Source organism: Lingula anatina, chromosome 7, assembly GCF_051362555.1.
Source record: "Lingula anatina isolate TDL-2025a chromosome 7, LinAna3.0, whole genome shotgun sequence".
Classification (NCBI taxonomy): domain Eukaryota; kingdom Metazoa; phylum Brachiopoda; class Lingulata; order Lingulida; family Lingulidae; genus Lingula; species Lingula anatina.
In genome coordinates this window covers 20,699,751-20,806,031 of record NC_141773.1, presented here as the reverse complement: position 1 = coordinate 20,806,031, position 106,281 = coordinate 20,699,751, and the positions used below count along the sequence as shown (strand labels likewise).

Sequence of the window (106,281 nt, the reverse complement as noted above, 5' to 3'; positions counted from 1 at the left end):
TAACCCCCAGTTCACCGCAGTGTGTTCAGTTTCATCAGTCATGCACCGTTCAGTTCAGCCACTTTAATTAAATTTAATTAAAAGATAAAGTTTACTTCTTATTTATTGCACTTCACATATGCGTCTCAGCGCGTTATTACATCGCACGCATCCTGGTCGTTTTTGGCCCAGGATACAGACTCTCGCCTCCATGAGGGATCCAGCCGAGCTGGATGAGGCCGTATGAGGCGCTGAAAGCTAGCGAAGGAACAGCATCTTTCTCTGAGAGGACAATAACTTAACCCCTGGTTTAACCCCTAAGTGCTGAGGGCCAAGCAGGGAGACACCAGGTACCGTTTATTAAGGACTGGTATGTCCCTGGGCGGGCGTCTTCCCGCTCTGGATGCGGAAACTCAGACCACAAGGCGATCCGGTCGGTACACTTACATGAAAAATATTGCTCTGGTTTCTTTGTTTTCCTTATTTGATCGACAAATTTGATTTACAAAGTATGTTTGCAGGCATCAGGACAAGTTAAAATGGTCATTCACATCAGATTTTTTTTTTTTGTAAAATGAGATGCGACATAACTTCTTGTATCAAGAGATTATCTAGGCTGTGCTTGAGGAGAGATATACTCATCCATTACTTTGATTACATAAAAAATCACCGTGGTGTAAAAGGGTGTGCTTCAGTTTGATTTTAATAATACATGTATAATCCGTTTGGCAGAAAAAATGTTAACATAGGAAAGCTAAAATATCAGCATAGTTTTGATGGGGCTTACATAACATAAAACATAAAAAGGAACATATGTATATGGGAAATTACTGCAGCGAAAAAAGAAAAAAAAAAACGTGACCGCGCATCTTTGCCTCTCTGTGGTGTAGTTTTAAGACAAAAGCGATACGATCTACAACTACAGTGTACATTCTCTCGACTTTAAAACCACAAGATTTTGATAAACAGAGCGACTTATAGCCATGCTACTTTTGTCTATTACATGGTTGGTTGAACTTTGACCTCTAGGGCGGACTGATTTCAATCTTCTTTTTTAGTTCTTAAAAGGGCCTCGGACCTCGTTAGCCTGGTTAAACTTGATATATTGGACTTAATATCATGGTGAATTTTGAATAATTATTTATGAAACATCTACAAATATTTATGAGCGGAATTCTGTATATTTTGTTTACGATAAAATTAATAGAATATTAAAGACAATTTCCCTTGGTTTGATTGATACGACCATTAAACTATTGTTACGGTATTTTTTCTATTTTTTTAAGTAACAATCTGCCATTTTCACCGAATAGACACGGACACTGTGGGTGTACTATTATGCCACAATTGTGCCACAAAAACAAAGTTATAAAAATGTGCACAGGAATTGTAGGACCTGTTCTTGAACGCCTGCCTTATGATACAATATTTTCCCCTCACCTTTTCATTATTGCTTCTCACCAGTTATGTCAAACAGGCCCGTAGCCAGCAATTTGAAAGGAGGAGGATATTTTTTAGAAATAATGTACCTTAGACCACGAAACCTACGTGTACGTACAGTGTAGTTCAAATTTTACGGGGAGCGGACCTTTTCATTCGAACCCCCTCCCCGTTTCCCACGGCTACGGACCTGTCACAGTAGATAAAATAAACCACTTGGTGGTCATACTGTTAAATTTTATTCATCTAATTGAATTTAATATATTGTTATTGAAATTATATATGTGGACATATCAGGTGATGTTTGATGCCCCTTTTATGTATTTAAATGTGTTTATGTATCGTAATAGGTAGATTAGATGGCTTGTAATTGCTATCGCAATATATACATTTAATTCTTAATAAAATTATCATAGATACAGAATTACATTGTAATATTATTTCTTTTCACCAAATAAATCTGTCAGGTAGAGCAGTAATAAATGAGTCCCTTTCCATTCCACCATACGAGTAACATACTGTCCTCTTCCTTACGTGGTATTTAAAGATTGAAGTCACAGCCACATTAAAATGTAAAGGACATTGTCAGCGATTAATGTTTTACAACCTCCCCGTTTTAACGGCGACCTGGCCGGCAGAGGGCACCCTCTTCTCATACTCATACGGGGATTAGGTCGCCCAAAAGGTAAAGAGAGTAGAAGGTCTGGGGATCGAACGGATTTACTGTGATATATGGGGCCCTCGGGAATAACAGTGTCCTCCAAAGGTCACGCTGGAGTGCTACAGGGAGAACTATACCCCGGTAGCTGACGCTTGACGCTGGTGGAACTGAAAGAAAAAAAAAAAAAGATTAATAAATTGAAAAAGTTAGTTATGTTGTAGATTCATACATTATCAATTAATAACAATTTTACAACAACAAACAAATAATTTAGCATCCAAAAACCAATATAAAATAATATACTTTTCTCAGTCGCAAGTTATTTTGCCAATTTATTTATCTTTGTGTGGTTATAGATCCTGAAGCATAATTATTTCACAGCACAAATTATTCAGACACAATCTAGAACAATGCCCGCCCACCCTTCATGATATTTATCCTGCTTTCGAAAGTATTTCTGAATTTAACTTCAGTCTGCAGTCCAGTTCCAAACGCCAGATAACACATTGTCTATCTACGGACAGGAACAAGGGCGCACCGATGCACTTATAAAGGGCGCATACGAGTGTGTAAAACTAAACCGATGACCATTCATGTAAAAAGGGGACAACAACTGTTTTGAGCACGAAAACTGCACTGCATAAAGTCCTGCTGTTAGACTCCCAAAACAGTCTCCTCTCTAACTTTTTATGACGGACTATTCCTGTTACCCATTTTAATTAAGTTAACCCGACACCAATAAACATGAGAGTGGTCTCACTTAATCTTTTCTCCGAATCTGAACTCGACATTTGCACCATTTACGCCACAATACCAGATGTCGAACATGAAGCAATTATTAAACAGAGACAATTATTTCGGTCAGAATGGGAGGTGAAGTATGATGTAGGAAAACTTATAAAGACACTTACTGCCAACAACTTCTTCACACCTGCCTATACTAGTAGCGCTTCCCCCGTTACACCTGTAAACTGATGGCTTGTCCACTATCAGCCTGTCGTTGAAGCTACACAAAAATGATACAAACGGCTGGAAACAAAACAGCAAAGATAATGTACTACTCTTCGTAGATTAGTAAGCCAGCAAATGGCACGCCATGTGCACATTAAGTGTTCCATAAACATTATTATTATACCCATAGTATTTAACTCAAAAGATTAATGGATAGTTTTTTTTTCAGTTCGAGATAATTTCTAATATTTAAGGATGCATTATCTTATTGTTTCATACCAAAGTCTCGAATCCCCTTTAAAAAAAATACTTTTCCATTAAAAAAAATTCGACATGCCACGAATTTAGTTCTTTTCCAGCTGAAGGCATTGTCTGCTTATGTCATGAAGATCCTAAATTTTTCAATATTTTTTCTTTTTTACAACTTAGTTAAGATGAAACATCGAATTTATAATTCCAATTGTTAATTATGAAACTTTTGCATCTGGACACGCTGATATAAATTAAATAATCATACGATCTTAATATAGAGATTACTGGGTACCAGTGCCTTCAAAATAAATTGGAAACCCCGTACTGCTGCCCAGACAATCCGTTACTCTGAAGTTGCAGTCGTAATCAGTGCTACACTGTGTTCCTGAAACTGACATGCATAAAATATAATATTAATGAGCGTTAAAAAAAAAAAAACTACACAGCGTTTGGAAAGCAAAGAACACCGTTGAGAAATGTAAGCATTAGAATTGAAAAAAAAAAAAAATTGAAATAACACATATAGAAGTACAATTAGACCGCAATTAAGTTAAAATTGTCATCATTTCAAATTCGACCACCCCTTTGAGCTCAATTTTCAAACTGATTTTAGGATTTATTACGGTTTTAAGACTTTGTCAAGATCGTTGACGCGCGGTGAGATTTGTCAGGAGAGAGCTATATTTCAATATTTTTCTCAACAATGATTTACAGGACAAAAACATGACTTGGGACATTTTCAAATATTTTATTAATTCCTTTTATTTGTCTATGCTCTTGCTTATTCTATTTAACTTGACCCTACAGACAAGATAATGCAATGTTATAACTGACTTAAACCTATTTATTCACATATTTGAATGGCAAAGCAATTAAACTGAATAAATTCTAAAAGCCACGCTTCTAGTGTCAGATCGTTAATATATATATGACAAACGAACCATCCCTGTATTAAAAAAACAAACTCCTATTATCTCAAATAGCAACAGATCGCATCGCCTGGGGAAGGTGATTAGCATAAATATATAAATTAAGGTAAACTACACGAGACTTTCCAGTCTAAATTAATTTTCTTTGGAAAAAAGCAAATTTCTCCTTCACACGAATTATGAATAATTACTTTGCCCTCACTTTAGATTCGATGATTAATTCCGTTTTTAATTTAATAATTTAGTTCTGATTGGTTGGCCTATCATTTAAAAACAACATCTGCCTTCTTGACATTGACAATGCACATTCTGAGCGAGGCCTCGTTTTCTTACTATAACTTAAGGAAATGGCTTGGTGTTCGTATCGTGGCCTTGTGCCGTGTATAAGACAGATTTTTGTATTTCTCGCGTGAAGTAGCGAGATGTCACATCTACCACATTGCGCCCTTAAATGAGGTGCTTGTACATGCACGCCTGTCATAAATTTTTATTTAAGAAATTCTTTCGTCTCCAAGGTCTGAATTGTGAAATATGAAGAGGTTCGCAGGATATAAATATGCCTGTGGGTATTTTTAAGATACTTTTAAAGAAGCATGCACTTTGCCACACTGTACACATGTACTAGTGCATGCACATGTATATAAAACCTATATAAAACATATACAAATCATGTAATACATGCGCTGTATACAGTGTACGTATATAGCGAGATTTCACAGCTACCACGGTACACCTAGAAATTACATTAAGATGCACGCACATGTGCGCTTCTGAACTTAAATACAAAGGGGGCTTTAGACTTTAAGGTTTGAATTATGGAATAAAAGGATGTTTGCAGGATTAAAATATGAATATAAAATCATGTTCAGGATACTTTTATTGAAGCACGAACATTGAGTAATATTGGCTAATTGTACATTTACGCCTACATATATAAAACATGTAACATACCCTCCAAGATATTCTAGACAAGACAGTAGAAGCAAGCGAAAGAAGGAATTTGTTTTACAACTGTACGAAAGGAAGAGTACACGGGATTAAAAAGGCAGAGTACCGTTATTAAAAATGCAGACACACCACATTGCTATGTGACTAGTGGAGAGAGAAAATTTAATGAATTAAATGCCAACTAAAGTGTCCCTTTTTCAGATAAAAAAGGATTTTCTAAACTTCCAAATGGCAAGAACGACTTAAATTAATTTTATTTTACGTCGTTCTGCAAATGAAATGCATTTGGCCCATAGACTCGTAAGTGTGCACATCTAGCCATACACCTGAGACTCGCTTCTCCCCGCCCATACCTCTCCGCCCCTCCCACCCCTCAAAGCCCCGCCCCTCCTCGCCCACCCCCTCCCCTCTCCGCCTGCTCGTACATCATCCTACCCATTATAGATCGTACAGATCGTGTGATTGTGCACTTGTTTAGTGTCAGTCGAGACCCTGCACTCAATCAGGAAAACGAACATTTGTGGTAGGCCTGTCAGATCAATAGCGTGACAGGGCACAGTTCTGTTCTGCTACGCGACATTACAACATTATCAGTCATCATAATGGGAAACAATTTTTTTTCAAAACAAGAAAAGCTAGAGGCAAAAAACAAAAGAGCTGCTCATATATTCATGTTCTAATACAATAGCCATACCTGTATTTTTGATTTGGATAAAATATTCAATATATCACTTTTCTCTATCCCCGGAGCAAATATATAAATTCAAAAGAGCGACAAAAGCAGCAGATCGCCGAGGTCGCAAAGAGCAAGAAGAATGGGTTGTAGTTGCAACGTCCTGGCCCGCACGTTTGGCTTCCATCGAAAAGCGTATAAGGTTGGACGTTCCCTGGTAGGCTACACTCGCCAAATATTGTAGGAGTAGCTGAAATCATAGGTAATATAGTTAACTTCAGCAATGCCCTAAGCATCATCACTGCTCATTGCTAAATACGTTTATTTGAGGTCATAAGCATGTACCCACCAGTCAGCTCCGACTAGTTACCATTTTCATTATTACAATTACCAGTATTTTATCATAAAATTAATTAACCCTTTAAATAAAGAACGTCTTGTTAAACTTGTAGTGAGAGCAAAGTCATTCATATCAACTAGTCGTAAATTTCTAAAATGGTCACTGCCCCTGTTATCAAACAATGGCTTCATGTGATGGGTATCTGGCTGATAAGAGCAACTGTTTATACGACTACCTGCAGGGCCGGGTAGACATGGTCTATCCAACAAATATGATAAACGGAAATCCCTTTTCTCAAGCTAGCTGAAAGGACCTCTACCTGAAAAGTTCATATTGTTTGCTTCTGTTCTGGTTTTTTAGGCGGCGACAGATGAGATGCAAAAAAATGTCAAAAGAATACTTTTACATATTTAGTTCAATAATTTAGTTATAATAAGTTCAATAATGAGACTGTTAATTAACATGCCTAAAAACTGAATCTGAGAAAAAAAACACTTATATACAAAAAAAGGCATAACTTCATCAAAACTAACCCCAATCAAGATAATTTTGTACATGTATCATTTTAGTCCTATGAATCTGTACTGCAAGTAATAAAGTAAAATATGACAGGGTTTTTATGATTTTTTTTTTTTTAAACAGATTTATTTCTACAATCAAGATATACAAAAAAAAAAAAAATACATTCAGAGCAGGCGGCACGTCGCCACAGCATTATGGGCTCGCTTGCGTTAATGTAATTCTAGTAACAAAATGACTTAAATATGATTATATATAGGTAATGATTATAGTTATGATAACACTAAATAGTTCTTATTGTTGTAAAGGAGAGCAACAGGGAAGGGCACTACAGGGAAAGGCACGGGCGATATATGCGGGAAGTGATATATTAGTTGATCAAGAGAAGGAGGGTCGGGAGGGTGAACTTATAAAAGCAATTAAGCATTATCAATTAAAAACGTCGAGACAATATCGAATATTTTATCATTCTGTCCAGTTGTTAAAGTTTTGTGGCCGTGTAGAAACAAAGAAATCTTATCAAGCTGCGTTCTAAAATTTGTATTGTTAGCGCCCAGGAAATTCTGAATAGACAAATGAAAATCACGATACTTCAACTGCCTCCGTGGGCACTGGAAGAAAAAATGGCGTATAGTCTCAGGTTTCCCACAAGAGCAGTTCGGAGAATTTACCGAGTCCCAGTTGTGGTTATATAATTGGGATTTGAACAATAGATCTACACGCGCACGGTTTAGATATTTTTCATTCTTTCTTTCTAACTTTAGGGTGGTAGTAGATAACGAACCAGAAAATAGTTCGGATTTCAGAGAATGCTTGAATAACGCGATATTTGGGGTATACTTTCGTTCGAGACTGAGACTATTCCATGAAGACACGAGTAAGTATTCAGGACCCTGAAATGTAAACTTGGCTGGGATGATGTAATCTCTATACGAGGACTCTCTTGTTTGCGGGGTTATTAGATTTTTAAAAGACCGGAAATCTTTAATAATATATGTAGGAGCCATATTGTGATGGATAGTGAACATAACCTTTTTTGCATGCATTATTCTACGGTTTTCCAAAGTAGCCCAGTTCAGCTCTCTAAGCACTTTGATTGTGTTCGAACCGGGCAGAGCACGTAAAACAAGCAGACCAGCTTGATAGTGAATAGAAGAAAGTTTGGAAAGATTCCTTTTAGTTGCTGAGTGATATAGGATGTCGCAGTAATCAAGCAGAGACAGAACGTAAGCGTTATATAGTATATTCAAGTGCCTAGATCTGAGCCTGTGGGACAGGGACTTAAGAGGATTCAGGGCCTTTTGGGCCTTAGTAGCTAGATAACTTATATGCTCGGCACAAGACAGTTTTGAATCTAGTACGAATCCGAGATGTTTGTGGAATGATTTCCGGGGTATCGTTAAATCACATAATATTAGATTTCTGTATTTATTCGCTGTAACCTTAGTAGAGAATATAACCTCACAACTCTTATCAGGTTTGAACTCCAGTTTCCATCTGTTAGACCATTCCTCGAGCTTTGAGAGGTCGGATTGAAGTGCATCGTGCGACTGGCTGTCAGAAGGAATAGAAGATTGAAAAATAGACGTGTCGTCAGCATATAGAAAACAATCTGAAGAAAGGTTGTCTGCTAAATCATTTATATATAGAAGAAAAAGAAGAGGACCGAGAATGCTGCCTTGTGGAACACTAGTGTTGATGTAAGATTCGTTGGAAGATTCAGATAACTTGCCGTTGATACGGACTTTAACTTTTCTATCGCTCAAATAAGAGGATAATAGTGACAGTAGGTTACCTTTAATACCATAGGCTGACAGCTTGATTAGTAATAAACTATGCGGAACTTTATCAAAAGCGGCTGAAATATCAAGAAATATTCCTCTTACATCTCGGCCCTTTCTAAAGTTAGATCTAATCAAATTTTGAATTGCCAGTAATTGGTGTTCGGTGCTATGACCCTTAAGAAACCCGGATTGTTTTTCAAACAATAAATTATTGTTAACGACATGATTAATCATCCTTTTATAAATAATTTTTTCCAAAAGTTTGGATAAGACGCTCAAAAGTGACACTGGTCTATAGTTATCTATGCAACTTCTGTCACCTTTCTTATAAATCGGGCAAATAAACGCCATTTTCCACAGGTCAGGGTAGGTGTTAGATTGAATAATATAATTAAATAAAATACATAATGGTTTCACAACAACATCTTTGCTTAGTTTTAACATTTTTATCGTCACCGAGTCCGGACCACTTGCCTTAGATGCATCCATATCATCGATTATTACTTTGATCTCAGTGTCATTAAAATCAATTTCTGACAAAATTGCATTTGTTTTATCAGGGAGGTTTTAAAAATCTAATAACCCCGCAAACAAGAGAGTCCTCGTATAGAGATTACATCATCCCAGCCAAGTTTACATTTCAGGGTCCTGAATACTTACTCGTGTCTTCATGGAATAGTCTCAGTCTCGAACGAAAGTATACCCCAAATATCGCGTTATTCAAGCATTCTCTGAAATCCGAACTATTTTCTGGTTCGTTATCTACTACCACCCTAAAGTTAGAAAGAAAGAATGAAAAATATCTAAACCGTGCGCGTGTAGATCTATTGTTCAAATCCCAATTATATAACCACAACTGGGACTCGGTAAATTCTCCGAACTGCTCTTGTGGGAAACCTGAGACTATACGCCATTTTTTCTTCCAGTGCCCACGGAGGCAGTTGAAGTATCGTGATTTTCATTTGTCTATTCAGAATTTCCTGGGCGCTAACAATACAAATTTTAGAACGCAGCTTGATAAGATTTCTTTGTTTCTACACGGCCACAAAACTTTAACAACTGGACAGAATGATAAAATATTCGATATTGTCTCGACGTTTTTAATTGATAATGCTTAATTGCTTTTATAAGTTCACCCTCCCGACCCTCCTTCTCTTGATCAACTAATATATCACTTCCCGCATATATCGCCCGTGCCTTTCCCTGTAGTGCCCTTCCCTGTTGCTCTCCTTTACAACAATAAGAACTATTTAGTGTTATCATAACTATAATCATTACCTATATATAATCATATTTAAGTCATTTTGTTACTAGAATTACATTAACGCAAGCGAGCCCATAATGCTGTGGCGACGTGCCGCCTGCTCTGAATGTATTTTTTTTTTGTATATCTTGATTGTAGAAATAAATCTGTTAAAAAAAAAAAAAAATCATAAAAACCCTGTCATATTTTACTTTATTACTTGCAGTACAGATTCATAGGACTAAAATGATACATGTACAAAATTATCTTGATTGGGGTTAGTTTTGATGAAGTTATGCCTTTTTTTGTATATAAGTGTTTTTTTTTCTCAGATTCAGTTTTTAGGCATGTTTTGACTCGGATCCCATTGGATCGACCGATCATAGCACTCTCGTGTCCTCATTTGATGTTTTTCTGCTTAAATATAAGCCATATAAGAAAATAATCTGGAAATATGATCAAGCTAATATTCATGGTCTAAACAATGATATTATAAGCTTTGATTGGGATACCTTTTTTCAATCTCAAAATAATATACACGAAATGACTAGAAATTTTACTGAAAGATTACTCCTTATCTTTAAAAAGCATATTCCGCAAAAAGTAAGAATTATTAAAAGGAATGATAAACCTTGGTTTTCTGATAGACTAAAACATAAAATAAATAAAAAAAAGAAACTTTATGCTAAAATGAAAACCAATCCTACTCCGGGCAATATACTCTGTTATGATACTCAGTCTGTGCTTGTTAAGGAACTTATAAGGGATACGAAGGAATCCTACTTTAACAGTTTAATTGAAAGCCTTGATGAAAAACCTGGCAATGGTCGTAAATTATTTTGGCCGACTATTAAAAACCTTATCGGTTCAAAATACACTACGTCAATTCCAACCCTTTTAAACCATTCGACTGGCCAAATTGCGATTACAGATTCAGAGAAGGCCAAAGTTTTCCTAGATTATTTTTCAGAAAGGTACCATTCCGATGTAGTGACTTCCACAGCATTATCCATATTATGGATAATTTAGCTCTATAGAGACAATCAGATAATTGACTTATAAATTGGTTTCTTTCATTTGCAGTTTGGCTTGGAGATCTGTAAAAAATACCATACAGAAGCTTTTTATATTTAAGCTGTAATTCAATCCAAAGGCAATCCAACTCCGTGTTACACAAGTCCTCTCTTATTTTATATATCATGTCATTTCCCACATAAATTATAAAGCCACGTCCCTTTTCCGAGTATAAAGGATTATGATAGCCATCGATGTAATATTTACTAGTCAGATAATGCTCAGGAATTTTCCCCGCTTCACACAGACCGATTATATTAATTTCCAATTGTTTAGCGCGAATGGATAGAGCGTCAAACCTTAGCCCGTTTTCGGCCCCAAGGCTACGTATATTCGAAAAGAGTATTTTTAAGTCATTTTCAGGTTTAAGCCTAGGCCCTGGGTTGGGATGTACGTCACCGGCGAGAAGAAGTTTGAATCCTGACAGACTTATATATTGAAATGTCGACGTCGTTTGGAAGAGAGTTAAATAAAATGCAAGTAGTTCAGCCGCAATAAGTATATAGGTTTTCACATAATATGATTTAGCGAATAATTGCGATATGCAACAAAGTAACAGTGGTGAGGACAGATTGCCGCCAGCGACACACGCAAAGGAGAATGGAATAACCGGCCGATCTTTATGATCTTGGGTTACACTTATAGGATATACCAAGTAAAGGCACAAAGTTACAATGATAAAGAGGTTTTTATGATATCTGTATAAGGTGGATAAAATGTGCTGAAAGAAGAGAAAAAACGGCATGGTTTTTGGAAAAATGGTCCGATCAAGCTGAATTTTGAAATTACATATTAATACATCACCTAAAAAGAAACAATTACATATTAAAGCAGCACCTAAAAGAAACGTAAATAATAATGCGAATAAAGAATGTCTTTACCTGACTTCTGATAACCTGTGATTGCATCCTAAAAGAGGTTTTATTTTATAAAAATAATGTAATGTAACCTAGCTCCAAACTAGTTTTTTTCACCCGAGTGAAAATGCAAATTGTAAATTATCTTTTAATGTGATCTCTTGTCTTTTGTAGGTTAGAATACGAGTTTGGTTGTCATTTGCAACAACTAATTCGAGAGATTTGTCGCTTTTTAAATAATCATAGAGATGCTGATGCTTAAACTGCCCATGCGTGGACTTGACAAGTACTCAGTATCTGTTTGTAATTTACCTGCTGTGGTAGCCTTCGCATGATGTTGTGGTAGTCGTAGATATTTCTGTGGTGCTGGTCGACAAGAAGTATCTTGGCGCCGTAGATATCAGGCCACCCAACTACCAGACTCGGCACCTAAGGATCCTGAATTAACCGGTATATCGGACCACACTACCCGTTTTCAAGGTGTGTGTCAGATCGCATTTCCGAGTATCAGCCAGAACACCGACAGGATGAGCCCTGACATGCTCGGCTGTCACCTTGATTGGATAGTAAATGATTGTCGTAAAATCGCTATATGATTTTAAAACCGGGTGCATAATTTTGAAAGCCACCTAGATGAACCTTAGACTGCCACATTAATCTAATACAGTGCAAAAAAGCCCTATCAAAAGTGGTCAAAATATTCAAACCGAATATCGTTAAGTCCCCATATATATCCCCATATAGACAATAAAATAGAGTACTCTAAAGTAAGAGTACAGTTTAAGGTTGTTCAGCCGAGCGTGGATGAGTCCGCAGTCGTGCTACAAAATTTGTTCTGGGGTATGATACTCCGAAATGCGATCTGACACACACCTTGAAAACGGGTAGCGTGGTCCGATATACCGGTTAATTCAGGATCCTTAGGTGCCGAGTCTGGTAGTTGGGTAGGCTCGGATATGTTCGCAGCTGTGGACGTTGGTCCTTTGTTCGTTTAGTACTGGAGCGAGGTTGGGGTGGGCCATTTAGAATTTGGTACAGCCAGAGAGAATTACACGCACAGGCCACCTGAGGGGAACTCAGATTAAACACGATCTCGTCAATTCGAATAAGGATCGTTCTACAAAGTGTGCTTGCCTACAACTAAGTTATATTTTTTGATTGCTTGCTTTCCGTTGATTTATGGAGAGTAAAAACATATTTTAAAGTATTTTTTAGATATTTTCTACCGCATGGACTGCATAGAAAATGTAAATACGTATAAGGCCATCATGCCGTAGGAGTCAAATTATTGGCGTGGAAAATAACGTTTACGTTTCAGGTCATTACATGTTATATTGAATGCTATCGTGTCCTCAAAATTTATTCCTACCCTTCTTTGCGTACATGTACAATCATTCAAATGTTTTTTTCATAATTAATGAAAGTTAATGCTCGTTATACATTTGCTTATCAGTAAAAAATGAATTGGATGCAAGTTACATATGCATTGAAGTTTTACATGCCTCTGAAAATGCACACTATTGCTTTGGCGCAATCGTTGTATCTACTTCCTTTCTTTCTCGTTACATATTCACTTTTACGGTGCGAAATATACAAGAAACAGACTTGTACACATATCTACATTGATCATTTATGCAGTTTAAACAATTCAAACACACAGCCAAGCTAGTTTAATTTTTATTTTATTTAAACATAATTTTTTTCCAAAATGAAATCCCTTGAATGAAAAATAACTTCTTAAATAACACGTAGGTTTAAATGCCTTTGAAACAAGAATGGGAAGATTAACAGAATGCCGCTCAGCACTTCCGAGTTAAGCATACTCAAATTGTGTATATTTGTACCAAAACAGATTTATAAAGTAGGTACTAACTAAAGACATATTCAACCTTATGCTTGTATTCAAGACAATTTTACCATTCTGTGAAACTTGTGTATATTCTTGTTTATATCAGAGAGATAGAGTCCTTCAGCTTTATAAAATCTCCATCAAATCAACCATACAAGTGCTGTTAATGCTACCCGGCATATAATTTTGTAAAGTAATGAATAAGTGAGCTTCCGGACAACAATATTTATAGTGCCATGATAGTTATTTACATTAATTTTATCCGTTATAGCATAAAGTACCCTCTTCGTAAAATTCATCCACTGCACTTTAGATTAATGTGACAAAGGTGATGTTAAATTTCAGAGATTATATACCTTTCTTTAATAAGGAAAGACTTATTATAGAAATAACATTCATATGAAGATGAACCAATTCGTAGAGGCTAAAACACTTTGCGAAACGGGTAAATTGGCTACAGCAATTTAAACATTGTAATTGACAATTTTCCCTAATAATCGTTATTTCAGATAATTGTTAATACTTAAATTCATATCTCTAAATATATATTATGGTATCCAAAACAATTGAAGGTTATGCTTATTTAAAGAAAGGTAGTATAAAATATTATATGAGAACCATCAATCTGCAAGCAATAAATATAAAAGATAGGTTATGAATACTATGACACAGGTGAAATTTAATTATATAATTATTACCTTACGGTACTCCTACTAAAACAATTTAATGGAAAAACTGTGCACCTACCTATTATTATAACCTTACTACTAAGCATATTGTGCATTTCCCTTAAATGTGCGTAGTGTTTGTGAAATTTTATTCATCGCACTTGATTATAATGAAGCAGTTGTTCCTTATTTAATAAAGTAATAAATGATAAAATACTTTCTCAAGCCTAGGTGAAAAACTAATTTATATGTTTAAGTGAACATTTGATCAATTATTTCCCTGTCGTTTGGCGCCAAATGCTCTCTCAAATATAACGATGTGTCGTGGTTTGGGTAAATATTGATTATACAGGGTTACTACTTAACATGGAATATTATTTTTTGCGAGTAAATTTTCAACGAAATATTTATTTTCTCTCTTACTATTTTAAATCCAAAACTGAGGTGTCATCCATGTGTATCCTGGTGTGTTATCTAATTACCACACGACTCTCGAAGCAATTGATGCATGCAGTTGCATGTTCTGTGGTCAGAAATGTGAGGGGTGGTCTTTTCGTCAATTTCTGCCCTTGCATAAAAACGCATGGGTTTGGTCAATCTTTGGAGTGTATTTAGAGAAGCAACAAAGGAATTGATCTGAAACTTGACAGGTACCTTAGAGAAGATATGGTTCGACAGCTAAGCAACGCCGCTTAATATGGGATTCTTGCTCTCAGAGAAAATGACCAGAAACGGAGAACCATTGCCAGGCAATTCAACAGTTATCAGGAACCGTTAGTAAAGTCTTCCAAAGAAATGCTACAACAGGGGCACCTACTCCAATAAAACTTTAATCAGCACTCAAAAATAACAATGATAAAAAATATTCCATATTAAGTAGTAACCGTAAAGTTGGATGATTACATCTGCCTATATTACACTTGGCAATGTTGCTTGTCTTATGAATGTAATACATGTATTTAATATATCTCACTATTCCCATCTTTCCCGTTATTAAATAATTAAATAACTAAATTAATTAATGAAAAATTAATAGATACAAAAACTCATAAATGAAAAATAACTTAAAAATTCATTTTCCTATCATATAATTCATTTAAGTACTGATGGTTCTAGACCATGGCTGTTCCTACACCCCCTACTATAATATTACTTAACTCATACATTTTGTTCAATATTGTAATGAACCTTTAAACCTGCAGTCCTGTCATCAGTTGTAATAAACACATTTTGGTGCTGTTGGCAGCATTTAGATAATTTCCCTATACAATTCAAATCAAAACTCGGTTTATATAAGATCCAACCAAGATTTATTAAGAACTATGGTATTTGAAGGCCCATCATTTACAATAAGCTTCTAATTATTACAAATTAAGGACCAACCAACGCAAACTAAGTTCCTCTTATTCAAATCGTGGTCCACCCAATTTACTACAGAACCGGTTATTACTCACTGCATGTAGCTAATATCAGGCTATTAAATATTAATGACCAACCGCCATGTAAGGTCCAGCAGGCACTGAGAGAAAAAAAAGCTTCAACCGATTCTCGCAGAGGCCTCCAGGGTGCTGTATTCCCTTAGAGACTCAATGTTAACCAAAACAGACTCACTCAAGTCCGTTTAAGGAATCAAACCTAAAGATTTCATTGTTTCAAGCTAGACTCAAGTTTTGAGTCCATTCAAAGACTCACTTTGCAAGCTTTGAGTCCTTTTAAAGACTCCTTTTTTAGTTTTTAGTTTTTTTAGTCACGTGATTGGTGATGACAGATCCGTCCGGTACCTCGAGGAAGCCTTCACACACGTTTCTTATTTTGGTAAGTAAAACTTTTAAGTATTTAACGGTTTTAGACTTAGTTTTTTTTAATTTCCTGAAGTTTTATATCATTGAGTGCTTTAGACCATATTGAGACGATCAGATATAGACCCATAGCCCTTTTTGGGCCTGTTGCTGTGAGTATTGAATACTGTGACTTTTTCCGTGGCAGTCATCATAATCTTGGCCAGGGAATATTATTCTCACACATAGGATTTGTTCTGATTAGCTTTAATTTAAAAAATCACCAAACCCTGTAAGCTTTTAAAAAATCAGTCATGTAGTATTAAGCATTTTTGAATCCACTGCTGTGCGTATATGGCAGTAGAAAATCAGGTCATTGCGTTTCTGAAATTGGACCACAGAGGTCAGGCTAAACTTCCGCTTTTGCTGTCGTGTTTATATCTTATTATGTTACAGTCTTGTTTTAAAAGGTCAGTTCATGTAAAAAAGGCTTTTGGTGTTTGATCTGGCTAGCAAGTTTGATATTAAATAACAAACTAGTTAGGAAAAATTACCTTTAATCTTAAAATATTATACCATATCAATTTTTAGAATAAATTCATATTTTTATCAGTTGAAGTTATCTGTAAGTAAAATGTTTACTTATTTTCAGTTATTCAATGAATTCACAAGGCTATGGGAGAAGGATATTAAATCAGCAATGGCCAAAAACTTGGATTTTTATTGACAAGCTCAATTTGCCACAGCCCAAAGGAAAAGGAGCTTCCATGAGGGGACTTTCTAGTGAACTGCAAGAGGATAAAGAAGCTATATGGCGTCTGCACGTTCTGATTTTGACAGAAAGTGTATGTACCATTTAATTTTCAATATTTTTATAGTTCCTTTTGAAATGCTTCCCACTAAAAAAAAACATTGAATACAATTTCATGGTTTGCATCATTCTGTATTGTCTCAAAATAAAGGCAAAATAACCTTATAAAAATGTCAGAAGTTTCTGCAAACCAGGCTTAGGCTGCTTTCTTCTTCAGTGTGATATGGCTGCGCTGATTGTGGGTCTAATGATGACGTCAAAAACTTTTGGCAACTTATGCCCGTCCTCATCTGGGTTCACAAAACCAGGGGTTTTTTTAATCCATATAGATTCCTTTTGGGATAATTGAAATGAAAACCTTGAAATTGAACGCTTTAGTATCCCAATAAAGTTATCCTCAGTTGCATTGAACACAATCCTCTACTCATAAAATAATGTAACTGCTATGAGTTATTTTCACTTGCACATTACCTATGCAATGACATATTTATTTTTAGATCCTGCACTTAATCATGAAACAATTCTTTCTTGCAACAGTGTAAATCTATTCAATAAAAGTGAGATTTACAAGAGGTTGATGTTACTCGTTACTTGGCACTTTTTTTAATTAAGCTCATTTTTGTGACCCTACATGTATGCACAATTTCATCTTGTTAATTCTTTTGGATTTGATGTTTATTACATCCTTTGACAACAGAAAATTTGGTAGAACACATCCAAAGCTAGTGTTAGACATTGAAGGCTACAGTTAATACATATTTCACTGCAAATGTAAAGTGTATTCATCATTTGCTACATCTCATTAGTAGATGGTAATGAGTTTATATTTTTTCTCTACATGTAGATGCTACCTGGTGTGCTGGCATTTTGTGTTTGCCGCTTCATTTGAAGGAAGAATGTGGATGCCTGCTTCGAAAATTCAGTTGTATGGGAGATTCAGTTCAGCCTATAATTACTTACTCAGGAGACTTTATGTCAAGTGACACAAAGTTTTACATCTATACAGGAAATGTGAAAACCGCCACAGTTGATTCATTTGCTGATGCTCTTAGTGGCCACTTACTTTGCCTTTAACGTGGCATATTCGACCAACCTTCTTGGCACCTGACTTTCATTAAGAAAGTCCTGATTGGGCATACAGATACGGTTAAGGTTTTGCCCAAGCTGACTACCTTATTGACAAGAATACGTTCATAAACACTATGGAACCTTTATTCATTGACAAGTATTCAAACTATTACAGGTTAGCCAATTTACCGGTTCTTTTAAATTCCCTACACTTAATTTTAGCCAATTTACCGGCTCTTTTAAATTCCTTACACTTAATTTATTGAGGACCAAAATGGTGTCTCCATTTTTTACTGGCACATCTGCTTATAAGCCTGTAATTTTAAGGAAAAGTTTCTTGAAAAAAAAAAAGATATGCCACTGAAGTTCTGAGACACCACTTTGTTCTTCAAAGAGTTTTCAAAAAAATGAGGAATTTAGTTCATGTGACCATGACAAAGACATTGAGTTGTACGTGGATGGAAAAGTTTGTCTTGACTTCTAGTTTTATAAAGTATAAACTTTAATATGTTAAAACGATATTTTCAAGTAGACTGGTTATAATCAGCCATTCACATTAACTTAAGATGAATACCAGGGTCAGAGTCTACAAAAACTTTGTTTCCTTTTTTTGTGAATAATGTTTGTATTGTAAGCTGCATGATGCTGTATCTATGAATAATCATTTCTTTCATATTATATTTTATATTATCTTTTGGAAGCTGTAAAAAATTACTTCACATTATTTTGATTTGAACATGTTTTTGGGTTGTGTGTTATGTGTTACGGGTCAGAGTACCCAATACCAGCAAAAATCAATGACAAAAGATTTAAAGAAGTTTTAATATTTTATTAAAACTAAATAAACTAATGACAATAACAATAAGCTATTCTTAATACACAAATAAACCTATCTGAAAGCATGAAGTGTCCTGTGTGAAAGTCCAATGTGAATCCGTCGACTGGAGAGTGAATGGAGATAAATCGGCTCAAAGTTCAGTGAAAGTGTCCGATGAAATCCCACAGTAATTACGATGCAAGTTCCAGTATAAAATATGAGTGTCGGTTCAGTGGTAAATAGGTTCCAAAAAAAATATTCTCCTTCAAAAGTCCCAAAACAAAAAACAGTCTCCTATCCGTTCATACTCCAGCGTCTGTCTCAACTAACGGTCTCGAGATACATATGCTCTCGCGATATGGTGACGTCATAAGCTGACCTTCTTATACACAACATATTATGGAATCCCAGGAGGGCCAAACGAAAAAAAAAAAAAAAACATTAAAAAAAATAATTTGAAAAAAAAATAATAAAAAGAAATTTGCTAGATCGCGCGTAATCCCGCGAGATCGCGCGTAATCCCGCATGGTCACGCGAAATCCCGAGAGATCAATCGTGTTTCATTTTCAAGATGAAATTAAAAAAACACGAAATCTTGCGAGAAAGTGCGAGAAAGAAAAAAGCATGGCGAATGAGGCAGGGAGGGGCTGTTCAGAATGCCGACATTGCACCGAACATGAAGAGGAGGATGTCATTTGTAAAGGGAAAACAGCCCAACAGCCTGGGATATTGGCTCCATGCTAGGCCAATGCTACAATGAGAAGGAATTTTTTGGAGCTAGAATATTTTAAAAAAACACTCTTTAGTACCACCAGCATTCTAGAAGTCGGATACTGGCTGCGGAGCACTTGTTCCTGTTTGGGGGATTCGCCAGGTTACGCGTCGATGTAGCCGATCGCATTTTAAGTTCAAAATATATAAAATTAGGCACATTTGATTGATGTGACAACTTGCTACTTACATTTTTGTGGCTTTTCACTACACAGATGAATGACTGTCATAAACGAGTGTAGAATTTTTATTGTGAAAATCGGGGACACATGTGGTAACTAAGGCAAAGGGTAGTACATAGTAATGAAAATGGTTTTCTGTAGTCGATCTTGGCTTTAACGAAGTAGAGCACATGGTGTATATTTGCTATTCGAACAATCGAGGACTATGTTTTTTGGCCAAATCATTGCTAGAGACCTTGTTTTTTTTTCATTTTGTAGAGCTTTGCATGCGCTACACTGCAGGTTTTTTTTTTTGTATTTTTTATTTTTTTCGTTAGGGCTCGCGCATTGTTCTGTATCAAATAGTTCAACATCCAATATGCAGATGTGAAAATAAAATGTAAAATACACCAAAATTAGCAGAGATACACCCATAGTTACTACTGAACTTGAATAGGAAGGAGTAAACTGGCAATCAAAAATGATTGGACAATTTTATTTAAGTTGTGCTGTTTTTATTATTTACTTAATTGTTGAAAATGGAAGTAAACTCATTAGTTATAGTTCTCACTTGTGTACATAGTGAAATTTTCAAATATCATGGGCCCGAATACCTTTGCTAATTAATTTTTTTATAAATACCATTTTAACTGCATTGCATAATAAAGAATTGGTGGTGATTATGCTCTTAAGCATTATGTAATATAGCATCAAAAGTGAGGGAAAATAAATTTTGGTCACTCTCACCTTAATGGCCATTAAAGTCATGCTACTCGTGGCTCTCAAACCTACTGAAAGGGTTCTTGGTCTGAATTGTACCTAGACTTGCACCAGTTTGACTGCCTTCTATGTGCGTTCTATACTTTTTAAATATTGGCATTTATTGAGGGATTTAACCCCCAAAGGCATGAAGTCAAATGGCAGTGACCTTTTATACATTATACTATTATGATAGACAGTTCAAGGTTGTATCATTACGTAAAATTGTATCAGATTTGGCAAAAAAAAAAAAAAAAAAAAAAAAAAAAAAAAAAAAAAAAAAAATGTGCACTGCCAATAGTAACATTATAAAGAAAAAACAGTGACATATGAGTTTGAAAATCCAATAATAATCCTTAAGCACAGATCAAATTGGGAACCCAGCTTGATTGTTTTTTTTTTCCTGAAATTTATGCATTTTTATTTGAATGTTCATATTTCTCTTGCTGGCATATTTTAACTGTGAATTTAAACTGACATGGGTCTGCTAGTAACATATTCCTAACGGACATATACCTGCAATGCTATCGACTTTCTGTTAAGCATACTGTATTTTGCATCAGTATTGACAGTTACCTACTTTGTGCATTTTTATTCTTTTTTTTTTTTGTAGTTTTGATAGCTATGCTGGGATAGAGACTTTGAATTATATGTATAGTCAAGTTTATTGAGCATCACCATGCACATAAAGAGATAACACCATCAAGGGAAAACCAATTTACCTTTTAGTCTTACAGAACTTGTGGTTTCATAAAAATGGGTTGTGTAGCCTGTTGCGCATTGTATTAATGTATCAAAAAGAGGAAAATAACCTCTTTTGTGATTCTTTATTTTCTTTTTTCCTGTACAGCAATTTAGAATTTGCAGGTTGGTGCAGAAACATTAATATTACATTTTACACATATATAGATGACTGTAGTGCAGATCTTTCTAGCATGAAGTGTCTCCTTAGTTGAATATAACACTCCTCTGCAGTGGATATTTCTAATGTCAAGTGGTTAGTGGCAGTGAAGTTAGTTGCTTCATTATAGAAGTCCTGTGGAACACGAGCAGATTGTTCATAGTTCAGTGTTTTTTCTCGTGCAACTTCTGCCAAATCTCTATCACTGACAGTGAATCCACACTGGTGACCGCCTGCAAATATATATTGCATAAAATATGTAGGTTGATATACCTTAAGCCAGTTGTTCCATTTAGTCACATAGCCAATGCCACAAGAACATGGTGATGTGTTAAATTGACTACATGTTCATATTTAAAGTAAAAGATTGATTATTACAAAAATGTTTTAAGTTTTAAATATTTCAATCTTTTATATGCTAAACATGTAACTGAAATTGCCAAATTTACCATATAAATGTGGAAATGCATAAATGTCATTTGGAGCAGCACCAATGGGTAACCACACCTGCCTTTGGTGTCTTATTTTGTGGTTGTTCCACCACAGTTGAAATGCACCTATATCATGTTGTATCAGAGGCAAGTAAACAAATACCATGCACCACTTGTCAATGCAACTGTGTCTGTCATACCAACCATCTCTGTGCAAACCCTGAAAAGTATAATACTTGTGAATTTATCAGTTATTCTATGATATTACATAACTAGAAACTAATTTGACAAATAAACCATGATATTTACTATTATTATTTATTTATTTATTTATTTATTTTGTAAATCACTGTTAAGGTACTATTATCATCATATAAGGAAACATTTCTTAATCATAATAAGTATGCCCTACCTATTTTTTTAATTTGTGCACATTTTGGAAGAAATACTGTTTGGGAGTTTCTGAACTAAATAGTCTTTAAATAGTCTTTAATAATATAAACCATTTTATCCATGAGTAATGGAAATGCCTTTTCTTACTTATAATAACCAGTTTATCATCAAAAATATATTTTGTCGTAAACATGTTGTTAGTGGGATGTTTAAGAAACTCTCCATTATCCTAATGAATCCTAGAATATATGGGAGTTAAATGACTGGGAAAAGCAGAAACTACCAAAAAGAAATCAACTTACCATTAATTCTTCCTGCCAACGGATTAAAACTCTCTTTAGGAAAGTTGACCAGGAACACTCTATTTTCTGAAATAAATGCATGACATCAGAATAGTGCGTGATCGAACTACAGGCTTTAATAGACATCCTTGTGACAAATGGGTAAATATAATAAGAAATTTACATACCTGGTTCAGTGGTGAAGGCCCCATGATGTCACTATTGGAGAAAGCATGCTGATCACTGCTATTTCTTCTTAGGAACATTTGGCATTCAATTAAGTCTACATTCTCTGTCCCTGGGTCACTTCTAGTTCTATTAGGGTAGACTATTAAAAAACGGTAACTATTAGCACAGATGTTTAAGAAGACCACAGTGTTGAAATATACCCCAAACTAGTATGTTACAATGGCAAAATCAGAAATGGATAATACTAGTAAACTCTTTTAAACCCGGTAGTGTGTTGTTGGATAAGGGATAGAGTTTTTCAAATTGGCTTTTACTTAAAACAGTACATTATATACATGTATCTGCACAGTGTCTGCAGTCATTCAATTTTGGTGGATCAACGTAGAAGCAATGCCGTTTGCCTGCTGGGTTGGTTTTGTGGTGCCATGTGTGAGTATGTGGACAGTTCTCAGTAGGGTAAAATCAATTATATAAACTCAGGATTTTGGAATTAATAATATCAGAAATATGGAAAAGCATTGAAAATGTTGAAAGCAAGATTATTCTGTAGTGGTTACCACTTTAACTAAGGATTAAATGATTCTTACCTTTTAAAGTCTTCACAGTGTCAAAGAAATATTTAGCCACTACTTTAGAATCCTTATTTGTAGTGTTGGCATGTAACCACAAAATCTTGCGTGAAAAGGTATCAATGCATCCATGTATGTAAATATGGAAGAACTGCAACTTGTCATTACCATCCAAAGACCAAATCCAATTTGGTCCCTGAAAAGAAATAGTTGATATTATCACATGAAAACAAAATTAAATGTCATTTTGAAGGAATATACATGTGAACAATCTGACTGATACATTCCTCAAATGAACAAATCAAACAACTTTTACTGATAAGTGGCTCCATCATACTGTAGCACACTGAATATTTTGGTATTTTTACAAACTAATAATATCTGCTGAAGTCTACCTGGACACCTGAAGTAAGTAACTCTAACACAAGTGAACAATAACTAACTACTGCACTACCTGTGCAGCTCTTTATTATAGTACCAGTTATGCAAATGACCCAATGCTACAAGTCCAATAAATATGATTGGCTAGTTTACCACTGCATAACCACTGCAATGCAACACTCTACCATAATTGTTTGAGATGTTATCACATAGCCATTATGTAAGTTCTACAATACAATTATCTTTCTATAATCTTAAGTTAGTTGAAACTGACAGTATGATGACTTGGCAAATTTTTGTGACCAGAAAAGGGTTTAAGACTAAATAGTTTTCCACATATTGTGTTATCGCTGAAAGTGCATAGCTTAAATGATCAAGACAGATAGGTCTCTGTGTCTATACATAAAAATAATATTTACCTGTGATTTAAAAACTCTTCAATTTAAAGCACTTCGTATCCTTAGTTTCTGACCTTCAGCATCAATTTCACGCAATATCTCTTGCACATCAATTCTTAGGATAGAGTAACAGAATAATATAATTTAATAGAAGTGCAACAAATATAGATTATTACTTTCATTTTTTAATTAACTGCTTAATTGCAAAAATTAATCCTTTACTTTACTAACCTTTTTACTTTCTTGTGATATTTCTGGCGACACTGATCATATATTCGCCTTACACCTGCCAGTCCCCCACAAACAACGACTTCTTGTTGAATAATATCCTACATAAAAAGTTATGATTCACACATTAAAATGACCATTTATTATGTATATAACCTTACTAAATTATGATTGGAAATATAAATCACTGTAAGATGTCAATATTTTTATTTTATTTGTACAAGGGGGATAATTAAGTTTTGGATTGTAACAGACTTTCTATCAGACATATCTATATACTAGTACTGTACTGGTTGGTTAGTGTATTTATGCCATCTCCTCTATTCTAAGACTTGAGTGATCAAAATACTACAGATATTATTTCAACATACAGATTGATTCAAAGTTCAGGTAGGCAGCATCAAAATTATCGCTTACCCTTAGTTCTTGGACAGGGACATGTTCATGTCGCTTGATTTCAAGAACATTTAACCTTCTCTTGAGGGTTCTTTCACTGAAAGTGAAAAACAAAATAATTAATAATAATTAGATTCTTTCTGAACTTATTACCCCCTTTAAGATATTCAGTGAGCTGACAACTTTAAAGTTCACCCTTCATGCAATAGGATTTTGCAGATTTTTATGGAAATCTATATGAAAATGATAACACGGGCCAAGACTTTTCTGGGGATTCATGCCATTTAAAATCACCACTTGTAATTTTCAACAAAAATGCCAGGAGTCCAAGCCATCATTAAAAAAAAAACCTATCCAGTGATGTCAGCAGCTGTCCAATTAATAGTTAAGTTTGTCACCAAGAAAAAGACTTGACGTGGGCGATAAGCAATGAGCTTCACTAACAATAAGAATTAAACATGACATTGATTGACACAAAGATTTCTCTACAAAAAAGCAATTATAAATAAGCATTTGTTGCCACAAAGAATTATACACAAAAATATTTACCTTCAGGTAATACCAAAGTCCTTTAAGTATTCTAATATCAAAGCATTGCTTTTATTACGTTCCACTAGATTGTTGAGGAAAACCTTTAAATCTGAAATTCAAAAATAAAATGAATTTTTTACATGAAGCAATGAGAGACTATAGACTTATAAGAGATACAATTAAACACACAAACACACATTATAAGGCAATTTCATTTAGTATGCTCTTTTGTTTATTACAAAATGGATGTTAATTTTTTCCTGAGATTTCTCCTCGAGTGCCAATTACATATAAATAACAGTCTTTTACAGTGATATTTCATAATTTGTAGCCCAAAGAAAAGCTTTGATAATAACACTGGAGATGTGTGCCTCAACATAAAAGGTGAATTATACAGGCTAAATCCACCTAATTCAATTTTATGATTTATATTTTATATTTTCTTAAATCAACTTCTGTTTCATGCTCTCACAAAATAACTATTATTTGAATTGACAAATTGAAGACCAAGAATTAAAAATATTTCAATTAATATCATATATGAAACTATTTCAATTCTTATTGTATTTTAACACAAATAACTTGGTAGATCCATGTTGAAAAAAGTCAAACACTGAATTTGCTCACCAAATTTGAAGTTGTGATCCATGGGCAAGTGCCCACAGTTGACACAATGTCTGATGGTACTAATTTTTCGGTATCCTGGACATTGACATTGCCTTTTGTTACAAGCACCGACGACACTCTACAAACGTAAATTACAAATGAAAAGCATTACTTTCAACCTTCCTATCCTTAACGGGAACTGTACACGTGTGGTTTAATAATTGTCTCGAGGAAGTCTAATAAAAATACTGTAAATTTATGAACATGTATGTAAAATAAGTTAAATGCCTAATGAAGACGTTTGCATAACCAGTCAGTGTCACTGTGTCAGGAAAGCGACATATTTATTTAACCGGTGTCGCTATCTTCTTATATTGCCCCTAGTACATTCTAATACTAGTAATAGTAAAGAAATAAGACTCAAGAGGACACTGATCGCCCTTGATACACTAATAAATACTATACGTCACACTATCATCTGCATAAAGAATAAAGAGAAAACAACTTACGTGCAATATATTATCACATCCGCATGATTTACAAATGGGAATGTGAGCCTGTTGTTCATAGTCCGTGCAATGTTGGCATTTTAAACACATCGTGGCTTCTTCCGCCATGTTTCTATTCTCGCAATTTCTCGTGAGATATCGTGATTTTTTTTCTCTTTTTCTTGATTTTCTCTTGAAATAAAATTTGCTCGGTATCGCGGGATTTCACGTGGCCAAGCAGGATTACGCGCGATCTCGCAAGATTTCGCGCGATCTTGCAATTTTCTTTTTTCATTTAAAGTTTAAAAAATTTTTTTTTTCAATTTTATTTTTTATTTTTTAATTTCACTTGGCCCTCCTGGGATTCCATAACATATGGAAATATTTTAAGAAAGCAGTTATTTTGTTAACATGTTTCGGTGGCTTAGTGGCTAGATTAGTTAAGAAATTCAACTAAAGGTCGTCCCAGATTTTGGGACAACTGGTCCAGTTAAGTTTTCCAAGAAGAGTTCTGTGTTCATGACCATTTGTTAATGCAATACATTCATGTTTATCATTTAGGATTTGTCTGTATCTTGATCGAGGTATTGGATTCCATGGCTATTGCATGCTTTTTATAAAAGAGGATTTGTTAACTTGCTGTTTTTACTGCAAATAGAAATATTAATCAAAAACGATTTAGTTTATTTTTTGCAACAACTCATTTCAAACTGTCACTGTTTTGCTTAAAGTGTTGTATCATTTTACAAAAGGCTGAAAACACAATTTCAATGAAAAATTCCCCTTTAAAATAGGACCAGATGAGTCTTTAAATGTCTTCACTAGACTAAAACGATTCTCCCAGAAGCCTCATCTGGAGGCTCTGAAAGGACTAAAATTCATAGCTAGAGCCCCTTTAAAGAATCTTTTGAGTCCTTTAAAAGACTCAATCGTCTTGAGTCCCTTGATTCCAGTTGAGTCTCCAAGGGACTCTAGCTAGCTGGAGTCTCTTTAACATTAAAGGACTCGGAGAAATCCTCAAAGGGACTTGATTTAGGACCCGCTGCTGGAGTCGCTAAAAGACTCAGTATGAGTCCTTTTTTGCTGTCAGTGGGTTTCATATAGGATCCAGGCATAAGTTAAACATGGAAGGATGGATTAAGCCTAAGTTTTAAACACCCTACATGTTGTAGACCAGTGTATAATTCGACAACCCCAACATAAAAAATAAGATAAAATTAGTTATACATCTTCATCTTTCTCTCCACCCTCCCTTCCGCCTTAACCATTAAAAGGCAAGTGAACGGTCAGGCTCTACAGAGCTTTACAAGAACTCAAATATGTACATACCTGTAAGTACATTGTTTCATTTTTCATTTTTCATCTCGGTCTGGATTAGTTTTTACTTATTTTGATTGTAAGTTATACCAACACTAAGATATATATCTTACTTTCCTCATTTCCATATTAAAACCATCTTGTAAACTATGCACACATTTGAACAGTCGGACAAATCAGCCTGTGCTACATTTTACAATGATTAATGTACAACACAAGCATCATGATATCTTTACTGTCACTGTGCTGTTGTACAGATATGTACACATGCACATGTATATATAGTGTATTCTGGCAAATGTATTTACCTCTGAATATCTCTAAAGTAACATCTCTCTCGGCCCTCTGTAAGTCCAATTGTACACCTTGTTCTATAAAGTAAATGAAGGATGCGCATTTATGAGCCATGTTTCATATATCAAAACTTATGTACATACTTAAATAAATCTTTACAGTGTGACCTCCAAGTTTCAAACAAGTTACGAGTCGAAAAGCTCTTCGTAATTCGAGAGGCTCTCCAACAAAACTGTATTATTGCACCCATGCTGTATTTGGAAAAAAGGCAAAGACTGACAAAATACACACAACAATATTTATATGTTTGAAAGTCCGTAACCTGAATATCGTGCAACTTCCGGCCAGTTAAATATAATGATGTAAGATCTACTATATGTACATTATGGAAAGCAGGCATTATTCACGCTTAATTTATCTGTGAACATACAAACATACATAGATATATAAATACCGTTATTGTAGTGATATTCATAGCATATCTTCACGGCAGCAATGTAAAAAAACCTTTACTGATAAATGGCATTATTAACATGATATAGCTTTGGAAGATATTTACATCAGCTTAAATGGAAAATTGTTTTACATGCAACTGATATTTACAAAGCACTGTGTCATGATAAACATTGAGATATTTTCAAAATTAGCTACTGTACAATATATAGGTAGTATATACACATGGAAAAACTACACAGCATGGGCCACGCTTATGACCGGTGAAGACAACCTATTCTAGCTATATATATCTTAATGTGCATCATCCTCATCTTTTGAAGATTGTTTACTCCCATTGTAAAAAAGGCACCCCTACCGAAATTATGTACATTGCTACAAGGGTACCCATAGTTTTAATTTTTCTATTACATAAAAACAAAGCAGTCGGTATTTGTCAGTATATATGTCAGTTGGGAATATGAGTAACAGAACATTGAGGTACCTAGCGTAACCATTGAAATACTCCAACACCAACGTTTTTAATATGCGGCTCCTATGTGAGAGGGGATATATTTTGTTTATCTAGGGGTTGCTATAGATAGGAGTTTTGACCCGTCAAATTGCCAGAAGGTTGGGTTGTCCGTTGAGAACCTATGAGAGGGTTAAAAACATCATAACCAAACAGGCACATGGGCAAGATTGCCTGGGTAAAGGAAACCAAACATAGAGAAGAGCGAATAGATAATGCTAACACGTAGAAAACGTTTCATGACATTAAGGAAGTTGACAGCACATTTTACAAGAACAGGACAAAGCGTGTTTCTGAGCTAACCATGAATAGACTTCTGCACACCAGCCGTTATTTTGGCAGGGTTTCTATTTGGAGATCAGTGATCACTGGCAGGAATCGTCTCCGTCGAGTCAGATAGTATACCGGAACTCTGGTATGGACATCAGCCAATAGCTGGACAATGGTACTGTTCTCAGGTGAAAGCGAGGGTTTTGAGAACAGCTGGTAACAAGTATCGTCCCAATTTTCTGCCTCTGGTCAACAGAAGGCACCTGCATATGCTATAGCATGGAGTGTATTGGCTACTAAGGTGTAGTCGGGCTGGCAGTGGTCAACGAAAAAATGTGCTTGGAAAAAACAGACATCTCAGGTCGGCTGTTCAAGGATGTAGTGACCATCGAATAAGATCATGATTAAGTGTCTCCTTTTTATGTTTCCTCTTGGTTCACTTGCAAATTCTTGATTTATCCAGTTTTGCTGTCTCGAATCATCTTGTTCCTAACATAAAGGAATGTTTAATGCCCTTAAAAAGGTTTTATTACAGGGGGCAATGAAAAATGAAATCACAGGTAGTGCGCTTTATACTTATTGACTAAATTAAAATAGGACACAGAACTAATGCATTCTCACCTTTATAAAATCCAAAACCCGTTTGTAGACTGCATGCGTGTGACAGAAGGAAAGCTGACGAGGAAGAATTTTTTCAGTAGTTTTGGTTGTGCTTTGGATTCGTGTAGATAACTACCTATCATTATACCGGTTGGCCAAAAGGTTGGATTATTTAGTGTCTCTGCTAAGGAAATGTTGGGTTGGAGAATCACCACGTCAGATGAAAGAAATCTGAAAATAAATCTTCGCAGACACACTCGAAAGTGGTCTGGAAGTACTACCCCGCAGAGTTCTTAGAGGTTGTCCATCGTGACATGTCTATTTGTGTTGGTGTTGGGTCATCTGAAGTAAATTATAATAATAATTATAATTATATATTTATTTCGAGTCTAAAATCCATAAAATGTTCAATAGACTGTACAACATAAAATACAAAGATAAAAATGATTAAGATATCTATACGTATATATATATATATATATATATATATATATATATATATATATATAAATATATATATATATATAATATAAATCAGAGCTAAACTAAATTGTAATAAAAAGTAATTTAAAAAAAATTAAAAAAAATTCAAGTTTTCTTTCATGTATAATTTAAAAAAAATCACAAATAAAATGTCTTAAAATGTGAGATTTCAATTCCTTTTTAAAAGATTCTTGTAATTCTATTTGTCTAATAAAATTGTTAACTTATTCCATTCTACCGGTGCAGCTACACAAGATGATATGTCACCATATGTTTTTAACTTTGACTTGGGAACTTTCAGTACAAGTTTGTCACCAGACTCCTCAGGGATCTTTGAGGACTATAAAGTTTGACCAGATCAATTATATATGGTGGAGCTAGGTTATAAAAAGCAGCACGTGTAAGAACTAAAACCTTAAATAAAATTCTGGCCCTAACTGGTAACCAGTGTAACTACTTTAAAATTGGAGTGATATGGCATTCCCTAGGGTGTAACATTTAAAACCGTGCTGATATATTCTGGATGCGTTGTAATCTTTTAATCTTATCATCTGGACATCCATATAATACAGAATTGCAATGGTCCAACCTGGAAGTTACCAATATAACAGTAGCAGCAGATGATTAATTCAGATATTTCCTTATGGTGCCAATATACCGAATGTTGAATAAACAAGACCTTGTAATGTTGGAGATCTGTTTGTCCATTGAAAGTGTAGAATCAAAGTATATTCCTAAACTTTTTACATGGGGGGGGGGGGGGGGGGGGGGGGGTTAATGCCATACTAGCTCCAATTTTAAGCTGCAGGTTGTGAGCAAGGCCCTTTTTATGGGGTTGAGTAATGACTAAAAATTCTGTTTTTCCATCATTTATCTTCAATTTATTTGAAATGAGCCAACCTCTGAGATCTGATCTGCTGTCAGCAATGGTGTTCACAGACAATGCTGGATCATGGATGTTGCATAGGATCATAAAAGATCTGTGGCCTTATCTCTAACTCCTACATTCTGCTCTAGAAATGTCAATGAAATATTATGGTCTACTGTGTCAAAGGCAGCAGAAAAAATCTAACAGTACCAATAACATAGCAGAATGTTTGTCAACGCCACCTAATAAATCATCTTTAATTCTCAAAATTGCAGATTCAGTGCTATGATTGAATTTGTAGGCTGATTGCATTTCCTCAACAATATTGTTTGCTTCTAAATGCTTAAATAGTCTAACTGATATAACCCTCTCTACTACCTTAGATAAAAATGACAAATTGGAAACAGGACGATAGTTTACCAAAAGATCTGTGTCAAGTTTGTCCTTTTTGAGTAGTGGGCGAATTATTGCAGATTTAAACCTTTTTTGGAAAAACACCCACAGTGAAACATTTGTTGATAAATCCCAGCAAAAGCGGCCCTTAGATATCAACAAGACAGTCCAGGTAAGTGTTAGCAGTATTATAATGGTAAAACACAACAATGTAATATCTGTGGTCACACCTTTGAACCTCTGAAATGGGGTTTAAGCGATGAAGTGGTCCATCTTAGGTCGACAGGCCCAAAGTGCTATTGATCAAAGATTGTTCAAAATCATAATTACTTAGGTTTTTCTGAACTTCATTTGTCTCCTTGCTCTGGGTGGTCCCTTTCTGGATGGCCTTCTTATTACCTGCCTTAATTTTTCTCGCTCCTAACAAAAAATGATATTATGTTTCATTATCAAAAATTAGTGAAGGAAAATCTATTTAGGTTTTTATCATCTCTCTGTTATTATAAATTGTAATCAAAGGCCATTCTATCACGCTAATTCAACGAATTTACTCCTGATATTTTTACACAAGCGAATGGCAATATGCAAAAAAAAAAAAAAAAAAAACAAACAAAAAAAAAAAACGATTTCAGACAGCATTCGTCTTTTAATGGAGTAGACTTATCTTCCCTCTAAAAACAAACTACTTAGATCTGCTTGTTTACCATTATAATATTCAAGACGTGTCTGTACACTGCATGCGTGTGGCAGAGGGAAAGCTGACAAGGAAGTACGTCTGTCAGAGGTTTTGGTTCCGCACTGGGACCCAGGATACGACCGCCCACCAATACACCAGCCGGCCACAGGGTTGGGTTATCTATGGACTCGACTAAGGAATCAGTGGGTTGAAGAACCATTATGTCAGACGACAGAAATCTGAAAATAAACCTTCGCAGACACACTCGAAAGTGGTCTGGAAGTACTGCCCCACTTTCCATACACTCTGTTAAAGTTCTTGTCATTTCAGCACTGAGCTTCTCCCGATAGTTGTCTGATAAGCAATCCACTGCATTGTCACACTGTAAGTCCTCAAGGAGCTCGTACAGTGGAACAATGTGACAAAGTTCCACTGATTCCCGTGGCTCAGGTAGCAGGTGTTCGGGAAACGGATTCATAGGTGTTGACAGCCACTGTGTTGCATAGTCGAGTAAAGACATGTCACTTTGACCTCCAGTGCGCTTGATGAAACACAATAACACTTCTAACTCATTTAAAAGATCACTTGTCTTATTCAAAGACTGTTTTTGGTCTCTCTTTATACTGTTGATGATGTCTGCTGGCAGAGTTTCCTCTTGAGATATCAAGGACTTAACTTCTTCTAATATGGATGAGGAGCCATGGAAAAGTTCCTTTGCAAACCGAAAGAAATGGATCCCACATTTTGCTTTAAGGTACGGCTTTCCCATCACCAACTTGTTGGCAAGCTCTTCTTCAATTTCTCTGTAATCATATTGTATGTCTCTACCCATTCCGTATGATATATTGCACTGCTGGGAATGAGTAAATATCTCATCGGACCAATCATACTCAATAACGTGCTTTTTCACGCAATCTTCCAAGTTAATGTATTTCACCATTCCGACATTGGGTCCTTGTCGCATGTAACTGAGCACCATACTGTTCCCAACAAGTGCAGCGTGTATGCAGTCATCTAGGAAGGTGTTTTGAATCGCTACCAGTGCTCTAAGAGCACCATACAAAGGTGAATTTTCAGAATCTATCACACACTCACCAAGGTTTGATGACTGTTTGTCCAAGTTTGGTAATTGCTTAAAACAGGGGTCAACAGCCCTTGCAAGTGGATCATTTCGGAGAAATGAGCAGGTCGCCTGCATCGCTTTGTATGCTTTTCTTAAATTGGATTTCTCAAGTTCTGGCATATCATTGTCTTCCACGAATGTGCTTGTTCGCCTTTGGCTGGCTTCATCTCTTGCAATTCTCTGATCTAATTTCATAGTGATCATGCGGTGCCAGTTGAGAATAACTGGTATGTGTTTGATAAGTTTCAGGCGGTCTTCAGTTCTTAGAAATACTTCAAGGAATGGGTAAAGTTTCGAAAGTTTTCTGGTTTCAAACTCTGATCGAAGATTGGCCAATGTTGGTTTTGATGTAAGTCGAAAATACCCTGCTGTATCTTCATCGCATGTGTCAGTATCGTTTATTTCAAGCAACAGCTGTTGTTCAGTCGTGCTCAATGCCTGTCCATCCTGTCTTCCGGCATTGAAGCACTGTTTCTTGAATTCTTTAACATGGTCATGTCGCCGTGCAGTTAGATCGTCAATTTCATCAACCAACTGATCAATTGGTCTACATAGGTCACTGGGGGCAAGATGATGATGTAATTGTGAGACAAAGAGATGTAAAAATTCAAACACTCCATGTGTTTTTACTGCTAGCAAATTTCCGAGATTCTCGGCATGTGTTCTCATCCTTTCAAGAATATTCCCATCTACTTCCGCCACAGCACAACTGAATTTAGTCTTTATATCATCCCTTGCACACAGTTTTGAACCGAGTCCAGCGGCAAAACATGACTGCAGTAGCAGATGGATCACATTAAAGGAAACATTGGAAATTTGGGCGTCTTTGACCGACATTTTTGTGTTTCCTGTTGGCTTTGGCACGCTAGTTCTATAGTCACTAACCATTTGATCACCAAAAGGACGTGCACAATTTGGACAAATCCGTATCTCTTCTGTCCTAGTTGCTTTGATCCACAACACCACATTTCCACACTGGCAATAATGACGGTCGAATGCTGATACATCGGATTGCTGTGATGGTGATTTACTATGGCTGAATGTAAGTGTATCCAGTGCCTGCAAGCTTTCCGGAGCTAAGAGGCTTTTCACAAAGAGGGACTCCACATTGCTAGAGTGATCTATATGAGAGACAATAACTGCTTGAATGTGTAGAGCAAGAGCTGAAAAGAGGGTGCCCTGAAACGTTTGTTGAGATGATGGAGAGAACGTATTGCAGCCCTCATCTTCTGTCAGAAAAAATTCAAAGTCCTTCTTGCCCAATAATCGAGTAACTGTTTCTCGGTACGGTGCTGACAAGGATTTGCATTTCTCTAGTATCCATGTCGCTACTTTATTTTTGTGCTCATTGAGAGGTCTGTTGAATCTGCTAAGATAGAAATTTGCAAAAACTACAGCAAGCAATGAAAATCTATATGACGATGAATGGTCGCATTGTCCCACAATTTCCAACATTTGATCTTGATTTCCACGGGTCAGTGCTGACAGGGCATCGTTGGTTTCTTGGTAATGGGTGGCATAACCAAGCGGGTTGTATCCCAGATGGCTTGAGAAAGACGCTTCCCAGGATAAACCAAAATCCTGTGCAGTTGGTGGAAGATAAGATTGATATTCTTGACAGAAGTTAATGACATGAGGTAGACCCTCTATCTGCATCATTGATTTGAGGAGGTAACAAAACAGGTGCTTCTGTCCACCATCCATTTGGTTAAGCTGAGGTCGAAACATGTAAGAGGTAAGAGCCAGTATCCTCATGCATATTTCTTCGTTGCTGTAAAACTCACGTTGACACATAGCATCTGCCAAAGTTTCAAGAAAATTCCTCATAAAAGAGATGGCGCAAACAAAGGGGAAACCACGTGTGTGTGTCTTGGCAATAACTTCAGTTGCCTGCTTTGCTTTTCTCAGCAGCAAATCGTCATTACTCACCAATGCAGCAACGTCTTCAGCACTGATATCCAACATGAAGTAATCCCGCAGAATGTCAGTTGCCAATATCCCCAATGAGTTGTCAAGGCAAGTTGATAGATATGCATGCATAGCACCAAGTGCACTATGCATGGTAACTTCAGGTTCTTCCATTAGATAATCCAATGATGGGCTCTCCCTCTGCTCCCTTTCATCAAAGAACTGTAGGAATAAAATGGGTCCAAATAACGTCAGTCTCCTGTCGGGTAGAGTTTGGTTCTTCACGGCATCCATAAAGTAAGCAAACAAGGGGTTCTCAATATTTGCTTCCATGCATCGCCAAATGTATGCACAAGTAAATTCCTGCAGGTAGGTATCATGCAAATACCTGTCTTGCTTGACATCTCTTACAAATTCAAGAATTTGAGATGCTAGATATTCAGATTCAATTGGTTCTTCACCAGCATCTTTTATGTGCATGGCAGTGTTTGCTAGGTCATACAAAACTCTTTCAAACTGGGGTTCATTTCTCACTATTATGTGGACAAAGTCTTGAAACACTCTCAAAAGATGCAAACTTGATGGACACACACTTATTTCAGTTGCAGTTGCAAGGATTACCCCAACTTTCCTTTGCCACTCCATCACTCCTCCACAACTTTTCACTACAGCAGATGAAGGTATGAATTGCCAACTCACGAGATCCAAAAATTGTTCTTCTTGCTGCAGTTGATCGTGTGTTGGAAGGTTACCATTGTTTGCTGAGTATCTGTCTGTGGAGTCATCATCACTTTGCAGTAGCCTGTCGACATTATCATCAGAAGTTTGAAATACATTACATTGTCTCTCCCACTCCATCATTCCTTCATTGCGCTTCACTTCAGCAGAAGACAGAGTGAATTGAAAACCTGTATTATCTACAAACTGACGTTTCTGTTGCAGTTGGTCAGTGGGCGCTGGAAGGTTATCTTCTATATCCCGTTCATTATAAACAGGTACAAATAGTGTGTCACTGTTTGCTGGAGGGCTATCTTCATCTGCTATATCTCGTTCATTGTAAACGGGTCCCGGCGGTATCGTCTGCGTAAACCCTGCCTCAGTGTGCACAAATGTGTTGACATCAGCAGTAACAGGTTCTTCATAAACACGTTGACTTTGTATCTTGCCTTCAATTAAATTAAATGCGTCTGTGTCTGTTACTGCTTGCTTCAGGGTCAACATAAGTCGTAACTGTGCATCCAGCAAGTCACTATTCTCCCAGACAGCCAATATCAGTGAAGTGATGAATTGTATCGGGTTGTCTTTGCTCTCTCCTTTACAATACCTGTCTGCCAAGCACCAACGCATTATGGTCAAAATTTCATCTGGCTTCAAATCAGCTGGTGCTCCCTCTGCTGCAAACAGACACACGTCATCCAAAAAGGCTCCAACGTCAGGAATGGCATTTTCAATTGATCCGGCACACATCTCTAGTTCTTTTTTAAACATGGTTTGGTATCTTGGTATTAGAACTGTTATTTCTCTATTGGCAAACACCTCTGACATGAATTGATCTCTGTGCCTCCAGAGAGCTCGAAGATAGCAAACACTGAATGGGGATTTGGTTTCCTGGGTTGGTCCGTGAAGAAAATAACATTCCAGGCTGGTTGGAGGTGAAATCTTGGTAAGAGGAGGAAGGACTTTTGAGGACATGAATGCACGTTTCCAGCATTCTTTGCCTTTAGAATCTGCTCTGAAGTACCCTCCCCAAGCACTGCAGTTTTCCAGGAGAAACACAATGATAGACAGTGGAACTTTTACTCTTCGAGTGAGATACTTTTCCATCGCATGCAGTAATGTAGAATGGTTGTAAATATCCCTCCAGCTACAAGCAACGTTGACCTGCCATGTGCGCGAATCAAATGGGTTTGGATACTCGTATGGAAAGTTGCCATGTTCATCTGTCCTCAGCCATTCTTCAGAGCAATCTTGCTTCAAATACTGCAGAATTTTCAATGCAAACATATCTAGGAGCTTATCAGATGCAACAAGGTCTTCTATCAAACTACTGATGCCTGATGCACCTCGTCGCAGTCCGGTATAATTGATACACTCAAAACAGCCTAATATTTCTTTCTTAAGGGATTCTTTCAGCGAGAAGCCATCTGAGTGAAATACACCCGAAAGAGTTTTGCCAATGACTTGCCCTACTGGCAGTTTTGTCCGTTCCACTGGATCAAGTGTAACTATTTTCCACCCTGGACCATAGCTCAAATGCCATTGGCTTTCATCTTCTGAGTGTCTCCTTTGTAAGTGATATACAATAAAAATGTGTTTGACAACACCCACTCTCCCAGAGCGCAAGAACTCACGTCTTTCATTTTCCAGTGTAGCACGGAGAACAGCAAGGTGTCTCAAGTCATCAACAGGTTTACACTGAAATACCAATAATTCTTCATCCTGGTGAGAGAAGAAACTGTGGATGGATTCAATAAGCTCTCTTTCTGATTTGAATGCCCCCAATTTTTCACAACGTGAGCTTAAAAGACCTTGCAGTTCGTCTTTGATATTAACATAGACACTGCTGTGAGTAAGAATAATGAATCTTGCTCCATGAGTTTGGTCCTCCATAAGAGGCACTGTCTGGCCTTTTCTCTCCGTTAAAACTTCTGCAAGTAAATTGGGAAGCCCTTTATGTATTGGAAGTTCGAAATATTTTCGTTGAATTTCTCTCACTGGTTCCACTTTTGCCAGGTCGGATTTACAAGATCGCAAAATGCCATCTGGTGTTGCAGCATGCAGTATTTCTTCTTTGATAATATCCTCAGTGACCGTCTTTCCTTCAAATTTCAGTTTTAGTGCAAGTGAAGCTAAGGTATCTTTGCCAAAGCCGGGAAAGACGTGATGTGCCTCAAACTTCAAGTCTTCTACAGTAGTAAGATCCCTTACCCATGTCTCAAGATGTGACAGCATCTGACCTTCGTCATTCTGTAACAGGTCAGAGAACCGAATCAACTGTTTTTCAAAACGGTTCAGGAAAGGCGGGTCTTGGTGGGGAAGGTCCTTTTGATCAATAAGGACGATGCACCGAAACTGGTCATGGACATAACACGTCGGGTTACTGAATGGTCCTAACGCCACCCTGCAATTTTTTTTTCTGTCCATAACAGTGTAGTTCTGATTCAGCATGCCATACAGCCTTCCATAGATAGACTCTAAATTCTTCAAAATAAGAGCATCACCCCTTTCCATGCAAAGAATAATACGACTCAAAATTCTGTAGTTGTAATCCTCTGATCTGTCGTCTTCAAAATTACTTCCAAGGATGATCTCATATTCCCGGTTTGTTGTGTGTAGGATGTTCTCCACAATATCAAGCACATAATCTCCAGTTGTTACCAAAAGGAGGTGTCTTGCATCAGTGTTTGTCAAGTTTTCCCGAATAAGATCTTCTATTGGAACCTGGTCCACATTTTCAGCTTCTTCTAATAGAATTTGATATTCTTCTAAATGAGCTTTGAACATGTTCATTATATTGTCCATTTCTGACGAAAGGCCCCCAAAATTCCTCTGCAATCCCTTCCATATTGATTGCAGAATGGTACTCTGTGATGCTGATTCATCTTGTGTTAGATACTTCACCAGATAATAATAGTCCCGTAGCCCATGGAAATCTCTTATCATCTGTTTGGCTTGATATTCATAATATGCTTTTGCCAGGGCAGAAAATATTAGCCTTTGGTAGACTGGTAATTGCTTTGAATCATCTTTGGCTTGGGTAATTGCAATGGCTGTTTCAAGCAGTTCTTCTTCCTCTAAATCTGGTCTGGACAAGTGGATTGCCATGTTCATCTTAGCACCATCTAGCGCCCAGTTGGAAATGCCCACAACTGCAACTTTCAAGCCGGTTTCTTCAGCAGATTCCAGCAGATGGTGAAGTACCTTCAACGGGTTGTAAATTGATACTTCAGCAAGGCCAACTTCATCAAGAAGAACCGTAGCTAAGACATTGCTTTCCTTATTCAACTCTTGGTATTTTCTAGCCTTTTCAAATATTTTCTCTATGCATTCCGAAGTTGATGATTCTGAGCCTTGGTATGAGACCACATGTATCTGTGGATACTCTCTGAAAAACGGATGTCTCGCTTCCTGCCCACGAAGGTTTGTTTTCAGGAGTTGCATGGAAAGTGACTTGCTGCAACCGGGTTTGCCAACAACAAATACTGGGATTTTGTTGAGTATGCATACCAGCATCACAAAAACGTTTTCAAGCAAAGCTGAATTTTTAGCTGTTCCTGGTGGAACATCCATCATGTCTACTATGCCTTTCTGTTCTTCTTGGATTATCCTAAGAAGGTGTTCACCAGAGGTATTTTGTTTGACTCCATGTTTAACAAATACAAAAGAAAGCTTGTTGAGGTATTGTCGCCTGTTTGATCGTTTCCCTAGCCTAACATAGTAGCAATGGGCCAATGACAGGATTATGGATCGTTGCTCTAAGGTGGAATAATCTAATCTTTTGAAATCATCCTTGTAAATAAGTTTCTGTTTTCGACTCAAGAAGTCAATATACCACGTGACAAGCTGTTTGCACCTGTTGACATCCCGCAAACTCACACACCACGAGTTGTGTTCTAATTGACGGATAAATCTCTGGGATACAGAAAGAAGCTCAGCAAAAATGTTTTTGTGTCCTTGTTGTAACGGTGAGTCAAATACCATCTGCTCTATGTAATATCTCTCATCTTCGTCACTGAGTGACCCATAATCCCAGACATAGTCTACCATGGTCTCAGGCAGTGGGTATACCTGGTACACTAATTTTGAGAGTTCATCAGTTTCCACTTTCCCTGATAGCCATGCAGATATGACATTCTTCTCACCTCGGAGTTTGTAAGGGTTACATGCTGTAATGAATGATATGATATGATACCATTATATAACCTCCTAACAAGAGAAAGGGGAAGGGAAAGATACAGAGATGTCAGATGAAATGGGTAGAATGAGTACTACAACACATTAATTAAAGGGGTCCGCGGTGGAAAAAACGATAGGTAGTTTTGCACCAAGGTGATGGCCCATAACAGGAGGGATTATACTTTAAATATAAACTCATTGCTGTATGGTTTATATTTGTGCTGACTTATATTTTACTCTTGTTCATTTCTTGGAACTATTTCCTTGAATGAAATTTTGTCTGTATACACGCCTGTTGAAAAGGAGGCTTTTCATAACTAATGCAGGTTCAAAGGTAAGTTGTTCAGAAAAACACCGTCGCCGTTCAGCGCCGCTACCTTCAAGAAAACGTATCCTCCACATGGATTACCGGCATTTTTTGTTATCTGACAAATTAGGGCAGATGTCAATTTACGTTTTAGCTATTAATTCTGAATTTACTAATATTTTGGGCTAAATTCGATGTCAGATTCATAGACGTGACGCAAAGCCACCAGAGTGACTGTTTAAATTTCAAAATATTCTATTTCGTTTTCTTAATGATGTTTTTTATTATCATTTGTTGCGCCACTTGTTGCACACACTGAAGATCTTAGGCAATTATGATACCATCCAAAGCATGATAATCTAAGCTAGCCTTCACATTAAACAGACAAAATTATTCAGACCTTTCAACACTACCAGTCTCTTCGAGAATCTCCCTATTTAGTGACATATCTCCTGATTCCCCGATTCAGCATAAACGCCCCCTGATTTATCAGACTAGACTGTGTGGCGATAAATGTGTCGCTATATCTTGTAAACACTCAGCGAAATGCACCTTGTGACTATATTCAATGTGCCGTCACTTAATCACTTAATTGCTATATCGGTTTCATGAATTGACGATAGTAATTGCAGTAAAAAAGGAGGAGGAAATGTAAAAACAAATGACAAAACAACGTTTTTGTGTGACTTTCTCCCTAAACACTTTCTATGTTGCTGTCAAAAAAAAAAAAAAAAAAAAAAAAAAAAAAAGGAACCGAGATAGCGATCATTTAAACCGCCGCTGCTGCTTTTACAGGTAGACATACTCGTTTATCATTTAGATGCTGAGGAATGTCATAGTAGCTACATTACACTGTATATCAAACCTCGGTCCAAGTTATGAAAGGTTTAAGCACAAAACGATAAGTTGAGGGTATTTTATCATTCAAGACAAAATTCAGTATCTATGATGTGTGACAATAGGGACTTTACAAAGTTTCACGTGTACTTAAATATATTCCAGTAACATATGGATTTAGGCTAGCCACGTGATCGTATCTCCACCTGAGGTATCCCCGATGAAAGCACCAGGATGAACACTGAAAAGCGGAGTACAAAAATTAACTTTTTAAAATAGCGATTACAACATGCTGTACAATGACCGAGTCGTAAAAGTGTTAATAAGCTTCTTTGTCTTAAAAACAATTAATTTCAAAATTAATAGAAGCAGTTTTTTTTTTTCGGGAGGTATGGGAGGGGAAAACATAGTTAACTTCAGGTGATGCGTTAAAGTTGAGGATTGTTTCACTAACAAATATGTAAAACATATGTCATAAAAACACTATGATAACATTTTTTGTTACAATATGCAACATTTGTGCATTTAGTTAGCAGGGCGAAGTTGACGCCAAAGGTAAATAGTAACTCATATCGCAATCGTTCTTGTCCATTTATTTAAATCGTATCAAAACGTTTGATACACAATGTTCATTAATGTCATAATTTTGGCGATTTATTGAAACTATATTTGTACAGTTGAAAATCAACTGCCTTTTTAAGTGAGGCAAGACACCCTCTTCACACTGATTATAACCTTGATAAAGACATTATGTAACAAGGCAAAGGAGTTGGGTAAGGTTCTATCAACTCGAGTGTGAAAACAACACATTCTTTGTCACTTTTACAAGACAATGGAGGCGAGCAAGTGGAGTAAATACAATACACAATCAAAAGGAAATTAGTTTAGAAAGCTTACTTCGGGTCAGCCCTTTTCTTGTTCGAAAGAGAGAGATAGATATCGCGACGCGACCTTCGTGTGTTCGTGTAAACGTGTGGAAGACAGGCAACGGTTTTGAAACCATGTTGATATTGTTTGCAATCAATATTGAAGTATACCCCCTTCGCCTACATGTAAACGTGTTATTTGGCCTCATGTTCACTTAATTACTTTCAGGTGGATCTGACAAGGCGTTGAGATCGATAAAAGTAGAGGTTAATCTAAAGAATTAGGTGCAATTTTTGTGAAATGACTGAAGTGATGTGCACAAACGTAGCATGTTTAAATTCTTGAATTTTTAATTTGTAAATTCTTTTATACACGGCCTCATATTAATATTACTCTCGGTCTATACTCTTCGATGTTATTGCCTTACACGGGACTCTGTCGTTCAGCACGCATTACAGTGAAAGTAGCCAAAGAGTGACGATGATCAATTCAAGCACAATCTAGGCAAGTGTTGTTTACAAAATAGATCATGATAAATAAACTTGCGCTTTAATAAATAATCAGCACACGGTTCGGTTATCGTCACTTAAAAAAGTTCTATCAAAGACGTTCAATGAAATCACAAATCATTTGACCATTAAAAATGGACAGATTCTGCTAAGGAGACTTCAGGTAGAGGGTTCAGTGAAGGTGTTTCCTCGGATGATAGCAACATCACGCCCCAGGTCTAAGCGAGTTAAATGGAAAACTTTTTTCCAAGCATCCTACATGTATTCCTAACTACTGAGTTAGGACAAAGGTCTGGTTACATATACTGTGCAATTACAATTAATAGATCAGTTGCATATTTGCTTGTTTGTCCTCAGGTGTCGCATGTATGCATTCTTAACAAGTGTACACTGTTTGTACCGTACTCGGATTAAGAATGTGTACATTTACCCCGTGGACCATTTGAAGATTACACTGCGATTAATGCGGTGGAAAATACAATAGAGAGAGTGTATAATGATAGGGTCGCTAAACGATTGTTGACGGCATATAGTAACTAGCCTAATCCCTTGGTCGCCTGGGTAGCCACGCCCCCTTAGAGTACTTATGTAAACAAACGGTCTCCCGTAGCGAACTATCCTTTTGTTCAACAGCTTCGTGCGTGCAGCTGATTATGTATGTAGTGACACTATAGCTAACTGCATATAAATATGTGCTAGCTGTTATTTGATTCATTCTGCTGTGTCAGATGTTGTGGATCAGCCCACTGGTTCGTTGACTTCTGTTTTTCTGAAGATTGGTGGTGCAGATTTTGAGTGCTTAATTATGTACCCTCCTTCTAACAAGAGAAAGGGGAAGGGAGATAAAAAGAGAGAGTGTCAAATGAAACGGGTAATGAGTAATACATTACATTAAATAAAGGGACTCGCGGTGGAAGAAACGATAGACTGTTTTGCATCAAGTTATGCCATTATAATCCGACATGGCCCATAACATGATCCATAACATGACTCATTGTTGTATGCCTTATATTTGTGCCGACTAATATTTTACTCTCGTTCATTTCGTGAAACTATTTCCTTAAAATAAAGTTTTGCCTGTATAAATTAACTTTGTGACATGAAGTAATTAATAAAACGCCCCTGTTGAAAAGGGGGCTTTTCGTAACTAATAAAGGTTCACTATTCAGAAAAATATCGTCGCCGTTCGTCGCCGCTACCTTCAGGAAAGCGTACCCTCCGCGTGGATCACCGGCATTTTTGATTATCTGACAAATTAGGGCAATTTACGTTTTAGCTAATAATTCTGAATTTACTAATATTTTGGACTAAATTCGATGTCAGATTCATAGCAATGACGGAGAGCCGACAGAGTAACTGTTTAATTTTCTAAACTAATCAAACTAGAACGCGTGGCGATAAAATGTGTCGCTAGATCTTGTAAACACTCAGCGAAATGCACCTAGTGACTATATTCAATGTGCCGTCACTTAATTGCTTTCTCGATTTCATTAATTGACGATAGTAATTGCAGATAACAAGGAAGAGGAAATGCTGAAGACAAAACAACGTCGGGTCTTTGTGTGACTTTCTCCCTAAACACTTTTTATGTTGCTGTCAAAGAAAAAGGAGTCTAGATAGCGATTATTTAAACCACTGCTGCTGCTTTTGCAGGTAGACTTCCTCGTTTATCATTTAAATGCTCCCCTCCCCCAGCAGACCCAACTTGATGCATGTACGTCTTGGTAGCTATAGTACAGATCTTGGTTCAAGTAATGAAAGGTTTAAGCACAAAACGATAATTTGAGGCTATTTTTTCATTCAAGACAAAATAAAGTATCTATGGTGTGTGACAATAGGGACTTTACAAAGCTTAATTTGTCCTTAAATGTATATTCCAGTAGCATAGGCGAGCGACGTACACGGTAATTGTAACCTCAACTTGAGGTATCCTCGATGAAAGCGGAGTACAAAAATTAACTTTTTTAAATATCGATTACAACATGCTGTACAATGATATTGAGACTAAAGGGTTTAATGGACTTCTTTGCCTTAAAAGCAATTCATTTCAAAATTAAAAGAAACAGTTTTTTTCGGGGAGCGCGGGTAGACAGTTTACGTCAGGTGATTCGTTAAAGTCGAGGAGTGTTTCACTATCAAATGTGTAAATCATATATGTCATAAAACACTATAAGAAAGTTTTTTGTTACGATCTGCAACATTTGTTCATTTATATAGCAGGGCGAAGTTAAAGCCAGAGGTAAATAGAACCTAATACCGTAATCCTCCTCGTCCATTTATTTAAATCGTATCAAAACGTTTGATACACAATGTTCATTAAATTAATAATTTTAGCGATTTATTAAAACCATATTGGTACATAAAAGTTTAAGATTAGCATAAGTTAAGCAACAACCAGTATGAAGAACAACACCCTTTTTAAATGAGGCAAGACACCCTCTTCACACTGATTATAACCTTGAGAAAGACATTATGCAACTTAAGGTAAAGGAGTTCTTTCATCTCGTGTGTGAATACAACACATTCTTTGTCACTTTTACAAGACAATGGAGGCGAGCAAGTAGAGTAATTACAATACACAATAAAAAGGACATTAGTATAGAAAGCTTACTTCGGGTCAGCCCTTTGCTTGTTCGAATGAAAGAGATACCTGTAGATATCGCGCCGCGACTCCCTTTATTAAACCTTCGTGTGTTTGTGTGAAAGACAGGCAACGGTCTTTAGTCGCTGTTGATATTGTTCGCGATTAATATTGAAGTATAACTCCTTCGCCTGCATGTAAACGTGTTACTTTTCCTCATGTTCTCTATATTTCTTTTAGGTGGTTGAGACAATGGGATGAGATCGATAAAAGTAAAGGTTAATCTAAACAATTAGATGCGATTTTTGTGAAATGACTTATTAAGTGATGTGCATGTACCTAGCATGTTTAAATTCTTGAATTTCTAATTTGTTAAATCTTTCATACACGGCCTCATATATGTATTACTCTCAGGCCTTCGATATTATTGTGTTACACGGGACTCCTGGAAACCTGAAGCACAGGTCTACGGAGTCTTGTTATCCTTCATGCAGTTTTATGGCTGGGATGAACACTGCGAAGTAGAAACAGGCTTTACTTAGCTTTACTTGATGCACGACAGTTTAAACAAAACCAGTCTGCAAGGCTTGCTTTCATTTGGCGTTACCCTTACACTGGTTTAAAAAGAACAAATATAAATATGTTCGATGGATTAGATGCCGGCTTTGTTATATTTTAACATTTGCATTTGCACAGTTACACAGATAATATTTTTAAGTTGTCTGTCGTTCAGCACGCATTATAGGCGAGTAGCTAAATAGTGACGGTGATCAATCCAAGCTCAATCTTGGCAAGTATCGTTTACAAAATAGATCATGTTGAATAAACTTAATTACGCTTTAATAAATAATCAACACATGGTTCGGTTATTGTCACTTGAAAGCTTTCGATCAAAGACGTTCAATGAAATCACAAATCATTTGACGATTAAAAAATGGACATGTTCAAGGGGCAGTTTTTGTTTCAGATAAAGGGACTTCAGGTTCAGGTAGAGGGTGCAGTTACGTGTTTCATCGGATGATAGCATCACGCCCTAGGTCTAAGCGAGTTGAATAGAAGCTTTTTATCCAAACATCCTATTCCTAACTACTGAGTTAGGACAAAGGTCTAGTAACATGCACTGTGCAATTACTATTAATGGATCAGACGCATACTTGATTGTTTTTCCTCTGGTGTCGCACGTATGCATCCTTTCTTGAGTGATCTAAAACAAGTCGCTAGTGTACCATGTTTCTCACTGTAGCAAAATACGTTCGACATGGTGTTTGTGAACGGCAGCCGGAGACACAGTAATTGTATAGGCATGCTTTAAGCTTGTTCGAGAGACAATAACAGTTGGGTTTAACAATAGATAGCGACCATAGTAAGACCCCCTCCTATTTAACTGATGATTTACACTTTTAATTGACCGTACTTTCGTATATTGTATGATCATACAGCCAGACTTCCCCCTGTTGCACGTTGTAGTTGGATTGTCATTGCGCCTATGTCAATGCACCTCATTTAATTTCAATATTATAATATAAGCATAATATAAGTAATATGTTATTTCCTTATTCCTCTTTCATTATCATTCATGTTTTATAAATACTTGAACGCTTGAATGCAGATATTTCAAATTAAAACGTAAGTACATAAATAAATTATACATTTATAAATTAATGCAATAGGAATTTTTTGAGACAGATTGATGCTGACGCTCATGCATTTCAACCAAACAAACAATAATTAGTTCAATTTTTGACTGCGGAAATTTCATATAGGATGAAATAACTGATAACAAATTTAACTAGCAGTTTGTTAGCAACACTAAAAACCAGCTGCGCGTGCCAAACTAGTGAACAAAAGGACAGTTCACTTCACGTGGCACGCCTTAGCATGGGTTTAGCCTCTTCAAGCTATAATCCTATCGCCGCAACAAACAATAGGGACCTTCTGGCTGATGTATCCTGCTGTTAATTACACCTAGTTACAGCGGATTGTCACGCTCGCGCTGGGCCACAGAAACCGGCGTCATGGGGTTCACACGTATTAAGTATTGTGTTATTCCACCTAAGCTATTGTGTTTGTGCGTTCGAATTTTGAAGGGATTTATACGGCCCTCCATTGTTTGTCCGCCCCCTTCTATTCACAAGATAGGGATTAAAACATTTCGAACGTGGTTACACCGGTGTACAACGGAAACAAAATTATTCCGACCACTGTAAATGTAACAAAATATGTTCGACATGGCGTTTCTGCACGGCAGCCGGAGACTCATCAATTGTATGGGCATGGTTTGAGCTTGATCGAGAAATGATAACAGTCGCATTTAACAATAGATAGCGAGCTATGTTAAGACCCCCCTCCTTTCTTAACTGATGATTTACACTGTAAATTGACCGTACTCTCATGTATTGTGTGATCACAATCTCATAGGTCCCCCTGTTGCACGTTGGAGTTGGATTGTCCTTGCGCCTCTGTCAATGCACCTCATTTAATTTAAATATTATAATTAAAGTACAGTATAAGTCATATATTTGCCATATATTATTCATTTTTTGAAAATTCTATTCACTGTTTCTTCCTTATTCCTCATTCATTATCATTCATGCTTTATAAATACTTGAATCAGTAAGCTTATAAATAAATTATACAGTTATAAATTAATGCAATAATAATTTTTGAGGTTGATGCTGACGCTCATGCAAGTTGATCAAACAAACAATGCTTAGTTCATTTTTTGACTACGGAAAATTCATATTGAATGAAATAACTGTTAACATATTTAACTAGCAGTTAGTTAGCAACACTCAAAAGATAATCAGCTGCGCGTGCCAAACTAGTAAACAAAAGGACAGTTCGCTACGGGGGACGGTTTAGTGGCACGCATCTATAATCCTATTGCCGCAATAAACAATGGGTACCTTCTGGCTGATGTATCCTGCTGTTAATTACACTTAGTTACAGCGGACCATCGCGCTCGCGCTGGATCACAAATATCGGCGTCATGGGGTTCACTCGCCTAAGGTATTGTGTCATTACGCCTAAACTATTGTGTTTTTGCGTTCGAATTTTGAAGGGATTTAGACGGCTCTCCATTGTTTATCCGCCCCCTTCTATTCACAGGATAGGGATTAAAACATTTCAAACGTTTTCAAAACGTTATACAACGGAAACATAATTATTTTTACTACTGTATTTGGAGATACTTCCCTTCCCACACACTGCCGTCTACAAAGAATTTGTGTTAAAAGACCGAGATGGCCACATGTGTTGATTTCATCTAAGAAAAGACAGAATGGCTGGTCCATTTGCCGTTTTGCTTTCTGATTGAATCTTTCTATCATGTTTTCAATTTCAGTTGCAGTAACATCTGCATGGATGCCGAAAATCTCCAGAGTTACTCCACATGTTTTGGCTAGATAAGTCACTAACCGAGTTTTTCCACATCCGGTGTCTCCCATGATGACAACAGGAACGGTTGCTTTCACGCGCAAATAGATTAGAACCATCTTCAGTAAATTGTCTGGTGTAAGAGCATACGTTCTTAATTCTCGCGTCTCTTTTGTAAAAATGAGCTGCTTCTTTTTTGTGACAATTTTTTTCAAGGAGATGCTGAAGCTGCGTGCCATCCAATGCTTGGAGATCAGATAGCTTTTGACCCATCGTACTGCCGAACAGATCTTTAATTTGACCAGGGACCTTAGTCAAGTCTCTACATAAAAGTAAGACTGTGTGGGAGTTTTGTCCATGAAAAAACAAGAATAAATGGTATTCACTGGACCACTGCACAGATTGCTGAAATCTACCGGTAGCAATTGCAACACTTGAACTTCCACTTGTTATGTCTAGCTTGGTTAAAGCCTCAGTCACAACCGGATACACCAATCTCAGGATCGTACGTCCCCTGCGATTTTTGGGTGTTGCAGAGGTCGTGGAGGTCCTAGAGGTAGAGGAAAGTCTGCCTTGCGAGTGGCAATGGACATCGTGAGATGTCCTTTCAAGCAGGGCCGCTAATTGCAAGGAGCGATGGCCGTGGAAATTGTACTCATTTCTTGAGTTTGTCTTGCTTCTTGTGTACGTCGCTCCCACTCACCACTTACGAAGGGAATGCAACGCACGACGAACGTAGTGCCTGTTGCGTCAGTTTTGCTTCACACTTGCCTCATACGTTTGTGTTGACGTACTAACGGCGTACGTCAGTTTTGCTTCTTGTTCACCTCTTCTTTCTTCTTCCTCCTCCCTTTTTTCCACTATTTAAGCGTCCTTCTCTTGCCCTTTTGAGGCATATTATAAACTAAATCGGGCAGAAGTTTGAAAATTTGGAAAATTGTTGTACACGTTACACACTCGACGTTCATTGTAAAGACACGAGCCTTTTATACACCAGGAGTGGGGGTGACGCAAGTGCGACACATTCCCGGTGTGCTCTCGACTTTGTTCGTTAGATGTGAGAGCGTGCGCTGTACTCAACACGCAAAGGGCACTTGCCCCTTCATTGCTTGCGACGCGCGTCTTGCACAACGCGCGTCTCTCTTGCTAACTCCGTGCGAGGGGAGCAAGTTACCCTTGCGGCCTCGCTGTTCGCAGGCTTTTCGTAGAATCTTTTGGACATTTTCAACATCTTCCGCACGTGCTTATTTTGCTATTTTCATTTCACTTGATACGTCAAACTTTTGCAAAATCGCATAAATGACGGAAAGAGGAATATGTTTATCCTCTTTGAAAGAATGAAAGAGACGTTCATATTCTGGGACACACCTCTCTTGAACAATTTTCAACAACTTGTTCATGGTAATGCATTGGTCTTCTGCTGTAAAAATATCACTGCAAGCAACTTTATATGCAAACAATGCACTGAGTGTCAGCTGATCATCTGTTACCTCCCAATTAGCGATATTTCTCCTGCAAATCTGCAAAAATATCTGAGATGCTGATAAAGCGGTAAGGTGTTCAACTTTGCTTAACAACAGGACAAGGTTAGGAAAGTCGATGTCTTCTTTGGTGATATTAAAAAAGGCATTTGTATTTTTGCCTATCCTTGAGGTAATCTTGATGGAATTGGAGATCCTTTACCGGAACCTCCTTGGACATTTCTAAGACAAACAGTTGAAAAAATTGTCCAAATTTTCAAATTGTGTACGCGCTAGTTTGAGTAAACCTACAGTTCATAACTTTCTTCCAGAGAGATGTGATTTAGAGCAATAAGTTCATGTTAGGGCCTGTCACACAACATAAACGACTGGATATCATCAACGGCAAATGTCCAAAGGCACACCTGAGCGGAGAATTCAAGTCAAAGTCAAAACTGACCACACATGATAAATACTTTGTTCGTTGGTTCAGTGAACGCCTGCTGGGGTACACTGGGTCCCAATTTGCTTTCCCCTGAAAACATACGTCAACATGCTACTTTGTAAAGAACCACTGAAAGGTACATGTACATTGGAATTAAAACATCGTTATAAAACTTCATTAACAGCCCCACAGCAATGAATCAGAGGAGCGTGAGGTGCATTGGACAACAGAAAACCGAGATATTATTATGGTCCCTGTGAATATATCAGTCTAGTTTCAGCAGGCCACTATTTCATTTCACCTTTGAGGTTTTACAGTGGTAGTAACAATTATATTTCCGTTGTACACCGGTTTAACAACGTTTGAAATGTTTTAATATCTGTCCTGTGAATAGAAGGGGGCGGGCAAACAATGGAGAGCCGTATTAATCCCTTCAAAATTCAAACGCACAAACTCAGTAGCTTAGGTGGAATAACACAATAGTTAAGACGAGTGAATCCCATGACGCCGGTTTCTGTGGTCCAGCGCGAACGCGACAATCAACTGTACCTAGGTGTAATTAACAGCAGGATACATCAGCCAGAAAGTCCCTTTTGTTTGTTGCGGCGGTATAGGATTATAGCTTTAAGGGGCTAGAACCCATGCTACCGCGTGCCACTACGGTCCTTTTGTTCACTAGCTTGGCACGCGCAGCTGATCATGTTTTAAGTGTTGCTAGCAAACTGCTAGTTTAATTTGGTATCAGTTATTCAATTCAATGTGAAGTGTTCCGTAGTCAAAAATTGAATTTGATTAACATGCATCTGCATTGTGCATCAGCATGATCAACAATTCACCCTGTCTCAAAATTCTTATTGCGATTATGAATGATAATGGCCAAAATTTTTGAAGATTAAAGATGCTCCGTATATAAATTTATATCCTCGCGACCGGTGTAAAAAATAAAGATTAAAAGCAGCAAAGAAAGCAACATTATCAAAAAAATATTTACAGAACAAGCTGAAGTGTAGCCTCAATTACTAAAAAGATTTATTTGATATGGAATATTGGCTTGAACCAGTCTTATTTTATTAACAATGCGAATGACACATTCTCCATCGTCACCGTTGAATTAACATTATTATTTCACGGCAATAATCTTATTTAACAATCTTATTGTTTAGGCCTGGTCTATGTTTGTTTAAGAAATGATAGCCATCGTGTTTAACAATAGATTGCCAGCTCCCCCCTCCTCTTTTAACTGCTGTCATTCATCGCTAATTGCCCGTACTTTATATAGTGTGATCACACTGTCAGTCTTCCCCCTTTTGCACGCTGGAGTTAAATTGTCCTTGTGCCACTGCTCGGTATTTTTTTCCTATTCTGTTTTTTATATAAACGTTTTCACTTATTTTTTAATATTTTCATCTCATTTTCCATAGTGCCCTCTGCGAAACGGATGATTATTTCCCACAACAGAATAAGTTTTAAAGCAATTTGTCAGCTCATAAATATGACATGGCGCCCTTTTTTCTGGTTGTTGTTTAAAAATGGAAATAAGTTTGTCGAGGTTTAATGTTTAGCTCTTATAACATTTACCGACCTTGTGGTTAGAATGTCCGCCTCCGGAGCGGGAGGACGTGGGTTCAAAACCCGTCCGTGGACATACCAGTCCTTTATAAACGGTACCTGCTGTCTCCCCGCTTGGCACTCAGCACTAAAGGATTGAAGCAGGGGCCTGGTCAGGCAGTGCAGAAATGATATATTAGCTGTGAGCGCATAATATGGCAGCCGAGCTGTATCCTCCCCAAGGAGGTGAGACCGTCTACAGAGTGCACCAGTGCAAAAATGACCAGGCTTCTGTGACTTGAATAAAAAAATCATTTAAATAAATAAATTACATAATTGTATAACTTCAACCTTCGGGTTGCGATTTTCCAATAAAGATTGTTTATTTATCTAAACAATAAGATGTCAATTTTATATTTGACTGTTATTGCCCCGTGTCGCACGTATGCTTTCTTACTACAGTGATCTAAAACAGGTCGCTAGTGTATTTTAATATAGCAAAATCTGTTCGGCAGGACCTTTCTACACGGCAGCCGGGCACACAGTAATTGTAAAGGCATGGTATCTCGTTCGAGAAATGATAGCAATCACGTTTAACAATAGATTGCGAGCTATGGTAGAACCCCACTCCACTTTAACCGATAACATACATTGTTAATTGACCGTTCTTTTTATAGAGTGATCACATTGTCAGCCTTCCCCCTGTTGCACACTGGAGTTAATATGTCCTTGCGATACTGATAGATATTTCTCCTATTCTGTAGTTTATATAAACCTTCTCATATATTGTTTAATATTATCATCTCATTACCCATTGTGCTCTCTTAGAAACGAGGGATTTAGCAATTTTTCTCATAACTATGACAGGGCGCCCTTTTTTCTCGTTGTTGTTTAAAAATGGACGTTTATTTTGTCGAGGTTTATTGCTTAGCTCTTATCGCGTTATATTTGTGTGCATCAAAACGATAAGATGTCAACTTTTTTACTTGACTGTTATTGGCCGGTGCCGCACGTATGCTTTTTTACAACAGTGATCTAAAACAGGTCGCTAGTGTATTTAAATACAGCAAAATCTGTTCGACAGGACATTTCTCCACAGCAGCCGGTGTGAACGGAATGCAGGTCCGCCCGGAAGGAATAGCAGTAGTCCTAATGGGACCTGCATTCCTGATATAATAAAGGGTAGGACTTCTATTCCTGGCGGACCTGCATTACGTTAGTCAACGGAATGGAGGTCCGCCCTATAACTATGTCCGACCATTTAAAATAGCAACTAGTGGATAATGACTATTGGCAGTAATATTTTGCTTTAGTGAGCACATATAAGTACTCCGTAAAATCGACAGTTTGCCAGTTCGTCTCCCTGGTGTAGTGGTAAGGCTGTCCAGTATAATGGATGTTATACAGAGTAATTCTGTTAGTGGATGGAGGTTCGAATTTCGTTTACAGAAATTAAACTATGCTTACTTTTCGTGTGATTTTTTTTCTTTTGTTTTATCCTGGTTGTCATTTCTGCCACGTAGCAAATTTTTGATTGGTTACAGACATAACCAGATGTCATGCGCTACCTTGCTCTACTATAAATACCGCTCATATATGAATACCACACCCTCACTAGACGTTTGATATGGAAGGGACAAGCAGCACCCAGACCAGGCCTGAAGTTGAAGTTATTTTCCAATATCTTCAGGAGGGCACGTATCCTATCGAGACAACACCAACACAGAAAAGAGTTATTCGGAGAACAAGCAAGTCTAATTATAAAGTAAACTTTCAATTTTCATGATGTTAAATATGCAATATTATTAGAGGTCACACTACGTTATACGCAGATACAAAATTCCAGGGATGTGTGTCCAATGGACCTACAAGGTATGTACCTTGAATAAATGTCCTGCAGGGGATTACTATTTCATGGGTATTTATGCCCGGGGACTACCATTTCTGGGATTTTAGGTCCGGGGGACTACCATTTCTAGGATTTTAGGTCCGGGGACTACCATTTCTGGGATTTTAGGTCCAGGGGACTACCATTTCTGGAATTTTTGGTCCGGGGACAGCTGCTTACGATTCCTTTTCTCAGTTTTAAACTTGAACAAAATAACAGTAGTATAGGTCAATAATTCCTTTAACATCATGAGTACACATATATGCATATTGTAATGCTTATTTAATATTGAACATGGAAAGCTCTATTACACAGTTAGCAAGAGGGAAGTGAGGGACGTAGCAGATGAAGGGCAGGATGATAATGATGATAATGATGTTGGTGGGGTATGGCGAAAAGTTGTAAGAAACAGGGAAGAAGTGAAAAAAATGGATACACTGCATACATCACCGCTTGGTAAGTATGTATTAAAAGAATTCCGTATTCACAATACCGCGTATACGTTGCTTTATTTAATTGTGTGACGTAATTCCAGACATTGTAAAACGTAAAATGTCTATAAAATGCGATGTATTAATTTCCTTGTTTTTAAATTTAAGTTGGTCACCTAGGACGAGATAAGACACTGGCCAGGGTTGAACAGAGATATTATTGGCCAAACATGGTAGACGACATCAGAAAATTCATTTTAAAATGTGACAAATGTGTCAACAAAAAGAGCAACAACGGCTCTCCACCGCTTAACCCTATTCCCGTGAACAAGCCTGAGGCGTGGAGGATGGTAATCAAGACAATTTTTCTCTTAATCGTGGTGTTTAATTGGAAAAATAGATATTGAAAATCGTTTTTCGTTGTTGTCGTCATATTGTTTTAACAGAAAACATTAAGACTTGTGGACATTTCTTTATTTTTCAGTTATTTATGTAGTTAAACATCTACGAATTTAATGTAAAATCAGAAATAACGTACTTTTATTAATTTTGGTAGATTGGGATCGATCTAATTGGGCCAATGCAACAAACAGAAAGGGGCAATTAGTACGTATGTACTGTTGTGTGCTACTGCACCAAGATGGCCCATGCAGTGCCTTGCCCTCCAAGGAAGCGACAGGGGTAGACAGCTTTATTTTGGACCTTTTTTTACGTAGTGTTGAATATTATAGGTGCAGTAATGAATGTGTATCGACAACGATTGCTTTCAAAGTTACATGTTAAGATAACTTAATTAATTTATTTTTAAATAGGGTGGATTATACCCCTTTGATGACAGTAAAAAGTAACATTTCCGCTGAACATCATGTCGACGAAGTTGTTAACTAAAATAACCATGGTATTACTGAATGTTTTCCAGTTTTGGATTCCCCCAAGGAAAGGCTAACTGACGAGGGAAGAGAATTCAACAACAACCTGTTGCACTGTGTTACCACGTCACTTCAAATAAAACAAAAGAACCACAGCTTACCATCCCCAGTGCAATGGTCTCACGGGTGTGTTTGATTGGAATTCTTTAAAATGTCTCTGTGATCGTACATATTGCCCTTAATTTTAGCCCACGTTTTAGTTAAAGAATATAATAGCCATTTAATGTAATACATAATATATTATTAAACTTTTGCAAGTTAATATACTTGGTGAGATAAGTACACCTTTTTATTATATTTATATTGTATATAGATTTTAAGATGAAGGCCTATATAATATTCCAGAACGCTTCAATCAGACCCTGAAGGACATGCTTTTAAAGTATCAAGACGATCATCAGTGGGATGACGTTTTGGGGGTATAGTATTTGCTTATAATACATCAGTCCAAGCATCTACTGGGTTTTCACCCTTTTATCTCATGTTTGGGAGGTATGAAGGAATATGTAAATTATTATCCTAAATGTTCAATTATTTCATGTTTTATTAAATTAATAAAATTGGGTTTTACCCACACCAGAAATGATGTAATTAATACTGAAAAATGTCGTCTTTTATTCCAATTATGCTATTTTGGATGGATACAACATACGAAATAAAAAGCATTATGAACTGTTTGTAAATTTTAATTAATATTTTCTTTAGAGAACCTGTGCTCCCTCTTGATATGTGCAACAGCGACGAAGGAGAAGACCAGTCTGAAGAGAATACAGCAGGCCCAAGTGGCCTACAACTGCCTAGTGAATCTCAGTATGAAAAGAAAGTTGAAACGAGGGTTGAAACAAAGAAAAAAGTGGGAGAGGTAGCGTTAAGAAATATAAAAAGAGCGCAGCAAGAGCAGAAAAAAGACTTGACCCTCGCCATTCAACTGATGAGGTATAAGCTTTTGGTGAATTACCCCATGAATCAAATTGATGCATATTTTACTTATAAAGCATTGGTTTCATATAGTATGACCGTAATATGTACACTGTTCGCCTGGATTATACCATTTACTGGACGTGAGCCTTGTATATTTGTATACTTCGTAGTCAATTACGATTTATATTAAAATTTAATGCAGGTGAACTGTGATTAACGATGCAAAAACACTTATGGTATCTAAATTAATTTTACAGTTACTTACCGTGGGAACAAAAGTGTTGAAAAGAAATTTACGAAGGAGTGACAGAAAGGGGGGGGGGGCAAACAAGAAAACCCCTGGCTGGGGCCCTACGTTGTGAAGGGGATATCCAAATCTGGAGCTTACATCCTCCAGATTGAAGGCGGGTGCACACTGAAAGGCGCCGTAAACAGAGCAAATTTGAAAGTTTATGTTGCAGATGAATAAATAAAAGAACTGAAATAAATATATGAAAATGTAACAAGTGTTATTCTTCATATACCTTTTTTATTCCATTGTATTTGTTTAGGTGAAATATTTTAAAAATAATGGTAATATTATATTATATATCTATCTACATGTATCTATCTACCACTCACTTTAAGTGCGAGAGAAAAATGGGAGCGGACATATATTCCTAGTGTAAATCAGGATAACAGGTCCCATCCGGACTTAGATTCCTGGCGGTGGGACATGCATTCCTTGGTAACTGTTGTCCTACGGACGTTAAATCCTAGTAACGTATGTCCTAGGACCTCCATTCTTAGCAACGCTAGACCTAGGACTTACGTTCCCAGGACTTAGTGTCCGGTCGGACTTGCGTTACTAGGACTAACATTCCGTTCACACCGGACTTAGTTATTTTAAAGTTGTGGTTTTAGCTTGCTTGAGAATGATAACAATCGTGTTTAACAATAGATTGCGAGCTATAGTAAGACCCCCCCTCCTCTTTGAGCGACGTCACATATAACAGTACTATAATATTAAGGCGACAAGTTATTAGATCGTCAGCCTTTTCCCCTGGCGCACATTGGTCTTCGATTATGATTTCCCTACTGCTACATATTAGCTTTTATTGCCATGTTTATAAAAAATCATTCATTTTCAATATTTTTACCACATTATAGTCTTAGTGTGTTATGAGAAACGGGGGGATTTTTAACACAGCAAAAGAAATGGGAGTGGGGGTACAAAATCAAAAGTATTTTTCAAAGGAATTGCCTAATAGGTTGCTGTGTTATTTAAACCAAAACGATTTCCTGAAGATCAAATTAAAAATTAATGTCTATCCCCCAAAAATTGTATATTAATACATCAATGAGTTTGCATTTAATGTAATCCCTTCTTAAGGGTTATGTACTGATTATAATGTCCCACCTTGATGCAAAACAGTCTATCGTTTCTTCCACCTTAGGTCCCTTAAATTTAAGTACCATATTGTATAACTTATATTATCCATTTCAATTGACACTCTCTCTGTTTCTGTCCCTTCCACTCTCTCTTGTAAGGAGGGAAAATAATCAAGTCAAAATTCTGCATCGATCTTCAGAAAAGATATGAATCAATGAACCAGTGGGCTGGTCCACAACGTCCGATATAGCAAAATTACATCAAATAACAGCTGGCACAATTTTAACTGCAGTTAGCTAGTGTCACTTAAGATATAATCCGCTGCGCGCTTGAAGCTGTTGAACAAAAGGATGGTTCGCTACCGGAGACAGTTTGTTTACATAAGTTCTCTAAGGGGGCGTGCCTACCCAGGCGACCAGGGATTCGGCTAGTCACTATATGCCGTCAACAATCGTTTAGCGACCCTATCATTATACACTCCCTCGATTGTATTTTCCACCGCAATAATCACAGTGTTATCTTCAAATGGTCCACGGGGTAAATATAGAGATTTAATACTAGGACGGTACGTTATTTTTTGAGTGGTGTAAGCTTTTGTTCTGAGTGCAGCCCAACAACTGAATACTTTTTTCCTCTTTTTATCTCCCTTTTGGCCAGCGCTAAAAATAAAACAAAATGTTTAAATACCAGTGAATACAACATTTAATGATATATATGATCACACATGCGTCACAATTGGCACCCTTTTTATAAGTATATGATCCGATATATCACAAATGTACACACACTGGACAAAAGAAGTGTCACCCCCTAACTCAGAGTAATAAAAGTAGGCAGATTTTGGGTACTTATAACGCCTGGTCTACTTATAATGTGATTAATGAGTATAAAACCGCTATACCATAGAATTGTATTGTTGGTTTTGTACATGTACAGCAAATGTAATTCCTGTCTTCCTCCAATATGGCAAGATACAGGCTATTATCTAACGGTTATAGGTGCAAGTTATTAACCTGAAGAGGCGAAATATAAGCAATGTCAGAATATCGATACAGTTGAATTGTTCAGTCAGAACCGTGCAGAGGGTCTGGTCTCGGCAAAGAAACACTGGATCAAGAGATAAATTGCCTCTGATGGGTCGTCCAAGAAAAAATACTGGCCGTGAAGACCGACGACTGATTTTGACGTCCAGGTTGTCAAAGTTCGACACTGCTTGTCAGTTGACAACACAGTGGAACAATTTCACACATAAGAATGTGTCTGTGAAAATTGCTAGGCGTCGGTTACATGCTCAGAGAGTGTACAGCAGGGTAGCAAGACTGAAACCTCTTATATCGTTACAAAACAGGCAAAGTAGAGTAAACTAGGGTCAACAGGATCTGGAACTGGACAGTTCATAACAATTGGTCCTATATATTTTTTCTGATGAGTGTCGCTTTGGTCTGACCTCTGATGACAGACGGATACTATGTTGGCAAACTGCTGGTAAAGCATTTGAACCACATGCACTGAATTTTCGAACCCGGAGCAGCATATTCATCATGGTGTGGGGCTGCATCAGCATCCATGGCTTGGGCGAATTGATAGTGGTAAATGGAAACATGAATGACTAGAAATATATCGATGTTTTGGAGTCAGGCTTGCTACCATCTATTACTAACATGTTTGGCGACAGGAATTATCCATTTGTTCACCAGGATGACAATGCTCTTTGTCACAGGCCCAGAGCAGTTGATGATTTGACCAACAGGACATTCGCAGTGTGATGTGGCCTGCCCAGAGTCCAGATGCAAACATAATAGAAAATGTGTGGAATGTTATGTCAAAACTTTTGACAAATGCCCGTCTAACCAGCAGAGAAACTCTGTTATATTCAGTGTTTCATGCCTGGGCCAGCATAAGCCTTGAACGCATCAGACAATTATATGAAACCTTGCTTCGTAGACTGGCACCTATTATTAGGTCACGTGGCTATGCCACTAAGTACTAATTTTTGACTTGAAACTGCATATTTTGGTAGAATGTATATTTTGTTCTCATTTTGTGATTTTTTTGTGAAATTTGATGTTAATAACATGATACCAGGAGCATATCATTCCACAGTCATTTTTCTCCCCCATAGTATTGGCTCAGTAGGGGTGACACTTCTTTTGTCCAGTGTGTGTAGTTAGTGTTACTGTTAATCCATTGACCATTCTATTCATTTTGTAAACAAAGCATTTCCAACAAACAAAACGTGTACTCTGTTATCGTCTCTTAAATTACCAATTGAAGTCCTCCACACTAAGAATTTCACTTACGCCGCATGCATGGGCTCATTGACATTCTGAAGTCAGTTTGGGTGCTTTAGTCTAATGATATGGCAATAAACATAAGGCGTAAATCCAGCGCAAAACGCCACACCCGAGAAAAGCCAGGTGCATCAAACATGTTAAAGGTTTCGCGAATGGCTTGAACGGATCATTTTCTTCAGAAAACATACCCAACCGACGATATCTTTATCCAAATACACAAATTAAAAGCTGATTTAGTAATTTTCGAGCTTTAAAAAACGCCATTTTTGCCCGGCCTTAGAGTTGATGAGTTACTGGTACGTGGTCACGTGGCCTGATGACGACATACAGACCAGCGGAGGAGAGAGCCGAGCAGCGCGTGTAGTTGTCAAACTGAGCAGCATTTGCTACCTGTAAGCTGACTTTTCAGACCCCTGATTACAGTTTATACTCATCAAATATTTTACCCGAGGGGTCTAAAGCTTCGTGAAGCCGATGACGATATACAGGCCACCGGAGGAGAGAGCCAAGCAGCGCATTTAGTTGTCAAACTGAGCTGCATAGTCTACCTGTAAGCTGACTTTTCAGACCCCTGATAACAGTTCATACTCATTCAGATCTTTTACCCGAGGAGTCTAAATCTTCGTGAAGCCGTGTGAAGCCATTTCCACGTCTATTCAATTAAATCCTTATATTTCAGTGAAATGTTTTTTTTAACAGAATTGCACTGTAACATTATCAACAAGATGTTGGTCCAATAGCCCTTTACTTCGTGTGGATATTTCCCCGGTCAATGTTTGTCTAAAATTATTTTTCAATCTTTACTAAATCAAGGACTGTATAAAATTATCTGACATATTATCGTAAAAAATAAATGACAAGTCAAGTGTCTCCAGTTCATTCCGTATTCAAATTACCCAATCAAAATTGTTGTTAAGTAGATGTTCATAGCACGCAGTTATAATACAATTTTTCGAGGAGCGGTTTTTCAATCAATATTGAAAAATCTTAGCTTTATACTTAAATGAAGTGGGTAACTCCCGATTTTATAATATACTAAGTTTTGTATTATGTAATAAGTTATTACTAGTGCTCCTTTTGACATCAAGCATTCTTTTAAATTTTCGTATGTGCCTTTCTTATATCCATATCAAAGACTGCACATTTAGTTATGATATTTAACATACATGCTACTAATAACTGTAGTTATGTGTAATTATGCACTCGTCTCGAATTGTCTTGTCTTGGTGTGACTTGCTGTGACTCTGACCCCCTCTAATTGGTGTTTTGTCTATGTTCCTTTGTCTGTATTTCTTTGTCTATGTTCCCGCGTCTATGTCATGTGACGCCTCGTTATAAAAGGCGTTGGCTCCGGATTTTCAAGCAGTGCTGGAGTCGCTGTTTGTCTGTCTTTATGTGGCAAGTTGGGGATAGTCTTGTAAATTCTAGTTCAATTTACTATCTGTTGTTCTATCTCGTCTTTGAAGTGTCCAACTTTACTACAATATCCTATACTACAGCTTTTTTTTGTACTTCGCAGTTTTTGTACAAGGCCAACTACTGATATTGCCAGCGCTCTTTATAAAACGCCCTTGAATTAAATAAGGGTAAGCCGTAATAAGCTGCATTATGTAAATTATTTTTTTTTATCAAAGAAGTATATATCAAGTAATCAAATAACTATACGTAATTAACAGTTACATGAACTATATATTTATTATTTGTTAAATGTCACTTTATCTTATTATGTGTCACTATTTGTTACAGGGTAAAAATTTTAGTCACATGAATAAATACTTTTTATGCCACAAAGAGAGTCCGTCTGTTACATAACAAAAAGTCCCTTTTTACCTTGTTCTGCTATATGTGTTTTTGGGTTTGACATACTTTCAAATTTGCAAAAAGTTTTGCCTACTGACGCGCGCAGAACGTGGGTTTCAATTTATAAACCTTTTAAATTATTCAATATTTAAATTGAAATACCCTTTAGAAACAAATTTTCGAAGCACATAACACTTTATATTGTTAAAGGAATTAGCATTACGAACCATTTTTTACAGCAGTTCCCATTCTTTTTTCTTTAATATTACCACTCTTTTTCGATCTTTTCCTCAACCACGTTCTTTTCCACGGCAGTGATGCCTGGGCATACGCATGCTTCAAGATATCCTGAGAGCGATCACTTTCATGAATGTTTGCAATCGTGTTTGAACTCACTTATTTAAATATTGATATTAAACGTAATTTAAAAATACCAATAACATAACCCCATGAAATAAAAAAGATATATTGAAAGAACATTAAAGCCCACAAAGCATCTGACAGGTCGAGTTACCTGTTATTACCTGGCTTGGGAAGTGCGGCGGTGCGTAATTAACCATTTTTATTGTTAACGAGCTCTTGGTCAACTACCATGCATTTAAAATGCATCACTAATTAGTAAGCTTGTCAACTGATGATGCTTTATTTGAAAGGATGTCAGCGTTTGATATGATGTAAACCACTTGAATATCACATCTATTGTCACCGGAGTTAGTATGAAAGTCACGGAAGACAGTCACAAACAAAGAAAAAGATTGTCAACGAATGCCAGATCCTTTGCTGCTCTTTTGACGAATCCCACGGCAACACACTAAGGCATTACGAAAATTGCCCAACCCCGTCCAACACAACTTTCCTAATCTTCCCTGTCTGTATTCAGCATGCAGCTCAGCTGAGTGTCAAAGGCCTTTATCGTCTATGTCGTCACAATACCACGTGACCCAGATATTTTGCTTCATTTTTGCATATTGAGGTGCGGTTTACTAAAAGGCTTTCTTTCTACTAACAGATCGTTTTTATACTTTTTAAATGATGGGGATCGATTAAAACAAAGCTGTAGTGTATAAATTGAGTGCTTGATCTTCAAATTTTGAGAAATGGATTTTTACATGGCCAGAATCATTTAACGTCAGTCTTAACTTAGTCGCATATCAATGGCTGCCTGGTAGTTGGTGTATGTCGGTCGTTGCTCGTTTTCCACTATGTCTAGGCTGGCACAGAGAGAGTTTGGTTCGATTCCTTTAATCGTTTTCACAATATTTGACTAACCTTAGCTAACCATATTAGTTTTTCTTCACATTTTATACTATTCATATTTAACGATATATTAGCATAGAGACAAAAGCTTAGAATATCAACATTTTAAAGTTCAAATAATATGTATTAGGGCTCTTGTATTTCTTAAACTACTATATGTAAGCTTGCTTATTTTAAATGATGTAACATGGTGAAGCTATAGATAAGTAGGTCATGAAATTGTTGACACTGTTGTAAAATTATGAAAAAAAAAACAATGTTAAAGGAACAACTTTTGCATTATTTTCAGACTCAAAAGTTTGAATAACAAATATGAAGGTGTTCAAATCCATTAACTGAAATACGCACTGACGCCAACGCGTTTTTCTCATTTTCAACAGGCATCAATCAATCAAATATTTTATTTTTTAACATATTATAATAATATTTCGATTCGGAATACATTCACGACTGTATTCCTTTATATCCAAGGCAACAGCAAAGTTGATATATTTTAAGATTTTAATTTCTAAATCAAAATGGAATAATGCAGCTGCTGAATTTCTCTATCACTGAAATGCTCATTTTGTGTTTATTTATGTCATCACCCTATTATGACTGCATTTGGAGCTCCTCATTTGCCTAATTTTACCATTCATGTATTGCTTGGCGGTGATGCAACGAGCGTAGTTAAGACGATCAGTTGTGTAAGTGATGCATTTCTCTTTAAAGACAGTCTGTGTGGGTTCAACCCTTAATATAGCAAGAAAATGAATTTTCCTGGAAATCTCACCAATTTCCCCATAATGGCCAATGTTTATCCTATCCGAAACCGTTCAGAAAATGAAACTACCTAATACCGTTTTTAAGTTCCTTTAATTAATAAAAGACGACTCGTCTTAAATACTCAGCTACCACCTCACAGTACGGCTTCAGAACGCGCAATTTCTCGCTAAGTCTCGCGGTTTACTATGAATGAAGTACTATGGCTGAGACCTGGATGTTACTACAGGGGTATATCTATTTATTCATGTCATTTCTTGGTGTAAACTATACAGTATAGGACATGCATTACTAAAATGTCAGGAACGCACGTCCCATTAGGACGTGCATTACTACACGTAGGACTTACATTACTTGGGAGCCTTTGGACATTGAATCCTAGTAACGTTAGTCCTAGGACTTCCATTCCTAGCAATGCATGCCCTACGACTTGCATTCCCAGGACTTAGTGTCCGGGCGGACTTGCGTTACTAGGACGTGCACTCCTGTCACACCGGTACAAAATAGGCAGAAAAATGTATACACTACGGTTCTTCAATTTCGGAAACTATGGAGAATCCGCCAAAAGAACTACCTATACAGTCTATATTGGTCGTGAGGTGGGCCGCTGGAAGAAGCTGAAAAAATTTAATATCAAGTTTGAGGCAGTGGCAAAACTTCTCTTCGGCACGTGAGTATACGCTAAACAGGTATCAAGTTTATGCATGGCTATTATTTCAGCCCGTTTACTATTTTTCTGGTCATAGTTACTTACAAGGTGAATTTCGTTCTTCATGCCTTCTGGATTTGTTTTGTGTGGGATCTACAGGCGATAATTAACCAGATAGGAAGTGTTGTACAGTGAACGAGGATATCTTGAAAAAAATCCGACTTGCATCCGTTTTGAAAGTTTGACACAAATATACAATATGAGTCTAATTTTGCAACATATTTACTCTGTTAACAGAAAAAGTGGGCCAAGGAATAAAAATACTAGCGTGCTTCATCTCCATGTGGTTATTCGGTTAAATATTAATTTATTCTTTGTCCCAATTTTTGTTTCAGGGTCTTTGCTCAGGTGAAGCTCTGACGTCAATATCCACAATTGATACCGAGAGGTCACCCCCTGACTCCAAATTAAGCAAAATTGAGATATCTAGTTCTGGCTGAGTGTTTTTATATAAGAAAAGTTACCAACTATTTCCTGGTTTTCACAAGGTCCTTCAAGACCTCTTAAACATCGTAATAATTGCAGCACATACATGTATGTTGAGTCTAGAAGGGGTGCTGCTCGTCCCTTCCATATCCGAAGTCAAGTGAGTGTGTGGTATCAGAATATGAACGTATTTATAGTAGTGCAAGAAAGCGCGTGACATCTGTAACCAATCCAAATTATCCGACGTGGCAAAGTAATATGACCAGCAAACATGACAAAGACATAAAAATCAAACAAAAGTTCAAAACCGAAATATCAGTCTTATAGGGATTCGAACTCTCATCAGACTACTTTAACACACTGTTCTAGATTCACATTGTTGCACTGCCTAACCACTACGCCAGAGAGACGAACCAGCAGATATTCGATATTACGGAGTAATTATATATGCTCACTAAAGCATACTATTCGTATCAATGGCCTTTACCTAGTAGTAATATAAAGGGACGGGCATTAAAATAGGGGGGACCTCCATTTCGCTGACTAATGTAAACGGAATGCAGGTCCGCCAGAAATAGAAGTCCTATCCATATTTATGACAGGAATACAGGTCCCATAAGGACTGCTAATCCTAAGGAACTAGGAACCGAGGTCCGTAGGAATCCAGGCGGACCTGCATTCCGTTCACACCGGAAGTACTTACGGCTTAAGGTCACGACCTGGATTTTCCCACGCTCACGACCAATCACAGCAGGGTTCACACAGAACATAGTTGATGATACTGACGTCACGATGCAAGGCGAGCTTGTCGGAAAAGTAAGTGCGTATTTTTATCCTCGATCTCACCGTGTTTTTTTTTTTTTTTTTGGCATATTTTTGACATAAATGTAATTTAAGTTAACAATAACTTTTAAGATTGCATGTATGGCGTGTTTTAGTCGGGTTTTCTTTGCAAACGGTGAAGTTAGTGGAAAGGAACTCCATTGTGTTGATCGATTCCTCGAAGATTCTTCGCACTTGAAAATATCTTCAGGCCTACACGCCGTTATGATATCTTCATATTTTAACGTGTAACGTTCGTCTGAACATTAATGTAGAAGTGACACATATTTTCAATCTTGTTTTGTAGACTGACAGTGCAAAAGACTCGAACAGTAATGGCAGGATTACTAGTAGCAGCACTCAAGTGGGACCCAGCAGGTAAATCGAGAGCGAAGTATTGATAGGTATAATACATTTGAATTTATTTAAAGTCATAATAACTCTTCGTTTTGGCCAAAAATTGGATTTTCCTGAAAAAACTGGCAATTTTCCCGTACTTACCAATGGCCAACGACCCCATTCCTGCATTCAAAGTTAATCCAAGGTTTTTTTCCTAAACGTACGGTTTTTTGTTAAAATCTCTTAAGAGATTTTAACTGACGGAGCTCTCTCTGACATTGCAAAGTCACTGGTGACCTACTTAAAACCGCGGGAAAAGCAGACAACAACAACACTATATAAGATTCATGAGATATATTCGTCTTTTTGTTAAAAATGCATTTATATCCACAATGTGTGCCATTCTGGGCTTTTCGTTATCCGACGCACTGTACAAAAACTCGCAACTTACGTCTGAGGGTTTCCCGCCATGTTATTTTGGTCTCGAATGAACGCGAGAATCCGCGTGACACCATTACGTCATTAGCAACGAATGCACTTGTCGACCGGAAAAAAGGGATCGAAAGCCCTATTGAAAAGCACAGATTTTAGTTTTCCTACAATAACGGCCGTTTTAGTGGTAAAATACAATAGAATATATTTCCATGCGTTGTTTACAATGTATTTCATGCAGATTTTTGAATCTCAAAGGAAGAGTTATTATTGCTTTAATGGTTCATCAGAGTGTTAGTACATGTCAGGTTGTTTCTTTACTTCTCTTTTAAAATAATTAGGGTCACTTTTAATTTGTCATCATAAAATGACAAGTGAATAGGCTGTTGTAGATTTGCTATTTCCAAACAGGCTTGAAAATATATCAATAACGTTTTTTGCCATTCATTTTAGGACAAGTGTGACAATGTTGAAAAGGATGTCCAAATGGACAAAAGAAACCCATTTTTGGCAGTGGTCAATGGAAAAAATTCTAAGAAAAAATATCTCTGGGCCTAGTTAATATAAATAGTTCTTGTCCTTCAAACAGATACATGTATGTGTTTGTTGCACCAGTCAGAAGATTGCCTTAGTCAGCTTAGTAGAGATCCAGTAAGTTTTCTCCTGAAACATCACTTTTTCAATGAAGTGAATAATTTCCTTGGAGCTTCAGTGAATGGTATTTAAGTTACCGTGCTATGACACTAATGTGTGTGGTTATTATTATTTTTTATGATTTTCAAAATTTTACCACACCATTATACAGGTTAAAAAAATAATTGAATAAATGTGCTGTTATTCATACCTCGCTTAATTTTATTATGCATTTAAAGAAATTTGAACTATACTGCATCCATGTGAATATGCACAAATGTGTCTGTACATATTGCCATCACCTGCGTCTGTCGTCACCGGCGCCGGCGCCGTGCATTTTCAGCGTAAACACGATAAGTGGAAGACAGTTTTACTTTTTGGCTTTAAATTTACAGAGATGATAATTACTTATAAAACACAGGTCAAGTAGGATAATCAGCATGATCGGGCCATTATTGTAGAAGTTATGCTGTTTTTTCACTTTTCAGCATATATGCAACACTGTAAACCCATTTCAAGGAAAACCAATAGGCCTGTTGTCATGAAACTCACAGGAGTAATCAAACTTACTAAAACGCAGGTCAAGTGCGAAAATCGGCATGATCGGGCCACTATTTAAGTAGTTATGCTGTTTTTCTTTTCACTTTTCAGCATATATGCAACACTGTAAATACAATATAAGAAAAACAGATAGACCAATTGTCATGAAACTCACAGGAGTGGTCAATCGTACTAAAACGCAGGTTAAGTTCGAACAACAGCACAATCGGGCCATCATTTTAGAAGTTATGCTGTTTTTTCACATTTCTTCAGAATCAATTCTTAGGCATGTTAACAGTCTCATTATTTAACTAATAAGACACGTAAAAGTGTTTGTTTGACATTTCCTGCATCTTTACAACATTGTTAGTTGATTATGTAAAACTTGTTATCGTGTATTGCGTAATAAAGTTTCAAAAATGGAAATAAACTCATATCATTGAAGTTTGTCAGATTCAATCAATCACTATGTTCAAAATCTCAGAATGGAGGGAATTGGACATTTAACACTGTTCTATTGATATGGCAGTATACTGTTAATTTTGTTTAATGTTACAAAAATTGTTAAAAATGGGAAAAAACATTTCAGAACAGTACTGTCTTGTTTAAATTTTGGCATGTTCAAGGTGTGAAGTTCCATGGTCCTGAAGACCTTTGCTAGTCACATTTTCTTAATATCCATGATACTAATATTTTATTATTAAAAATCGATGGACATTATGCTGTTAAACATTATGTAATATTGCATCAAGCTTTGAAGAAACCCCTATTTTGCGCACTGCTCCCGTGATGATCATTTAAGGAAAACTATGCCACTTACTGTTCTTAAACTTACAGGAAAGAAACATGGGACTAAAATATAGTTTCAGTAGGCAAAGCAGTCAGTTTGGTAAATTTTCTGGCAGTTAAACAGTTTTTTTGTGAAATTTTAATTTTTTTTACATATTGGCATTTTCAAGGTGTGATTTTCAAGGAAGTTCCATGGTCCTGAAGACCTTTGCTAGTCACATTTTCAGAATATCCATGATACTCATATCTTAATATCAAAAACTGATGGTGATTATGATGTTAAACATCATGTAATGTTGCATCAAAATTTGAAGAAACCCCATTTTGGGCACTGCTCCCATGATGACCATTATGGGAAAACCATGTTACTTACTGTTCTCAAACTTTCAAAAAAAAAAAAAAAAAAAAAACAGGACTAAAATGCAGCCTGAGTTGGAAAAGCAGTCTAATAAAGGGTACCGGAGGAGACGAGAATTAGTTAAAATTGTGCCGGAAGTGTGATGTCATGTGACGTAAAGTGGAGTTAGAAACGAAGCTTAGTGTTTTTTTTTAAGTTGGAGGTGAACGGGAGAGAAGACGTGTAGTCAGAGGAAAAAGCGGTTTTCCAAACAACGTGGTAAGATAACATTTTTTCTTTACGCATTCTGGGCAGAGAATACTTATAGAAATAAAAGGTGCATGATATGAAAACGTGACACGGAATTTGCAGTCTATTGTTTTGAAATACATGCTGCATCGACCGCCAGCGCGACAAAGAGCGTCAAGGGAAAATAATTTCTGGGAGGCTATAAATCGTTGTCATGTGGAATTTTGGCATTTATATTATCTGATATGTCCATATCTAAGTATTTTTGGATGTTTTGTGGTACATGTACATGTAGAGGTTATACATGTAGAGGTTATATTTCACTATCTTCAAGAGGGCACATACCGCATGGGCACAGCACCGACACAGAAAAGAGTAATTAGAAGAATAGCAAGTCGAATTCGTTCGAACTAGTTCGTCAGACATATGCTCCTGGAATAATTGTCCGGAGGACTACAATTTCTGGTATTCAAGGTCCAGGGGACTACAATTTCTGGGATTTTAGGTCCGGGGGACTACTATCTCTAGGATTTTGGGTCCGAGGACAAATACTCATTATTGCTTTTCTCCGTCAAACTTCACTTACAGGAGAAAAGGTCTGTCATTAATTTAAATTCATGAATATATATAATATCGTAATGATTATTTCAGATTGAACATGACAAGCTATTTTATAAAGTAAATAAGAGGAAAGTGAAGGACGTCTTTGGCATATAGTCTAAGGTGGAAAGCAGGATAATCCCTGGTTAGGGCCTTATGTAGTAAGGAGCGTACATGTACATCCTAAAAATTGAAGGGGGATGCACCCTTAAAGGTGCCGTCAACGGCTCCAATTTGAAAATTTCTCTGACAAATGAATAGGTCTACTTAAATGAAAACAAATTTATTACAACTTCTTACACGTTATTTTTCATAATTATTTTTTTCATTCAGTTTGTGAATATCACACCGGCCATTTTAATACACACGTATTATTTTTTCTTATATGTAACTTCCATTTAAGTGTGAGAGAAAATGTTAAATCGGACATATAGTACTAGTATAAATCAGGAAAACAGGTCCCATCCGGACTTGCATTCCTTGCAATGGGACTTACAGGTACATTCCTTGGTAACTGTTGTCCCAAGGACGTTAAATCCTAGTGAAGTACATGTATGTCGTAGGACATCCATTCCTAGAAACGCTAGACCTAGGACTTGCATTCCCAGGACTTGCGTTACTAGGACTAACATTCCGTTCACACCGGCTGTGTTCCAAAATCATGATAAATAGTTTTCGTTTTCTAATCTTTTATTCTAGTTGCTTTAGCAGAACTTTTTTTGACCCAAACTGATTAAGATAAAAATAAACAATCTCCCAAAACACAAATCTGATCAAAGTTTTACATAGAACCTGCTCTTATACATTAATCTAACCCACACAGAATGTCTTTAAGTTTGCTCTTCAAAATGTGCATAAATCGATAAATCACTTTGACCTTTACCACATTTGAAATACTGGTATGGATAAAAAAATCTATATGACAAAAGAAAACAATGTATTTATTCCGTTGCTATTTTCTCAAACTATTGAGGTTTTTTGGGGCCAATTGATGATTGTCACAGATATCCACCCTATCTAAAGCTTTCTATCTCCATTGGTAGAGCACTATAGATATAATCGTTATGTTCACTTAAAGTGTAGGCATTGGGCTTTCTGTGAATTTGTTTTTCCTTCAAAGGATGCACCAGCGACGCAAATCTTCCTATTTCTGGCTACATTTTTGTTAAACGTCATATCTCAATTTCCAGACTTTCCAATTTCTATTCAAAACTGTTGAAATTATTTTCAGCGTTAATAGTGCCTACATAAAGCCCCCTTTACACTGGACGGCGTTTTTTTTTCTGCGTCCAGCAGTACGGCCCCATTTGAGAGTTAAAAAATTATAATGCTTTACTCGCCGACAACTACAAAATCAATGCTCGTGCCTCGATCTTTATTTAGACCACAGCAATTTCATGGTCGCAGAAAGGACGCAGAAAGGACGCCGTCCAGTGTAAAGGGGGTATAACTGAACTAGAGGATCAGAGAGGCGATACCACCTCCAGGTATTGTACCACCAGCTTGAGGAAGCGCATTCGTATGGAACACAAAAAATTGACACCACCTCTAGTGTTGTGCTTGAGGTGGTGTCACTCAAACTCTACAAATTGCAGTAAATAACAATATACCGTTAAAATGCTAATATCTTACCGGCAGAACTCGAACATGTGTACCCACTGCACGGCTCACATTCACTTGCTCCCGCCGCCAGAGATCACACATTGCACCACATCTGTCCCTGGTCCCTGTAAAAAATAGGCACACGTTTACACCCTAGTCTGCTAGCTGACACTAAAATAAACCCACTGGAAATATAAGAAATGAAATGAAAAAAATTTGTTTCACAGCACTACTTTTTTCTGTAACTGGCTGTGATTGGGTTATTTGGTGGACAGAGGACGCAGACAACATGCAATGAATTATCTATGCCGGACAGTTATCGTAGGGTTTATCGAATACTAACCCAGGCCAGTATACATTAAGCTAGTTTATATTGAAAAAATACCTAGATTAGTATGAATGGTATATTTTCTCCCCAGCAATGTGTATGCCCTATTATAATATATTTTGATGTACCAAGATCTTATGTATAACTACCAAAAAACATATCGGTATTTTATATCATGTACAGTTGAGCTCAGAAAGAATGGTCCTTATTGTAATTTGTGCATCACATTTTGTTACCAAAAGTAACTATCCAGTTAACAGCCATAATTATTTAGTATTAAAGCTGACACCTCTTTGATCACAGTCTGTTTATTCAGGGGAAAACACACTATGCTGCAATGGGCCACCAAGCTATTGTATACTGATAATGCAGTGGGTAAACATGCATTGTGTTCATGTAACACAATTCATTCATAAAAGAGGGGTGTCGTTTTATAAAGTAAGCAATTAAGTTGTTAAAAACGCCCCATTGTTTCTGAGCTCAACTGTATGTTTATTCTCTTTACTGTAACACATCTACAGGGTTAAATAATTAAAATGGAATATTATTATTTTGGCGAGTAAATTTTCTACAAAATATTTATTTTCTCTCTAACTATATTAAATCCAAAACTACCAGGTGTGCGACCTAATTACCACACAACTTTCGAAATAATTGATGCATGCAGTTGCATGTTCTGTGGTAAGAAATGTAAGGGGTGGTCTTTTCGGCACTTTCTGCCCTCGTATAAAAACGCATGGGTTTGGTCAATCTTTGGAGTGTATTTCGAGAGGCAACAAAGGGATCGCTCTGAAACTTGACAGGTACATTAGAGAAGATATGGTTCGACGGCTAAGCAACGCAGCTTACTATGGAATTCTTGCTCTCAGAGAAAATGACAAGCAATTCAACATTTGTCAGGAACCGTTAGTAAAGTTCTCCAAAGAAATGCTTCAACAAGGGCAACAAGGAGGCAGGTTCGCCTTTTCCTTAGGGTGCTCCGTGCTGGTCATGCAAAGACATCCAGTGTCCCCAGAAAAGACTGACAGATTGACAAACCCCCGGTTCAAGGTCCTTCGTGAACAAGACATTACTGCAAGGCGGTTATTTTGCACGAAGATCAGTATGGAAGCCACTGCTGACGGCATGTCATATACAGCGTCGTTTTCACTGATGGGCCAGATATGGAGTTTTTAGGGTTGACGGTCTAATCCGTGCCCGCCGACGTGTACGAGAGTCATAAAACGATGATTGGTTCAAGCAGGGGGTGGTAGCGGTTCTGTTTTGGAAGCATTTCATGCCGGTGCCCACAACCATTTGATTTTTCTAGTAGGCAACTTCAACAAAGATTCCTTCAGAGACTACCCTGAGTGTCAGGACACAGTAAAAGCTAGCTTGTTAAAGATCTTGTGATGGGATCGTTTTTACTAGCCCTGAGGAACAGCGACAGTGTACGATTTCCGTCAATCAAAAAGAACTGCTCCGCAGTGAATCTGCAGTTGAATGTCATTAAACCAAAATGAAACGTAAAACAGATTTAATTCTGCTTTATTTAATTTAATTTACTGTATTTAAGATGTTTCCAAAAGAAAAAGATATATCCAATGTTTTTGTATTTTTTGCTTATCAAAGAACATTTGCTCCTGAAGATACAAACACAATGCACGTACTTGTCCTGTGCCAAGTTTGACAGCTACACTGTATGCCCGATACCACCATAAGGGCTGTCCAATGGCTAGACCAAAATAAGTTTTTAAAGCAGAATGTTGCTTGTGTCGTGGTACTGACCTTCGACTGCAAGATATTCCTAGTTCAAACTTCTAACTCCGCTTAAGCCACTTTGCTTCTTGTCTCGTCTGCAGGAGATAACGTCCGCGCAAGGCGGAATAGGCAGTTCCAGGCGATCAAACCTGTGACGTGCGAGACTTATGACTTCCAATTATGGAAGCGCTCCAAGCAAAATTTTGCCGAAGAACGCCTCCAGGTTGACGCTAATGCTAGAGTTTCGTATTGCTGATTTGGGTTATATATGAAATCAAGATCGGGCTGGCAATACGGAAATCTAGAACCTAGGGTAACAGAGACATTCTACAGCAAACAATGCTTCCCTTTGTAAGAGACATCTTCAGGAACAACTTTGTTTACCAAGACGACTACGCACCCCCACATCGAGCTCGCAGAATCACTGTATTTCTGCAAAACCAATGGGTTCAGCAACTACCCTGGTCTGCAAACTCCCCAGATCTGAACCCAACTGCAAATATGTGGGCGGAAGTAACTCACAGAATTGATAGCTATGGTGATCGGTCGGTAAATAGTGATGAACTGCGACAGGCAAACATCACTGCGTGGAATATGATATCCCCATCCAAACTCTGAAAAACCTTTTATAAGAAAAATGTAAATGTAACATTTAAGGCACTTGTCTTAGATATCCTAGCTACTATGAATAACGCGACCATGTTGATTGCAAAAAAAAAAAAAAAGAAAAAATCTACAGCACACACCCTAGAGGTACCATGATATTAAATATCATAAATAATGGAGGTAACAGAACGATAAACGGCTTCACCTGCTATTGCTTTGATCCATAGGAAAAAATGACGTCATTCAAAGGGACGAACCCACAAAGATCATGTAAGGGTTGACTTTTATGTCACATAAGTCTTGAAAAAAAATCAAAAATAACTAAATTGGTTTCCAGTGAGAATGTCTAATGGATTTTTGCCAGTATTGTATGACGCAATACCTTAGGTTGACACTTGTCTTGGAAATCCTACTATGGATAATGCGACCATGGTGATTGAAAAAAAAAAACTACAGCACACACCCTAGAGGAGGTAAGAGAACGATAAACGGCTTCACCTGCTATTGCTTTGATCCATAGGAAAAAAATTACGTCATTCAAAGGGACGAATCCACAAAGATCACCGTCCTAATATTATGTATGTGTACATTTATTCCGCCTACCACAAGAAGATTACATGCGATTATGACGACAGAAAATACAATTCGCTGGAGTGTGATAATTATAGGGTCGCTAAACGATTTTTGACGGAATATAGTGACTAGCCTATTCCCCTGGTCGCCTGGGTAGGCACTACCCCTCAGAGTACTTATGTAAACAAAGGGTCTCCCGTAGCGAACTATCCTTTTGTTCAACAGCTTCGCGCGTGCAGCGGATTATATTTGTAGTGAAACTATATAGCTAACTGCAGTTGAACCTGTAAAAGCTGTTATTTGATTCATTCTGCTATGTCGGACGTTGTGGACCAGCCCAGTGGTTCATTCACTTATTCTTTTCTGAAGATTGGTGATGCAGATTTTGAGTGCTTAATTATTTAACTTCCTTCTAACAAGAGAAAGGGGAAGGGAAAGAAATGGGTAGAATGAGTACTACAATACATTAATTAAAGGGGCTCGCGGTGAAAAAAAAATGAGGTGATGGCCCATAACAGGAGGGATTATACTTTAAATATAGACTCATTGTTGTATGGTTTATATTTGTGCTGACTTATATTTTACTCTCGTTCATTTCTTGGAACTAGTTCCTTGAATGATATTTTGCCTGTATAAATTTACTCTGTGACATGAATTAATAACACATCGCTTGTTGAAAAGGAGGATTTTCGTACCTGATACAAGTTCACAGGAAAGTTGTTCAGAAAAACACCGTCGCCGTTCGACGCCGCTACCTTCAGGAAAGCGTATTTTTTGTTATCTGACAAATTAGGGCAGATGTCAATTTACGTTTTAGCTATTAGTTCTGAATTTACTAATATTTTGGGCTAAATTTGATATCAGATCCATAGACATGACGCAAAGCCACCAGAGTGACTGTTTAAATTTCAAAATATTCTATTCCGTTTTCTTCCTGATGGTTTTTATTATCATTTGTTGCGCCACTTGTTGCACACACTGAAGATCTAAGTCAATTATGATACCATCTATTGTATGATAATCTAAGCTAGCCTTCACATTTAACAGACAAAATTATTCAGACTTTTCAACACTATTGGTCTCCTCGAGAACCTCCCCATTTAGTGGCATATCTCCTGAATCCCCGACTCAGCATAAACGCCCCCTGATTTATTAGACTAGAATGCGTGGCGATAAAATGTGTCGCTAGATCTTGTAAATACTCAGCGAAATGCACCTTATGACTATATTCAATGTGTCGTCACTTAATTGCTTTATCGGTTTCATGACGATAGTAATTGCTGTAAAAAAGGAAGAGGAAATGTGAAGACAAAACAACGTCGGTCTTCGTGTGACTTTCTCCCTGAACACTCTTTGTTGCTGTCAAAAAAGAAAAAAAAAAGGAGCCGAGATAGCTATCATTTAAACATCCGCTGCAGCATTTAGATACCGAGGAATTTCTCAGAAGCTACAGTACACTGTATATCAAACCTCGGTCCAAGTTATGAAAGGTTTAAGCACAAAACGATAAGTTGAGGGTATTTGTTCATTCAAGACAAAATTCAGCATCTATGGTGTGTGACAATAGGGACTTTACTAAGCTTTACGTGTACTTAAATACAGTATATTCCAGTAACATATGGATTTAGGCTAGCGACGTAATCGTACCTCAACCTGAGATGTCCCCGAAAGCACCAGGATGAACACTGAAAAGCGGAGTACAATAATTAACTTTTTTAAATATCGATTACAACAGGCTGTACAATGACCGAGTCGCAAAAGTGTTAATGAACTTCTTTGTCTTAAAATCAATTCATTTCGAACTTAAAAGAAGCAGTTTTTTCGGGAGGCATGGGAGGGGGAGACATAGTTAGCGCCAGGTGATTCATTAAAGCCGAGTAGTGTTTCACTATCAAATATGTAAAGCATATGTCATAAAAACACTGTGATATTTTTTGTTACAATCTGCAACATTTGTTCATTTATATAGCAGGGCGAAGTTAACGCCAAAGGTAAATAGTAACTAATACCGTAATCCTTTTTTTCCTTTATTTCAATCGTATCAAAACGCTTGATACACATAATGTCATAAATGTCATAATTTTGTCGATTTATTGAAACCATATTTGTACAAAATGGGTTAGCATGAGTTAAGCAACAACCAGTATGAAAATCGACTGCCTTTTTAAGTGAGGCAAGACACCCTCTTCACACTGATTATAACCTTGATAAAGAAATTATGTAACAAGGCAAAGGAGTTGGGTAAAGTTCTATAAACTCGAGTGTAAAAAAAACAACACATTCATTGTCACTTTTACAAGACAATGGAGGCGAGCAAGTGGAGTAATTACAATACACAATCAAAAGAAAATTAGTTTAGAAAGCTTTCTTCGGGTCAGCACTTTTCTGGTTCGAAAGAGAGAGATAGATATCGCGACGCGACCTTCGTGTGTTCGTGTAAACGTGTGGAAGACAGGTAGTCGAGTCGCCACTCCCATAGGCCCAATTGTCGAACCCTGCAATGTTCTTTCCTGTAAACTTTTTTTTTTGCTGAAATGCATTCTTCAGGTCAAAAGAAGCAAAATTAGCTTGGTTGCTATTTCCGAGACCTTGAGCATTTTTCAATATGGCCGTCAATTTATGAGAAAAAAAAAAAAAAAAAAAAAACGACTAGAAGTCGCCGGGTAAACTTTATTGACAGCTTTTTTGAACGTGTATCCTATCAGGAGAGCACAACAGTACTAGTTAATACGCTAAATCTCGTACCACTTAGCAAAAAACCAAAATGGCCGTCAATACATAAGGCAGAAAATGATAAAAGCTGCAGAATCAGTTTGTTTTTTGCATATTTAGTTTTATGAAAAAAAAAAAAAAAACATATCCCCTTTTTATATGTATGTTAATTATAATATTTTGTTAGTCATGACCCTTAACTCTTGGAATAAGCTTATCTGACAGTTCAATAACCCCCCAAGTGTCTGTTTGCTACTTCCCCGGGTCCCATAGTCAAATGTTATTCCCTGAAATTTTAAAAAAGAATTTAATACTTTGAGGGTATAAAAGCCAATTTAATTTGGGCTTTCTTGGCAGTGGCTACATCCGGAACATTGATCGGTTTTCAAAATTCAAATGGCCGTCAATAATATTAAGATATATTATAATATCATTATATTATAAATAACTAATTATGTAACAAAGCAAAGAGTGTTTAAAGTGCATGGTATTCCGCATTTCAAATGACAGCTAAGACATGCCCAAAAAGGTAAAAAAAGCAGTTTAATTACGTTTTAAACTGATAATTCGGCATATAATATATATCAAACCCTTTTATTTATTGACAAAGTGTACTTATAAGGTACAGTTATACTAAGAGTCTATGAAAGAGGATCATTGATAGGACTGACCATTACGTTAGTTCTCTTTTTAATACAGGCTCAATCTGATGAAAAGTTTATCAAGGGCCAACAGGGGGTTCTGTAATTTAATTTAATTTTTGTCAAATTATAAACCTCATTTTTTTCCGTTCTTGTTTTTATTTTGATCAAACCTTATTATTGTGATTATATATCTTTATCATAATTTTTTCAGTATACATAATATTTAGCTTTAAAACTTCCCATTCTTTTTATTGAGATTGGCTCGTGTAAGAATATTTCATCAGTATATAACAGCATTTCTAGTTTTTCTTATTACTGCACTTTTTTCACCTTACATTTTAAAGAGTCAATAAACAAAACATCTTACAAATCTTTTTTATATACTGACAGCCATTAAAATCTTTGAGGCCATATTTTTCAAAATAATTGTTATTTTGAAGCTCTAAACTGGATTGTTTTCATATGAATCATTTGTTTAGGACATTGGTATACAGAACCAAAAATCTTAAGTTTCATGAATAGTTTCAAAACAAAAATAGCACCAGCCCAACACAAAGTCACGACGGTCAATAGCCGGTACTATCTCCGCTTACTTTGATAAATGTGGATGGGATGTGTCTTGCGGAACCCTATTCCAGCCTTGTCGTAGTACCTGGATCAGCTCCTGCCTTGGCCAACGGACGGCCAAGATATATGTAGTACCACAAGTGTTCAATAGGATTCATACCCGGAGAATAGACAGGCCGGGGTAGGACATCAACCCTTGGGACTCCAGATACACTTGGATCATTTGTGCCGAATGTGAACGGGTCTTGTCCTGTTGGGAAACGGTCACATCAGTTTTCTGCTGCATGAACGAGGTCATGTAAGGTTGCAGAATCTGATCTATATAGTGACGAGCAGTTACTGGTATGTTGCCATCAACGACCACCATTGGTTGACCGCCAGCACGCGTCGACGCACAGTTGGGCACAGTGGGGCTGCTGCTCTGGTTTTTGTTCCTGCTGGGTGCTTCTTGTGCTGTACGACTGGCATGGCGAAATTGGTCCCGCAGCTGATGCAACCTGATGTAGCGATCCTGGTCTGGAGTTGACACTCTCTCGCTCGACTGCGGTATATCGCTAACAGAGTCTGGCATGTTGTGGCATTCAACCAGGTTCCTGATTGTGGGGTGGGAACAGCCCATACAATATAGCTCAAATCGGACTCCCCTCACACCCAGTGCCCAGAGATGTACGTTGTTCACATGATAGACATGGCATGATTCTGTTCGCTGGACTAACATGGGTGGCCTTATTTGGGCCTTTATAGGCCTCCCAAACCAATCCACATAATGTGCAGATGCCCACTGAGTATTGCTCAATGTGTATTTCATCCATTTTTGCAAAAAAAAAAAAAAAAAAAGGCTTACCCATGTGCAATGAACCATGGCAACATGACAACTTATCATTATCTTAACTACCCGAGCACTAAGACCGCATTCTCAACGAATTGAGCCAGGCTTTACAAATCCTGAGAACTAAAAATGGCAGACGTACATGGAAGAAAAACCGCCTAATCTTTTAATAGTCTCTCCGCCTCTCACACGCCTCCCCACACGTCGTCCCTGCAGGGTTGAGTAATTAAATCTCGGCTCCGTTCGCCATGTGGAAGCATGGCAGGATTGCACTTTCACTTTTTAAAACAGCCAAGGTCAGGTAAAATTTGATTAGATACGGTTGACTTTCAATATAATAGAAAAAATATGAAGTAAGTGAATATGATCACACAAAAAGTAAAAATACATTATATACTGATATTAAGGCCAGTTTCATTATTTTTCATTCAACCCGGCTTTTTAAAATTCCCTATATGAATTAGCAAAGGATTTTCTATAGGTTCCTGTAGAAATTCCTATTAGATTTTCTATAGGATCCTATAGGAATTTTTATAATGATCTGAACATAAATTAAAAATTAAAATTATATACTGATATTTAGACTAGATTCATTATTTTTATTCAACCCGCCCTTATAAAAATTCCCTGTATGAATTAGCATAGGATTTTCTATAGGTTCTTATAGAAATTCCTATAAAATTTCCTATAAGATCCTATAGGAATTGTTGTAATGTTCTGAACATAAATTAAAAATCAAAATCATATACTAATATTTAAGCCAGATTCATTATTTTTCATTCAACCCGGCCTTATAAAAATTCCTTACATGAATTAGCATAGGATTTCCTATAGGTTCCCATAGAAATTCCTATAAGATTTCCTATAGGATCCTATAGGAATTTTTGTAATGGTCTGAACATAAATTTAAAAAAAAAAATAATTTCAGCTTCAATGATTTGGTACAAAAACATTCCTAATGATAAAATATTTCTCCATAAAAGATTACTTTACAAATGATCAATTTTTCAAGATTTCTTTAAAATAGTAATTAAAGAATTTCTATAGAATCCTATAGAAGACTATTAGATTGTGCATTATAAACAATAAAAAGCATTTTGCTTTAATAGTGATATATAATTGACAATTCAACTGATAAAATTGACCTATATCAAATATCTATTGTTTAGAATGATATTTGTTTATAACTATAGGAAATCCTATAGGAAAGGTGCCCTATAGGATCCTATAAGATTTCCTATAGGATCCTATAGGAATCCTATAGGATCCTATAGGAAATTTTCGTAAGGGTGTTTTAAAAGAACAAATATAGATGTGTTGGATGGATTAAATCACCGACATCGTTATATTTTAACTTAATGTGGTCATTTACACAGAAACGCAAATGATATTTATAAGTTGTCTGTCGTTTAGCACGCATTACAGTGAGAGTAGCCAAACAGTGACGATGATCAATCCAAGCTCAATCTAGGCAAGTATTGTTTACAAAATAGATCATGTTGAATAAACTTACGCTTTAATAAATAATCAGCACAAGGTTCGGTTATTGTCACTTACCCTGTAAAAGCTTCGATCAAAGACGTTCAATGAAATCACAAATCATTTGACGATTATCAAATGGACAGGTTCAAGGTGCATTTTTGTTTCAGCTAGGGGGACTTCAGGTAGAGGGTTCAGTGTTTCCTCAGTGTTTCCTCGGGTGATAATAGCATCACTCCCTAGGTCTAAGCGAGTTGAATAGAAGCTTTTTGTCCAAGCATCCTAATCCAAACTACTGAGTTAGAACAAAGGTCTAGTTACATGTACAGGTACTGTGCAATTACAATTAATAGATCAGTTGCATACTTGATTTTTTTCCCCGGGTATCGCATGCATGCATTCTTACTTGAGTGATCTAAAACAAGTCGCTAGTGTATACTGTAGCAAAATATGTTTGACAAGACGTCACTGCATGTCAGCCGGAGTCACAGTAATTGTATGGGCATGGTTTAAGCTTGTTCGAGAGATAATAACAGTCGCATTTAACAATAGAGAGCGAGCTATGTTAAGACCCCCTCCTCTTTAACTGATGATTTACAATTAAAATTGACCGTACTCGCATGTATTGTGTGATCACATAGGTCCCCCTGTTGCACGTTGTAGTTGGATTCTTCTTGCGCCTCTGTCAATGCACCTCATTTAATTTAAATATTATAATACAAATATAGTATAAGTAATATGTTTGCCATGTATTGTTCTTTTTTGAAAATGCTATTCGCTGTTTTTTCCTTATTCCTCATTCATCAGCGCTCATGTTTTATAAATACTTGAATCAGCAAGTTTATAAATAAATTATTCATTTATAAATTAATGCAATAAGAATTTTTTGAGGTTGATGCTGACGCTCATGGATGTTAATTAAACAAACAATACTTAGTTCAATTTTTGACTACTGAAAATTCATATTGAATAAAATACCAAATTTAACTAGCAGTTTTTTTAGCAGTTTTAAAATAAAAGGTACCGGAGAAGATCAGCGTTGGTCAGAATTGTGCCGGAAGTGACGTGTAGTGGTGTAAGACGTTAAGCTGAGTGGTCATTTTTAGCTGGAGGTGAATGGGAATGAAGACGTGGGCTCGGAGAAAAAAAAGCAGTTATTCTAACAACACGGCAGCATGTATTTCAAAACAAGTTGTCTGCAAATTAACCACGATTTTGCACCTTCAAGTTCCGTGTCACGTTTTCATATCATGTGCCTATTATTTCTACAAGTATTCTCTGCCCAAAATGCGTAAAGAAGAAGTGTATTCTTACCATGTTGTTTGAAAAACTGCGAGTTCATGTCTTCTGTCCCGTTCACCTCCAGCTAAAAATGACCACTCAGCTTTATGTCTTACACCACTACACGTCAATTCCGGCACAATTCTGACCAATGCTGATCTTCTCCGTTACCCTTTATTAGCAACACTAGAAAGATAATCAGCTGCGCGTGCCAAACTAGTGAACAAAAGTTGGCTACGGGAGACGGTTTAGTGGCACGCGGAAGCATGGGTTTAGGCCCCTTACAGCTACCCGGTATAATCCTATCGCCACAACAAACAATGGGACCTTCTGGCTGATGTATCCTGCTGTTAATTACACTTTAGTATAGCGGATTGTTGCGCTCGCGCTGGACCACAGATACCGGCGTCATGGGGTTCACTCGCCTAAGGTATTGTGTGTTATTACGTCTAAATTAAGGGATTTAGACGGCTCTCCATTGTTTGGCCGCCCCTTCTATTCACAGGATAGGGATTAAAACATTTCAAACGTTTTTAAAACGTTGTACAACGGAAACATAATTATTATTACTACTGTCATGTAAGGGTTAACTGTTATGTCACATAAGTATTGCATAAAATCAAAAATAACTAAATTGGTTTCCAGTGAGAATGTCTAATGGATTTTTGCCGCAAGACCTTAGGTTCAAACATATCATCTGTTGTTCTAGAATGCATTCTAGGATCTTGCCATTAGTATTGTATTTAATTAAGCATTATAACTAAAATAATTTCGAGATATACATTTAAATTTGCGACTGAAGTACAATTGTGCAATAACTTTTAATCATATTGTTAACATTTCCATAAATAATGGTTATGTTAAACCGTATACTCTTAGTTAAGCAATGAGCAATTAAAAATAATTTGATATTTAGATATCATTGATTTAATGTACCTGACAAGGAGAAAATCAAACTGAAAGATAATATATTCTGAAAAAAAAAAAAAAAATAAATAAATAAAAGCACATGGAAAAATACGTACTTAAAGGACAATGTTCATGTAAAAATCCATTTCTCGAATTTTGAAGATACAGCACTCAATCTATACACTAGAGGTATGTTTTAATCGATCCCCGCCATTTAAAAATTATAAAAACAATCTATTAGTGGAAAAAAAAGCGTTTTAGTAAACCTCACCTCAATATGCAAAAATGAAGCAACAGATCTGGGTCACGTGGTACTGTGACGACAATCACGATAAAGGTCTATGAGACTCAACTGAGCTGCATGGTGCATAGTTAGGAAGTTTAGAAGTTAAGGAAAGTTGTGTTGAACGGAGTTGAGGAATTTTCGTTATGCCTCGGTGTGTTGCCGTGGGATTCACCAAAATTGCAGCTCTCGTTGACAATCTTTCTTTGTCTGTGACGGTCTTCCGTGACTTACTTAACTAACTTTGGTGACAATAGTTGCGATGCTCTAGATCATGGTCACCTGGTCAGATCATATCAAGAGCTGGTAGTCTTTCAGATTAACTGTCATCAGTTGGCAAACTTACTGATTGCTGATGCATTTTAAATGCATTGTAGTTGACCAAAAGCTCGTTTACAACAAACCTGTTAATTATGCACCGCTGCAATTCCCAAGCCAGGTAATAACAGGTATGAAACTCGTCTTGGTGGGCTTTCATATTTTTCAATATATCTCATTTATTTCATGGGGTTATTTTTTTGGTATTTGTAAATGACGTTAAATATCAATACTTAAACAATTAAGTTCAAACACGGTCGCGAACATTAATAAAAGAAATTGCTCTCAGGGTATCTTGAAGCTTCCGTGGAAGAAAACGTGTTGAGGAAAAACAGGAAAAAGAGCGTTATATTAAAGAAAAAATGGGAACTGCTATAATAAAATGGTTCGTTATCCTAATTCGTTTATGCTTTGAGGATTTGTTTCTGAAGATTATTTCATCTGAAATATTAAATAATTTAAAAGATTGATTATTTTATAACTTGAAACGCAAATTCTGCGTCAGTACGCAATTTTTTTTTTTTTTTTTGCAAATTTGTAAGCTTATAACACCGTGCTATAAAGATCTACTCAAGAAAAAAATTTGCTTGGGTAAAATTGAGTATGGAATGAACTGGAGACACTTGGCTTGTCATTAAGTTTACACGAAAATATGTCAGGTAACTTTATACTGCCTTTGAAAGAGTAAAGATTGAAAGATAATTTTAGACAAACTTTGACGGGGGAAATACCTACAAAGAGTAATGGGCTATTTCGCCAACATCTTGTTGAAAATTTTACACTGCAATTCTATTCAAATAAGCTAAGGAACTAATTGCCAAATTAATACTCTCATCACATAACAGGTGGGTAACCAGACCTGTAAAAATTGTACGCACATATTTAAAAAGATTACAAGCACATACAGCAAAATGTAGACTTACGCAAAACATGAAGGACAGCGTAATCACAGCAAATGTACCTCATACAGTAGCTTAATTTCCATTAATAATAAAATCATCATTTAAGTCAAAAATATTCTTGCGATTTAATAACTATTTTAATTTACCCAGAACGGTATATTTATTTTAAAGGCGGTTAACTGAAATATAGTTTTATGATTTGTTTGTGAAAATTGCCCATGTCACCCTGTTAGTTTGGAGGTCTAAGCTGGATCAAGTCCGTGTTAAAATTCCTATGAAGTTGTGCAGGAAAAATTCTTCCTTTCTTTCTCTAGCTCCTCGATAAACCTGGTGTTCAGATTTTATCTAGTACCCCCAGGTCTACGGGAGGTGCGCTTTGTAACTAACGCACAGGTAGATTTTTACCTGAGATAACTGGAGTAAAGCTTAGATAGAGAGTGCGTTCGATACAAGCAAGACAAATTGAATGCCATTTAACCCTCTAATTAAGAGGTAAAGGAAGTTCCAGGTAGATGGATGATTAAGATAGGACTTGTAAAGGTAACGGGCATTGTTTACCTCAGTTTAATAAAAGTATGCAAGACGGAGTGTCAGCGGTTTAATAAAATAAATTGAATTTCACAAATAACATGGACCTCATATGCAATAATCAACATTTCCCTTAACTCATTCAAATGCAGTGTTTTATACAACTTGGGATAACCATAATGAAATGCTTGTTAAAGAAATGACTAGACGGGAAATGGTTTTACACAGCTTCACGAGGATTTAGACCCCTCGGGTAAGAGATTTGAATGAGTATAAACTTTTATCAGAAGCCAGAGAAGTCATCTTACAGGTAGACAATGCAGCTCAGTTTGACAGCTAAGCACGCTCTGTTCTCCAGTGGCTCGATTGTCGTCATTGGACCACGTGACCACGTAGCTCATTAATTCCCAGGCCGAGCAAATAGGACGTTTTTTAAAGCCAAAAATTTACCAAATGAGCTTTTAATTTGTGTATTTGGATAAAGATATCGTTAGTTGGGCATGTTTTCTGAAGAATATGTTCCGTTCAGGCCATTCTGACGGCATGAAGCAAACCCTTTAAAGAACATTAGACACATAAAAATCCATTTCTCGAATTCTGAAGATTCAGCACTCAATCTATACACTAGAGGTATGCTTTAATCGATCCCCGCCATTTAAAAATTATAAAAACAATCTATAAGTCGACAAAAAGCGTTTTAGTAAACCTCACCTCAATATGCAGAAATGAAGCAACAGATCTGGGTCACGTGGTACTGTGACGACAATGAGGATAAAGGTCTACATATATTTATAAGACTCAACTGAGATGCAAGTGCATACAGACAGAGAAGTTTAGGAAAGTTGTGTTAAACGGAGTTGAGCAATTTTCGTTATGCCTCAGTGTGTTGCCGTGGGATTCACCAAAATTGCAGCACTCGATCACAATCTTTTCTTTGTCTGTGACGGTCTTCCTTGACTTAGAAACTTCGGTGACAATAGTTGCGATGCGATGAGATCATGTTCACCTCAGGTGGTTTAGATCATATCAAAAGCTGATATTCTTTCAGATTAACTGTCATCAGTTGGCAAGCTTACTAATTGCTGATGTATTTTAAATGCAATGTAGTTGACCAAGAGCTCGTTAACAATAAAACCTATTAATTATGCACCGCTGCACTTCCCAAGCCAGGTAATAACAAGTATCAAACTCGTCTTGGTGGGCTTTCATATTTTTCAATATATCTCATGGGGTTATATTATTGGTATTTGTAAATGACATTAAATATCAATATTTTTAACAATTGAGTTCAAACACGGTCGCGAACATTAATAAAAGTAATTGCTCTCAGGGTATCTTGAAACATGCGTATGCCCAGGTATTACTTCCGTGGAAGAAAACGTGTTGAGGAAAAACAGAAAAAAGAGGGGTATATTAATGAAAAAAAGGGAAACAGCTGTAATAAAATGGTTCGTGATCCTAACTCGTTTATGCTTTAAGGATTTGTTTCTGAAGGTTATTTCATCTGACATATAAAATAATTTAAAAGATTTATCATTTTATAACTTGAAAAACAAGTTCTGCGTCTGTATGCAAAACTTTTTGCAAATTTGTAAGCTTTGTCAAACCCCAAAAAAATGTAGCAGATCAAGTTAAAAGAGCATTGTTTGCTACTAGAAACATGTAAAAAATCATTACTTTCATGCGTTTAATAAATGTGCAGTTTTACGTACGTTATAACTATCGAGTATATTTTAAATTATGCATGGAGATTTAACCTGGTAAGGGATATAAGAAAGGCACATACGGATTTTTTAAAAGAATGTTGGGTGTAAAAAATAGCACACTGATTACTTAGTTCATTGTACATCACTTGGTATATTATGAAAAGCGCTAGATACTCAATTCTTTTAAGCATGAAGCTACACTTTTTTAATATTGATTTAAATCCCTCTTCGAAAAATTGTATTATAACAGCGTGCTATAATGACCTACTCAAGAAAAAAATTGCTTGGGTAAAAATTGGGTACGGAATGAACTTGAGACGCTTGGCTTGTCATTAAGTTTTCACGAAAATTTTACACTGCAATTCTACTAAATGAGCAAAGGAACTAATTGCCAAATTGAGACTTTCATCACATAATAGGGGCGTAACCAGACCTGCAAAAATTGTACGCACAGATTTTAAAAAATTCCGAGCACGTACAGCAAAATGTAGACTAACGCAAAACACGAAGGGCAGCGTAATCACAGCAAATGAACCACATATAGTAGCTTAATTAATTACCATTAATAATAAAATCATCATTTAAGTTAAAAAATATGCTCGCGATTTAATAAATATTCTAATTTACCCATAACGGTATATTTATCTAAAAGGAGGCTAACTGAAATATAGTTTTATTATTTGTTTGTGAAAATTGCCCATGTTACCCTGTTAGTTTGGAGGTCTAAGCTGGATCAAGTCCGTGTTAAAATTCCTATGAAGCTCTGCAGGAAAAATTCTTCCTTTGTTTCTCTAGCTCCTCAATAAACCTGGTGTTCAGATTTTATCTAGTACCCTCAGGTCTGCGGGAGCTGCTCTTTGAAACTAACGCACAGGTAGATTTTTACCTGGGATAAATATCGCCAGCAAGAGTGCGTTCCATACTCGCAAGTCAAAGGCTAGAGGAGAATTGAATGCCATTTAACCCTTTAATTAAGAGGTAAAGGAAGTTCCAGTTAGAGGAATGATTAAGATAGGACTTGTAAATGTAACAGGCACTGTTTACCTCTGTTAAATAAAAGTATGCAAGACGGGGTGTCAGCGGTTTACTAAAATAAATTGAATTTCGCAAATAACATGGACCTCATATGGAATAATAAACAGTACGTTTTATACAACTTGGGATAAGCATAATTAAATACTTGTTAAAGAATTGAATAGACGGGAAATGGTATTACACAGCTTCACGAGGATTTACACTCCTCGGGTTAGAGATTTGAATGAGTATAAACTTTTATCAGAAGCCAGAAAAGTCATCTTACAGGTAGACAATGCAGCAGAGTTTGACAGCTCCGCCGGTGGCACGATTGTCGTCATCGGACCACGTGACCACGTAGCTCATTAACTCCCAGGCGGAGCAATTAGGACGTTTTTTAAAGTCCAAAATTTACAAAATGAGCTTTAAATTTGTGTATTTGGATAAAGATATCGTTAGTTGGGCATGTTTTCTGAAGAATATGTTCCGTTCAGGCCATTCTGACGGTTTGTCGGATGTCCTTTAAATGATTATATTAGGATGTAGCAAACGTGGATAAAGGCACCCTTAATATAATTTAATTTAATAATATATTGCTAACATCTCTGCAGTCAGTAAAAACGTCGGCTGATTTATAATTAGACGCGTACGGATACAATCACTTTTTTCACATCAATTGTAAAAACAACAGTGCGAGCCAAATATGTACTTCTGTCATATGTTTAGTTGTATCCATGGGAAACACTAAGCAAAAAGAATACTATGACCATACAACACGGATAGAAAATATTAATATTATTTTCCTTACAGGTCCCTTTATTTCGGTTTCATATAAAAGTCATACTAGAACAGAACATCACTTCTTGTGATAATGACTTAACTGGTACCTACCTTCGACTTTAAAGCTGCACGACCATCCTACCTGGCTCTTGCTGCTTGCTCGTCCTACCCAGCCCAAATGCCGCATCGATCAAGGCCCACTTGACTAAAACGCCGATGCTAGCCAATCAGCATCGCGTTTGAGTCATGTGAGGAGCGCGTGCCTAATACAACATCAGTATCTTGATTTCTTGGAAGTGCCCTTGTGACACCCTGAGTTTCAAGCGACACTGGGTACTCGCTTATCTACCATCAGTCCCGCCCATCCAAGATAGTGGAGAACTAAATGCTCGTGTACTCCGAAACTCAGGCTGTGCATTAAGGCAAAAGAAGAAATTCCGTAGGCAAATTTAAGTGCAGTCAAATAAATATAGACACGTAAAATAAAATAGAATTAAAACATGTTCACTCGTTTCTAATAGACGTGTACTTATCATTATATATATATTGCTGCTCGCCAATACACTCGTAATAATTCACGTACAGCTCGGCGACTCGTATTGTATATCACTTATATTCAGAGCCAGATGATGTTACCCTTTTTTCCTCTTGTTATGTTTAAACGCAGCGAAATTTTATAAAAACACCGTACATGTACAGCCCTAGTAATACGTTTGTGTATATTTAAAGCTTCGAGCGCGCAGCGGGGAATATCTTTAGAGACAGTAGCTAACTGCAGTTAAATTTTATTTAATTTGCTGTGTCGGACTTTGTGGACCACTGGCTCGTCGATTCATTTATTTTCTGAATATTGGTGATGTAGATTTTGGGCGCTTTTGAAATTATTTCCCCTCCTTTTGACAAGAGAAAGTGGAAGGGACAGAAACAGAGAAAGTGTCAAATGAAATATGGTACTTTAATTTAAGGGACCCAAGGTGGAAGAAACGATAGACTGTTTCGCATCAAGGTGTGCCATTATAATCGGTACAAGGCAGTTACAGGAGGGATTACCTTAAATACAAACTTATTGATGAATTAAACTACACTATTTTGTGGAATAGACATCAATGTATCAGGAAATCGTTTGGTTCAAATAACACTGCAACCTATTAGGCAATTCCTTTAAAAAAATCCTTTTGATGTGGTAGCCCCCCCCCCCCCCCCCCCCCCCACACACACACACACACACACACACACATTTCTTTTGCTGTGTTAAAAATCCACGGCGTAATTACGGGCAGCGCAAGCCAGTTTCTTCCAAAGCTGTAACTAATTCTCGGCGCTGCCAGTAATTACGCCGCGGGGTATTCAAGGCACAGACCGCGATCACAAGATACCGCAAATAGATTTTTAGATTTTTCATGTGAACGGTGCCTTTGACATCGGTTAAAGAGGAGGGGGGTCTTACTATAGCTAAAAGCCTAGAGTTTACCGCGATTGCTATCATCTCTTGAACAAGCTTAAACCATGCCTATACAACTACTGTGTGTCCGGCTGCCGTGCAGAAACGTCATGTCGAACAGATTTTTCTACAGTTACATACAGTAGCGACTTGTTTTAAATCACTCAAGTAATTAAGCACACGTGCGACACCCGGACACTAACGGTCTAGTATAAAATCGACATTTATCGTTTAGATGCACATACATAGAACGCGATAAGAGTTAAACATTAAGCCTCGACACAATATAACGTTCCTTTTTAAACAACAACGAGAAAAAAACGCCCTCACATAGTTATGAGACAAATTGCTTAAAAAATAAATCATTATGCTGTGGGGAAAATCCCCAGTTTCTCAGAGCGCCTTATGTGTAATGAGATGAAAATATTCAATATAAATGAAAAGGTTTCATAAACAACAGAATAAGAGAAAATATTTGGCAGTGTGGACATATTTGCTGAGGCGACCCTGTTACGTTAGGCCAGGAGGAAACAATTAACTCTGCCCGCGCGCAGAAGGCTTTGTACTCGCCCTGCAGGAGCTCAGTGAGAGCTGGGCTTCGCGCCAATGTAATTAACGCTTGTTACGCAACCTGCCTTGTCTTGTCTGTCTGCTAAAGGGCTGTTTTATTGTCACAGGTGAGCAATTAACTATCTTGATTACTGTCAAGGGGACTTGGCAGGGACTTGCTAAGTGACCGTGTGCAAAAGATTACAAGCCATGTAATCATCCTTGAGATTTCAGTACAGGGTGACATCAGACCAAATTGACCGTCTTTTTATCTAGAGACATATCTGTGAATATCTGTGGAAAATCAATCTGACGCCCTGGTAGAGGGTAAGCTAAAAGCATGTGTTTACAATTATGTGTGTCCGGCTGCCATGGAGAAACGTCACGTCGAACAGATTTTTCTACATTTACATAAACTAGCGACCTGTTTCAGATCACTCTAGTAAGAAAGCACACGTGGGACACCCGGTCAATAACAGTCAAGTATAGAATTGACATGTTATTGTTTAGGTGTACATATATAAAACATGATGAGAGTTAAACATTAAGCCTCCACAAATTATAACGTTCATTTTTAAACAACATCGAGAAAAAACGCCCTGTCATAGTTATAAGACAAATTGCTTAAACAATAAATTATTATGCTGTGGGGAAAATTCCCTTTTCTCAGAGCACACAATGGGTAGTGAGATGAAAATATTTTAAAAGAATGAAAAGGTTTATATAAACAACAGAATAAAAGAAAATATCTAGTAGAGGCGTAAGGACAATTCACCTCCAACGTGCAACGGGAGAAGTGTGACAGTGTGATTACATTATATGAAAGTACGGTCAATGAACAGTGTAAGATATCGGTTTAAGAGGAGGGGGGTCTTACTATAGCTAAAAACCTAGTGTTAAACGCAATTGTTCTCATTTCTCAAACAAGCTATAACCATGCGTTTACAATTACTGTGTGTCCGGCTGCCGCGCAGAAACGTCACGTCAAAAAGACTTTGCTGCATTTGCATACAGTAACGACCTGTTTTAGATCACTGTGGTAAGAAAGCGTACGTGCAGTACCGGGCAATAACAGTCAAGTATAAAAACAACATCTCATCGTTAAGGTGTACATACATAACACGCGATAAGAGCTAAGCATTAAGCCTCGACAAAATATAACTTTCATTTTTAAACAACAACGAGATAAAAACCGCCCTGTCATAGTTATGAGACAAATTGTTTTTAAAAATAAATCATTGTGCTGAGGAGAATATCCCCAGTTTTTCAGAGCGCACAATGGGTAATGAGATGAAAATATTAAAAAATAAATGAAAATGTTTATATAAACAACAAAATAAGAGAAAATTTCTAGTAGAGGCGCAAGGACAATCCAACTCCAACGTGCTACTGGGGGGAGTCTGACTGTGTGATTACACTATATGAAAGTACACTATTGAATTAACAGTCAAAGACCTCGCTTAAAGGGGGGGTCTTACTATAGCTCGCGATTGTTATCATTTCTCAAACAAGCTATAACCATGCGTTTACAATTACTGTGTGTCCGGCTGCCGTGGAGAAACGTCATGTCGAGAATTAATTACAGCTTTGAAAGAAACTGGCTCGCGCTGCCCGTAATTACGCCTTGGGGTATTCAGGGCACAGACCGTGATCACAAGTTACCGCAAATAGATTTTTAGATTTTAAGAAAATAGATTTTTCATGTGAACGCAGCCTAAGCCTCGACAAACCAACGTTCATTTTAAGCAAAAACGAGGGGAAAAACGCTTTGTCATAGTTATGAGACAAATTGCTTCCAAAAATGCATGTTAATCAAACAAACAATACTTAGTTCAATTCTGACTACGGGGCAATTCATATTGAATGAAATGACTGATACCAAATTAAACTAATGTTTGCTAGCAGCACTTAAACATGATCAGCTGCGCGTGTCAAGCCAGTGAAAAGGACAGTTCGCTACGGGAGACAGTTTAGTGGCACGCGGTAGCATGGGTTCTAGCCTCTTAAAGCTATAATCCTATCACCGCAACAAACAATGTGGATCTTCTGGCTGATGTATCCTGCTGTTAATATTACACCTAGTTACAGCGGATTGTCGCGCTTGCGCAGGACCACAGATACCGGCGTCATGGGGTTCACTCGTCTATGGTATTCTGTTATTCCGTTTGAATTTTGAAGAGACTTATACGACTGTCCATTGTTTGCCCACCCCTTTCTGTTCACAGGATAGGGATTAAAACATTTCATACGGTTTTAAACCAGTATAAAACGGAAACATAATTACAAATACCACTGTACGTGTAATCGTATCAATCGGAGACGCTTGGCAAGTCCATTGTTGGGATTACACCATCACGAAATCCCATGCGCTAGAACTCCTTTTGTTTGCCTTTAACATATTCCAACTGTACTAAAATAATATGTTTATATATCAAAAACCGTGAAAAAGGAGCCCGTGCACCGATAACGATACAAAAACCATTAAGTGAATAAAGTATATTAATTTATATCAGATTTATCTTAAAAAAGGCAGTTCTGCAGTACATGTAAAATACCCTGCATAGAGAGGCAATGGGCCAACTTATCCGATAGTGCATTGTGTTTGTAATTTTTGACAAATTAACTCTCTCTCTCTCTCTCATATTTTACTGCACCGCTAATCGCTATACATTATGTATATCTCGGTTTAACGAACAATGTGGTATAAGAATTAAGTTTGACTAGTACTGGGAGAATGACGCAGTTGTCAATCAACTAGAAACTGAAAAGGATCGTTTACCTGTTTGCAGTTTACCACTAAGGCAGACAGCAACATGCGGTGTTTTGGTTGTAAAAAAGACAAACTCTCGCGCGAATTCCCGAGAGACACAATAAGAAAAACGCGCGAACATCCGGCTGTCCATTGCTTGAAGGTATAGTGTAGAGAAACATTCCATTGCACGTCATTTTGTGGTTGTTGTTGTTGTGGCTTCAATGTTACATTTATGAAAAGACGAAGTCATTTCTGATAATTATGAAATAAGCGGTGTGAAAGGAGAGGACATTCACATAGCGATGCTGAACGGAGACCGAGCCAAGGTTAAATTTGATCCCGACATGACTGTGCTCATGCTAAAGGAAATATTGCACAACAAGCACTGCTATAACAGGAACAAACAACGCCTGCTGTACAAGGGGACCTAGCTTAAGGTAAGTTCTATATGTCTGCTCTTACGTTTTTGTTCTGCTTTAATTTGCATTACATTATCTATTTCATGCAAATGTTGCAAATTAATAGCAAATGATACATTTTCTTCTTTCAGCTTAAAAAAGAAGGCGTCGTTGCCAAACTCTCCACCTTCGGCGTGACTCCCGGTTCCACCATCTATCTCTTAATGGCCCTTTTTGCTATCCCAGACGACGCGGACCACGTGATATTTGATCTCTACTGGGGTGTCCCTCCACAGATCCGGTGTGACTTCTTAGACGCAAGCTGCTTCATTTATGAAAAAGGTGGCTACATGGACGTGATCGATTACGTGAATGAAAAAAGTGCCAAAGTCGGCGACGCGGTAGTCCATACAGGGGATGAATTCGACCGAGTCAGGAGAGTTGGGCAGCATAGGATTGAAGTACGACTGAAGGATCTACCGCCAGAGGTTACCCATTTGGTTTTCACCCTTAGCGCTTGGGACTCGAAGTTAATTTCGAATTTCATCACTCCTAAGCTTTGTCCAAGCTTCAAAGTGGTTGATGCAAGGGATATCTTTCAGGATCTCTGTCGCAAGTCTTTGTCCGAGTCATCGAGTGGCCAAGCTGTGGTGGTGTGCTGTGTTTACCGTTTTCAAGACCAGTGGACAATATTTGAAAGCGGTTATCAAACTTCTGGCAATTCCGACAATTATGGTCCAATCAAAACTGCAATAGATGAATTTGTTTTGCCCAAGTGCCGTTGACTTGGTTTGCACATTGATGTAACACAATGATGACAACTTTGAAAGATAAGATATGTGATCCCTGTACTTACTACATTAGGTAAAAAGTGACAGGACTGTTAACTTTCTATTGTCTGAGAGATTTTGTCATATAATTACTACATTATGTCCTGCAGCTGTTGTTGATCCATCATAGCAGTCTTTGATAACCGTTTCTAAGATAATGTGGAACTACTCGGATGTTGCACAGATACAAACGAACATTGATTATCACCGGCATATTTCCATTAGAAGAGATTTTTCGATCAGCAATATATTAACCAAGCTATTTTGACACTTACCATTAGTCTGGTATTTTATATATATTTTTTTCTTTTTTCTTCAATTACATTCAGTCTAGATAAAATAAAGAATAAGATGTTAACTTATGAGCACTTAAAATGTGAGAAACCATAAAATAATGTAAGCACAGCTGTGCCCGAATGTTAGATGATTGAAATTAATTACCGTGCACAACCGAGCACAACCGACCACAACCGTTCACTACCGTCCACAAGCACTAATTACCGTTCACAAGTTTCGGTTATTAAATGCCCCACTTTAACCAAACACAAGGTGGATGAGAGTTGAACAATAAGTTCATTGTAATAATATTCCGTTTTATCTCCGCCGACATGGTGGCTATAATACTGGTAGCTTTTAAATTCCTTCCGTGTAGCTGCACACTTTAAATACAAATGTACATGTATGCGCATGCACTGTATTTGGAAACTAGTAAATTATTTAAATTGTTTTTGGATTCTTTTATTTCATGTAGTAAGGCCCATATCAAATTTGTTACCTGCCGCTGACATACATGCACAGTATGGGGTATCACCAAGGGACCGAATGTCTTGGTGAAGTTTCCTAAGTGTACTATACTATTTGAGTTGAAAGAAAACTCCATTTAAAATACATGTTTTTACCGGTCTCCAACCGCAGTGCTGAATTGTGGGGTCCGTCGTCGACTTGGCGCTTAAGACCAGGCACTCTATTCGGCAAAAAACTGAAAAAGGGTTGATACGCAACGTTCCAAATGACGCACGCAGCGCTGAGCAACAAATACCCCTTTTTTGCGTTTGGTCTTATATCAGAAAAAAATGTCGTATTGTATATTTATTTGCTTTTATAATTTATGTGTTTTACTAACCACAAAGACATTTTATCAAATATTGTTCACTTAGGCACGAAATCACCATTAACGTGACTATAAGTGGTGAACCAAAACGTCGTGTTTTACTTATAGTCTCTAAGTAAAGAGAATTTTATTTTATCTAGAGACTATGAAAAGCCTCTTTGTTATACAAAGGCCAAAATTTTGCTTTATGCAATCATATGCTTAATTTTATGTTGTGATAATCTTAATCTTAAGCAGGTAAAGATTCATTTAATTTAAAGGGATAATAACTCTTCGTATGAAATCTATATTTCACAATAAAAACATTGTGAATAACTCGTAGAAATATAATATATTCGGTTTTACCACAAAAACGGCAGTTATAGCTATTATTTTGATATCTGAGCTTGTCTTAGACCACGTGACCTCCATTGATGGCTATACTCTGTTAAAATCACTTGAGAGATTTATACAAAAAAACAAACTTTTAAGAAAAAAACAAAGGACTTACTTTGAATGTAAAAATGGATTCATTAATCATTGGTAAGTACGGGAAAATTGTTGTTTACTCCAGGAAAATTCATTTTTTGGCCAAAACGAAGAGTTATTATCCCTTTAACTGAAAGCGTCCGTACTATGGGAAGTAATGTATTGGTTGTTATTGTACCACCAGCGTAGGCGCTGGCGGTACACATGGTTTTAGTCCCGTCCGGATCGTTCCGCCGGCTCCGCCGGCATGTTACCGTTACCACTTCTCCTCATACACGGTAAGGGCCTCCGTACCCATCTCTTGGATTTAGGTCACCTATAATCTCAACTCGTTCCACGTAAAATTTGGGCTTTGTCGGTATTGGGGTCTAGGTGTGGCACTCATTGCAATGCACCCTTGTCCAAAAATGGCAAAATTAAATGCTAATTATCTACCCTACGGAAGGAATTATGGGAAAAATTTTTACAGACGGCTTTCCACAAGTCATATGTGTAGATTTCAAATATGCTCTTGGATAAGACCTTTGACCTTTATTTCAAGGTCAAACGGGCCAAAATTTTCAAAAAACGAAATTTTTTACGAAAAAAATTATTTGTGCTGTTTTTCAGACAACACACAGACTTAACCAATAATATTATTGGAAAGTGTTACCCTTTATGTCATCTTTCATCTCCGTGAATTTTGGGTCAATCGGTGCATTTTCACGGGAGTAGCGGCCATAAGATGCCGAAACTGAAAACTGTCTCTAATTCGGGAACCGTTAATGCTAGAGACCCATTCTTTTTTGCATTTTGTAAAGCATGTAAAGCCCAACACTGGAGGTGGTCTCCGTTTTTTTTGTATTCCATACGGTTTTGGAGTTACGCTGTATCAAAAAGTACATATTGGTGGTGAAAGCAAAATGTGCAGTACGGTAATGGATAATAAATTTTGAACCCCGGTAAAATAAAACATAAGGCTTGGCGAGGCAGACAACTTGTGGTCAAAAATGACATTATTTCATCAAATTTGAACATCTGAAACTTCAGAGCACCTCCCATTTCAAGAATTTTAACCAAAAGGACCTTTTCTTTATTTTAATTAATTTTTTCTGTACGAAATTTATGGCACATTATTGTAATTCCAAAATTATAACATTTAGTCCCTTATATCTCCAAAACTGGCAGAGATAGGTCCACAGTTACTATTGAAGTTGAATAGGAAATCATATACTGGCAATCTAAATGTGACCTTGAAATTGACCTTTGACCTACTTTACACCATAAACTGAACTTTGCAACTTTTTAATGCTTTTATTTTCAAAACTGGCAGAGATACGCCCATAGTTACTATTGAACTTGAATAGAAAGTCATACGAGGCAATTTACTGTGACCTTAAAATTGACCTTTGACCTACTTTTAATCATGAACTGAACTATGCAAATTTAGTTCCCTTTTATCTCCAAAACTAGCAGAGATAGGTCCATAGTTACTATTGAACTTGAATAGGACGTCATATACTGGCAATCTTAATGTGACCTTGAAATTGACCTTTGACCTACTTTTCATAATGAATTGAACTTTGCAAATTTTTTTCCCTTTTATCTCCAAAACTAGCAGAGATAGATCCATAGTACCTATTGAACTTGAATAGGAAGTCATTCAAGTCAATTTACTGTGACCTTAAAATTGACCTTTGACCTACTTTTTACCATGAACTTAACATTGCAAATTTTGGTTCCCTTTTATCTTCAAAACTGGCAAAAATACGCCCATAGTAACTATTGAACTTGAATAGAAGTCATTAGAGGCAATCTAAGTGTGACCTTGAAATTGACCTTTGACCTACTTTTCATCATGAATTGAAGTTTATAAATTTTGGTTCCCTTTTATCTCCAAAACTGGCAGAGATAGGTCCATAGTTACTATTAAATTTGAATAGGAAGTCATATACTGGCAATCTAAATGTGACCTTGAAATTGACCTTTGACCTACCTAACTATGAACTGAACTTTGATCGTACCATTTTTAGTTATATATATTTTTTGCATATTTTGAGAATTCTTGTTGACTGCATTTTTTACAGCTTGTCAAGCACAAGACTGGTGGTGGTGTCCCTTTTTTGTGTGTGTGAGGGTCTATACGATCGCGCTTACCCCAGCTGGTGGTACAATATTCGGAGGCGGTATCGCCTCTCTGATGCTCTAGTTTAAAATGATTTCATTATTATTTTAGGTGGGTATTTTATCCATTTAAACGACAATGTCGACCCGCAGAAAAGAATTGGACCTTGTGTTTACGATAGATTCTACAGCTAGCATGGGGATATACATAAACGAAGCTCAAAAGGTACAGTTTTTCCTCACACATAATGCAACAGAAAAGCAAAAGATGGTGTTGATGCGAAAGTGTTATATTATTAATTATTATATTTAGTTAAAATTTGTGACAAAAAGTTGTAATGGATGTTTGTTTATTGAATATTCCAGACGATTAAATCAATCGTAGATCAAATCTCCCGCGAGTCTGGTCTCAGTGTGCGCTTCGGTCTTGTGGAGTATCGGGACCACCCCCCACAGATGCAGGAGTTTGTACAGCGTTCCTTTACTTTTACCTCTACTTTGTCCGCTATGAAAGAGAGGTTGCAAAAGGTTAAAGCTTGTAAGTGTATGATAAGGAGAGAAACTAATTTACTGTTTAAATGAAAACAAGTGGGTATTCTTATCACACATACCAGTGTGTGAAACACACTCAAACATACAGTACAAATACACACACGTACGCACACACGCCCACACACACTAGAAACGTTGTGTACGAGGATCGAAGTTTAAATTAGGTTACACAGAGTAAAACAGAAACTTTTCATTTTTTAAAGACGCAATGACTACATGTAATACATCGTAATACACGATCATTGCATTTTTCAAATGCCTTTCAGATGTCGGACCAGCTGATATTTGTTTTGTGATGGATGCTTCTGGAAGTGTTCGCCCTGAAAACTTTAATAAAGAGAAGCAGTTTGTCAGCGCCGTCGCCTCCAAGTGTGCTGAATTAGGCCTTGATAATGTGCGCTTGGCTCTTATTCGATACAGCACCAATGTGAGCACATTATTAACTTTTGGTTCAGCAGAAGCCCGAAGTCTTCAGCAGTTCAAAAATTTCCTTACTACAAAGGTGGACTTCGAAGGGAATACCACAAATACAGCAGGTGCCATATCTGACATGATATCCGTCTTCTCTAACAGCCGAACTGACAATAAAGTGGGGATTGTCATAACAGACGGGCATTCGAACAACACTGAAGCTACCCTGAACCAAGCTCGCAGAGCAAAAAATAATGGAATTAGAATGGTGGCAGTTGGAGTAGGGGACATTAATCAGTACGATTTAGATAACATCGCAGGGAATATTTGTGAAGACAAATCGCATGGAATTGCATCGTCGCGCAAAGTGACCACTGTCACTAACTTTGACGCATTGCAAGATGTGATTGAAAAGGTAGCCACGGATGCAATAGGAAGTAAGTTGATTACTAGAATAAGATTGTCTCATTACATTATGCTCCTTATTTTTTTTTAATATGACAAAATACTTTTCATAGGACTCTTTGGGCTTTTAACTTAATTCTGAAAATCATGGTGTACATTATTGCAAAAAAGAATTTTAGCAAATTGCGACATTCAATACACATGCTTTATGTTATTTATCATGCCATTAGCGACCAGCGACCCGGATGCAGACGAACCAGAGGCAGTTGAAGATGGGTTAAAGGCTACGTTAGACCTCCCGTGGCAGTCTGAGGCAAAAGTTTGCGTTCTAATAGCAGATCAGCCACCCCATGGATTGCCAATGTTTGGCGGAGCTTGGGATAATCATAAAAATGGTAAGTTTGGTAAATGTTAATGAATTCGATGACATCTAATGAAGTAATTATATATGTACCGATTCGTATAATAACAGACCGCAGTGCACATCCCTTGTGTCTCAAATGCATTCTCCGATAAAGGAAATTGTTTCAAATCATCAATTCACATATTTTGCAACTTTGCAGGCTGCCCTGATGGTCACGATCCAGTAAAGATAGCCAATCAGCTTGCAGAAAAAGGTGTCACAATCTATGTTATCGGATGTGAGCCAAGTATCTCCCCCTATCGTGATTTCTTTATGGCCATAGCAAGAATCACTGGAGGGCTGTATATTCCTCTTTCAGACTCAAAGAACCTATCCCAGGTAATGGTTTGTAGTGCGAATAATATCGCAAGGTATATTTGACTGTTTGATGCTGGGCGGATGACGAGTTGACAATTATATATATATATATATACGTTCCTTGAAAAGAACACCTTTATACTGCCCCTTGATACCATTACGGTTACATGTAAATCAATCGCTTTGGATTAAATCAAAATGTAGTATCAAAATCTTAAGTATTTTTATCTTATATTGATAAAAACGTAATGGGTTTAACTTAATGACCATGTTTGATGACTCATTCTAGAGCCGAGAGTGAATCTGAAACACGATTCCCTAAACCGGTCAGTCGTAAGCTGTCAAGTCGCAAATTTTAATCGAGGGCTTCACACTTCTCTAAAACACCCTAATATATGTTCCTCTATAGCAATTTAAATACCTTGTAATTAAAGACTCTTTGTTTTGTCGGGGAAATTTTCCTGCGTTATTCGACATTTTTACCATTTTTTCCAATAGAAAATGAATCAGTTCCGACATTCAAAGTAAGTATATTGGTTCTTAAAAGTGTGTGCTTCGTAAAAATCTGTCAAGAGATTATTACAGAGGGTATTCATCTTAGAGGTCCACGTGGTCCGATGGCAAGTATAGATATCAGAATATTTGCAGCAACCGCTTTTTTGATGGCAAAATGAAATTTATTTGTTTATATTTGTCGTTTACAATGTATTTATTGTGGGGTTTTGAATCTCATATAAAGAGCTATTATCCCTTTAAGGTTATTATCGGCGCCGCGCAGGAGGAGATTTCAATGCGAGAATTGATGGACGTGGTGGAGGCAGATGTGAAAGCAGAGTACCAGAAAAACAAACGTGTGGTCGATGAGGAGGCCGTATCTAAGAGTCTCCTAGAAAAACTGAAAGGTACGGTGCATATGTTCACACCATGTGTAAGTATAAAAGACTACGTGTATAAACGCACACAGATGTCTTTAAAGGAAACTACGAACGGTACTTTTTAATATTTACAATGTACCTGATAAATCAAACAATAGCAATTCAACGCAAAATTGCTTATCTTCTTTCAAATTCCTCATAACATTAACATGCTGTAAAGACTAAATAATGAACAAATGACATTTACGAGATATCCAGTTAGGGCAGTTTCTCTTTTAACTCTTCACCCGAACCACCACCCCTGCCAAAAGTGCAACGCGTGAAAAGATAATATTTCCATATAGGTGTCCTACAGCAAAAAACACTCTTGCTAAGTTTTATTTGCCTCACTTTGCTGGGAAAGTTTATCCTAGTGCCACCACTCCCCCATATCCTAGATTCGAAGTTATTATTATTATTATTATTATTATTATTATTATTATTTGGGGGGGGGGGTAAACTGGATGCTGACTGATATATAAAATGCCTTTTTTTATTACTTCAGCGAACTCAGTTGGTTTTATATCTCATGAAGTGCTCATATCCCTTGAAGTGTACTAAATATTTCAATTATTATTCAGGTAGGAACACAAAACACCTTCAGTTAAACGGCGGATCCCTCCCGCAAGTTTCGGGCAGAGCAAAAAGATTCGCTCGCTTCCCTACCTTAGCTGACGTCAGGCGGAAATTTGTGCTCGGAACTCAAGATACAACAGCCAGCACAGTAAGTGGGAAAATGTTGAAATTAATAAATGTAGCATAGCGATTTTAACCTCTGCCAAAAAGAGGTTACTGTTTCAACTACTTTCCCTGTCACTTAATATCAATATCTAGATCCATTTAACATTTTTCTTTATTTTTATTATAAGTAATTGAGCAAAATAATTGTTTGTACAACTGGAACTTAACTAACATCGGTCTAGCAACTAAAATAATTAAAAATTACTAAATTTATCTGTTCTCACACACAAAAAAACATAAACGGACTAAATTTTAAACCTTCCTTACTGATGCTCGCAGCACCATCTCATATTCTCCAACTCAATATATAATTTATGTTCACTAACGTAGAAAATCTGCAACTTGTCAGGAAGCGAGAATGATGCCTTAAAAATAAAATGTTTTAATATTTACACGTTAGTGTACCTGATAAAATGAAATGTTTATTTTAGATAACTCAAAGGATAGCTTGAGGCTCATGTTGTAGTATACAAAAATATTTACATATTATAGAATTGATGAAACTCATGAATACTGTCATTTTCTGCTCTTTTTTTATTCCTCTTTTCTCTGTTTATAGCCCTTTTAATTGAATGCTCAAGTCTCATTTGCTTCTGTGCGAGGAAGCTGAAATCTTAAAATGCCATTCATGTATTAATAAAAAAATTGCAAAGCCTCGGTTGGTATTTTATACATAATTTATCATTTGAGCTTCTTTTCTACTACTACTACTATTACTTTAACTACATACCCTGCTCCCATAAAGTCGCTTATTTTATCTTATTTTTTAATCTGGCAATGCCACGTACCAAGTTGTCGAGAAGCCCATTGACCTCTCACAGATTCAGAGAATGGTGCAGAAGGCCATCATGATTAACGGTCTGAGCAGTGACTAAATCGACGTAGTCTCTATATATGGATGTTGTAATACATGGACAACATTTGTTGAAAACGGGATATGATTCTATCGTCTTGTTAGCGGCTAACATCAGTAAATCATATGCAGATGTATTGATAAAATGAATATACTATTGATTGTTAAGACGTTATATGTTTTTTAAAAGGTGCATGTGACATGATGATCACATACCATATGCCGAAATAAGAATAAAATTATATAATGAAACCTAAATGGCACTAACACAACCCCCTTGGTTTTTATTACTAGATTAGGTATGACAAAAGATATTGTAGCGTATTGAATCTGAATGGGTTTATAAATTAATCTATAAAAGCAATTCTGTAAAATATGTATTGGTTAGAACAAGGCATTGTCTATGAAATGAATTTAAACCAAATCGAAATCCTGTATGACTATTTACGTCAAGACTAAAATTGATGCATGATATCATCCAGAAATTGAACCGTTTTGTGCAAAAAAAAAAAAAAAAAAATACTCGAAAAAGTAAAGGAAACCATATTGCATTATTCTTCTATAAAGGGACTGAAATAGTGATGTGCTCCTATTTTAGGAAGTGAATACATCTCAATGGGCGTATTGGGGGCCATCTTGTAAATATCCTGATGGCCAAGAATTCTTAATTGACTTCTAAAACTTATACATCGATTGTTATTGAGCATATTCTTCGTATCTAAATTTGGTCTACATGTAAGTCATATGTTATTAAACTTGACCTTGCATGCTGTGCAAGAAAGCGCTACAGTCGTTTTTTTTTTTTTTTTTTTTTTTTTTTTAACTCTTAGTAATGGTTAACTAAAATTTTGACTTGTGTTTGATATTAAATGGGAAACTATGGGGAAAAGTTAACAGGAGCATCAAAAGTTAAACCTTTGTAAATAAGTACACACGCACATGCATTGATACAAACACACACGCGTGTAAGCATATTTTGAAAGCTTTCAAAGCTTCGGGGCTCATTAAGAGGGCAAGGGCATATGCTGCGTGTTTGCGCCACTTAGTTTAGTGTCGGTGCACTTGCACAGACCCATGTGCCTTCATAGATGATTAACGATATTAATGTGATTTTACTCCAGTATCAAACTTTGAACTGTATTGATTTAGATATCCAGTATGTTGACCAGATAGAGAACAAAGACACCCAGTTCTCCGATCTCAGCACCACCCTCTACCAGGGCCACAGGTTGATTTTTCACTAGTTATCAACAGATATGTCTCTGGTTAAATAGATTGCTAATCCCTGTGCTGTGATAAATGTCCACAGAATAAAAGCTGCAGCCCTGTCAAAAGGGTAAAGTGTATCTCAGTATCTGGTATCAGTTCGAGTCAACCGGATGCCATACTGGTAAGCTGAACTGGTAAATAAGATATTAACCAACTTCAAAATGGCCGACCCGGTGTACCATGAAAATCTGACTCCCCTAAAATGTGACTCCCCAGTCAGATTTTCATTATGAAAATCTGACTCCCCAGTCAGATTTTCATAATGAAAATGTGACTCCCCCTATGAAATTTTAACTCCCCCCAAAAAAACATTCATTAATCTCATTTTATTTGAGTAAATGACTATGATTTTGTAGTATGCATAATGGATGATACACTGGCACTTTTTTGTAGTTTGCAGGTGAAAATTTTCATAAAAAAAGAAAAATTAAAAATGTGCACATAATGAAAATGTGGTTCCCCTATGAAAATTTGACTCCCCTACAAAAAAACATTCATTAATCTCTAATTAATTTAGAATATGACTGTGATCTTGTAGTATGTAAAATGGTTGATACATTGGCACATTTTTTGTAGTTTGCAGTGAGAATTTTAATGAACAAATAAGAAAATTAAAAATGAGCACATAATGAAAATCGGACTCCCCCATGAAAATTTGACTCCCCCTCCACAAAACTTCATAAATCTTATTTTATTTTGAGTATATGACTGTGACCTTGTATTATGTAAAATGGTTGATACATTGGCACATTTTTTGTAGTTTGCAGTGAAAATATAATAAAAAAATTGAGAAAATTAAAAATGTGTACATAATGAAAATCTGACTCCCCCATGAAAATTTGACTCCCCCGCCACAAAACTTCATAGATCTTATTTTATTTTGACTATATGACTGTGATCCTGTAGCATGTTAAATGGTTGATACATTGGCACATTTTTTGTAGTTTGCAGTGAAAATTTTAATGAAAAAATGAGAAAATTAAAAATGTGCACATAATGAAAATCTGACTCCCCCATGAAAATTTGACTCCCCCACCACAAAACTTCATAAATCTTATTTTATTTTGAGTATATGACTGTGATCCTGTAGCATGTAAAATGGTTGATACATTGGCACATTTTTTGTAGTTTGCAGTGAAAATTTTAATAAAAAAATAAGAAAATTGAAAATGTGCACATGGTTAAAAAATTGAGAGAAAAAAAGTAATAAACACATGAAAATAAGAAAAATTAAGGATTTGTTTTCTAACACCCAATGGCTCCCCTATAAAAAGATATTTATTTGATGTTTGATGATCATTCTGACAACTTTTCTTTTATGATACTTTATGAAAAAATTTATTGGAAATATTAAAAAGTTTTATGGTAAAATACTGCGTGAAAATAAATGAAAAATGGATAATAAATTTGCATTCTTGTACCCGTAGGATTTTGACTCCCCTAGTTAAAAGCACTTATTTCATATTTAGCACACATTTAAATGTTTCTACTTTTTAGTTTTCTTATGGAGAACATATGTGGAATATTTAAATTTTGTGGGTAAAAATTTTTGCAATAAGTGTTTGAAATTTAAAAATAGTGAGAATTTCAGTATAATATTTATTTTACACCCATGAAAAGGACAATTATTTTTTATTCAGTCATTATATCACTATTTTCCACATACTTTTCATTGTATATATAATGATAACTCTGCACACTAAGCTATATGAAAATAAAAACTGTTAACCCCCATCTTTCATCCAGCTTTGGGGAAAATAATGGGAAAACAAAAGCAAGTGTTTTGTTGGGTATGCTATATAAGAAGAATTAAATAAAAAGGCGATGGGGCCCATTTCTTGTGTTAAAAATGTAGTGTTTTGACATGGGAGTGCAAAACCTACAAGAATAAAGATGGATACTTGTTTTAAAAATATTGACCAAAATTTTCATCATCAAACTTTCAAATAATGACAAAATATCCATCTCTATGCAAACTATGTGGAAAACAGTGGTATGGTGACTGAATATAAAATGGGTCCTTTTCTCCATGGGAGTCCAAATCTCATGGGTGTAAAAATAAAGATTTTCATGAATTCTTTTTCATGCTTTCACTATTTTATCATCAAACCTTTAAATATTTCCAATATATTTTTCATAAAGTATCCTAAAAGAAAAGGTGTTGAAATGATGATCAAATATTAAATAACTTTTTCATAGGGGAGACAATAGGCGATTAAGTGGACATTTTTAATTTTCTTATGTTTTCATGAAAATTTTCACCTGCAAATTACAAAAAAGCGCCAATGTATCCTCCATTTCACATACTACAAGATCACAGTCACATACTCAAAATAAAATAAGATTTATGAAGTTTTGTGGAGGGGCAGTCATATTTTCATGGGGGAGTCAGATTTTCATTATTTGCTCATTTTTTATTTTCTTATTTTTTCATTAAAATTTTCACTGCAAACTACAAAAAATGTGCCAATGTATCATCCATTTTACATACTACAAGATCACAGTCATATACTCAAATAAAATAAGATTTATGAAGTTTTGTGGAGGGGGAGTCAAATTTTCATGGAGGAGTCAGATTTTCATTATG

The 106,281-nt window shown here is 36.8% G+C and overlaps 4 protein-coding genes across 4 annotated transcripts; 2 read left to right on the top strand and 2 right to left on the bottom strand.

Annotated features, from left to right (window-relative positions):
* Window positions 1-20,663: 20,663 nt before the first annotated feature.
* LOC106175112 (uncharacterized) lies at window positions 20,664-22,874 on the bottom strand. Its single transcript, XM_013556951.3, has 4 exons — window positions 22,527-22,874; window positions 22,360-22,425; window positions 21,683-21,884; window positions 20,664-21,466 (listed from the first exon to the last, which is right to left on the bottom strand). The coding sequence occupies exons 1-4, from the start codon at window positions 22,602-22,604 to the stop codon at window positions 21,228-21,230; spliced, it is 585 nt and encodes a 194-aa protein (XP_013412405.1). The 5' UTR covers window positions 22,605-22,874; the 3' UTR covers window positions 20,664-21,227.
* Window positions 22,875-23,120: 246 nt separating this feature from the next.
* Window positions 23,121-88,350, bottom strand: LOC106158688 (uncharacterized). The gene is made up of 12 exons (XM_087017422.1): window positions 88,288-88,350; window positions 71,008-71,102; window positions 32,018-39,906; window positions 31,644-31,733; window positions 29,591-29,911; window positions 26,146-29,458; window positions 25,658-25,775; window positions 25,049-25,139; window positions 24,521-24,596; window positions 24,107-24,204; window positions 23,897-23,990; window positions 23,121-23,292 (listed from the first exon to the last, which is right to left on the bottom strand). The coding sequence occupies exons 3-4, from the start codon at window positions 39,785-39,787 to the stop codon at window positions 31,644-31,646; spliced, it is 7,860 nt and encodes a 2,619-aa protein (XP_086873548.1). The 5' UTR covers window positions 39,788-39,906; window positions 71,008-71,102; window positions 88,288-88,350; the 3' UTR covers window positions 23,121-23,292; window positions 23,897-23,990; window positions 24,107-24,204; window positions 24,521-24,596; window positions 25,049-25,139; window positions 25,658-25,775; window positions 26,146-29,458; window positions 29,591-29,911.
* Window positions 88,351-92,910: 4,560 nt separating this feature from the next.
* LOC147760865 (uncharacterized) lies at window positions 92,911-94,101 on the top strand. The gene is made up of 2 exons (XM_087018094.1): window positions 92,911-93,078; window positions 93,469-94,101. The coding sequence occupies exons 1-2, from the start codon at window positions 92,980-92,982 to the stop codon at window positions 94,099-94,101; spliced, it is 732 nt and encodes a 243-aa protein (XP_086874220.1). The 5' UTR covers window positions 92,911-92,979.
* A 3,843-nt stretch (window positions 94,102-97,944) lies between these two features.
* On the top strand, window positions 97,945-104,369 carry LOC147760864 (uncharacterized). The gene is made up of 7 exons (XM_087017292.1): window positions 97,945-98,054; window positions 98,195-98,366; window positions 98,647-99,228; window positions 99,427-99,591; window positions 99,760-99,938; window positions 100,675-100,819; window positions 101,413-104,369. The coding sequence occupies exons 1-7, from the start codon at window positions 97,968-97,970 to the stop codon at window positions 101,592-101,594; spliced, it is 1,512 nt and encodes a 503-aa protein (XP_086873418.1). The 5' UTR covers window positions 97,945-97,967; the 3' UTR covers window positions 101,595-104,369.
* The last annotated feature ends 1,912 nt before the right edge of the window (window positions 104,370-106,281 follow it).

Excerpts from the sequence above, each read along its gene's own strand:
- LOC106175112 (XM_013556951.3), bottom strand. The coding sequence starts at position 22,604 with ATGTTCCTAAGAAGAAATAGCAGTGATCAGCATGCTTTCTCCAATAGT. Across the intron at positions 22,426-22,526 it reads GGCCTTCACCACTGAACCAG|AAAATAGAGTGTTCCTGGTC; the intron begins GTATGTAAATTT and ends CATTTATTTCAG. Across the intron at positions 21,885-22,359 it reads GTTGGCAGGAAGAATTAATG|GGTTTGCACAGAGATGGTTG; the intron begins GTAAGTTGATTT and ends TATACTTTTCAG.
- LOC106158688 (XM_087017422.1), bottom strand. The coding sequence starts at position 39,787 with ATGGTAGACTATGTCTGGGATTATGGGTCACTCAGTGACGAAGATGAG. Across the intron at positions 31,734-32,017 it reads ACGTCTTGAATATTATAATG|GAGCGAGAAAAATTAAGGCA; the intron begins GTAAACAAGCAG and ends ATTTTTTGTTAG.
- LOC147760865 (XM_087018094.1), top strand. The coding sequence starts at position 92,980 with ATGCGGTGTTTTGGTTGTAAAAAAGACAAACTCTCGCGCGAATTCCCG. Across the intron at positions 93,079-93,468 it reads CGGCTGTCCATTGCTTGAAG|CTTAAAAAAGAAGGCGTCGT; the intron begins GTATAGTGTAGA and ends TTCTTCTTTCAG.
- LOC147760864 (XM_087017292.1), top strand. The coding sequence starts at position 97,968 with ATGTCGACCCGCAGAAAAGAATTGGACCTTGTGTTTACGATAGATTCT. Across the intron at positions 98,055-98,194 it reads ACATAAACGAAGCTCAAAAG|ACGATTAAATCAATCGTAGA; the intron begins GTACAGTTTTTC and ends TGAATATTCCAG. Across the intron at positions 98,367-98,646 it reads GTTGCAAAAGGTTAAAGCTT|ATGTCGGACCAGCTGATATT; the intron begins GTAAGTGTATGA and ends AATGCCTTTCAG.